Here is a 139,690-nt window from a genome sequence, read left to right on the forward strand (position 1 = left end):
ATGCATTTAAGCTAAAAAAACAACAGAAGAAAGTGATTATTGAAGATCAAGCAGCTGACTCAGTGCAAATGTTCCCACCAACAGGAACCACCAAGAAACCTAGGCCACTAATGTGCTCATGTAAATGATGTTTTGCTCTCTTTCCCACCGTCTTCCTGCACTGGCCTATGAAATTTAACTCTTTCTAATATCTCAACGTTTTAAAGCAGCAGGCTTACACATTCTGTAGCTGTGTGATCTGGGGTTCCCCTTGTGAGCTTCTCCCTCTACATCTCTGTATGGAGGAGCAAGAACATTGTCCCATTTTCCTGCTGACTTTGGGTAAGGTGCTTTTTAGGTTTGCACCATTTCTGTACAATGGAGACCCATTCTGGGTAAATAATTTGTATGATCCTGGCACTACCTCCTCAATCTTCCTGGCTGATATTTATGAGTTGAAATATGGCTAATGATATAACAATCCTGCCAGATGGTCAATAGGAACTATATGAATTCAGATATTTGATAATCAGACAAATGCTCGATTCCTTCGATTGAGACTCAAACATAAAGCCACTTTTGGAAAATAATTTAATTCTGAGGATTCATAAACATGATAAGAAGTAAACAGAAGTGACCAGTGCAGGTAAATGAGACAAGAATGAGCTCAGCATGGACCACACATTCTTCTCACCAGGGTTGGTAACTGGTGTACTATCAGGGCTGGTCCACATCTTAGGACTTTACGTGTGTGTTCTGTCTGGGAACCTGTTACCACGTAGGCTGCAGAGAGTTCAACACGCATTTCCTCTGTGATGGGCCTTATATTCACTTATTTTGTTTAGAGGACTTTGCTGCATCACTGTAAACTTAAATAGGTTTTCCTATTGCTTGAAATACTTTTTGGGAGGTCATTTTCATCGCCTCCGTGATCTCCACTGCCTCCCTCTAGTAAAGTATCTTTGGTGGTAGTCTGAGCATTCTACCGTGCACTGCTCAGAGGAGTCTTCACTTTACTCCTGCTCTCTGCTGAGTCTCCACTCTGCCTGTCTGCCCATTTTGTAGTCCTCCAAGCCTCCCTCACTTGATTCCTGATAGTGCCCCTTGAACTGCCACCACCTACACTGAACAGCCCTGTTCTGCACTCCAAGAAATTTTTTCTTGCTCTCTGTAAAATGGATACTTCTTCCTACTTGCCCGGAAAGCTGCCTGGTTTCTACTAGGAAGGGCTGGCCTTTTTGAAGAACATCATTCTAGCACTCAAAACTAAATTTGATCTTCGCATTTTTGGTTGCTTGCTTGCTTTGTTTCCTAACTTTTAAAGCATCACTTGGCTGTGGCAAATGGAGGCATATTTCAAGTGCTATCAGCAAAGCAGAGACACTGCTCCTGTGCATTACTGTGCCGAATGCTCTTAGAATTAGGTGAGGGGATGGAATACAGAGTTTCATGGAAGAAAGCATTTGCAAAGAATATAGAACAAAGTCCCAGTGGAAGAGGGTTAAGGAAGACAAAAAGCAACCAGTTCTCTGCAAAAATTAAAGGGAAACCAAATACAGACATTGGAGGGGTTCAAAAGACATTTAAAGACTGGTCTCTTTTTCTTTAAATATGATTTTCCTTTGCACAGATTTCCCAAGCAGTTCACCTGGCTGACCTCACTACTCTCTCAGCCATATGGAGATCCCTGGCAAAGACCAAGAAGTTATAAACAAAAAAATAAGAATAAGAACCCTGGACATAGAGATTCAACTTCCAAGCTATGAACCCACCCAGTAAATTATGTGACATTGCTGAAGAGTCACTGCAGTCCTCCTGGCCCAGGTCTTATCAGGTCTGTTAATTCCTATAAACGTGCCTGTGTAAACCAGCACCTCAGAAAACAGCCTCTTTCAGGGAAAAGATTTTTGGCTCCCCTGTCCCTCACTCCTTTGTTCCTACACCTGGCCTGAGATGTCGCTTTCGGGTCTGGGGAACTACCGGGTCACTCGGCCTCACCCATCACCGGTCAGCGTGAGTGTATTTCTCACGTTGTGTCACACACAGTGATTCTGTCAATGGCCAATCTTCTTTTCCCCCTGACCGCCCGGTCCCCGTGCCCCCACACCGCCATGCCCCTAGCTGTCTGGATTCTGGGCCTGCCTGGGGAACAGCCCTGCCTCTCTGGGGAGAGACTGATTTGCAATGCTCTTCACCCCAAACAAGGAGACCTTTCATTTGAAAAGGAAAGATGTTTTATTTTCCCCTGAATTAGAATAATGAAATATTCCTTGTAAACCTGGAAATTAAAATGCAGACAATACATGTCCTTCAATTTCCTTTTATTGGTCTCCAGAGGTGAACACAGCAACAGTTGTAAATATGTATCAGGGTAGCTTCTGGCCTGGGGTATTGAAACTCCGCTGATAACAATGCCGACGGCGCTGTCTGGCCTCTGCGGCAGCCCCTCCCGCTGCTCCCCACCCTCCGGCTCACTTCCCTCTCCCTACCCTGTTTGCAGTGACTCTCAGACTGGGAAGAAGCATTCTGAGGAGACACTCCCACGCCGTGTGGGCCAGAATGCATTATAATGCTACGGCTCAATTACAATACTCTTTCGGGGGATGCGGAAGGCACGCACAGGCAGAACCCAGCCTTAGAGTGCACTGCCACCTCCTGGAAAACCCTCTATATGGGAGGCCTGCGGTCACTGCTCTTCTGGTGCCACCAGTAGGACACGAGGCCGTGGTCACAGCCTCTGTCTTCAGCACCAAGGACCTGGGTGCACGGAGCCATCTTCTCTTGCCCCTTCTCACTGGAACGCACCCATTCCTGAAGGAAATGAAAAGGTGTTGTAGTGTCATCTTAATTAAAAACTGGCAACCAGGCTGGGGAGGCCACTGGTGCTGCGACTATGATTATTACTCCTGCCTTCTGCCCAAGGCTGGTAACAGACACCGTTTCCTGTAAATGAGTGCCTGGCACTGGGACAATCCTGTCCCTAGGATCTTTGGAAGAAGCGGCCACCTTACCCATACCATTAAGGATGGTACCGAGGACTTGGGGCAGAAGTCACTGCTTAGGCAGAGCGTCGAAGAGAAGACAGCACCAGCTCTGCAGCCGTTTGCTCTGTGGCTCTTGTTTATCAAGATTCCACCTTACAGGCATACTGGGATAACTAATGTGAGGGGGGTTGCAAAAGCCCCATTAAAATCGTGGTAACATATTTTCAGAAAGCACAGAAAACACAGTTTTTTCACTTAAACTCATAGCATATGAGGGTCAGTGCACACCACTGTGCCTTAGAGGTGCAGTGCCTTTTTTAAAACCACTTTACTGATTACAGCTGGTCAGTTATTAGGTTTGGGGTAGATGATCACAGTACATTTTGGGAAGATACAGGCTTTTCATCATGTGCAAGAACAGGATAAGCAATTTCTTTACCAACAGCTTTTCTTTGAAATAAGCAATTATCTGCACAAAGACAAGAAAATATTCTCATTAACTGAATTAATTGATTTCAGTTAATTAACTAAATTGCTTATATTCAACTAGCATCCATCTGAAACAGTAGTTCTTATCTTTTGGAAGACCTTTTGAAAAATATGAAAATTTATATGCTTTTTTCCCCAGAAAAACGTATATATATGCTGCATACGACTTAATAAAGTCCATGGAGCCTCATCACCACCTTCATCACAGCCAAAGTGATCTTAAAGTACTCAATTAAAATGCCTCTTGCAGCTAGACTTCTTTCCAAAGCTTGGGTTTAAGTTTGGGACCTCCTGGTTATTTTAGGGCACAAAGGAAGGCCACAGGGATATTTGCAAATGAGCTGACCTGTGAGGAATGGCCAGGGGTGTTTCCCCTTGCATTCCCCGGCCTCATGCTGAAAGTAGGCTCACATGTTCATCCTTTGAAAATCCTGGTCTTGCAGAGGCACACATCAGAAAACCTCTGATAACACCTTGCTTCAGCCTGGCTCCAGGAAAACAAAGCGGATTCAAGGGTTCTGCCTCAGCACCTGTTTGGACTCATCCATTATCTTAACCCCTGGAGAGAATCCCTAATGAAAGAGGTTTGGGAACAAGCCTTCCACGTGGCAGGAGCATCAGACACCACCTCTTCTGACAAGGTCATGGTGGTAGTTCCACCACCCTCTCAAGGGACTGTAATGTATGAAAATGGGACAACTCTCATGGCCCAAAATGTGAGGGGGGTTGCAAAAGCCCCATTAAAATCGTGGTAACATACTGACATATGGGATTTATTCCAGGGATTCAGCCTTCTAAGCAAAGGCTTGTGTCTTTGGCTCCTTGTTTTCATCATTATCATCCACCCCTGGGAGGAAGCTTTTTGTGTCACTTCCTCAGCTGTTGGCAGAGGCTGTGCGGTCGGTCACATGGGTGGTTTCTGATTTGCGCTTCCAAAGAAGTTCTCACCCTCCAACTTTTCTTCTGCCTGGACCACTCCGGCAGGTCCCTGGGAACTCACTCTTGTTCTCTCTGTCTGGAACTGAAGGAACTGACGGAGCCTTATATTTATACAGTGCTCTTAATGTTTTTGGAGTTTCATCTATTAAACCTCATTTCTTTCCACTTAGATGAGAAAACTGAAGCACCTGTAGATGAAGATAATGAACCCAAATGTAGTAATGACAGATAAGTACTGGCTGCTTCTTAATGGAGTATCAGTTTGTTTAGCACTTCCAATGCAATGTCACATTTCCTCTCTCCAACAACCCTATAGAGAGGTACAATTGAGATCCCTTCTTTTCAAGTCAGGAGACTGAGAGGAGATTCAGTCAGTTCTTGCTGCAGTAACGCTGTGTAACAAATAACTACAAATTCTCAGTGGCATACAGCAGCAGGTACCCATTTAAGTCATGCTTTTCCCATTTTGTGGGTGGTTGGCCACACTAGCCTGGGTTCAGCTGGGTGGCTCTCTTCTGTGTGCCTTTCATCCCCATCCTCCTTTCATCCAGATGGCTGACAGGGCGGGTTTTTCTCACGGTGCTGGTAGAGAGGAAAGTAGCAAAATGGAAAGATATGAGACCACTTAAGCCTTAGGCTCAGAACTTGCATTTGTATATAATTAGCCAAAGTAAGTCACATAGGTGACCCCAAAGTCAAGGAATGGAGAAGTACACTCTGCCCAAGATGAAACCATGGCAAAAGTGGATGTAGGGAAGGGTGAAGAATTGGAGCCCAAACTCACTAAGGGTTCAGGTTGAAATTTGAACCAAGACTGCCTGGCTTAATATCCAAATTCTTAGCTACTAGGTTATATCATGGGGACTTAACAAAGAGTCACTATTGTTATCTTAAAAACTCAACATGTCACTCAATAGATGGGGTGGGTTAATGTAGACAAACAAATGGGAGTAGGAGAGGAAAGCTATCAATAGGAAGAAATGATGGAAGAATAAGAATTGTGGCAGAGACAGAGGTTGTAACCTTAGCAATAAATCATAATTACCCACTGCTCACTATTTACAGAAGACTTGCTCATATCGAACATCACCATTCCAGAGCAAATGAATAGAATATCCCATTTTGTCTCCTGAGTGTCTGCATTGGCATGTGTCACATGTTTGGAGACTCAGAGACACTTTTCAGTAGTAATTTGGGAGATGTATCACATTGCAGTAGCATACCTAACTTTAGACAAGTCAGCGATACTGTGCTTTCTTGGAAAGGGTGCCGGGGTCAGAAACATCAGCATCTGATCTTAAGAGGTGCAGCAAGAGAGCAAAACCAACATCTGTGAACCAGATGAAGACAAATAGAAAGGAATGGGATGGTACCTCAAAATGTCCACTGAGGATTAACGGTATCGAAATAAAATAAAGGCAATGGATAAAGAGTAGATGACTGAACACATAAGAAATCTTTGCCTACCAGGGAGCAGATGACCTATTTTCTGCATCTTCTGAACCTCAACTCAGAGTTAAATTGCTGGCATCCACTACAGATAATTCATGAGAGATCAACCCTTGTCAAGACCAGACGCCCAAATGCCAGCCACTAGCAAGAAGCCAGTGAAGGCTGAAGAAGAGGTCACCGCAAAAGGAGGGGACTGGCTCCTCCGCCAGCCAGTACGTTCCCTCTGGATTTATGACTTTATCCTTTCCTCTTTTTTGGAAGTTTTGGATAACTTCAGACAACGATCTTACTCTCCATCTCTTTATCCTGTTACCTTGAAATAACCCGTAAGGAACTGCTGACAGCCTGCTCTCTGCCCCTTGGGCGTGGGTATGCCTCGTCACTGCGATAGACGCCTGCCCTGCAGAAGGAAAGGGGAAGGAAACCCACAGACCAGAAATGACTCTGGGGTCAATCAGGAAAAAGGCAATGAGAGGGAGAGCCTTTCTTACGAGAGAAAGGAGACAAGCCCCCTCTCCCTGGGGACATCTGTGAGGCCCGGGTTTCAGAGGAAGTGCAGAGGCCCAGCAGGCAGCCAAGATTTGAGGGACCCATTTTGGAGAAGGTCACTCACCTGTACTCTGCCTCCCTCCTCCCCCAGCCTTCCATGTGGTGTGTCTTTCTTGAGGGGCAAATTCCTCCACAGCGATGCCACCTTGAGACATTGTACCCATCCCAGAGTGACCGAATGCTGAGAAGCCAGGAGCTAAAAGAGAATACTGGGAATATTTAGTCACTGACAATGACATCAGACACAGCCTAGGTGAGGCATGCCAGCAAGGGAGGACAGACAGCAGCTCGGTACACCCGAGGGAGCTTTACTTCTTATTGTTCCTCTGTGGGAGGGGTTCCCTTCCTGTATTTTGAAATTGGCCATGAGGGCTGGACTGGGACTGTAAGAATCACAGTCTTAACTCATTACATTTATTGAGCAGGTACTTTGGCTGGGAGGGGTGGTCTAGGGTTGACAGTGACTTTTTCCTGGAAAATCAACATCCTTTAAAGTATCTGAGAAAGTATCTTATTTGTTATTTAATCTTCCCAACAACTGTTATAAGGTAGATCCTCTTATTATTCCCATTTTATCAAGAAGGCAGTTGTAACGCACACAAATTCAGTAACTTGTCCCCAGATAATATAGCGGTGAACTGACCGAGTTAAGCTTTTAAGCTGGGCAATAGGACTTCAGGATTTCTACCATTAACACTGTCCTATGGTGTTTCCCACATACATGAAACCTAGGAATGGCTGTATATAAAGTTACTTGAAGAGTTTGTGTGAGACCCCAGAGGCGTTGCTGCTACCATTCTGTAGACACTGTGAATACAACAGATATTGGCGTTGCTTTGGGGGACCTTGAACTGAATTGTGGAGGTTTGCCCAGCACACAGTTCAATAAATAAGTAGTTTGACTTGCTCCTTGAGAATATGATTTTCTTATTATCCTCATATGATCTTGAGAATATGGGATGAATTCTGAGATGTGTGCAAGGCCCTGCACGCTGGTATAGTCTGCTGTTGCTTTTTGATTGATCAGTGTCCACTCACTCTTCTGCCACAAGCACCTGGCTTTATTTCCAGTCTCATCCATGCGGTCTGGGGGAGCTGGTCTATGAGTGGGCATGTGACCCAGGCCTAGACATCGGCATATTACAACTTCTTGACCCAAGGAGGCCCATTGAGTCCCTATTTGGGAATTTTATTGAAGCTGTTGGAAAAGAGAAGCACTTTTTCTCCAGGGGTGCAGAAAGGCTAGGAGACAGGCCTAGAGCCCCTGGGGATGACCTGCTCCTACATTAGAAGAGCCACCTTTAGTAAAACCAACAACAAAAAAAGCTGATGCAAAATTAAAACATGGAAAATCACTAACTCTGATAACATCTTTGGAGTTCCCAAGCAGATCCTTCTGTTCCTATACTCCCTCTAGACGTTTCCATTACACAAACCAATAAATTTCCTTCTTTTGGCTTAAATCCAGAGTGTTTAGGGTTCCAGTCCCTTGTATCCAGAAAAATTCTGCCTAAGACACCAGTGGATCTTTGGAAGAAGGCACACCCCTCAGTCCTAGGGCTTAAGAACACCATTCCTTCAAAAGCAGAGTCTGGGGGTTGTCTCTACTATGGGGACAGCAGCCAACATCAGATGCCTAAACTTTTAAAAGGCAAAGATCCAGAAACAACCAGGCATTTCCCGACTGAGATTTAATTCTATCCTCTTCTTCCCCATTCTGAGAGAGGCTTTTTCAGACTTGTCCCTGCCTCCAGTGCCCCCTGCAAGCCCCTGATTCCCAAATGTACCCCCCACCCTATTCCATCCTACCCCATTCTACCTCATAAAAGACTTTGAGGGTATTTTTAATTACAAAAGCATTAATTGAGTGAAAAATCCATAGCTGTTATCAGGATCTCAAATTAAAGAACATGTCTTGCATGGGCCACAGATCATTTAAGCAAGCAGACCATTTGCAAGTTCGGCTCAAGCTTTAAGACAACTAGGTGAAACCTTGCCTGGCCCCCACCAACCCCCACACAGAGGCTGAGTTACTGGCTCTTCTATTCTCAGCTCCTGGCACGTGGCCTCCATTTTAATACAGATCCTTATGTGAATGTTTGCTTACATTCCTGTATTTTGAACTAGACTCTAAGGCCCTTGAAGGAAGAGAGTTTTATCTTTTCATATTTTACTACCTTTTACTTAAAAAAAAAAAAAGAATCAAGGTACACCTTGGCAGCTTTATCCTATTTATGAGCCAAGGGCCCTAAGTGTGTTCCCTGCAGCTGCGGTATTAACATCACCCGTGAACTTGTTAGACATGCAAATTCTGGGGTCCCACATGCTGAATTAGAAACAGAGACGGGGCCCGGGAATCCACGTTCAACAAGTCTTCCAGATGATTCTGATGTTCACAAACGTGGGAGAACAGCTGCTCTATACTCTTGCTGCTCAGTGTGTAGCGGTCCGAGTGCTAATAGTGCCCACATCATCAGAGAGCTTGCTTAACATTCAACATTTCATGCTCTACCATAGATCTATCACTGTGGCCCAAGAATCTGCATTTTAACACTCTTTCCAGGTGATTTGTGCACTCTAAAGCAGTAGTTCCTAAATTTTTTAAAGCATCCACTTACCTAGGGATCTTGTTAAACCCAAGCTCTGATGCCTGAGATTTTGAATTTCTAACCAGCTCCAAGGTGAGACATGTGCCACTGGTTCAGAGACTGAGTAGCAAAGGGCCAGAGAGAAACAGAAAGCACTCAAGCCTTCAGGGAAACAGGGAGAGGGCCGAGGAGCATCTCTAGACCCACTCCCCATCCCTCCCTCCACAGCAGGCAAAGTAATTCTGTTTTGTCTGATTTATATACTATGTTTAAGGTACATTTTTATTTGAAATAAGAATTCTGCTGCAAAACATATTTTTTAAGCAACTGCATTAGAGAAAAACAGTCAACCTTTAAAGTGATAGACTTGCAAACCTTATTATAAAATAAATGTCATAGGGTAAATTAGCATATGTGCAGGAAGAAGCTGGTGGATATCATGTTTTTTTAACTTTTTTAAAGCTTTTAGTAAGTCTCCATATTGAATGAAATTTTGAAAAATGAGATTAAAATGAAGGTTGTTTGTGACTCAAGAACTGATTTAAAGTTGGAGAACAAACCGTAAGTTTGACTCGACAACTTGGCAGTTTTACATTTCCTACTTCCGGTCTGCAACAAAATGGCTCCTCGTTTTTCCATACTGCCCCCTCTGGCTTCCATGAATCTGTTAAGCTTATTTTTAGCATTGGTCTAGTATATCTTTCTAGGTAGGGATGAAACAAAGAAGACTTAAGACAAGTTCTCATGCTGTTACACCACCACAATTTTTCTAACCAGCCACTCACAGTAATTTCACCCCCTTTTTCCATATTCTCCATGTTCAAATAAACCCCACATTGAGTCTTTCTGACCACCTCTTATTTCTGTCCCTTTGTTTCCATTTTTCTGGCCACCAACTCAATCTTATTAAATTTATATGTGCATGATGTATTTTTTTGAAGTGTTCGCCTCAGACTTCTCCCCTCCAGCTGTCTCACTGTAATTCATCCTTCCAGACTAATCTTTATATAGCACATGTTTATTTACCCTCTCTGTGCAAACACATAGGTACTCCCGCAGCCTATAGGGATAATACGTAAACTCCTGTTTGGCTTTCAGGATCTCCAACCGCCTCATTCCAGCTTGACTTTTGACCTCTTCTTCTCAGGATCATCCACCTAGTCAACTGGGTTTTTGTGTTCAAACCCATGAAAACACATTACTCTTTGCCTCCTCTGTGTTTCTGTGGTTGCTTTTGCACCATCCATGCAAAGAGAAAAGACACTGTTTGCCTTTGATTTGCACTATTATTTTGAAAATGACTTGCAAAAATGTACTTTTAGAAAAGAACAAATTCTCAGGAAAAAAAACATTAAAAGCCGCATGGGGAAAGGAACCCACAGGTCGGAAAGGAGTTAGTATGCTCACCATTTCATCTCTTTAAGGTTTATTTTTTATTATGATTATTATTTTAAATGAACGACTCCTTAGAAAGAAATAAAAGTCCTTTTTCAAGATAGCTAAAAAAAGAGTATGCAGGTCTGATTACAGCAGAGTGGAAAACTGTTATAAGTGGATATTATTTTCTCATAAAGTCTTATTGTAACACCCAATACTTCAAAATTTACAAGTCCATAAAAGCTAATATTTTTTACTGTGCCTTCAATAGAGACCAAACTGGAATGCATGTGTTTTTCTGAAGTGAAAGTCTTATGTGGACCAAGATTCCTTGCTTTCTAGAATGATAACATCTTCACCATAATATTTCTGTCTATTCAACATGCATAATCCCCAGTCATACTCTGAATGTTCAATCATAGTACTACTTTTATTAAGGGAGATTTTAGGAAATTAAGAATGTGTTATGTTTGGTAACAGTTCCCAAGGTGGTTGTATTAGGTTGGGCCGCCCAGAGGCAGACCCAGAGGAAGGGCTCATGTACATATGGGTTTATCAGGAGGAGCCCCCAGAGGGTAAGGGAGGAAGGCAAGGGGGGAAGCTGTGCACTGGAGCAGCCGCAGAGCACGCTCCCTGGGGTGTAACTTCAACCTTGGCCACAGGCTCTCGGGAACATGAGGTACACTTTGGGTTTTCCCCAATACACTGAAGGGGACTGTGTTTTCATACTCCTGGGCACATCCTTAGCTGTCCAGGTGGGCTGGGAGTTCCTGGTGGTTCGTATAACTCCCATACACTTCTAGCTCTTTGAGGTTGCAGGCAGAGTATCTGCAGCAGCCAAAGGCACTGGAAAGGAGTCACACCTGTGTGAGCCATGGGAGGCAAAAACCACACCTAGGACAGAGAGAGATGCAGAAGAACGGGCCTGAGGGGGTCTGGGTGAGGGGGCAGTGGTCACTTGACAATGCTTCTGCATCCTGCAACCAGAAAATTCCTATTTCAATAAATTATTTCATCAGTTGACAATTTTTAAGAACTGTGTGGCCATGGGTATGCTACTTACCTTCTCTGTGTCTCAGTTCCTTCATCAAATAAATAAAAATACCCAACTCACGATTCTGATGAATGTTCCACAAGTTAATACACACAAAGTATTTCAATCACTGCATATGGTAACAGAAATTAATAATTATTCACTTAACATTTTAAACTCCTTTGTATTTAGTATTATATTTTATGTATATGGGCAGTGGGCTCCTTTTAGCGACATAGTACATTTATGCCAGATTCAAGATATATGGATAAGAATAATATGGAGTGATATGAGGAATATATTTTCAGTAACATATCAGGAGATTACTAAACTACATAAGACAAGGAAGGGAAACAGGAGCTTAGTCATGCATAATGGAAATAAAAATATAACTCATTTTGACACTGATGTAGAAAAAAAATTAGGGCTAGAGGCTTGGATACCATCTGAATTTATCATTTTGCACATTTTAAACTCTAAATTTCCCTTTAAGTCGAGAAGATCTAGATCCTTTGTAGTAATAGTTATGGAAAAAAGCACCTACTGTTTTTGGTGGAAGGAAGGAAATAGTAGCAGAAAATGCAGTATATTCAAATTTCCTAAGAATTTTAAGAAAAGGCATCATGGAGACACCTTTATTGGCACTGAGATAATATTATATTGAACCATATAAAGTCGCCAGTACGTGCACTTTTTTGACCTATGAAAACAGCAATTTCATATGATTCAGCCTAATACATACAGCCTGTAAGGAGACAGTCTTGTATGGGCTTCTCTTCCTTCTACATATCTTGTTGTCTATGCCAGGAATGCAAGGCTCTGAGCACAGTTCCCCTGCTTACTTCTTGAATGTGGCATTGATGGTCGCACCAAGTTTTCTTCAGTCCTAGGTTGACCATTGATGAAACCCAAACACTTTGTCCCGACAATGCCGCAATTGTGACATTGGCATTTTTAACACTGTATACAATGTATACATTGTGTATGACGCATAGATAACAGCATTGTAAATAGCTGTTCTCTGATTCATTAAGGCCTATTGCCCCTGATGTTTTCCTTTTTGACCCTTATCAGCCACACACTGGCAAAACAGGAAGAAATAAAGAGGAAAAAGAAAGGCAATAAAGGGGTTATAATCAAGAAGTACATTGTGACTGTGACCAACAGGGAAATTTGGAAATAAAGACTGAACACCCAAGGATGCCCTGTCAGCCAGTCAGAGCTACACTTGTTCAAAGCCTGACAAGTGCTTAGCACCATGTCAAGGTGCCACATAGAGATTCATAGGAAATGACAGTCATAGACACTACCTTAAGAGTACTTATAGTGTAATAGACAAGACAGCACAATTAAATGCCCATGTATCCATAAACCTACTGTCTGGCCCTTCACTTACGTCTCTATTGGCTTGCTATTTCTCTTGTAACACCTGTCACAAGCTGCAATATTTAGTTTATTTATTTGTGTTCTTGATTATTAGAGCTCCCCAGAGTTGAGATTTGCCTGACATGCAACAGTGTGTCCATTCCAATTATTTATGGCCACCATCCCCAGTCTCACCCACTGGAATAGAAATTCGAAGAGTGCGAGGGCTGGGCCTATGTGATCCACCACTGTAACCCCAGAATCTAGCAAAATATACCTAGTAGATTCTCAAAAAAAAATTTTTTTTAAAATAAATATTAAATACATAAATAAAACCAGCAACAGCTATATAGAGAGGTTATATAGCTTCTAAATGCTGCTACTAACTCAATAGCACAAAATTAAGTGCCACCCGGCCTCAAAGGCACAGGCAAAATTCTCAAAGAATTTAGATGAGAAAAATACCTCTAGGCCCCAGGGCAGCTGCCCTGGAACTGAGCACTGATGCGTAGTGGGCCCAGCCAGATCAGCAGAACTTCTGAACTCATCTATAGATTCACTGAAGTTTAGAGTGGTTTGGTTGGTACCATTATTGTAGCAATAACCAACGAACATTATACTCTTAAAGTAATAAAAATAGTCACCTGCAAAACAGACATTAAAATGAGAACATGATTCACCTTTATTGAAACAGAAAGCATTTTTAGTTGAATTATCGGGTTCCACCAGAGCTGCAGACAAACATCTCCCTGCACTCCGCACCCACCTCACCGAGGCTGAGCAGGCTAGGTCACATGCACTCAGAGAGAAGACACCAAAGCTATTAGCAGGCTCAGCACCACGGAGGTAGATGTCACCTTCCCAGCACTGTTTGAATGCCAGTATTTTTCATATACATCGTCCAGGATGGAGAGTACAGCTGCCATGGTCTCCTCGCAGGTGTCCTGAATCTGAGCTTCTGGCAATACAAATCCATAAGTACCATTGTCCCTCAGTTCAAAGGTATATGAGAAGGGAATCCCAATGTCCTGAGCCCAGTCTCTCGAAGACCCTGACGAGGCATCTACAAGTGAGAACATGAGGCGGAGTTAGAAATAGTACTATGGAAGGACAGATTTCTATAGCTGTTTCAGGGAATAAAGGTTCAATCCAACAAAATAAACTTCGTCACACTGGGGCCTCATGGATAGCTGTCTTCTCCCCACCCTTGATAGTAAGGCCCTGTAGGGCAGGAATTACACCGTATTCCACCTCTCTGTCTCCCCTCGCCATCCCCCATGGTACCTAGCATTATGCCTGGCACCTAGCAGAGGTTTGGTTAAAGTTTCTCAGCTGAATCAAACACTAGACCACCTGATACTGCAGGCAAGAGTGAAGTGACATATAAAGGAACAGAAACAAAATGAGGCACAGGGAAAATATGATGTAAATATTATCTTGGTGGTCCTTCAGTGGGTGGAGGAGGGAGTGGTGGAGGACGGGGGAAGCAGTATACTCTCCTTTCAACTAAATTCTTCTTCTTCTTCTTTTTTTAAGATTCTTTCTCCAGGTCCCACCTGCTCTGCTTTCTTAGCCTGATGGGGCTTCTGGGAACTGAATTCAACTGACCAAGGGTCACCGGAAAACATCCTTCCTCTTAACTCCTGTGCCTTCTCACTTGCCAGCTCTTTTAAACTGAAACCAGAGGGAGTTCTGGTCTGAGCCAGTGTATTAATTTTTTCTTTTTGTTCACACCTTATCCCTAGAGAGCATAATTCTGGATTTGTACAGACTCCCTTTTATCCTTGGTCATTTTGATTTCTACAGCTTCCTGTTGATCCCAGGAACTCTCCGTCCCTTCCCTGCCCACTCCACTGTCCAAGGTGCACTGATTTCTTTTGTGCCCTAGATACCATCGAAGAGGAAGAAAAAAAAGATACTTACATAAAATATCTGCACTCGATCCAACTCTATAATTGGTTCCATGCTTTTCTTTCAATGCATTTGCTGCCTTCTGTCCAACTTGGATCTGTAGGTGGGAAATGCAGAGACAGATATCTGATGTTAAAAATAAATCCGACAATTCAGAGGGTTTGGTATTTTGTCCAAATCCATCTCCAGGTTCCAGACCATCTTTCTAACTTCCCACTGGACAGCTACATCTAGGTAGCCTGCTGCTACTTCAGACTCCACATACTCAAACCCAGTTTCATCGTCTACCCCACTAATAAGGCTGTTTGCGTTTTCACACTTCTGGCCTCTCATGCTCCCCTAAGCACACGTACACTCCTGCAGTCATCTTTGACTCTCCTTCTCCCAAACACTTACCAAGTTGCATTTCCACTGCCATCACCCTATTTCAGTCTCATTAGCTCTGAAATGGACTACTGTCATCTTCTAGTAAGTTTCACTTCCTTTCATCAATGTTTATCCCAATTGATCTCCCCTGGCTCTCAGGTGAGCTTGTGTGGAGCAGAACCATGACCACGGTCCTGCTGAAAAGTCTTCAATAACTCAGCTGCCAGCTGCATGAAGCACAGATTTCTCACTTTAGTATTTGAGATCTTCCATCATATGGCCCTGACTAACCTTTGCAGCACCACATTCTCTATATCCCACCCTAGATTATGGCCAAACTCAAGTTCTCCCACATGCCCCAGTTCCTTAGACTGTCTACCTTTTCTCAAGATATTGCCTCTACCTGGGATGCCTTACCTCTCATCTCTGTCCGTCGAAGTTCTACCCAACTTCAAAGAACTTTCTCACACGCCAACTTCTCTTTGAGGCTTTTCCTGATCATCCCACTGGGTTCTCTCTCTCCTCGTGTTTTCCCCCATGGTCATTGGTTCATACTTTCCTTACTGCTCCCTGTTTGCTTTTCCTTATACGTATTTGATGCTCATCTCTCACAAGCTCATAGAATTTCAGAGCTGGAAGCCACACACTTCCTCACACCTACCTCCCTGTAACCTTACTACACTGGAATCCCTCAGAACTAGGTGACTTCTAAGGTCTCAGCCTGGCTCTCTGCACACCCTTTCTGAGATCAGAGTCACTAACTGAAATACAGGTGTATTGCCTGTATTTACTGACCTTCTGGTATGTCTCCTTACACGCTCTTTTGACAATCTAAGTATTCCCCATCCCAGGCTCTCTAATGCTATATTCTGCCTGCTTGATGGCATATTCCCCTCCTTCCCCTTGGATTTTGCCCAGACACCACCCAACCCCTTGCCCACTCCCCGCCTAGCCTGCAAGCCTCTGCTGCTTCACCGCACAGGGCAGCCTGGCTGCACACGCTGGTGCGTTAGCGTCCCTGACTTCTGGCTTTATGCCCGGCCTCTCCCTCCGCACCCTGCGTTGCCCAGTTGAATCCTGAGGTACGGCAGAGTGGTGGTTGGGCAGAGCAGGGAGAGTCGCAGTGAAATTCCAAAGGAGGAGCAGAAAAGACAATAGCGGTAGTGGGGTCATGGGCAGCGTGACCTGGGCCTCCCTGCGTGTGGCTAAGGTAAGAGAAAAACAGTAAATGGAACGTACTTTCAAGATTTTTGCCTCCTCTCCTCTCACTACTGAGAATTCTGTCTTGGGCCATTCACCTTCTCTCTCTTTCTGAAAAGAGATTCTAAGTCTGCCTTAGCCCCTGGGCTTGTGCCGGCCAGAACTGAGATAATGAGTAGGAAGAAGTAACAAAGTGCAACGTATAATGCTGGTTTTATCCATTTACGCTGGGAAGAGGTACAAGAGCTGTTTGTAGAAAGAAGAGGAATTAAAGGGAGAAGAGACTTAGAAAGGGGACTTCCGGGAAGAGAAATTCTGCTAAGGAAATAAAAATGAAGTCTGAAGAGGAAGGATTTAGGGTAGCTACTATGTCTGAGTGAAATCAAGAGCCCGAGGCCTGGGGAAAGAGTGGCTGTGATTTGCTAACCACACTCCCTTTTGCAGTTCTTTTAGAGGCTCTGGTAAACATGCGAATTGCTTGTAATTCTTTTTAATACCCGTGTGATTCTGTATTTCCTTGAATGAAGCTCCAGGCCAGCCGCTCCACGTGGAGCCTGACTTTGGTTTGCGTTACACGGACGGGCTCCAGGCTGCGTCTTCCATCCAAAGGGTTTCTTGTTTTTTTTTGGTTTTCCTGCATTTTTTTTTCTTTGTCTTTCCTGCGGCTCACTGAAGATGACTCTTTCTTCTGATTGCCAGCTTTTACTTATTTTATCCTATATAGTTCTCCTCTCCCAAATCCTGGCTGAGGGAAGGAAACCGTCTTCCCAGTTTCCCCTTCCTTGCAGACAAGAAATTTCGAATACTTTAAAGGATTCTCCTGCAATTACTGTGGGGAAGTTGATAGGTGTAAGAAATACAGCATATATGAGATGTATACAGCTGTGATACTTAGCTTACAGATCGGATCCTTTCTGAGAAGATAAAATGGGAATCTGAAGACTCTGACTTCTCTTTCTAAGGTTAGAATTCCCAATTATTCTCTCTTCTTCTGACACTACACCACAAGGTCATAGACAGCCAATTTCTCTGTGGCCCTTCTCAGCCTAAAGGCACTTTCTAGTCAAAATAATAAAAATCCCTTTGCTAGTAGTACATAATTTACATTGTTAAAGACCTGCTTAATAATTTACATTGTAAAAGACCTGCTTAATAAAGCCTTCACTGGGCAGAGAATTTCCTGTATTCACAGGGAGGCACACTAAAAGGTTGATTAAGGCCCTGGCATGCATATGTGCAAGGACAAAGGTTGGGGTGGGATACAGGGGTTGACACGGGAAGAGTTCAAATGGGAAGAATGTTAGCATCTAAATATTAGAATTCTTATAGCTATTCTAATTTCCAGAGCAGTTTAGAACTGGGCTATATGTGGTTATGTTTCCCCTACACAGTAATTGCTAAATTGTGTATCACATAGTATCATATTTATCTTAATTTCTACAAATTTTTGGTTTTGTAAATATATAGACATTAATTACTAGTCTCTGCTAATTGTAAACAGTACCAGAAATTGAAATCTCCTTAAACAGTTGGTTTGGCTCTGTGTCTTTGTGCACAGAAGGGGCTGGGAACTGAAAGTGTTCTTAGGGGCTATCAAAGCTTGCCCCTAAGAACCTCCAGCCACCACCAGCTGGCTTCAGTATGGATGACACAAGGTGGCAAAATTTTCACACTGTTATTATAAAAGTCTCAGATGAATGTTTATGATAACTCTTCAGCACCTGAGATCGTAAGAGCTACAGAATCGGAGTAGTCTTCCTTAATTTGATTTGCCGGTTTCCACAGAGAGTTTAAAGGGTTGTCCATAATTGCCATCTTAGAGTTACCTTGCAGTAGTAGCCAGGTCAGTGCCCCAGGTCCCTCCTGCCTTCTGGCCTCTCCTAGCCTGTGGCCAGAGGGCTATGACCAGGGAGTCGTTCAGCAGCACAAGACCCTCTAACCTTCGAACACAAACCTTGCAAAATGGCCATGCAGTATGTTTTCCTGAACCAAGAGAATGAAATTCCCTAGAAAAATACTAGGGTTTATGAGTCTTTTTTTTCTGCTGGTGGAAAGCCTATCCCATCAACAGTCTCTATGTAATGGCCTGTCTTTGGGGCCACACTTCCCTTTGAGCAGAAAATAGACATCTGCAGGAAATACCACAGAAACTGGGAACTAAAAGTGTTCGGGGCTTCTCCACTAAAATCTTTGTTTCTGCATATTTCTTTATTAAAGAAATTGACTTTCAGAAAGGAGGGGGAACTACAACACAGTGAACTGGGCATCTAAATTGGTAACAGCTCTTAGAAGTTGCAAACGCTTTCTGAGTAGAAAGAGACAGTGTGAGGTGGTCAAATGAATGCAGCCTTTGGTATCTGAAGAGATGAGTTCCAGCCTGGGTACCACTATTCACTGTCTATAGGGGATCTAGAAATATAGTTAACTCTAGGTCTCAATTTTCAAATCTCCAAAGTGAGCTTATTATATTGTCATGAGGGTCAGATGAGTTAATGCTATAAAATCCCTTTGTAAATTGTAAAGTCCTAGGCAAATGTTAGTTATTTCCATATCTTACAAAACAAACGTGTAGTACAAATGTCCAAAAATGTTGCTGAAAAGATACTGGGGTACTGTTAAGATATTTTTGACTACTGGAGGAAAGGATCCTTTCAGCAAAGATCTTATAGTGGTTTTTCTTTTTTTGCCCAGACATATGTGTTATGGGTCATGCTCCAGTAGGAATGGGACAGGATGTAGAAGAGAACCAGTTAGTCCCCAGGCCTCTGTGATCTTGAGAACAGAGTAAACTGAGTCCCTATCCATCCCAGCATTTGTTGATAATGAGGAACTTAACTTAAAATATTAAAAAGATAAGTTTTTTTCTAATACTTATTAGAAAATAACAAGTATTGGTGGGAACATGGGGAAATTGGAACCCTTGTGCACTATTGGTAGGAGTGGAAAATGGTAGGAAGGTGTACCTATTGTGGAAACAGATTAATGGCTCCTCAAAAAGTTAAAAATAGAATTACCATATGATTCACCAATTCTATCTCTGGTTATATACTCCCAAAATTGAAAATGGTGTCTCAAAGAGGTATTGTACACTTATGTTCATAGCAGCATTATCTGCAATAGCTAAAGGTAGAAACAATTCAAATATACATCTGTGGATAAATGAATGAAGAAAATATAGTATATACCTATGATGGACTATTACTCAAACTTAAAAAGGAAGGAAATTCTGATGCATGCTACAACATGGTTGAACCTTGTGGACATTATGCTAAGTAAAACAAGCCAGCCATAAAAAGATACCGTCTGATTCCACTTACATGAGGTATCTAGAGCAGTCAAATTCAGAGAAAAAGAAAGTAGAATGATGGTTGCCAGGAGCAAGGTGGGGCCAGAAGTTGTTTAATGGGTATGGAGTTTCAATTCTGAAAGATGAATGAGTTTTGGAGATTGGTTGCACAATAATGTGAATCTACTTCACATTACTTGATTGTCACTTGAAAACAGTTAAGACGGTGAATTTTATATTAAACATACTTTACCACAATTAAAAATTGAAAAAATAATTGTAAAAAAAGATAAATATTGCAATGATTTTAATTTATACTCCCTTTGGTTTGTGTCTATTGTCCGGAGGCTGAGGAAAGGGCAAAGAGACCTTTCAGCATTTCTGCCCAGTGCTTGAGCCAACACAACTTCAGAGATCTGGTAAGACAGAGCACACTTTCCCTGCCCAGCTGGACTCATTGGCACCTCCCCTTACAAATAGTCCTCGGCAAATACTAGAGGCAGAGTTTAGGAGAAAATAAAGCATTGTGTTAGCAGAGAAGAGAGCAGATATTATTTAGCTGTGTTATTTTAGATATGCCATATTCCACGAACAGCTGGCGAGTTCTTTAAAGCATGGTTCAAAAGCTATAATTGCTGAACGGAGCTTCAGGAGAATTTACAGAAATGAAAGTGCATTCCTGCAGATTATTAACATAATCATCTCATTTATATTATAGACGAATACCTAAGATGTCTCCCAACTTGACACTTCACGAAACAGGTAGTTAATTACCATAGGTAAAGCAGCATTTAACCTGAAGCCTTCCCAGCAGGCATCTGGCAAGATGTAAAAAGCAGGAGAAGGAAAATAAGGAAGAGCAGAATGAACAAAGTGGGGCTTGGAGCCAAAAGCTTGGAAATAGAAATCAGGGAAAGGAAGCCAGGGGTCCCACTGAGGCTCTTCTAAAGGCTTTGGTGCTACGATCTTACCAGTTCTTCATGATTACTTGTTTTATTTTCAGTGTAGCCGTAAGGCAGGAGAATGAGCTGCCCATATGAATGCATGGTCAGGAAGCACACAATGTTCTCCTTCTTGCTCTCAATAAAGCTGGAAACAGCTTTGGTCTCTGGTTCAGAGACCGGTCCTGCCCCACAGAATGTTAAATCCGAGCAGTTTTTAGATGCGCCAATACCTGGAATACGCAGGAAACCACAAGGAAGGCATCATGATCCAGTTTAGAACTGACAGAGGGCAAGGGGTCATCCTCGCTTAGGGCAATCTGTGTGTGGAATCAGGGCTTACCCTTGCTCATCTAAGTTAGTTCTGGTTAAATTAGTCAGCTTGGTAGTCATTCAAGGAGGAACTCAGAAAGTCAGGAGGGCTGACATTTAGATTTAGAAACAAACTCCACACTTACATGGCCCGAGAAGGAGGATGCAAAATGAAATGGCATTTTCAGTACATTTTCACTTAACATGGGGTATGTCTGGGAACCAGTTCTTGGGTTTCTAAGTCAGGCTTTGATGGAGTCTGATTGGCCTATGTCTCTTACTCAGTCATATTAGAGCTATTTTGCAAGGATTAATTAGTCTGTCCTCCTCTCCAATAATAATAAGGACCATGGGTGGAGTGCTTTGCACATGCTGGACACTGTGGTAGCCCCTCCTAGTGGCTCTGCACTTAATCCCCATGACAACCTACTAATTTGGTATGACTAAGGGCCACATTTTAAAGAGAAAACTAGAGCAGAGAGATGAATCAGTTTTTCCAAAACCACACAGCCACCAAGCCTGAATTTTAACCCTTGCCATCTGGTGTTACCCACACTGCTCTTAACCATTCCCAACTCTTTATTTGCTTCCAACTCACTAGGCATGCTGACTTTCAGAAACACAAAAATGCCCTCCAGACAAGGAAATGTTTGTCTTCTGTCCCTCTGTCCCTCTGCTACAAAATAATCTGCAAAGATAATTCTCTGATTTTTCTTTTCTTTATGATAATTGATATACTTAAAAACAGAGACAAACTTGAGATGCATTCACACCTGCCTAGGTCTTCTTTACCCTTGTTCAGCCAGGCTCACTTGAAGAGCATCCTGAACTGCAGTGGTGCTGTCTCTTACTGTATAGGTAGTATCATCTTTGGAGGGAGAACTCTGATCAGGAAGTCCAGAAAGTTGTACAAAATTACATGTTCATTTTCAAATGTTATAGCCCTAGTAATTTGCTTCTTCTCTAGCTTCTCGGCTCCATTTTTTTTTTCCATCAATTTATCGACCAAACATGTACTTACTACACCAGGATGCATTGAAATTTCGATTGAGATCTGTCCCAAAACATGTGCCATTGTTATGGGATGAGTGGGATTTCCTCCAAAGTCGATCCTGTAACAGAGGAACACCAGGAGGTTGCCATTCAAAAGTGTCACAAATCACAGTGCTAGTGATGATGGCTGGTCCTCAACCATGAAAAACCATTCCTGGGATTGTCTGGAAGAACTTTCCTTTAACATTATGAAGCTTGTGCATGTCATAGTTAGTCTTGCAGATGGACTAGCAACCATCTGCACAACCAAAAGCGTACATAGATGTAAGCCATCAAATTGGAGGGAGTGGTTTGGTCTGTTCTTCATGAGCAGATTAGCAGCGCCTGGTGGATGTGATCTGCTTAATCAGGGAAAGCTTGAGAGTCATTTTTTAGGTCCCAGTGATACAGGATGAAAGAGAAATAGTTTGCCAGATGGAAAAGGCAGTTCCAAGTGTACCAGAGATGGTTGGCTGCACATTTCTGGGAGCAAGAGACTGATAAGTAGAGATGGCGAGAAAGAATTTCTCCTAACAAGCTCATAGGGAAGGACTTGACTCACACACTGGGCCAAAGGGCTGCTGCAGAGAAAGGGGTCCCAATAAGGGCCTTTGGGGGAGCAATGAGGGAGTGGGGAATGGAAACTCTGTAGAAACAGGTTTCATTTATGGAGTGATGTGCTTTAGACACATTTCAAAGAGGGTGTTGTCTACTAAATAAAAATCTTTATGAGATGTTTGCCCCATGTGAATGATCACAGTGAAAAATAAAAGCTGGGTTAGAATTTATACATCATTGGTGTCCCTTATGCTTCAAACCTAAGGTGTTATATGAATTTTATACCAATAGGATCCTGAATGGTGGCAGGCAATCCACAAACTTTAAGGAGATGGAGTTGAAGAAAAGTTAAGTCTGGCTCGAAAAATGGGAATATGTCAAAAACAAACAGGCCAAAAAAAAATGTACTGGATTTCAACCCTAAAAGGGCCTCAGTTTTCTCAATCCTAAATTGACTTAGATTGTTAGGTTAAAAATATTAAATTGATTTTTATCCTAAACAGGATTTCTTTCTTTACATGGCCACAGAACATTTCTGTAATAACTGAGGGCAGGATAATGAATCTGAGTCAAGATTTAGTAGATGAACTCATCCAAGGACCAACTAACTGTACTTACAGTTGTCCAACTATAAATATAACCATCTATGTTAAGAACTGGAAGCACATAGAAATCCAGGTTTCTAAGGAACCTTCTTATCCTGGGATTGTCTCTGTAGTTTTGTAGAATCTGGAAATTTAAGAAAGAAACATTTGGAATGATCCTGGCAGAGGTCTTTCCTCTCTTAATTTTCAACTTAATTACAAAGGCAATTAACTGCCTGTAACACCAGACCTCTACCCTCCAGCCCTCTAACCCCGCCTCTGCTGTCATATTTGTTATGGTAATGGTTCTCAAAGTCAGTGTGCCTCAGAATCACCTGCACTTGTTAAAACACAGTCTGCCTGGCTCCAACTCTCCCAGATTCACCCCCACCCATGATTCACTAGGTCTAAGGTGGGGAGATGGAGTCCAAGAATTTGTATTTCTAACAAATTCCCAGTTACGCTGATGCAGTTGGTCTAGGAACCACACTTTGCCAACTACTTTTTGTGGGCTTCTTTATATTTAGGTTTCTGAAAAGACAGACACAAAAAGTATGATATTCCTTTTAAAGGTTCCTTATTCCCTCAACGGAAGGGGGGAAGTAATATGCAAAACTTGATCGTGCTGGTTTTTTTCCCCCATGTTGATTTTTTTTCCCCATGCTGAATCTCTGAATCCACACAGCAGACCCCAGCAGTAATTATTTCATACTCCTTTTGCAGGTGAAAAACAAGGGGCCCTGGTTTTAGAAAATTTGCCCTAGACTATTTGAAAAAGGCAGTGTCAGGATTCACTCATCTCTGACTTTCAAGATATATTTTTCTCCTACATTTTGACATGTTTACCTTCCAAGAAAAATGGTTTTGTATCCGCTAAGAAGAGATCAGAATACCTAACTCTTTTCTCCGTGAAGCTACTTATTAATTCCATTCCCCTTGGGGTGAGGAGTAGCTCAGTAGAGAGTTATATTGCCAACAAGTGAGAGAGAAGCACGCTTTCTAAATAGCTACAACTGACAGATAATTTGTGGGATGGTTAACTATTATAAGGAAGCTGAAGACACTTACTTCTTTCACAAACCATTGGCAAAAAGCTGGGGCAATCCATTCCCTGGCATGAATTCCACAGTCCATCCAAATGATCTTCTTGGTATCACTGGATGGTTGGCTGATCTGGAGGGGACATCCATGCAAAGTTATCAGGTTTCTTAGTCTCCTTTATTCCTCCACACTGTGGTTCCAGGCATGAGGCAAGGATGCTGGCAGAGATACCCACCAACAGGGCCCTTTCCTAGGCTACTTGAACTCTCCTGTCAATTACTTTGGCTGGTGTTCCAAGGACTGAGTGCAGACTCCCCATATCCCTCACCCAAAGCCTGGTCTTCCCTATACCCTAAATTATTTCCTATCTATACGTAAAGGCAGAAATCCCCAAGCCAGAAAACAGAGGCTAACTATCTATGAACTTTCTAAAGCCTCACCATAAAGGGTTTACTTAGAATGGTAAAGTGCACAAAAGGTACCCTTCAAGCAGTTCAAAATGAATCTTAGTCTTCACTTAAATTTCTTGAAACTGTGAATGGATCCAAGTACATAATCTCCTGCAATACTTATTAAATTCATTAAATTCCCCTCCCCTTAGAAACTCTTCCACTCCCAGTCAACCCAGTCTACTTTCCTCCTTCCCCATCGGTGGTTCTGATACATCGATTCGGTCTAACTCCAGGAAGACCTCCTCCTCTTTCAGAGGCGTCGGGTGGGTAGGAAGGAACCCAGCAATTATGGATCCTCTGTGATGGAGAAGAGGCTGTGACTGCGCACATGTGTGTAACAGTCACGTCTGTTTGGGAGGTAAATGGCCTGGACTCCCACTGTTCATTCAAAGCCACTGGGAGCTGAGCTCATCATGAAGGTTCTCCCCCTTTATCTATGAGAAATTTACAAACTGAGATTAATACAGGGCTGGATCCATCATATTTAGGGAACTTTTTCTTTTAGCCTCACTTCTTTTCAAAGTTACTAGCATGATTCCCAATCCACCTTTTACCTTAATTACCACTTTTATGAGTATATGCATATGGGTTATACATTTATGTTCATTGTTTCCTTATTATATATCAATTCTATTCCTTAAAATACACTCTGAGCAGAGGATGTTTAGATGTCTTTTTGGCTGACTCGGGTCAGAGTTTGATGTACCAGTCAAAAACCAGGTTATTAGTTGCCCATGCTTACCGTATCAACCAATCATTCACTCAGCTCCTTGGAAAATAGCATTACTTAGTTCATGGCCCTCTTACCACTTACTGCATAGAAGTTCATTTACAGTCACATCCCCAAATTTGAGTTACCTACAACTACAAAAAAATCTATTGGCTATGGAATAGCATTGAGCCAAGAGTTGAGTGAATGATGCCATGCACAATTATTATTAGGAATGATGCTGGCAGCTTTGAAAATGGTTGAGGCTAAAAGAAAAAAGTAATAATACATAAGTAAAGAGAACCTTCCATGATCCTACGTTCTTAGTGGGCATGTACTTAGGCCCGGTATGAAGAAAAATAGGAATGAGCTCTTCCACATCTAGGCCTTACTATTTTTAAATCCTAGCCCATAGTTCCCCCATTCAGATTCTCTTTATCCCAGAACTTGATTCCACCCAGATGATTAATGTGTAATCATCTGTTTTGAATTGTAAAAACCCATTTTGCAGGGAAAAGGCAAAGTTGGCCTGCACTGCCTCTTTGAACCTTGTCCATATTTCTGATTAGAGCCCCTGAATGGTAAACAAATACCCTTGGATTGGGTGGGAGAGATGACTCCTCACCCCACCCAAGGTAATTCTCAGCCTTCTCACTCACCTTTAAATAATACATGGGCTGGTTCTCATAGGTCATTCCTAGGAAATGTTGTGTCACCACGTCCCTGTACTTCTCATTTATCTGTCTCATCCACTGATAGATCTGAAACAGCCAGGGAGGACTGTGGTTATCAATAAGAAGACCATTTGCTTGCCTCTAATTTAGATAACTGTTTCTTCATTAAGATACTGAACTCTGTATTCTGTTCTACATTAAAACAGCTCTGTGCTAAACAAACTAGAAGACTAAACCAAGGCATTATTACTGCCCTCTTCCCATTCTCTGTAAAGATCTACTCTTCTTCACCATCTTAGGACACTCTACTGAATTTTACAAATAAGTTATTGAGAATTAACAATTTCAAGAATCCACTGACACACTTCAAGAACATCATACCATCACACATCCTTCAAATGGCCACCAGACCTCCAGACTTCCAAGAGGCACTCAAACATGCCAGAAATTTCAGTTGGGATTATTTTGTGGGATCTTCTTCAGTCTTTTGGAATCTCAACAATATCCTTTGCTAATGTCAGTGGATCCAAAATAAGAGAATAGCTGAATTCACCCTTCACAGAACATGCCAGCAGACATTTCTAAATCAAAGCCAAGTTAATCATTTTGATTTAATGGAGTACTACACTTGAATAGATGTTGATTTACTTACAAATCTTACTCCATGCTTAGAAAGGAAGGATTTTATACCTTCTCCTATAAGTCAATAATTTGGGGTTCTATAAGGCTAAATGGCATAGGAATTCATAAACATAAGATGTGTTAAGACAATCAACTGCATGTGATAAGATACTTCCCACATTCAGTTTCTATGTAGTTGAAATATCTGAATGATAAGAGTTATGGTAAATAATAATAATTAATCTGAGATAAAAAATATTGTATGCGAAAGTTTTTGTATCTCAGCCAACATTCATTTTAGCATGGACTATCTGAAGATAAAATGCGTTATTTTAGCAGTAATAATACTTAAGTGGGTGTATTTTCAGTTCAGTCCTGTTAACCAAAAAGAATAGCAATTCATTACACAGGCTTTGTGTGTGTGCTCCTGTGGTGGGACTGGGTCAGATGCTGGTGCCTTAAGCCTTGGCAGAGTTACAAATAGCAGGGCATAGCAACTGCAGCAATAATTGTTTATTTATTGTTTAATCAGTGGCAATGTAGTTTATTTCACTTGCTCCCACAATAAAGCTGCAAGATAAGTAAAGATAAGTACTGCTACTTCTGTTTCACAGATGAGGAAACAAGGATCAAAGAGGTTAAATTTCTTGGTCAAGGTCACAGGGCAAGGTCAAGCCAAGTGTGGCCTATTTCTGATAACAGAGCATAAGCTTTCTGTGGGCTTTACTGCATCTTGTTCAAAATATTAGAATCTTTAGTACTTTTGGGTGATTGTCACAGAAGAAAATATAAATTCTTTCCTGTACTTTTAAAAAAATGCTGAGTGAATAAATGATAAAGCCTCTTTAGAGGACAACTTGTGCATTTATAGAAGTATATATTCTTTAACCCAACAATTCTATTTTTATAAATTAACTTTAGAAAGTCATACTTTAAGAAAAGTTTTGCATGATGTCACACACACACACACAACTCCCCCAACACATGTGCATATTTAATAGCTGATTTTTTACTGTATCCAGTTCCAGAAACCACTAATCTTATCTCAATAGCAATACAAATTTCTTTGAAAAAGAAGTTTTCCCCTCTTAATAACCTCTGCCCGTGTCTTTTCATCTTACAAGATATGCCACATTTCCAGCTAAATATGATTCAGCCAGAAGGCTTCTCCATTCCATGTCCCACGCCCACATGCACATTGGTTCTGCCCTGCTTAAACTGGCTAAGGACTTGATGAACATGAATAAGGGTTAGTTCTGGTTCATGTTCACATGCGCAAAACTGGTTGGGATGTTCTTTCCCTCCTTTTCCTTTTTGTTGTTGATTTTTCTTTTATTTTATATCACCAGGATTTTTATATCACCATAGCTTCAATGGTAGGGATCAAGTGGTGATGTCTGGGAATCCCCTGAAGTCAGTGCACAGGCAAATCTCAGCCTTACATTTTGAGCCTCTCTAGCCCATGGATTTTAACAGGGAGTTATCCCTTACCCATCCTAATGTAGGCTATGACCACTACCAGCCCCCACCCCTCATCCCATGTGTCCTTGCTCACCTCGTCCATGGGGTGATACCTGGTATAGGAATAGGTCTCCAGGCTCCTCCCCCGACTCACTGTCTCATCCACAACCTCTCGTCTGGGTTGTGCTTGGGATCTGCAAAGGGACGAAAGTAGACAAAAAACAATGAAAGAAACAAAATATCAAGAGGGTTGGAAACTTGATGAAAAAGGTAGTAGAAAGCAATGTGTACAGAATTTGAAGGACAAAAGCCAGTTGTTGGAGCCTTGGCCCTGCAACTTTGTGATTGTAAGACCTTGGCAACCACTGAGTCCCTCTGAACTGCAGTTTCTTCATCTGTAGAATGAGGACAGCCATTCCAGTCTTGCAGGGAGGCTAGGATAGTTCAATATGATGTTGTAGCTGAAACTTTGAAATTTGTAAAAAAATATAATAGCTAAGATTTATTGAACTAAAATATGAGACTCCCTGGTCTAAGCAATTTAAATCTCATTCACTTCTCTTAAAAACTATGACCTAGGTACTCTTTATACTTCCATTTCAGAAAAGAAGACATTAAGTCACAGGAAGTGTTACTGGGATTTAAATCCTGACAGTCTGACTGAGGAGCCTGCAATATTAACCACTGTACTGCATACAGTGGTAAGAATTAATCTTTATGCAATGGTTTATCTTTTTAAATAATAAACTTTTTTTAAGAGCAGTTTTTGGCTCACAACAAAATTGGACAAAAAATAGAGTTCCCATATACATCATGTCCCCCCCACCACACAACCTCCTCCACTATCAATATCTCACAGCACAGTAGTACGTTTGTTACCGATCAATGAACTTATATTGACACATTGTTTTCCCCCTAAAGTCCATAGTTTACATTAGGGTTCACTCTTGGTCTTGTACATTCTATGGATTTGGAATATCCACCATTGCAGTACCACAGAGAATAATTTCACTGCCTTAAACAACCTCTGCGATCTGCCTATTCAACTCTTCCCACCCCCTTAACCCCTCGCAAACACCGATCTTTTTACTGTCTCCATAATTTTGTCCTTTCCAGAATGTCATATAGTTGGAATCATACAGTATGTAGACTTTTCATATTGACTTCTTTCACTTAGTAATATGCATTTAACTTTCCTCCATATCTTTTCATGGCTTGGTAGTTCATTAATTTTTAGTGCTGTATAACATTTCATTGTCTGAAAGTGCCACAGTTTATGTATCCATTTTACATACTGAAAGACTTCTTGGTTGTTTCCATATTTTGGCAAATATGAATAAAGCTGCTATAAATATCTGTGAGTACAGTTTTGTATGGGCATAAATTTTCAGTTAATTTAGGTAAATACCGATAAGCACAATTACTGGATCATTTGATAAGAGTATATTTAGTTTTGTAAGAAACTACCAAACTGCCTTCAAAAGCAGATACACTATTCTGCATTCCCCCAGCAATGCATGAGAGCTCTCACTGTTCCACAGCCTCACCAGTATTTGGTGTTGTCAGTGTTCTGGATTCTGGCTATTGTATTAGGTATGCAGTGGTATCTGATTGTTTTAATTTGCAAATCCCTAATGAGACATGATGGCGAACATCTTTTCACAGGCTTACTTGCCATCAATTTATCTTCTTTGGTGAAGTGTCTGTTCAGATCTTTTGCCCACTTTTAAATCAGTTTACTTTGTCAGTGTTGAGTTTTAAGACTCCATGTGTATTTTGTATATAACAGTCCTGTATTAGTCTATTGCAAATACTTTCTCCCAGTCTGCCTGGCTGGTCTTCTCATTCTCTTGACATTGTCTTTTGCAGAGCAGAAGTTTTAATTTTAATAGAATCCCTTTCGTTAATTATTTCTTTCATCAATTGTGCTTTTGGTGTTGTATTTTAAATCATCACTGTACCCAAGTTCATCTATGTTCTCCCCTGTATTATCTTCTAGGAGTTTTATATTTTTGCAATTTACACTTAGATCTATAAGCCATTTTGAGTTAAGTTTTGTGAGGGGTGTATGGTCTGTGTCTAGATTCACTTTTCTTTTTTGCATGTTGATGTCCAGTTGTTCCAGCAATATATGTTGAAAAACTACTTTGTTACATTGCATTATCTTTGCTCCTTTGTCAAAGATCATTTGATTATATTTATGTGAGTCCATTTCTTGGCTCTATTCTGTTCCACTGGTCTATTTGTCTATTCTTTTATCAAACCGCTCCATCTTTATTGGTAATCAAGTAGTGTTATAGTAAGCCTTCAAGTTGATTAGTGTTAGTTTTCCAACTTTGTTCTCCTTCAATACTGTGTTGGCTATTCTGCATCTTTTATCTCTCCATATAAACTTTACAGTCAGTTTGTCACCATCCACAAAATAACTTCCTGAAATTTTAATTGAGATTGCATTGAATCTATAGATCAAGTTGTAAAGAACTGACATCTTGACAATATTGAGCATGTTGTCATTTTACTATCCATGAGCATGAAACATCCCGCCATTTATTTAATTCTTCTTTGATATCTTTCATTAGAATTTTTTAGAATTCTTCATAAATTTTATATATTTTGTTACATTAATACCTAAGTATTTCATTTTGGGGGGTGATAATGTAAATGATAATGTGTTCTTAATTTCAAATTCAACTTGCTCATTGCTAGTATATAGAAAAGGGATTGACTTTTGTACCTTGGCCTATCCTGCAACCATGCTTAATAATTGCTTATTAATTCAAGGAGGGTTTTTTTGTTAGTTATTTCAGATTTTCTACATAAATGATCATGTCACCTGCAAAGACAGTTTTATTTCTTCCTTCCCAACTTATATACCTTTCATTTCCCTTACTTGTTTTACGATATTTGCTAGGACTTCCACTGCAATGTTCAAAAGCAGTGGTGAGAGTAGTTGCCTGGTCTTAGAAGGAAAGCTTCTAGTTTTTCACCATTATGTATGATGTTTATAGTAGATTTTTTGGAGATTATGTGATTTTTTTCATTTTTTGCCAATTGATGTGATGGATTACATTAACTGGTTATTGAATGTTAAAACAGCCTTGCATACTTTGGAAAAATCTCAGTAGGTGGTTGTGGTGTATAATTCTTTTTATACATTATTGGATTCAATTTGCTAATAGTTTGTTGTGGATTTCTACATCTATGTTCATGAGAGATATTGGTCTGTAGTTTTCTTTTTCTCAAATGTTTTCATCTGGTTTTGTTATTTGGGTAATGCTGGCCTCACAGAATGAGTCAGGAAATATTCCCTCTGCTTCCATCTTCTAAGAAGAGATCGTAGACGGTTGTTATAATTGTTATAGTTTCTTCCTTAAATGTTTTGTGGATTCATCAGTGAACCCAACTTTCTATTATGGAAAGTTATTAATTATTGATTCCATTTGTTTAATAGATATAGGCCTATTCAGATAGACCATTTATGATTTATCTTTTAACAGAGAGTTTAATAAAACTATTCAGTGCTTCTCCTCTATGCCAGATATTATGCCAGCACCTAAGAGAACACATTCATGCACCTCATTCTTATTACAACCCTACCAAGTATTATCATCCATGTCTTAGAAATAAGGAAACTGACATCAAAAAGAACTAAATAACTTGCAAATGGTCGCAGAGGCAATAAGTCATACAGGTAGTACGCTATCTCAAAGCCACACAAATGTTTGACAAATGTTTTAGTTCCCTAACTAAAAGACTATTTAAGCAAGAAATGGGTTATATTTTCATTATGAGTGCATACTAACTAATAATTCACTTACCCAACAAATGTGTTTGGAGTGATTGTTATGTTAATAGCACTAGGATGTGAGCTTTTGGAGAAGCTGGTGTGTGAACTTTTGGATAGTGACCCTGCATTGCAAGGAAATATGTTAGAGATCTAATTAGCTAGTGTTACAATGATATTTTTCTATTTTCCCACTTGTTTCCCCCTGAACATTCATGGTATTATATTTGTTCTTTTCTTAAGCCTTCATTTTACTTATCTGTAAGAAGAGAATGATACCTTCTCAAAGGATTCTTATGAGAATTAAGTCAATCTATGTTTAATAATGAGCACAATTTCTGACACTTAGTTAATGCTTAATAAAGGTTAAAACAGTAGTAGTTGTTCAAAACAAAGCAAAGTAAAAACCCTATTTATCTATAATTATATTAAAAATAAAAATTACCTGGAGAATAATTTAGCCATCTAACTGGCATTATCTTCAAATAATACCAAAATACAAAATATTTTGATAGAATTAATTAAAACAAGTTCAGTTCATGTCTATGTACCCACAATAACTGGACTGACTAAATTTTAATTGTTTAATCTTGTTCATTTAGCACCGTGTACTGCAATTACCCACTTTAACAGAAATCAATTTCTCTACACAATACCATGATTTTAAACTTAGAGACATATTTATTATTTTTATTACAAATATTAATAATAATAATTTGAACTTAATAGAAGCTCTTTATTCTCAAAATTCTAAATGTTTTATTATATTTTTTAGTATGTTTTACTTTATTTACCTTGTCCAAATGAAAATGAGGTAGGATTATCTAAAGAGAACAATGAGAGGATTAAAGATGGTGGCATGAGAGGTGAGACAGAAACCTCCTCCCAAAACCACTTATACTATGAAAATATAGTTAATACAAGTAATCCAAAAAAAGCAACAGAAAAGAAGGTTGCACCAGAGTGCACACACCTGGAGAAAAGAGCAGACCTTAAGAAACAGGAAAACATACCAAAGTGGTGATCCTGTGGAACCCGAGCCTTTCCCCCACCCCAGCTCACCAGCAGGAGGAAAATAAATGGAGTGGGGAGGGGATGGAAGCCTAGGACTGATGAACACCCAGCCCTGGAGATCTGCTCTGGGAGCATGAACCTACATTGCATGGTGCTCTGGAGATGAGTGGGTTGGAAAGCTAAGATAGGCAGATAAATATATTATAGATAAATACTTGGAGAGATTGAGATTCCAGCTGCTTGTGGAAAACAGGGATCCACATCTGGCTGCTCTGGGACAAAAGAAAGGCAGGCAGTCTGAGAGACTTCCGAACAGCAAGAGGGCTGCTAAAGGGGCAGGGATTGCACACAGCTTGCTGCTCAGGAGAAAGGACAGGTGGGCAAAATTGTTCAGGAGCACTCTGCCCAGCAGGTTGGGAACTCTCAGGAACTTCAGGCACTCCATCCCCCTGGCTGGCTACACAGTTCCAAGGACCCGACCATGATACCCAGCCTGCTGTGCCTTCCTGCTGGATGGACAGCACCAGCTTGCAAACAAGCAGCCCCTGCCCTGGTGTCAGGCCAGCCAGAGGGAGGCCCCACCTATGGCAGCTAGGAACACAAAGCACAGAGGCTTACACCTGTGGGCTTGGACCACTTTTTCTGGCAGTGGAGACAGGCACAGCAGCCAGGAAGCAGTAAACATCTTTCCTCCCCCCAACATCAGTGCTGGACCCCTGCAACCCTCAACATTGCTCCAGAGGCTGAGCAGCTCCAGAGAGTAGAGCTTCTGGGCACTAAGGTTGCCACATACAAACATGAAACGTCAAAGGAAACTGGTTCAAAGCAAAATTATAAATACACCAGAGAAAGATTCAAATGAAATCAACCTCATGAATCTTCCTGAAAAAGATTTCAAAATAAAAATTATAATAAACATGCTCATGGAGGTACAGAAAAATATTCAAGAACTCAGGGAAGAATTCAGTATGGAGATTCAATCATGAAAGAATACAGTATCTGAAATAAAACATACAATGGAGGTATTTAAAAGCAGACTAAAGGTAATAGAGGAGATGATAAATGGAAGGTAAATTAAAGAGGAATACAAAGAACCTGAGGCACAGAGAGAAAAAAGGATCTCTAGGAATGAAAGAATACTGAGAGAATTATGTGACCAATCCAAATGGAACAATATTCACAGTATAGGGGTACCAGAAGAAGAAGAGGGAGGAAAAGGGATAGAAAGTGTCTTTGAGGAGGTAATTGCTGAGAACTTCCCCAATCTGGGAAAGGAGATAGTCTCTCAGGCCATGGAGGTGCACAGATCTCCCAACACAAGAGACCCAAGGAAGACAACACCAAGACATATAATAATTAAATTGGCAAAGATCAAAGATAAGGACACAATATTGAAAGCAGCCAGAGAGAGAAAAGATTACATACAAAGGAAAACACATCAGGCTGTCATCAAACTTCTCAACAGAAATCTTACAGGCCAGAAGGGAGGGCATGATATATTTAATGCAATGAAGCTGAAGGCCTCAAACCAATACTCTATCTGGAAAGATTATCATTTAACTTTGAAGGAGGGATTAAACAATTTCCAGATAAGCAAAAGCTAAGAGAATTTACCTCCCACAAACCATATCTACAGTGTATTTTGGAGGGACTGCTATAGATGGAAATGTTCCTAAGGCTAAATAGCTGTCACCAGAGGAAATAAAATCACAGTAAAGAAAGTAGAACAATTAACTACTAAGCACCTGCAAAATCAAATCAACTACCCCCAAAGTCAGTCAAGGGATAAATAAAGAGTACAGAATATGATACCTAATATATAAAGAATGGAGGAGGAAGAAAAAGGAGGAAAAAAAAAAGAACCTTTAGATTGTGCTTGTAATAGCATACTAAATGAGTTAAATTAGACTGTTAGATAGTAGGGGAATTACTCTTGAATCTTTGGTAACCATGAATCTAAAGCCTGCAATGGCAATAAGTATACCTATTGATAACCCCCATAAATGTAAATGTTCTAAACACACCAATTAAAAGACAGAGTCACTCAATGGGTAAAAAAACAAGACCTGTCTATATGCTGCCTGCAAGAGACTCATTTCAAACCCAAAGAAATACACAGACTAAAAATGAAGGGATGGAGAAAGATATTTCATGCAACTAATAGGGAGAAAAAAAGCAAGCATTGCAGTACTTGTATCAGACAAAATAGGCTTCAAAGCAAAGAAAGTAACAAGAAAAACAAAGAAGGATATTACATAATGATAAAGGGGTCTGTCCAAAAGAGGATATAACCATTATAAATATCTATGCACCCAATACAGGAGCACCTACATTTGTGAAACAAATACTAACAGAATTAATGGGGTAAATAATGCAATGCATTCATTTTAGATGACTTCTACACACTACTCACTCCAAAGGACATATCAACCAGGCAGAAAATAAGGAGACAAAGGCCCTGAACAACACATTAGAACAGCTGGACCTAACAGACATCTACAGAACACTCCAACCAAAATCAGCAGGATACACATTCTTCTAAAGTGCACAATGAGCATTTTCCAAAACAGATCATATACTAGGGCACAAAAAGAACCTCAGTAAATTGAAAAAGTTTAAAATTGCATCAGCCAGCTTTTCAGATCACAAAGGTATGAAATGAGAAATAAATAATGCAAAGAAAACAAAAAAGCCCACAAACACATGAAGGCTAAACAACATGTTCCTAAATAATCAATGACCAAAAAAAAAAAAACAGAGATCAAGCAATATATGGAGACAAATGACAAGAATAATTCAACACTACAAAATCTGTGGGACACAGGGAAGGCCATGTTAAGAGGGAAGTATATTGCAATACGGGCCTACCTCAGGAAAGAAGAACAATCCCATATGAACAGTCTAAACTCACAACTAAAACTAGAAAAAGAAGAACAAATGAGGCCCAAAGTCAGTAGAAGGAGGGACATAATAAAGATTAGAGCATAAATAAATAAAATTGAGGAGAATAAAACCTTAGAAAGAATCAATGAAAGCAGGATCTGGTTCTTCGAGAAAATAAACAAAACAGATAAACCCCTAGCCAGACTTATCAAGAAAAAAAGAAAGTCTACACATATGAACAGAATCAGAAATGAGAAAGGAAAAATCACTATGGACACCACAGAAATACAAAGAATTATTAGCATATTAAAAATTATATGCTAACAAGCTGGATAACTTTCAAGAAAAATACACTGTCCAAGAAGAAATGTACAACTTTCTAGAAAAATACAACCTTCCAAGGCTGACCCAGGAGGAAACAGAAAATCTGAGCAGACCAATTACCAGCAACAAAATCAAACTGGTAATCAAAAAATAACCTAAGAACAAAACACCTGATCCAGATGGCTACACCACTGAATTTTATCAAACATTTAGTGAAGACATAATACCCATCCTGGTTAAAGTTTTCCAAAATGTAGAAGAAGAGGGAATACTTCCAAACATACTCTATGAGGCCACAATCACTCTAATACTAAAACCCGGCAAAGATACCACAAAGAAAGAAAATTACAGATCAATATCCCTGGTGAATATAGATGCAAAAATACTCAACAAAATATTAGCAAACCAAATTCAAAAATACATCAAGAAGATCATCCATCATGATCAAGTAGGATTTATTGCAGGGATGCAAGGATGGTACAATATTAGAAAATCCATCAACATCATCTACCACATCAACAAAAAGAAGGACAAAAACCACATAATCATCTCCAAAGAGGCTGAAAAAGCATTCAACAAAATTCAACATCCATTCATGATAAAAACTGTCAACAAAATGGGTATAGAGGGCAAGTACCTCAACATAATAAAGGTCATATATGACAAACCCACAGTCAACATCATACTTGACAGCGAGAAGCTGAAAGCTTTTCCTTTAATATCAGGAAAAAGACAAGGATGCCCACTCTCCCCACTTTCATTCAGCATAGTTATGGAAGTCCTAGCCATGGCAATCAGACAACACAAAGAAATAAAAGGCATCCAGATAGGTAAGGAAGAAGCCAAACTGTCACTATTTGCAGAAGACATGATATTGTACATAAAAAAATGCTAAGGAATCCACCCCAAAACTACTAGATCTAATATCTGAATTCAGCGAAGTCACAGGATACAAAATTAATACACAGAAATCTGTTGCATTTCTATACACTAATGATGAACTAGCAGAAAAAGAAATCAGGAAAACAATTCCATTCACAGTTGTATCAAAAAGAATAAAATACCTAGGAATAAACCAAACCAAGGAAGTGAAAGACCTATACTCTGAAAACTATAAGACACTCATGAGAGAATTTAAAGAAGATACCAATAAATGGAAATATATCCCATGCTCAGGGATAGAAAGAATTAATATTGTCAAAATGGCCATCCTGCCTACAGGAATCTACACATTCAATGCAATTCCTATCAAAATACCAACAACATTCTTCAACAAACTAGAACAAATAGTTCTAGTATTCATATGGTACCACAAAAGACCCTGAATAGCTGAAGCAATCCTGAGAAAGAAGAATAAAGCAAAGGAGATTATGCTCCCTGACTTCAAGCTCTACTACAAAGCCATAGTAATCAAAACAGTTTGGTACTGGCACAAGCACAGACTCATAGACCAATGGAACAGACTAGAGAGCCCAGATATAACCCCAAGCATATATAGTCAATTAATATATGATAAAGGAGCCATGGACACACAATGGGGAAATGACAGCCTCTTCAACTGGTATTGGCAAAACTGGACAGCTACATGCAAGAGAATGAAAGTGGATTATTGTCTAACCCTATACACAAAAGTAAACTCAAAATGGTCAAAGGTATGAATGTAAGTCATGAAACCATAAAACTCTTACAAGAAAACATAGGCAAAAATCTCTTGATTATAAACAAGCAACTGTTTCCTGAACGCATCTCCTGTGGCAAGAGAAACAAAATAAAAAGTTAACAAATGGGACTACATCAAGCTAAAAAGCTTCTGTACAGCAAAGGACACCATCAGCAGAACAAAATGACATCCTACAGTATGGGAGAATATATTTGTAAACAATATATCTGACAAGGGGTTAACATCCAAAATATATAAAGAACTCACATGCCTCAACACCCAAAAAGCAAATGACCCTGTTAAAAAATGGGTAGAGGATATGAACAGACACTTGTCCAAAGAAGAAATTCAGATGGCCAACAGGCACATGAAAATATGCTCCACATTGCTAATTATTAGGGAAACGCATATTAAAACCACAATGAGATATCACCTCCCACCAGTTAGGACAGCCAACATCGAGTAGACTAGGAATAACAAATGCTGGCAAGGATGCGGAGAAAGGGGAACCCTCCTACACTGCTGGTGGGAATGTAAGCTAGTTCAACCATTGTGGAAAGTAATACGGAGGTTCCTCAAAAAAACTAAAAATAAAAATACCATTTGACTAGGGAATTCCACTCCTGGGAATTTTCCCAAAGAAAGCAAAATCTCTGATTCAAAAAGACATATGCACCCCTATGTTTATTGCAGCACTATTTACAATAGCCAAGATATGGAAGCAACCTAAGTGTCCATCAGTAGATGAATGGATAAAGAAGATGTGGTACATATACACAGGGGAACATTATTCAGCCATAAGAAACAAACACATCCTACCATTTACAACAACATGGATGGAGCCAGAGGGTATCATGCTCAGTGAAATAAGGCAGGCAGAGAAAGACAAATACCAAATGATTTCCCTCGTTTGTGGAGTATAACAACAAAGCAAAACTGAAGGAACAAAATAGCAACAGACTCAGAGTCTCCAAGAAGGGACTAGTGGTTACCAAAGGGGAGGGGTGTGGGAGGGCGGGTGGTGAGGGAGGGAGAAGGAGACTGAGGGGTATTATAATTAGTACACATGGTGTTGGGGGGATCATGGGGAATACAGTGTAGCACAGAGAAGGCAAATAGTGACTCTGTAGCATCTTACTACACTGATGGGCAGTTACTGCAATGGCTTATGGGGTGGACACGGTAATATGGGTGAATGTAATAACCATATTTTTTCATGTGAAACCTTTATAAGAGTGTATATCAATAATGCCTTAATAAAAAAAAAGAAAATATGTACATCCCTGGTGTATTTAAAATTCATAAAAATTCAATCTACATACATTTTCAGGTACCTTTCATGTTTATCAAATAATCAACAAATATGTGTATTTTATAATAACACTAGTTAGCCCTTATTGAGCAGTCCATTCTAGGCACTGGTAAAAGCATTTTATATTATCATCTTATTTAATCAATTCAATAGTCCAGTGGGATGGTACTCTTGGTACTGTACAAAAAACAGTACTATATAATAGTAGTAGAAAATTAGGTTTCTTTCTTACAGAGCTTAAAATCTACTCAAGGAAATAAGACATAAGTACATGAAAAGAAAAATAACTTAGCCATTAAATAATAAGGCATGAGGTATGACAAGGTAGTGCCTAATTAACTACCAATTAAATGATGCACTAAGTGTATTAAGGACAGCAGAGGGAGAATTCTAAATTCAAGTGTAGCTAATAACATTTTACTAGTAAGTATGCATGCCAGCACTGTCCTAATCATTTATAGATAGATGATAGATAGAGATAGATAGATAGATATAAATGATAGATAGATAGATAGATAGATAGATAGATAGATAGATAGATGATAGACAGATAGATGATAGATAGGTAGATAATAGATAGATCGATATAGATAGGTAGATGATAGATGATAGATATAGATAGATGATAGGTAGATGATAGATAGATAGATAGATAGATAGATAGATAGATAGATAGATAGATGATAGATAGATAGATAGATGATAGATAAATGGGTAAATGGATATAGAGACAGGGATAGATAGAGATAGAGATAGAAGTATTTAATCCCAACAACAAACCTTAAAGTAAATACTAGCATTCCAGATTGTTGGGTTTTTCCCCTGAAGATTCTGTTATATAGGCTAAATTATACTTTTATTATACCCTAGAAAATAAACATAAAACATTTATTAGCCCATTACAAAATTGTTTATCTCTGACTTGGACTATAAAAAGAGCAAAATAAGTATCAGCATTACAAAGTCACTAGAAAATAATTTCAGCGCTTTTTAGGGAAGGAGAGAGGAGAGGGAATGAAGTAAATGAGGAGGAGAGCTTTGCAGCCCACCCTTCTTCCCCACTCCTCCCACTGACTGTCCTGCCTGTTGTGTCCTGCCAGGAAATAAGATCACCGGAGATGTTTTCACTAGTGTTGGGACCAGGGGTGGTGGCTGTTCAGTGTGACCCTCTTCCTTCCTTCATATAACCCAGCAAATATTTGTGTCTTTATCATAGTCATCTACTCAGGCGGGTAGGAAAGTGAGTGCATTAAAAAGCAGGAAGCGCACCTGGTAAATTCCCATTTCAACTGGGCTGGTATTCCCTGGCAATTGCACAATATAGAAGGGAATAAATAAAAGGTAATTGGATACCATCAACCACCAACATTTCCAGCTAATGACTGCAAAATGTGTGAATATGTTACCTCCTAAGCCCAGCACTGAATGACTGGCTCCGTGTAATATTCCAAAAAGTGAATTGAATGGGATTTGAGTGGAAACCCCTGATATTAAAAGTGCTTATCAATTTTGCATGAAATTAAACACAATACTTAAGCCTCAGAAATCCAAATACTTAGTTCAAGTAATGTTTAAACCATGTACTCAGAAAAGGCACTTCCCTGTCTCTAGGCAGTTTCTTGGGTGATGCATAATACATGCAGTAAGGGAAGGAAAAAGCTGGCTAATCTCCCAAATTATCACCAGTCTCATCTCACCAATCAAATGAAAAGATTATTGTGCTTTGTGTATTCTTTTTGAATAAGAATTCATAAAATGTTTAACCGGGAAAATGATCCTTTGGGGTGCATTATTAATAAATACTGTAGATAAAAGAATGTCTGATGGAATTTTGACTGGAATGTATAAAGAGGCAAAACTCCAATGAATATTGAGGCAAATTTTGTATTTTAAATACTTAGTAAAAAAATAGTTACATGAATATTTCATGATAGTAATGTATCTTCAAACTTTTTTCCTCCTTATAAAACTAACATATTCTTAAAGTGGAAAATTTAGATAGTATGGAGAAGAGAAAAATAGAAAAACAAGGAATAAATGATCCTCAATAATTCCACCTCCATAAGTCCATTGTTGATATTTTGGAATATTTCCCTTCAGCCTTTTATCTGTATACATTTTTTTTCTTAAACACAATGCAGATTATATCTATATATAACTTTGTATTCATTCCTTTGTATTATATATTCTACCATAGCCATTTCCTCAAACCAATGAAAACTCTTTATAAACACTATTTTTAATGACTGCATAATGTTTGACAGTAAGTATATATTAAACAGCATCACTTATTTAAATATTGTCATCTTTACTGGATATTAAAGCTGTTTCCCGTTTCGATTTTTTGCTATTATAAATAATTCTGGAGTTAATCAACTCTTGCATAAATCTTTGTGTTCATTACTGATTATCTCCTTGAACTACATTCCAGGAAGAATTAGTGGGTCAAAAAGAATAAACATTTTCAAGGTATTTGGTTCACAATGCTAAATCCCAAGTGATTCTAGAGATTTCCAGTTTTAGTAGGAGTATGTGGTATACATGAGAGCCTACCTCCCCAAATGCTCAAGAGGAAGGTTACAAGCTTGGAACCTTTGTTACCTGTAGATTTTCTAGACCATCATTACCTCCCACATACTGAATAAAGAGTATTAAAAATGGCAGCTAACCTATGCTTTCAGTTGGTAAAAGCCATACCAAAGTGAACATTATCTTGCATCAGTAAATGATAATGAAAATGAAAACTGCCAATAAGGACCAGGACTAGCAGATTTGAAATGTTTTCCTCAAGCGCAGTCATGAGAAGCTCTGTACTGGAAGCCTCTTGTCTGAGTCCCACTGCCTGAGCCAGATCACTTCCATAATTTAACCTGGACTTGTGGAAGTCATTTTTTAAAATAAAAGTTTTATGCATCTTCATTGGAGAATATTTCCAAATTAAAGAACAGTTGAGAAAAAGGAAAAGAAATCACCAACCAAAGATCATGACCATTTTGGTACACTTTTTTCTTTGATTTTTTCTAAGTATTTTATTTATTACATCTATTCTGCATGTTTCTTTGAGCATAAAATATGACTTTTCCCATGCTATTAGAATTTTTTCATAATTCTAATTGATGGAAAATATTCCATTGCTATAAATCTATATTTGTATAACCTAATATGGGCAATTTATGTTGTTTCCAAATATAATATTTATATTATAAGTGAAGATGAATCTCAGTGTATAAAACTATTTCCATATTTATCTTATTTTCTCAGTATAAATTTCCAGGAGCAGGGATACAAGGTCAAAAGATGTGTAAGTTTTAAGGCTTTTGATATTTTTAAGCAAGATGACTTTTTTCCCCAAGCAAAGCCATGTGATATATGTAAGTCTTTGTCTCTAATTTATGGATGGAGACTCTCAGAAGGGAAGATAAGTGCAATATCTATAAGAAGCTGAGTAAACTAATGGAAAACATGAAATGGCAATGTCCAATAGGTTTTGTATCACATAGATCCTGGACTCTCTAAATATCTAAAATCAGATTGTCTGTGAAACTAAGGGACAAGCTAAGATCACATAGTTAGTCCGGGGCAAAAATCTGAGTGGATTTCTCTGTTCTGTGAAAGCAAGTTCATTCCAAGATTCTTTTAACCATGAAGCAAAAGAGGAAACACTGTGTAGAACTACACATGCTCGATGAGATATGCCAAGAGAACAGAATAATGAGCTATGTATGAACAAATGAAAACACACTTTATATGGAAACTATAACCCCCCCACACACAGAATTTAATGTGTAATACATATTTAGGAAAGTTATGATATTCTTAATTGAGACTAGGGAAAGAATACAAAAATGGGCAAATGACACGAATGGGCAATTTATAAACTAACAAAATGAGTAATAAGATAAACTAACCTTGTTAGAAATCAACAAATGCAAACTAGTTCAACTGTGGGTATTTTTTACTTGCCAAGTTGGCAAACACTTAAAAAGTGCTTTCACCACTATTGTAGGAAGTAAAAAGATGCAGCTTCTCTAGAGGGCAATTTGGCAATATGTAGCAAGTTTCTCCCATTTTTCTCAGCTTCTCACCCAGTAATTCTACTTCTTATAACTTATACTAGGGAAATAAATTTGCAATAATCATTAATGTAGCTGGATGCTCATCAGGGCATTGTTTGTAAAATGGCAAAGTAGAAATCAACTAAATGCCCCATAGGGTAGGAATAATGGAATATTATTAGTGATTACAATTTGTTTTTAATATATTATGAATGTCATAGGCAAATTTCTATGATACAATTTAATGGAAAAATTCTGGCAATATTACTACATACATAATGAGCTATCTAGCTATGTATCTCTCAAAAAACATTAACATGATTGGTAAAATTATTTGATAGTTTTAAATGTTTTAAACATTTTTCTTGATAATTAGAATAATAAAATTTAATAACTGAATAACTGTGGAAATGAGGGATATAGAATTTTCATTATAATTTCCTTTTTCCTATCACAAAACTGACATATCTTGGTATTTATCATACATTATCCTAGGAAATGTTTATTAGATCTGTATTCATTTTTTCAAAGATGACTAGAGTAATGTTCAATGATAAAACTTCATCTCATGGTGATGTGTATCACTTGGAGGGGGGAGAATCCAGCTTCACTGATCTTTAAAAAAAAAGCTTTCCATTTAGAGAATCTAAATCATAATAGTCAGCTCCTCTTCCTACTTCACACTCACCTATCATATCCCAGCCCACCAGAAATCAGCATCTCCAAGAGGTAAAGGGTCCCAAGCAGAGGCTTCATTTTTCTGCAGCAAGCTAGAAAATCCTGGGCTTCTCCTGCAGGTCAGTGGATCAAGTGTCTCTGAGTATGCATAAAGGCATTTGGCTCCCACACTCAAGATAAGATAAATCAGTTTTGGATATGTCAGCAGAAATGAATGTGAGCAGTTGCTTCATTAACTCCATCATGTCCTCAAACAGCTTTTTCTACTAGTGGAAAACATTACCCTTTGACTTCTCACTTCTCCTGTAAAATCAAATTTATACAAGCTCTTGGCTCCACCAGATCCAGAAAGGTTCTTTCCCACATAAAGTCCTCATTTCTAGGACTCCTATCACTTTTACTCAGGAGCTGACCATTCCTGCTGTTCCCTCTGCAAAGGTTGCTGGGCATAATAGGTTTTGTGTCTTCTGCTCTGGTCAGGGCATGGTTATTACTCAGGATATCCACTCCCCTTTGCAACCTAAGGCTTTATTTTGGGTCACATGCCTTCTCTTGTTCTAATGGACCACATCACCAGCTTCTTAAACAAATCCAGGTCTCTCCAAACCTGAGCAGTGAAAATATTTTAAATCCTTCCCCAAGTAGAGTTTCCCATACAACCCTCTCACATAAAGGACTCTTATCAGAAAGCCCACATTTTCAGACAAACTCAGAATATGCCTGAATATCAAACAATAAACAAGAAAAGTAAAAGATCAGGCTAAGATCACTGCTAAGAATCTAACTGAGCAAGGCAAACTTTAGTGCAGAGTAGAGGATTTAAACATGGTCCTTGGCATATGGAGGCCTAGTCTAAATCCTTTGCCCTGTATTTATTCATTCATCCATTCATTCATTCTGCAAAAATACAATGAGTACCCACTATATACCAGGCATTAATACAAAGATGAATGACACAGACAGAGTCTTGGCCTTTATGCAACTCACAGTAGAGCTGACAGAACAACAACAAACAAGTATATATACAGAGAAATAATACAACTGTAAGTAAAGGGAACCAAATTTAGAGAACAGGGGATAATCATAGGCCAAAAGTATGTTGAGATAGGCCTGTCCTGACTGATTTAAGATTATTTTTGAGTTAAGTTCCTAATGATGTGGTTCATGGAAAGGACTACAGGAAAACTGTTCTAGGAAAGGGGAACAATATGTATAGAGGTCCTAGGGAAGAAATGAGCTTGGGGTGGTAGAGGAACTGGAAGAAAGTCAGGGTTTGAGTGAAGTGAGAGCAAGAGAGAGTGATGGAAGATGAGGTCAGGAAGATAAATGAGGGCCAGATCTTGAAGAGATCATGGACCATGGAGGCACTTTGTATTTTTTCCTAAGAAATCATTGAAATGGTCTTGGTTTTATATTTTCAAAGATTCCTCTGGTTGCTGCATAGTGAGTAGGCAAGAGCAGGACAAGAATGGGAACATAAAGACCAGCAGGAGGACACCCAGCATTCCAGGAGAGGTGCTGGGGCCTCGGGCTAGTCATGGGTACATGGCGAAACATGGTCACACTGGGAATTTATTTGGGCAGCTGACCTAACAAACTTGTTTATGGAATGAATATCAAGTATGGGAGATATAGGGAACTCAACAACAACTCCTACTTCTGGGGCCAAGAAATGGAGTGAGAACTGGTGACCTTACAAGACGGGAAAAATTGAAGGAGGGGTAGGTTTGAGGAGATGAAAAGTCAATCATTCTTTTTTGGCTCTGATAAGTTTGAGATGCTTACTAAACATCCACAGGATTGTCAAAAGTGCAGCTGCTATTGCAGGCTGGAGCTCACAGGGAAGTTGGAGTGCAAAACATAAATTTGTGACTCCTCAGCATGTAAGACATGGTGTTTGAAGCCACGTGGTAGAGAACAACCAGGACGTGAGTGCAGATGGAACAGGGAGCAACAAAGACTGAGCCTTGGGTCTTAGGTGGAAAACAGAGATTGTTACGTCTTAGAAGCCAAGTGGGGAAAGCGTTTCAAGAAAGTGGGAGTTACCAACTGGGCCAAATATTCAGAAGTTGAGTCAGATGAGGACTGAAAACTAGCAATCTTCTCCAGCAGGACAGAGTCTCCTGGAGACCTTGAAAAAAGCAATTTCAGGCAATATGTGGTAGAGAAAAAAGCCTGATTAGAGTGGATTTTCAGAAGGAAAGGCAAGTGAGTATAGAAAATGCCATCACCGTAGCTTGCCTAATGGAAACTTCATTATTGTGGTCTTCCATCATCCCCTTGGGATATTGTCAATCTGGAAGTCTTGAATTTGAGTTTTGATGATGTTCAGAATGAGGGGTAAAAGGCAACACTACACTCTTTCCTTGCATCCAGGTGCAGGGACTGGGCAGCCGCCTCAGTAGTCCTGACTCTGAAGCAAGGGTTTTCATGGAGCTGTGAATTCCACAGAGGGAGAATGGAACAGAGGAACTGAGGGTGTTTTCTTTCCACTGCCTGCTAATTGGAATGGGACCAAGCTGGACTCAGGGCAGAATGATGCATGGGTAGTCTAACTAAAAAGCAAAATTAGAATAGGCTCACCCCAAGCAGATATGCAATTCCATGTAGTTATTCTGAAGCAAAAGAACATAAATGAAAACAAGAAATGCATGAAACATACAGCCAAACAGTACATACAAACTGTGAGTAGAAAGCTGCAAATAATTTCTGAAATTATGTTGTGAGGACATTTGGCTTTCCTGCACAGGGCTTGCCTAATAGTCACTGATAATTGGATTTTCCTCAATCCCCACATCCAATTTTACTGTAATATGTGGTCTCCTGCCAACCCACTGGCCAAAGATTATCTTTCTGCAACCTCATGGAATGCAGGCAGTGACCTAGAGCACTTGGGGCCAATGAACTGGAACCACGGGCTTCCCACTAACAAGGGTGAATTATTATCACATCTTCCCTGGCGATTAGATTATTCCTTATCGTTGTGTTTTATAGCTTTCTAGTTAGTCATTTCAACACAATTTATTCACAATAATAGTGTTTTTATTATTGCTGTTTTATAGTTCCTATAGCAGTAAAATTTATTCTCAACTCTATTATTACAATATTCAACTACTAATGGAATTCTTGTTTTTATTTGGCTGTGCTTTAAAGCCAGAGCGATAAAATTTACTCCCAAAATATTACAGCCAGTTTTATGTTCTCTAGACTACTTGATAGAATGCCTGCAAACACATGTGGTTCTTCTGCCAAAACACAAACCCACTGTAGAAAAAAAGCAGGACTTGGTTCTTATTATGGTGAGGCCTGTGTTTTTTGATAGAGGAAGTAATAGGATGAAAGAAATGAAAAGACCTTAGAGACTGCCGATTTAGAGGAAAACTAAATGCTAATTGGCAGAAATATTTGTTTAAAAAACTCAACCTCTTTTTATTACCTAGACATTTCCATCTTTATCCTGCAAGATAATGTGCTCTCAAAATGATGCCCATGATTTCTCATGGCTGGTTGTCATATTATTTGGAGAGAGGCTGCTATGAAATACTATCACCAAAGACTGACTTAAGATTTGGAAGGCACACGAGCCAAGCCAGCTCACCACCTCAGTGGCTCCTTAGTTGTGCTCACTGGCTCTGAATTTGCAGTCATCACAGTGAACCTCATCACTTGTCATGCACCTTTTACACCCAGTGATTTTTATGACTGAGTCAAAGGGCTGGAACATGAATTATAGCCCACACAATGGAGCAAAGTATCAGTAGGACTCAAGAAAGAGGTGTGTCAGACTGGCAGAAATGAGGGTGTTTAAGGGCTCGGTCTCAGGTGGATGGTAGGTTGACTTAAGGTCACAAGCAGGCATGAAGGCAGACTGAGTAGAGATACAGGCTGTTTGTCACTCAGAGATGCAACCTTAGCAGCAGAAGAGGCAAATCTAGATCTCATTCCTTGGACAGCAGCAAGAATAGGTTCATGTTCTGACAGAAGCTTCAGAGATTGTTTCTATCATCTAAGGCAATAAATGAGTGCATGGGTGGATGGACAGATGTGTGGACAGATGGAGGAATGGGTCCATGGATCAATGGATGGATGCGTGAATCTGTGTCCATGTTATTGTCAGACGGCCTAAGTCCATTGGCTAGATCCAGCCTCTTCCCTATACAACGAGGCATTTGGCTTTCTGTGACCATCTGCTCCCCTTTACCCAGCTGTGTCAGCTGTGGTTGTGCCCTACTGAAATCTGATATCAAGGGAGAAACTTCTGGCTATGGGTACTTTAAACTTGAGACAAAGTGCTACCTAGACATGTTCCAACCCATGACTGAACACAGAAGTGGTATGGGGCTCACCAGTAGTACCTAAGCAGGATTCCATAAGCACTCTTCTTGTCGCTGCACCATAGAATGAGGCTCCTACACAATCTTCCTCTCTCCCCCTTCACTTTTCACAGGTATAAGACCTCCATCATGGTCTGAAGGCTCTCCTTGCCTTCTCCTGCTTCCTCTCCCTTTTATCATTCACAAGGATTTCACCTTATAAATCTCTTCCACTTTTAACTCCATCTTGTTTCTCAGATGATCCAGCCAATACACCAACCAGACTCCAGGACAAGTGAAAATAAGTGAATGCTATTGGCCCCAAGCCTTAGAGATCTCTCTGCACTTTGTGGGCAATTAGATACAGAAACAAAACTTCAGCCTGGAAAACCAGGGGCAATGTTACATAGCCAGTCCTTAGCAAGCTTCTAAAACCTAGCCAGCAAACTACAGAAAGTCACATGCTAGCTAAAGAGCACATCGTGCTAGTTGGCTTAAGAAAAAAAAAAGTGATTTCTGTCTCACTGCTTGCATGCCCTTTCCAAGGTGTTTAAAGAACTGTATGGCAGGCTCCTCAATTTTTTGTGGAGGTGATAAACTTTGCCCTTTCTCTTGTGCTAAACTATCTTCTATTTAGATCATCAAGGGAAAGAAGAGAAACAGGAAAGAAATATATGCTCCCAAGTGCGAGGAGTGGAGTAGGGAGGACAAGGAGACCAGGAAGCTGCCTGAGGGGAACTTGGAAACCCCAGTCAACTGCCTGCATATGGGGTGGTCCTAGAATCAAGGTGCAGTTGGGGCAATTACTGTGGGAATTAGCCCTTTGGCTACTTTCCCATCTATTTGCACTTGGATAGTATCTCATTCAGTATCAGCCATCAACTAGTTCTCAAAAAGAACACTTTGGATGCATCACCCTAGATCATCACTGGAGATAAACAGGGTTATCATCATGGACTCTGCTTCCAAGGATCTCTCAGGTATTTAAAGACAGGCAAAAGATATGGAAACAAACTAAGTGTCCACCAATAGATGAATGGATAAAGAAAATATGGTATGTATGTGCAATGGAATATTATTCAGCCATGAGAAAGAAGGAAATCCTGCCATTTGCGAGAGGATGGACATGAATGGACCTTGAAGGCATTATTCTAAGTGAAATAAGTCAGACAGAGAAAGACAAATACTATATGATATCACTTATATGTGAAATCTTAAAAAAAGCTGAACTCATAGAAATAGAGGGTAGAATGATGGTTACCAGGGGCTGGGGGTGGGGAGAAATGGGGAGATGTTGATTAAAGGGTACCAACTTCCCATCAGAAGATGAATCAGTTCTGGGGATCTAATTTATAGCATTGTGATTATAGTTAATAATATTGTATTAAATACTTGAAAGTTGCTAGTTGAAAATGGGTAAACCTTGAATTCTCGCACCACAAAAATGGTATATAGTAATGTGGTATTTATATGACATGGTAATTTTATGACATGATGGAGGTGCTAGCTAATGCTATGGTGCTATTTTTACAATATATTAGTGTATCAAATCAACACTTACACCAAATGTTATATGCCAATTACATCTCAAAAATGCTGGGGGAAAAAATATATATATATACAAGGAGAAGGTAACACAATTAGAATAGGCTTCCTTCTCTTCCCTGGATTTTCCTCCAGGCTCATTGCCCTACACAGTTTCATTTATGCTCACTATATTTAGCAAGATCATTACAGATCATTACCAATTATTGCATTCATTGTCAGAACCTCAATGCAATATTAGATGGTACAAGTGAACAGCACTGGGTTAGTAATCAGAAGCCTTGGGTTCTAATTTTGTTTCTACCATTTATCAGCCATGTGAAATTGGGCAAACCTCACCTGTCTTCCTTCATAAACGATTGTACTTGTCTCTTCTCCCACACAGGATTGTGAGCCATATTAAATGAAATAATGTATGTGAAAGCCCTCTGAAAATTGTAAAAACCATAAAAGATGTATGGTGTAATTATCATTGACACTAATAACAAGGATCTGTAACTAGATTATAGTTCTACACAGTGTTATTCCAGTATGATAACCACACTATATAGAAGAGAAAATCTTCCCAAATGGAAAAACGTGGAGCAATTTTTTCTTTCGCCATGAAATTTCTTAACGTGAAGCTCACTAGAGGATTTTTCTAAAGGTAGGGTAGGTGGTGGAAATGACTTTTCAGCTTTACATATATTAGAAAAAAGATTTTTGAAAAACATTTCTGAGACACAGCACCTGTTAGAATGAGTTATATCTTAGCTACTAAAATCAAATGTATATAATCTATATAATCCTATATTTCTATTTATAAAATAAGAAGTTTATTGTTATACATATAAGATTTATATTGTTATAAATACAAGATTTAAGATAAGATTATTAAGATAACATAGCTTATTGATATTGATATATAATATGTATATAATGTAAATATATTTTATATATTTGTATAAGAAGTACAATTGACTTCTTATATAAAAATTCCATAATTTAATATAATTCCTATTCCTGTGAATTTCCCTATATCTCTAATATAATTTCTTTAAAAGGATAAAAATTGACACTGTACTTTATTTCACATATCAAGCTAATTTTATACACAGAAAAATATTTTTTATTAAAACTCCTATAGGGTTTAATAAACCCAAATACATTCAGAACTTTAGTTCCACACTTGTACACTGAGATCAACAGATTTCACACAACTCCTACTTGTTACTTCCACACATTGAAATAATATTGTCAGTGAAGGGTCAACGTCTCTTACTCTAACTTTTTACATCCTGTTTGCTTCTATTAGTATTTCCTTAACTCCCTAGAAGGATGCCATGTTACTCTGATGAAAACTCTTTTGAAATTTAAAGCAAATTATAGAATTATAAAGAAAGTTTACAGAGTTATACTATGTCTCAGATACTGTGCTTTAATGCACAACCAGTCTTTATGTAGTAGGATCAATTATTGACCCCAATTATAGAGAAGGAAACAATCACAGAGGACTTCATATATCATGTAATCAAAAATCATCAAATGTGGGCTGGGGACCAGCACCAGCATTATCATGACCCAGATGCCATCAGAAACCCCAGAATCTCCACTTTAACAAGACCTCCCAGGTGGGTCACATTTTGTTATCTTTGCATTCATTTGTTTGCTGTGTGCTCTGTTGGTTTCCATTAGCCCTTCCTTAATACCCAGAGGAACGCCAGGTAGCTAACCGCACCTGCTCTCCTCTCAGCCTGCAGCATTCTTCTTTGGGAGCCAGACAGACAGCTTGCTCATCAGAGTGACAACAGGGACTTTGTTTTGACCATCACCTTCATTCCCTGTCTCTGGAATAGAGCCTGACCCATAGTAGGTATTTGGTGAATGACTGAATTCTATTTTCTTTATTATACAATGTAATAGCAACATTAAAAAGTTATCTACCATCCATCCACCTCTCATCAAGTCCTCCCCTCATTCTCCTACTAGCAGCCCCTCTGGGTCAGCCACCTGGTCTCTCTTAGTCTTTGGTTTCCTCATCAATAAAACAAGGATGAAAACTCTTCTCTTACAGGTTAAATTTAATCAAAGAACACATGTAAATTGCATAGCACAGTAGTTCCACTAACTTTTCATTTCAAAATCATCTAAGGAATGTTCTCTGGCACCTCCTTCCCAGACCAACTGCAGCAGAATTTCTGATAATGGGGCCCAGACATAAGCATTTTTACCTTTCCACAGGTGACTCTAATGGGTAGTCAGGTGTGGGAACCTCCAGCACCCATTACCTTCTCCACTTGTGAATGCCATGTAAAATCGAGCCTTGACTATTCTTTCTCCTAACCAGGCCTTGCCAAAGAACAGGCTCTGCTGATTCCCACCTTACCTCAGCTCAGGCTGTGCCCTTCTGAGGTAGGAAAGGGAATGGCAGGGTGGAGCAGGCAGAAAGGCTGAGTAGCTTGACTAGCAGACACAGGAACAATGGGCAGAGGGACCTGAGACTGATAAACAAAATAAGGTAGGAACTAGCTGGAACTAGATCAAACCAAAATGGCATTTTGTGAAAAATAGACCTTTAACTTCATTAAGATCTCACTTACATAGTAAAAACCACTCCATCAGTGCCAGGACAGTTTATAGTTGTCCTTAGAACCCTCCAGAAGATTCTTCTTCTAGGAATCTTCCCAGAGAAATCATGAGTATTCCACCCTCTGCTTTACATACTCATCGTACTTCCAACAAATGAGGAACAGGCCACCAGGGAGGGGCTATTCTGCCTATGGAGTGGTCAGCTCACTTTGCTAAGATATACCTTTAATAAATCTGCCTCATGCTGTACCTGGCTTGTGTTTGATTTCTACCTGTTTGATTTCTATCCTGCATGTACTGTGGTGGAAGCCCAAGGCCTAGGGCCTCCCACTTTCTCCTGCAACACTTCCCTCATATGTGAAGGAAAAGCAAATGCTCATCTCCTCTGGGCTTTCTGAAGTCCTACCTCTGAAATCATATTTTCCCTGATATCTTTTTCGGCTACTCCAACCCTGAACTCCCTCTCCTCCGAAATGCCATGGCAGTTGAAGCCTTCTATGTACTTGCTTCTCCTTCCTTGCCCCATTCATTCATGTGAGTTTGCAACTGATTCATGTGTGTCAAATTGGCAGATGTCCCATGCCTCGAGCCCAGTGCTAGGGACACCCTAAATTAGACACTGAAAAAGGATAATTTAAAAAAAGAATAAAGTCATGCCTTTCATATAAAATGAATTCAGATCAAAGATTTTATTTAATGCATCAGTTAACAAGAGAGCCAGTAAGATGTTAGTCAATCCAAAGAAGTCAATGAAACACAGGTAGGTAGGCAACAGGGAATGTTGAAGTGAATGTACAAAAGGATGCAAAATTAGTCACTGGTACTCCCCTGAACACTATTCATTTGTCTCTAAGGACAAGAATCATTTGGATTCTTATTCATTTCCTATAATATGCAGAGTTATAAAATAAATCAAAGACAATAAAAGACAGAGATAACCACAAACAGTGCTCTATAGTGTCTAGTTTTTCATTGTAGATGTCCCATGTCTCTGTAGTCCATTACATAGCTTTTCACAGTTTCAGTATTTTTATGGTCTGTTGATTGTTGGATCAGTTAGGATTAGATGAAAACTAATAAGAAGCTTCACTTAGATAGGAATTTGAGTAATATGAATACAGCTAATGGTAGCTTCAAATAACTGCAGCCAAGGTGAAATCTAAATCCAAGTTTTATCTGGGGTAACCCAGATTTTTGAGGTGTCTGTACAGATTTTACTGATAAGGAGGTCAAACTTTCAATGTTGTTAGAATAGCATGCTCTTTAGGTACTTGCTAATATAATACCTCACTTTGATTTTCCACCAACCCTGGAAAGTAATTAATTTTGTCCCTGTTTTCTCCATGAAGAAACTGTAGTTCAGATGGGCAATGAGATTTGATCTAGACCTGTCTTTGCCTAAATCCATCCTCTTTCCCATAGTTTAAGGTTGCAGATTAAGTTAGTTCATTTATCTGTTATTTACAGGAACCTCCAAAACTTTCTGAAGCTGTACTTTTACTTTAGCAGGGAAAAACTGATTATTACTCAGTGTGGTCTAGATTTATTCCTGGAGATTCAGCAGCAACTTGGAATTTCATTTTTGGTCACTGTGGGTAAAATCATAACATTTCCAGTGAATTTCGCCTGGCTTTAGTGCATTTGCATCTCTCCTCAGAGGTGGAGAGAAGTTCATCTCCATATCAGTGGGTATTTACCTGGGCAACTCAGGGCATGTCTGAACCCGAGAATTTAAAGGGAGGGGCTGGCTGGCTTGCTTGCTGGCTTGCTTCAGGAGCAGAGGAGAGAGATGGCCCTGGACTGCAGTTTGTAAACAATAAATGGGTTTTAAACTTTATTTCTCCCTTTGACTGATTTCGGTTTTTAGAGGTATTTTGCCCCCAGGATTTCCTCTCCCTGGACTTAACAGTCATCAATTCCACTATTATTTTATAAATTGCTTTCCAAATATCTGAATGTTTCTCAGATCTACCTCTAACTTCTTCTATTAGGAGATGAATTTCTCCTAATTCATCTACCTGCAGCCACCCTTTCTCTCCTCCAATTTGTTCTCTACTTTGACCCCAGAGAAATCTTTCCAAATCCCAAACTTGGTTATATCTTCTCATGACCTGACATCACTTCAAGGGTTAAGTCAATCTTCCTCTCATTCCCTAGGGCTGCATGGTCTGACCTTTTCCTATAGTCCTATCCTGGTTTAATGTCCTCTTCATACCTCAAGCCATTCATTTCTCAGGGGGATCTTCTCTAGCTCCCCCTCAGTCTTAATTGGGTTGTATATTCTTCCTATTACATGCTTTCCTATTAGCACTCATCATGAGTCCTTTGTTGCACTAATTAAGGCAGAAATTTTATATTTATTGATGTGGTGATTTGGTTATTATCCACCTTTGCCACTAGACAATAAGCTCCATTAGGGTAGGGATCTGCCTCTTTCTGTTCAACACTATTTCCAGTGCCTCATAGGGTGCCAGGCCCAGAAAGGGCATGCAATAATTACTAACTTAATAACTGTAGGGAGAGTCACCAGTGACACACAAATGTAACAAAGTCCATTTGGTCCCTACAGTTTTATCTGTTTATTTACTGGTTTGTCTGAACTTTTCTTGTTTTGCTTTGCTTTGTTGCTAGTGTTACAAGATTGCCTCCAAGAAATGGAAGGAGGAAGCATGAACCATGCAGGTGCCAGGACCCTGGCTGAGGATTTTCATATGATCTCATTTGATCCTCCTAATCTGTGAAGTATGTATCATCTTTCTGATTTCACAGAGATGAAACTGAAGCTTAGAGATATTATACAAAGTTAGACCACTAGGAAATGGTAGAGTGCAGTTTGAACCCAGATCTGCCTTTTACTGCTGGATCTGGCGTCAGAGACCTCATCTACTGCATCATCCTCATAAGGCTTGGGGCCTCAGTTTCCTCCTCTAGAAAATGAAGGCTAGAAGCCAATGTTAATGTGCATTTCTTTAATCATTAGTCCTGATACAAAGTTTCCACACGATCTGCTATTGAATAGTAGAAGGATCTATTCTCTGTAGTGAATCTGTCAGCCTCCTTTGCCAATTATTGATGCAAAGTAGATTTCAAACCTGCCCACAAGTCTACCCCTTCCCTGATTCCACACATTTTGGTAGTGCCCTTCCACACAGACTCTGGGGTTGACAGTGTGACTCTTTTACTAGCCAATGGGATGCAAGCAGAGACATGGAAATTGCACTGGGGTTTGCCCTCGGGCTGTGCTTGGAACCCATCTCCCACACATTAACAAATCTGACCAGGCTTTCAGATGACGAGAGCAGGTGCCCCACTGCACCAGCCAACAGCTAGCCAATGCTTAGAGGGAGAACCTCCTACCTAACCCCAGATACGTACGTAAGCTGGCAGAGACCGGCAGAAGGACCACTGAGCTGGTCCAAATTACCAGTGCAGGGACTAATGTGCTAAAAAAAAAAATGGTTATCATTTTATACCACTACATTTTGGGTACTGACTTTATACAGACACTATTTCTTTTTTTAACAGTAAGTTTATATTACATGTCGATCTTGTAATTTTCCCATTCTGAGAGAAATGTGTCTTATTTTGTAGATTTATTCTATTATATGACATAAAATTTATAATTTAACAGACATATATCTCTTCTTCATAGGTAGGTACAGTACACTCTTTTGCTTTCTTCTAATTTTGACACCATTTAACCCACTAGTTCATTTGGAATTTAATGAAATTTGGGGGACGAGGCATGGATTTATTGTCCTCCACGTTATCCATTGTGACATCCTTTATCATTTAATAACTCCTTTCTCAATTGTTATATTGCCTCTTGATTTCCAAGTATTAATTTCATAGAATGTATTAGTTATATTCTCTGAAATTACAATGACATTCTATGAACTAACTTTTCCTTTTGTAATTTAGGACTTTAATTTGATTACAAATTTACCATTCATTAATATAAAATACATTAGTAACATACAACTATAAAAGTTGTTTTATTTATAACAGTGTAATTAATGAAGGCCCTTTATGTACCATAGAGAGCTGTTTCTTTCTCTTTGTTAATTTCCATTGTCTTTATAGCTGCTCTCTGACTTCTCCACATTCTGTTTTCTCAGGTAGATTTGTGTCATTCTGATCATTGTCTACCAACTGTAAACTTCTTGAGAACAGGAATAGCATATATTTTCCTTTCGTTCAGTGTTTTCCACAAAGTAATATTCAGTGCATAGTTGTCAGAGTGATGTGGTATTTAATTATCTCAGCAGATTTTAGTTCTTAATGTAGTCTTCCTGAACCTGTGAGTGTTCCGCGCTCATCAAGTTCCCAAATTCGTACAATCTTCTCTTGTTGCCCTGCCTGGTATTATCTGAACAGAATATCTGCAAGATAGAAAGGGGAACCCTTGGGTAACCCAAAAGAGACCATTAAAACAAGCACAGAAATTTCACTGATTGGGATATCATGGACATAGGTTCTAATTATTAGGAAAATAAATTAATGTAGGACCTGGAGACTATTTTTGGACCAACACCAGTGTACTGGACAATACCCCCATATGCTAGGCCCAGGGAATAAAAAAAGACTTGGGTATGGTCCTGCTTTGAACACCAGGATAACAGTGACCAAAATCTGAGAGTTGCAAAGTTTAACCATGTAATTGTGAAAAAATTCATTTCAACTACTTCAAAGAAAAATTATCGGTAATAATTGTCAATATTGTCATTGAAAAATCAAGTTCTAATATTTGTTTCCTTCTACTCACAAATCTATTTTTCAAGTAGAATCTATTCCTGTTTAAACTTTGTCCCCCTCTATCCTTAATGATGGGTGGTTCCCAGTTGGTTGTGAGTTATGCACTAAAAAGTCAAATTTAAAGGCCAAGAGCACATCGGGACCAGCCAAGGTCACATCCCAGCTCTGCCTCATGCTAATGCTTCCCGTAAGCAATCCACTCCCATGGCCTCACCCCAGAGCTTTGCCTCATCTTGGCACGCATCACCTCCCAGATCCTGCCCAAACCAATCCTCATGGAGCACTGTGTCAACAAGGCTCTTGCCAGCACCCTTAATATCTTTACTCCCTGCCACACCCACCCTGAAAATCTTCTAGTCACTCTGGATCATTTACACCATCTACCACCTTTGCTTCTCTACCCTAGCTTCTTAGAGCTATTGGAGAAACCTCACAATTGCCATGTTATTAATGCTTAGTCAGCCAGTGTTTACTGAGCACCTACCATGCACTAAAAATGGTAGAATAAACTATCCTAGATTCAGGAGAATAAAATAGTAAATCAGAGGTAGGGGTTCCTCCTTCTCAGAGCATAACGACTGACAGGGTGGGGGAGCTCAACAGTCACACCACAGGGTGGTATGTGTTATCATATGGAAATACAGAGTGCCATGGAAGCCCACAGGAGGGCACCTAATCTAGACACTTAAGGGGTCAGGGAAGATCATGCCACTTCAAATTCATGGTCTTCAACACTCAGCAACTATTTTGTAGTTGTCCAGTCAGCTACAATTTCCCAGAATGAATGGTTAAGGCTCCGTGGCTCTCCTCAAGACCTCCAGTCCACTCTTGTCCTGCTCATCTCTCCACAGATGAGACAGCCTCTGCCTGCACTGAGGAAGTCTAGGTCACATTGACAAATCCATTTGCATCTCAACTCCTGCCCTCCTGACTCAGTAGGAAAAGTGCCCTTCTCTGATCTTTTCTCTCCAACATCTCCCTAATTCATCTGGGAAAGGCACCTTGGCAAATTGGTTTATTTCCTCCCTCACTTACATTTTCTTATGTTCAAGCTCTGCCTCCTAATTACTCAACCCACAGCGAATAAACATACCCAGGTCTCTCTTACACAAACAGTAAATTACAAATAAATTAAAAAGTAACACAACCAAATGCTCTCAGCCTTCCCCAGCCTCCAGATGAAACCCAGATCGTACCAGGCAAAAAAACCCAACCAGTTTACAAATGTTTTCCTGCACCTTGCCAAGTACTCTAATCCCAGACTCCTCCCCACTGCCTCAGGCATATGTGTGATTCCCAAAGGGCAGGGTGCTTCCCTGTGTCTGTGAGAAACCTGTTTGTTGCTTCATACTCCCGTCTTGCTCCCAGCCTCTGCTGAGGCTCTATGCCCCACTACTGGAGAGCTATTGGCCCTGCCACCTCCAGCTCAGCGGCCTCTGAAGATTCCAGCTGGACCTACAGTATGCCTGATGGCTGGCCTCATCTCAGCTGAGCTGGGGCTCCATGCTGGGGTGCAGAGTCCTGCTGATGGTCCTGCTGGAGCCTCGCTTCTGGCCACTGCCCCCACTTGCTCTCTATTTCCTAAACTCCATGCTCACTTTCACACCTCTGCCTTTGCCCATGTTATTCCCTCAGTCTGGAATGCTATTCTTTTTTAGTCTCCCTAGGAAGTCCCACTCATCTTTAAAAGGCTTAACTCCCATGACTTCCTCTGCAACTTTGTCTCACCACCATCACTACTGTCAGAATTAATTAATTTCTTCTTTGGATTGTATAGAAATTACTTAACAGCCTGTTTCTTTGAGAGTTTGATCTTTATATCTCCAGCATCTACCAGTACAGTCTATGTGCAGTTCCCAAATTGCATTCAAATTTAATTGATGTCCATTGTGACATCATTTATTTTTATCTACTTCCAGTTTTGTCATGTATCTCCATCTTTTTCTTGGCTTCCTGCTATAGAAAATTATGATTTAACACCAACACTACCCTTATGCCTTCATTTATTCTTTCCCCATTCTCTTGATATGTCACAACTTTTTGTGAAGTCAATATTCGTTGTTTACAATAATGATGTATGTATAATAATGAATGATTATATCACATTCCTTATTTTTTCTTGTATAATTGTGATTACCAAATAAATCTTCTGTATGATTCAGTTGGTCCTTGACTTGGACAAGGCATGTCATGTTCCTCAGAAGTCTCACCACCCAAGTTTCAACAATGCTAGTAAATTCTCTCTCAATAGTCACCCCTTTCTGTGGTTTCACTTTCCGTGGTTTCAGTTAACCGTGGTAAACTTCAGTCCAGAAGCAGAAGATCCTTCTGACATATTGTTAGGCCAATTATAGTTTAATGCTATATCAAAATCCCTGTCATTCACTTCACTTCACTTCATCTCATCACATACGGATTTTATCATCTCATAGCTTCACAGGAAGCAGAAGGCTGAGTATAGTACAGTAAGATATTTTGAGATTGAGAGAAAGACCACATTGACATAACTTTTATTACAAGATATTATTATCATTGTTCTATTTTATTATTATTGTTAATCTCATACTGTGCCTAATTAATATGATAAAGATTAAACTTTATCATAGGTATTTATGTATAGGAAAAAACATAGGATATATAGGGTCTGATACTATCTGCAGTTTTAGGTATCTAACTGGGGGTCTTGGAATGTATCCCCCCACTTGACTTTCTCAAAACCTCCAGTGATCCTTTTGTTGAGGGTTGAAATTCTCAATCACATGTGTGAAAGAAAGCTAAATTTACTGCTTACTAAGCAACGGAGAGCTATTCTTATAAATCTCAGTCTCTCTGTACAAAGCAAAACTTGAAATCATAAAGGGTTTTAGGAACCATGGAGTTCAAGGATTGGCAGATTTTCTGAAGCATGTGGTTCAGAGATTGGCTGACCTTCAGCTTCTGAGTTTAGGGATTAGGCTAGAGTGATATTGCTGATTGGCTGGCTTTCAAAACCGTGGGGCTATCACTAATTGATTAGTATGAGTTTAATATTCATTCTGTGGTTCCTTATTGATTACTTTGGACTAAGACCAAAGAAGAGCCTTTCATTCCTCATTTTCAAATGAGGAGGTAAGATCATGCAACAGAATCACCCGGAGTACCTGTTAAAACACAGACTGCAGAACACCACCCCAGAATTTGTTATTTAATAGGTCTGGAACTGAACCCAAGAATGAACATTCCGAACAAGTTCCCAGAGGCTGCTACTGCTCCTGGGGCAGAGCCCATACTTTGAAAACCACTCAGTTACAGAATGAAAATGTTACAAAAATAAACAGTAAATAGTCAGCCAGGTTTGCAGAACTATTTGTTGGTGGTAACCTACAAGAAGAACTGGGCTCTAGTGAGATAGAGGCATGTACAGGCAACGGACAGCCATGAGGGCAAGGGCTACCCATGGGAGCTTCCTCAGGGGTTCATGGATGGCAGAGCTTAAGAATTATTGATGTGAAATATCTGCCAGCAACGCACAAAAAAGGCAGTTTTTGCTCTTCTTCTACACAACACATGAATACCTTTCATTTCTAAACTGTCACACAAAGGATGTCACTTTATCTTAATTTTTCTGCCCTTTTTGTAAAGATAAAATTGCTAATAAAACAGGATTTTAACCTCCCCTTTCTTCTCAATACATGTACAAAGATTGCTAATTAGAGGCAGTAGATACCTTACACATCTGAGCAGGCAATTTAATGCCTTAAGAAAAAGATTTTTTCCCTAGGGGGAAAAATGTGCATCATCAGTTCCTAACACATGAAAGATGTGTGTTGAAAAATCAAGGTCCCTGCCCAAATGTGCAATGTATTTTTTGTCTTAAATCCATTCCAGCACAAGAAATATGGTTTCAACTAGATTGAAGATTTTTCTTCTCTTAAGAAATGCGATAGTTGCCAACTAGTGATGGAGTTTCCAGAATTCTTCTCCCAATAGTTAACAGATGAATTTATTGGATGGAAAACTAAGAGCAAATCTGAGCTTCTTTGGAAGCATGCCCAAACTCAGCAACAGTGATATCAATAAGTGTCACATGGAGGCATGTATAAAAGACAGGAAAAGAATGAAGCAAACACAAAATCACCAAAAAAGGCAGCCAAATAGAGCATATCTAACCTGGATGGAGTGTTGGAGTTAGGGTGTGAGCCTTACCAATCCATCAGCATTGCTTGGTGGCTCATTAGGGTAACCATAAGGAATGACAGTGTCCTCACTGATGCAAGGACTGCTCAAGAACACAGCTTGTTGCCCTTTCTGCTCTCTAGAAAGTCTATGACAGCTCCCACCCTCTCCAATGCAGGTCTTCTTTACAGAGCGTTACAGACCACCCGCTTTCAGAAGCACCAGCTGCTTCAAGAGAGGTTACCAAAAATCACAGTGTGTAAATCTGTGCATTTTGAAAGAATAGATCTTTTTCATGGTGGGAGAATGCAAGAAATTGGGCACAGAATTCATACTTCTCCCTATTTTTAATTCTAAGCACCCAATAGCTGATGGCTCTTCCCACGTGAGTTTTCTCTGCTCATTTCTGCCTAGGTTATAGAGTGACTCATTTCAGAAATATGCAGATTTTCAACCAGAGAGACATCTACTTTTACAATATTTTACTTTATGTTTTTTTTCCCATAGGGAGTGAGCAAGCACTCTGTAGGTAAGTTGTGTTTTTTTAAGTTTCTCTAATGAGCAGTGTGGACAGCTCTAGGAGGCCCACAATGGTACAGATTTTCTATGCACACATAATTTGTAAACTTTCTTTTCACTGAGGGATAAACTAGACTGGTCTGACCTACTGATTCAACAAACATGTCTGTGTAACTACCCTGTGCCAGGTACCATGCTCGGTACTGCGCTTCCTAAGCAAGGCAAGTCTGTGACTGCCTACAAGCTTGATCTCCTGTTTCCTTACTGGCTTCTTGAACTTCATATCCCACAATTTGAGTTTTATTCCTTTGGTTCCAAATAAACAGGGACTTAGTTCCTTGTTATAAAATACAAACAATATTGAACAGCAACACAGTCACTGAAACTTTTCTGCCATTTAACACCAGAGTGTGAATGGTTTTTTGTCACTATTGTTATATAGCAGCATTGCATTGATAGCTGACTAAAATACTAAGTTTCTCAGGCTCCCCTGATGTGTCAGTAGACCTAATCAGGAAGCAGAAAACACCCTGATTATTTAATAAAAAGAAATTTCATGCAGAGAACTGGTTATACAGATGACAGAAAAGTCTGAGAATTCAACCAGAGGACTTTGAGACAAGCCAGAGATTGATAAAAATAAGAAACTACTCCTACCCCTAGGTTGGGAGAAAAAAGGGGGAGGGGGAGATCACCCAGTGGAAACCTTTTTGGTGGCAACTGGAACCACGAAAGATACATAGCTGCTGCCAGAGACTGCCACCTTAGCCACAGAGGAAGGAGGAATATCCTGGTTTCTTCCTTATGTCCACCCTCCAATCTCCTGCTGTGCCTTTCATTGGCCAAAGCAGTGGGAAGCCAGCTGATGAAGCCTGAGGAAAGCAGTTTGCAGGACAGCACATGTCAGACAGAGCTGAGCACGGGAAGGGCAATGCATGATCCATAGAGACTCTCTGACTCACATTAACTCTCACCTCACTGCTTGACCACAGGAAAGCCAGTCTCGGAGAATCTCCTTCCTCAAGAAATTTCTAGCGTGCCCTGCGGGCCCCTTACATACATTACATAATTATTCCTGATTATTGCCACTGCGGTGGCTGAACAAGTCAGGACTCGGGCCCCAACGGTTTCACCATGGTTCCCCTTTAAATGATAACTCAGCCTCAGTAGCTGTCGCTGCTGTGCGGCCATGTCCGTGGAGCTGGAACTCCGCCTGCCCTGGTGCTGATGCCATAGGCGCTCAGGGGAGCATAATGCCAGCAGAGCTGATAGAACACTACCTCTCTTTAAGATCAAAGATCCACACTATTGACTTAAAAAATGAAAAGGAACATATTACTTTTCTTTTTAACTGAAGAAGGAGGTCCCAGAGCTAGACAGGGTGAATCCTAAAGCATTATAGCAAGTGATAAAGCTTTGTCCATTCCTGCGTGGTTATTTTCTCCCAGAACATACAACCTATGCAAAGAGTACTACGGTCAAATGAACTGACTCTCCTGGCAGCCACTGAGCCACTGATGCAGTCACGCCCCTCTGTCAGTGCTTGGGGCCTTCATTAGACTTCATGGTCTCACTTACAGTGGGCTCCCTTGGAAGATCCTGATGATACGGTTTCAGAGCCCCCAGACTTAACAGATGTGTTTGTACGTGAGTGAACCTCCGAAACTAAAACCTTGGATAGTTTAAGCATTTTCTCAGGAGATCTGCTTAACCCTATTCATAGAAGCAATAGTTCGTGGACTAAGGATGACCACATTCAACTGGCCAAAGTACCTGGGCCTAGTTCCCACCCAAGTGAGTGAACCTGCTCTGCTCACAGTTTGAGCCAAAGGGAATCTACAGGTTTCACTGAATGGCTTTACTTTAGCTTTGAGAAAACTGAAGTTGAGAAACATAAAATGATCTGCCCAAACTACAATGTCAGCTAGTGCTATGTGAAAAGGCATTTAATGATAAGCCAGATAAGATACAAACAGAGGGAGAGTCAGTGGCAGGCAAAAGCAGGTAGTAAATGGAATGCTGGAAAAGAAAATACCAGGGAGAAAGTAGCTTAATTTAAAGAAATATAGTAAAGAGAGCTAAGAGATTATGTATGTATGTATTTATGTATGTGTGTATCCACGTATCTATCTATCCATCTACCTACCTAGCTGTATTAGGATACAACAAAAGACCTCTATTCTCTTCAAAAGCCATATCATGTCTCTTCTTAATTTCTCTCTTCTTGAGTTGTAGAATTGCTAATTTACCTCTTTCCAAAAGTCAGTTTAAAAAACTTTCAGTGTGTGCTGAGATAATAATATTGAGTGAGAGCCCACTGTGTTTAATAGAGCAGAACACAAAGCGAGAGAGACAGATGAGCCACCTCTGTAGCAACAAGGTAGGGTTATCACGTGGCTGCTGTACCTCTGTAGAAGTGGCCTCACATCAGCACGTCACCTTGCCTCCCTGTGTGTTTCCCCACCTGTAGGAATAGAATGTGGTTGATGCCATGAGACCCTGTTCCTCTCATAGAGCTGCTGCTGGAATCATACTGGGCTTAAGATGGTTTTAACTCTTCACTTCCTTAGGATTGATATGAGAATACCTAAGGAACAAAATGAGTTATAGAAATATAATAATATATACATTCATTTAATTTTAATCAGAAAATAAAAAATAGAAAACCTGGTCTTATTGGAATTCTAGACAACCATCATTCCCCCTCTCTTCTCTGAGCCCAAAACCAATTATATATACAGGGGTTAAATAAAAATCTGATTAGGACTAGTAAGACTGTATTGAAAAACATAGATTGGACTTGAAGCCAATATAAGCTTCCTAATATTCTTCTCTCCCTCCTCACCCAAAGACCTCAGACCTGCAAAGTAGACACTCACCCCACTATCTGTGTAGAGGATCCTGGCTGGCCTCATCCCCTTTGAATGCAGAGGGCCCTATTAACAGAGACAAAGGCAATGAGGCCAGAGCGCACACAACCTTTCACACATTCATGCCACCCAATAGCAGACCTTGGGATGCCCAACACTCACTATCACACCAAACAAAGAAGTACTGCTCCTTCTTTTGTGGAAAGGAGCCAGAAAAAGGAAAAAGAAACTTCTTCCCCTTTCCTCAGACAGGCTGGAAATGTCTTCTTTTATTGGCCAGGAAGAATAAGGAGCAAGGGAGAGAGTGTCTCCCCAATACGATCCCACCTTCCAAGAAAGACCTCCCAGTGACCGTGGTGACAGAAGGTGACATACAGCATACTTTTATGTGTACCTTCTGCAGCCTGGACGAGGCACCGCGTGAACAGTGGAGTGACAGTGGAAGTAGTGTTGGTGCCTGCCTGGGCCTAGGCTAATGCAGCCAAGAGAAGTTGGGACTGTAAAATTAAGAGGAGGAGAAAAACAGGTGACTAATTGGTAGATGTCTAGGGACACTGTTCATTTTGTAAATGGTTCATTGGAATTTGGGTTAGGAAATAAAGTCTTTTTTCCCCTTTAGATAGATAAGAGGGTGTATCTTCACAAAATTCAAGAGGAAGAAGTTGCATGTTTTTGCAACCATTTTGAGGGCAAAAGTGAATATATGAAATATATCTTAAAGTCTGTAAGGGAGAAATTGGAGTAGACAACCAAGAAAAGAATGAAGAGTGGAAGAAAAGTCAATTTAGGAGATCTCCATATGATGTGGTTCCTCAAAGACAGTGCAAAAAACAAAAAACAGGAAGCAAGGAGAGAGGGATAGAAACAAAGGCTTGGTGAGCACCAAGCTGAGGAAAACTTTCCTGAGGGACCTTAAAACGTAATCGGAGAAACAAGGTAAAGACCCAGAAAGGGCAGTATGTAATGGAAAGAATCACAAGGAGATTCCCCTACTACATCAAACTCTCAATGGACCAAGAAATCTGCTGTGCTAATAGCTCTGAACCAGTTGCTTTGCATGAGATCCGGGCTAGTCCAGATGACTTTGTCATACTTTCATTTCCCATTTTAAACACAGACCAAATAACAGTTTCAAGGTGTATATAATATAGCATTACAGTTATCAAGTTAACTCAATGCAGAGAAGCCAACCGTGTTTATATACTCAAGAGTTTTCCCATATAATTTGTAGAAAGGTTGGATGAGTCACTTCCATAACACACCTTTCCCTCTTCACCCTTCTCACCTTCAAAGTGTGCTTTGCTTCTTCAACTCATAGTTCATTCCTGGAAAATGCTGTGTCACCACTCCACTGTTCTTTCCCCGTATCAGGCAGAGCCACCCATAGATCCAACACAGCTACAGAGAATTAATTGTAGATATAAATTTAAAAGTTTCTGTGACTTTAGATAACTCTCTGTTAATAGACTTACACTGCTACTTATCACACTTAGATAAAAGGTGTGCCATTCTTAGATACTCAAGCGGTATATTTTGCTGAAAGTGACCCTAAGAGCCATCACTGGGACCTGAAATTAAAATCAAATAAAGTCCCAGCTGATAAAAGCAACAATCATTAAAAGATATTAACACTGAATTATGACTATGTGAGGGATTATTTAATCAAGCCATAAATACCTGAATTTCTAAATGATACCATCTGAGGCAGAGGCTCTCTGCTAATCAGCCAGGTGAAGGGATGGAGAGGAGGGTTGGTCAAAATATTTTGGACTGTCTTCTGGAAGCAATGGAAACTAAAACTTAATGAGAGCTTTCTAAATTTCATAAACTTTGCCAATGATTTTTATACTTCACCTCATCGTGGCACTGGCATCACTACTTTCATTGTATAAAGGTTCATGAACTTAAAATCAAAGCCTTTATGTCATTCTTTCAAGTTGACACTCTTAGTGGCAAATGCAGAATTCACGCTCCAGGTCAACTCTAAAATTCACTTCCATTTCATTTTTCAGGAGTTAGTTCTTAAGAACTGTCCTGATGAATCCCACCCCCCCCCCCACCCTGCCCCACTTTGGGCCACAGCTCCAGGTCTCATCTCACTGGACCACCCAGACAGAAAACACCACCCATTAAGAGAAAAGACTCCTCTGTGAACCTGAAAGAACTCAATTAAGTCCAGTGGACAACATGGCTAAGACACTATAATAGGTGCAGGGGCGGGGAGCAGATAATTAGGAACAGAAAAACAAATATAAGTATGACATGGCTCCAGCACTTTGTAACAATTTTTCTCCTATGAAGTCTTTTCTGTGCCTCCCTTTCTAGAATGGACTTCCCCAACTTGAGAGCCTCACTGACCCAGAAACATTTATTACCTGCAAAATTTCATCATACTTTGAATTTATTTAACAAAGGAAAATTCAGCAGTTGATCCTCCTTAGAAGGCTGGAGGAGAGGAAAAAATTGCAATTGAAGTAAACCTTTACTTTTCCCCTTCTGTTGACCGCCAGCTCCTTGAAGGCAGGAAATGCATCTGTACTGTTTAGCACAGGGCCTAGAGCACGGTAAGGGTTCAGAATGAATCACTGAATGAATCAAGTTAACTAAGTAATCCAATCAAGCAGTGGAGAGAAATAATATAAACAACTGAGTAAGAAACAGCACAGGTTAACAACTAAGATTTTTCCAAATGGAGATTTGCTGCTGAAAAAAAATAATGCTAAAACAACGCCCAGAAGTTGAAACATCAAAGAGAAGAGTCCATAACACGCAGTATAACATTATCTTTTCACCTGCTTCAGGCTGTCTTCTAAAAGCATGCTGTGGACACCATAATTTATTCTGCCGAATGTTCTACAGTTGCAAGCTACAGGCAAGGTATGCAGTGTTCACTGTAACAATATTTAGACTCTAATCTGCTCCCTACTCTAATCTGCTCATCTACTACCCTGCTTCACATCCTATGATACTACACATGGGAAAGGCCTCATGAAAGGGATTAAGCACCTTCTTTTACTCACAGTAATGTTAATAGCTTCTATTTATTTAGTACCTACTATGGGCCAAGCACCCACTAGATGCCTGCCAGGCTGATCTTATTTCATCTTTGCAACAATCCTAATGAAGTGGGTGCTAGCTTTCCACATTTACAGGTGAGATTTCTGGGACACTTAAGTAATTTTCCCCCAAACTCCATGGTAATGGGAGGCCAAGTGAAGATGTGAATTTGGGTTTGTCTGACTTCAGGGCCAGGACCCTTAAATACCTAGCTAAACTCAGAATTATTAGAATTATCTGACAGGAGATAAGGGACATCAAATGCAACTCAAATTTGTCGTTCCCAGAGAAATAGATCCCTCCCCATAGGGCATCCTGCTTTAAGCTGCCTTTACGGGGTGAAGCTGCAATTCTGGCCCAGCTCAGCTGCCCCCAGGAATGACTACTGCCCACCGGTGCAGCAGGGAAGAAAGATGGGGACAAAATGAAGTCACACTTTATTTTGAGGGATCATTTTCTGTGTCAGAGAAAATGGGTCTTAACATATTTTGAACAAGCAGTGTAATAGGCGACAATGAATCCACAGTAATCTCAGGAGGAAGCCGTTTCACCCTCTCACAGTTAAATGCTTTACCCAAATGCGGGCATGTAAATAACCAAAATAACTAGAGTCGAACTTGGAGCCTCCAGGGAGGGAATTCATAAGCACTGTGCAAAGTGGTTTATAAATGTCATGTTATTATTTCTCAAAATGGGCTAGGCAGGTGTTTATTCACGCTTTTTTATAGACCGAAATGATTTCCCATTTTCAAATCTTTCTCCTGTGGGCTGGAAATGGTTACAGGCTATCTCTAAAGGAGAAAATGAATGCACAAGTGCATGCTGTGTTGGAGCTGGAAGGGGCCTCCAGTTCACCTGCCCAGCCATCATCAGGCTGAGGCCAGGAGAGCTGGTGCCTTGCCTCGAGACACACCCTGGACACATCAGTACATGAGCTCAGCCTCAAATCCAGGTCTGTCTGCTCTCAGGCCAGGGTGTTTTCTGACACCCCAGGGGAAGCAATGTTAATTCAGGGATGCAACAGTCAGGGTGTCACGTAAGGACCTGGAGTGCTAATACCAGTCAGTATGCCACAACTGTTTCCAAAAATAAATATAAAGATTGGTACATAAACAATACAAATAGATTTTTTAAATAAAAATATGTAGATAGGAAAAAATAATGATGGAAGGAAAAATATGAAACAGTCTTCTTACCCTCCAGAGATAGTCACTGACTGAACCTTGTTATCTTTGCTTCTGGACGTTTCTATGCTTCCTGGTGCTTACAGATTGATTCTCCGATGACCATGGGGCCACCCTGTAAATGCCATTTGATAACCAGCTTAGGAGCATATTTCAAACACCTTCCCAAGGGAATGTATCTTCATCTATGTTACTTTTTATGGCTGACTAGCATCCCACGGTATGGCTGCTCTGTAATTCATTAAGCCAGCTCTCTACTATGAGACCCTCAACATTTTTTTCACTGCTAGAAGCAACAGAAACATGGAGTGATAACTAAATGGCATCAGCCCCCTTCCAGTGGTGCTTCCTTAGAGCTGTGTCAGCTGGGATGAGCTCCTGACCCCTCCGTACCTTTTCTGCACCAGCAATCATGCCCCCCTCACAGGGATTGTTGGCTGTTTTAGGAGAGAGAACACATATAGGATTTGCTTAACACGTGTTCCTTACTTTAGTTATTATTTAGTTTTATACTAGATTTTTATTAACAAGTCTTCCACGAAAATCTTTTTAGCCAATTTTTTGTGCACGCACTTAATTATTTCCTGAGAACAGTCTTAGAAATTGTATCATTAAACCCAAAAGTGTTTATGAATTTTTCACATTTATTGTCAAGTTGCCCTCCTAAAAGATGGTGCCAAGTTACTTTCCCATGAAAAGGAAAAAGAGTGCTCAGGACCTCACACCTTGTCCACAGCTGGCACAATGATTCCTTTTCAATTCCAGTGTGTGTTGGGGAGTTAGTTTCCATCTATGTTTTGGCCATTAATATCTCTTCTCCTCCTTTTCCTCTTCCTCTGCCTTCTTCTCTGTGGACTTGTCTCCAGCATAGTTTAATCTCTCTGAAATTGGTTGTGAAGTCCATTTAGCAGCTGCTTTTTACTTTTGGGTAAAAACAAATCCACTAGATTGTACAACCACCGGGAGGACAGGGCCTGGACTGTTCCCCTCACTGCTGTCACTCTCCATAGATTTATTGTGAAACATTCCCAGGAAACACTGGTGGAATGACTAACTGGCCCGATGGCTGGAAGGCTGGTGGGTGGAGCACCGTAAGAAAGGTTCCCCAGAGCAGCCTGGCAGCAACTGCCATGGCAGAGGTCCCCTGGGCTGCCAAGCCTTCCCTTCAATCCATTTAAAGAAAGATATCTAGCCAGGAGCTGCCCCTCGAGTGAAACTCTCACTACCAGAAACTCCTTCCCATTTCGGGATACTTCTTGTTGTGAGGCCAGGCGCACCACCAAACATGCAGCACCTCAGGCTCATTTATCTGAAGGGGAGAACCAGAGTCAACAGCAAGTATTCTTCGGATCAGGAAATCTGTATTGTGGACCTGCTGAGTAAAGTAGCTAGGCTCTGGGTGAAACAAATACATGAGAAACATTGAGGGGGGAATAGGAGGTGATGATGTCCCTATCCTCAAGGACAGGTGTCCCTTCAGCCCCTTCAGACATAACAGGAGCCAGGCGGGCAGGCAATTGTTGCCCTACTGAGAACACAGCTGTAGAGTTGCCATAATCTGGAATGTTGTATGAAATCCTCCAGTTTAGTTGGTTTATTTTTTCAGACCTTATGTAGGTCCAACAAAGGGTTAGATCTGGCCCATGTGAGTAATTTGCAACTTTGCCCAGGAAGCTGACAACTCACAGAAAATAAAGCAGCCATGCGGCAAGCAAGGACACAGGTGGTAAAGTGCAAGGCATGTCGGCGGTAGGAGTGCTAGCAGGTGCAGACAGTAAGGCCTGAGCCTCATTCTCTAGGGCAATGCTCAGATGGGCTGAAAGGAACAGTGAATGAACACTGAATGAATTCCCCAGTCCTTCAAAACCCACAAGCTACAAAGCACTGGTGTGCAGGGCATGGAGGCAGAGTCAGGCAAAGCGCGTTAAGCGGAGTGGATATAAATCCAGTTGAGTGTAGGACCTAATGGATTCAGCAAGACAGGAGAGAGAGAGTTTGGGGGAGATGGCAAGCTCAAGCCTCCACAGGACAGAGTCCTGTACAGCCTCCACAGCCTTATGGGTGCAGCACTTACCCGGCAGTTCTCCCCTGGGAGTTACCCAGGACACTGCCAATTTTGGACACCCACAAGCAGGAGCGGCAGCTCCAACTTGCCTCACAAAATTCAGAAGACTCGTGAGCCTGACACTGCAGAATTTATACTGGCAGCCTCCCATCTTTTGAGCTGCTGCCCACCCTCTTTCTCTTTAAACAGCAAACTCATGTATGATGTTCTAGTTTTCCCTTTGAAATGCTCCAGCTGAACACTTGTGTGGTCACCATGGCAACTATCAGGCAGCATCGTCTTGTGCCTGAAGCCGAGGCTGCCAGCAAGAAAGCCAATACAGTAGTATATTGTTGCTTCCTGGACTAATCTTTTAAACTGCAGCCTATAGTGTTCCCATAATATATTCGATCAGAAGCTTGAGTGGTTTATTGAATTTAATGTGCCATGGCGCTCTTTGACTAAGCAGTCCATTCAGTAGTGGGCCTTTATTTTGAATTTTCTCCTTGGCAATGAAAAGCGCAGGGCCTACCATGGTGCACGTTTTGTGATTTCTAAGGTTCTAAGAAAGAAAATGGATTTGCACACATAAATAGACTCTGTGTTTTTAATCTCAGACAAGTTGAAGAATTATTCATCTTATTTTGACTGGACCCAGGTGGGCTGTCTGCCAAACATCTGATTTCTAGATACTGATTGTATCACCAGGGGAGAGCTAATACATTTCTGTGACTGGTGAACACTACAGGGAGGTGAGACGTCAGAGGCAGCTGGTTCAGCCGAACAGCAGCTATCAGTTCCAAGTCCACCAAGGTGCCCCCTCCACCTTTGTCCTAATAAAGGGCCCCTGCCTCCCCTGCATCCCTGGGTGAGAGGGAGGTAAGGTAAGCAACAGATGAGGGCACATTTATGGCAGAAGGGGGCAACACAGTGGGACACTACAAATAAGTGTTCTTTGGGATCAGTAAAATGAGGGGCTCAATTATTTCAGAAAGTTTCAGAGTTGACTAGGGACTAGAAGAGATGGGATATTAATAAGAGGAGTTGTGCACTTGGACCTTTACATGTTTGAGAGAAGTGTGGGTAAACGTCGGAAGCCCTGTGCAGGAGATGCTTCTTCACACTCAGGACAGGATTAGGCTGCGTAGGTCATAGCTTAATACCCACTAGTTTGCTCATTGACAATTTAGCTTTTTCTAATGATTTAATTAATAGTCATATCAAATTACTGACTAGTTATAAAATGCAGTTGACCCTTGAACAACGTGGGTTTGAACTGCATGTTCCACTTACATGTGGGTTTTTTTTTCAACCAATATATTGGAAATTTTTTTGGAGATTTGTGACAGTTTGAGAGAACATTTTCTTTTCTCTAGCTTACTTAATTGTAAGAATACAGTAAAAAATACATATAATAAACAAAGTACGTGTTGATTGGCTGTTTATGTCATCAGAAAGGCTTTGCATCAACAAGCGGCTAGTAGTTAAACCTGAGACAGTCAAAGGTTATACTCAGATTTTCAACTGTAAAGGGGGTCGACACCTCTAACCCCTGCATTGTTCAAGGTCAGCTGTACTTAATATTAGGCTTTGCATTCAATGGATGCTAGCTGGACACTTCCTCTGTTTTGATTTCTTTTTAAATCAGACATTAGGCACACAGACTCTCATCATTGATCCAGGCATGAACCTCTTTGGTTTACTTATCCTTACACTTATTTATTTATTAATAATTTATGAACACCCATGAACCTGCCATCCTCTATTCACAGTTCTAGATGTTGTGGGAGGTACAAAGATGAAGGAAATAGGTCATTCCTTTGAAGAAGCCTCAATTTTGTTGTGATAGGCTAATCACAGTTCCCAAAGACATGTCCAAACCCTACCCCTTAAAACCTTTGAGTGCCACCTTACGTAGAAAAGGGTCATCGTAGATGTGCTTAAGTTAAGGACCTAGAGATGATTAGATTATTCCCAGACTCCCTAAATGCTGTCACAAGTTTCCTGATAAGGGAGAGACAAAGGTTTCACCCACCCAGACAGAAAAGAAAGTAACTTGAAAACAGAGGGAGAAACTCAAGTGATGTGGCCACAAGCCAGCAAACACCAGGAAATTCTGGCAGACATCAGAAGCTAGAAGGGGCATGGGACAGACCCTCGCCTGGAGCCTCCAGAGGAGGGCAGCCCTGCTGCACTTCTGTCCAGACTGAAAGAATACAGTTCTGTTTTTGTGAGCCACAGAGGTGGTGGTAATTTGCTACAGCAGCCACAGGAATCTAATACCTTTGTGGTGATAGTGAGGCATACCTGCACTTACTGTACTCCTCTCTGCTGAGCATTTTAATGCTTTTAATTAAATTTCTTTTAAGTCTCCAAACAATACTATCAAGCAGGTACTATAATCCCTGCCATTTTGTGTATGTGCCAATTGAGTCTCAATGTACTAGAAAACTCTCAAATTGGGTCCTAAGCCTAATTAGTGTCATCCAAGAGATTCAAATTCAGGTTTCCCTACTATCCAGCAGAGAGCATTCCTGTGAAGCCTTTTGAAAGCCCAAATGCCATAAGGTGAAGGGTGTTCCTACATGTACTGTACTACGTTAGTACAGTGACGGCTTTTTTTGTGAAAGGGGAAGTCCTCTTTGGATATTTTTTAGTTAGCAAAAACAGGTACTAATGTAGGTCTTTCATAAAAGCAAAATGGTAAAACAAAACAAACTTTCAGGAAGCAGGGCATTACTGTAACTAGGTACTGAAAAGCACACCCCAAAATCCATAATTAAAATATACGCATACCCTGAACTCTAAAGCACAGATCACCCATATATGCTGAAATTAAAATGGCTTCTTTCTAGATTTTCTAATGGAAAAATTCTAAATAGTTTAATTGAAGCTTCACTTTTCTCTATCTCTTGAGCCTTGATTTTACTGATAGTCTAAGCCATTCTTCATACTTCATCTGCTAATAAGAAAATTCTATGTCTGCCTAATACAAAAATGCATAAAATGACTTCAGGAAACATGGGGCACACCAGTTTTGCTACAGCAAAGCTGTTCATATGAGAGTCACAAGGGAGGGAAACAGAACTTCGCTCCAAGATTGTAGAGAACAAAGAAGGCCCAACCTAAGGAATTGGGACTTGATCTTATCAGCAGAGGTAAAGATCATTAGACCAATAACAGGAGGTCATTGTGACTTTGTACTTACAGTATTGGGGGTGAGGATACAGCAGATTGCAGGAAAAACTGGGCAGAGTACAAATGGAAGCAGATGGAAGCAGATGGAGTAAGCTCCTGCCTGGTGGTGCCTGGCAGTGGAAGAAAGGAGACAAACAGAATGACAGTGAAGGGGGCAGGTAGGTGGTGGGTGGGCTGCAGCAGGTCAAGTTTCTGCCCTCCTGGCATCTGTGGGGCTGAAGGAGACTGGATAGGAAGACAGTGGTTTCTTACAGTGAAAGCAAAGGCTCTCCCTAGATTCCAAAGGACATGGATTAAGCTCAGTTCAGTAATTCTCCGAGTACTGCAGGGAGGCACCGCAGTGGGTGGGGGGTTCTCTGGACAGTGTTACAGAGACATTCATGCTTTGATAACGTCTGTTCTTTAGTTTTTGCGTGAGTCAATACTTTCATTCAAAACATGTTTCACTAATATTTAAAGTACCTTTGTTTCCTTCTCACCCTGGCCCTCTGGCACTGTGATACCTGGCACAGAGGCTGTGTTTAAAAAAATGTGAGCTAGGCATGAATGGTGTCTAATAGCAAGACTGCTGTATGTGTTCCATGACCTTGGGCAACTTACCTGGGCTTGTTTTCTGATCTCTGAAATGCAGATAATAACATCCCAGTAACAGTATAGTTATGAGCATTAACAGAGATAATGAATGTAAAGCATATAGCATAGTAGCTGACAGGTAATACATAAAGTATTATCAAGTGGCCAAGGCCATGTTTTGAGAAGCCATGGAGCAGAGTGGTCAGGACAGAAACTGTGAGTTAAACACACTTAATTTCAATCCAGTTCAACTATTTACTGTGTACATGACCATGGGCGATTTACTTAACCTCCCAAAAGCTAGCTTTTCATTCATAAAATGTAGATAATAATATTTACTTAATTAGGGATGTTGTGAGGAGTGAATGAGATATTATATATAAGCTAGCCTCTCCCTTGACATTATGTTAATATATACATGTACATTAATTTACACATTACATTGATATATACATTTAAAAATAATATTTCACTTTCAAATGGAAAAAGAAAATTGATTATCTCCAATAAAAACTGTTTGGACCTAGTTTAAGAAATAAATAGTTTTGCATTGATCAATTTAATGTCATCCCCTCTCCAGATTAAAGAGTATCCCCAACCCCTCTCTCTCCTGAATGGAGTAGAACTTTACAAATTTATGAGTAGACATAATAATATAAAACTCTGTTAATGTTCCTTATTCTAGTCTCTCACTGGTTAGTTTCAATACTTCAAGGTATACACAGCTGAAAAGGTTCACACTTTCTATACCCCAGATGATGTGAGACAAATGGAAAGAATAGCAAGCAAGATTTGAGAAGATTTTTAGAATGTAGATTCTCACAGTTCACACAGCTTCTGAGTGCCAGTCCATAATATCACTACTGGATGATTATTGAAGACATGAACATGAAAATATAACAATTAGATAGGATACTTCAGGGAATAAACCCCCATGAGATTCTGCTTGATTAAAAATGGCCCATGGGGAAACTTTCAAAACATGAAATTAGTTTGGACACATTAGAAAGTCTTTTCACACATACTAATCAACAAAATAACTTGACACCAGACCATGGAGTCAAAGGAAGCATGTTGGTTTAACTCCTTTAAGTAATAAATTGGACGCAGCCATGTATTCTAACCTACTCCATGCATGTATAGAGTGGATAATGACTGAGTGCTCAAAAGATTTGGAGATGATTAAAATAAGGTCCCTGACATATAGCGACTCAAGGTCCAGGGTGGGGAGACAGATACATAAGTGCTCAATATATGTGCTATACGGGACAGACAATGGGTTATAGAAGGACACAGTTTGTGGAGAATGAAGCTGCTAAGCTGCATTGACAGATTTAGCAAAACATTTAATTTTTTGGCTCTTAATCACTAACTACAGATAAAGACAGTTGATGGAGCTCAGTTTTTAGCTATATGTTAAGCTCTAATTCCACATTCTTCCTTTTTAAGATATCCATCTCTTCTGCCTTCAATCAGAAACTGTGGTCTTGAAGCTCTCAATGTATTAAAAAATAGACTTGAAAAAGAAGAAACTCAGATAATCTATTGCTTATTTGTTCTACAATGTATCAAAATATTAATTTGAGTGCTGAATTGTTGTTATATTTGTTTCTCATTAACTTGGTTGGTAGGACACTAGTCACAAAATAAACGAATTCAAAGACAGCAAAAGGCTGCAAGAAAATTAATCTATCAAGAATTCACAGAAGTCTAATGTTGCTGGAACAGAGGGAAAATCAGTTAAATGAAAATTTTGAAGATCTTAGTGTCTTTATTTTTTCTAATTTCAAGGTTTAGATATATTTTGAACTGGACAAGTCACCACCCTTGGTTTCAGTTTCCTAAGCCTATAACATGAGGGGTTTGTATTCATCAGAACTCTTTAGAATGCAAATGAAAGAAATCCAACTCAAACTGGCTTAATTAAGAAAAAGCGGGACCTTATTGATTTAGATAACTGAAAAGGGTAAATGAGCTTCACACATAGCTGTATCTAGGAGCTTTAAATGATGTCACCAGGACACTATAGCTCTCTCTCTATTGGCTCTGATTTTTATACTGTTGGCTTCATCCTCAGGCATGTTCTCCCTCGGTGATAACAAGATTGCTTCTCACATCTGAAGGTTTACTTCCTAAAACTTTAAAGCCCAGGAGAAAAGAATTTGTTATTTGTCATAATTGCAGAGGAAGTTCCAGAACTGAATGTCATTGAATTTGATTGACATCATCATATCCCTAAACCACTCACTGTGTGCATGGGGCATACAAAGTTTCAATTGGTCAGACGTAGGTAAACCGCCCTCCTCTGGAGTTAAGAGATGGAGTTGGTACAAGATCTGAGAGTGAGCAGAGATAACATTCCCATGGAAAGCCAGCTTCACCTACAGAACACAGGGGAAGTGATGTTTGGGAGCCCTCACACATAGATGTCCGCCATAGGACGGAACACATCGCCTCTAAGCTCTCTTCCACCCCCTAAAATTACCTCTTGAGACTCTTCCTGTATTAGATAAGAAAATTGTACCAAGAAAGGGGGAGTGATTTTCCCAAGCCCCATAGCTACTTAGTGACAGTAACCAAGCTCTTGTCTCTAAATTCACAATCCCATGTTTCAGATCTTTTCAAGGGTTCTAACTCCAGGGATCACAAAGGACTCAACCAAAATGATTCACAAAGTGTGCACCCTACCACTTTAAGAGAGTACCATAATAAAGATCATTTTCTATATTTCTTCCGAAGATGCCATTAACTCAGATAACTTATGGCAGGTACAGCAGAGAGCCTCTGCATTGCCTATTTGACTGGCTGACCCTACTTCGAACGTGCTACACATGGCACCTGTTTCTAGTCCAGCTGACAATGCTTTGAGTTCTCATGTTTAACGTCTAAGAAGAGTATACTGGTGGTTACCATAGCAACTGTCTGGAGGTGACTCCTTCTGTATGGAGAGGAGGATGCCAGGAACAATACTGCTGCTTTTTCTTAATCTAGACTAGCCCTGCTGGTGGACCTAGGCATGGGAGATTTTCCTTTTTTAGCTTTTCAGATGATAATGTATAGCCAGTGCTAGGACCCTGATGGAGCCCTTTAAATTCTCATTAAGACTGGGAGTTTAAATCGTTCATTCAATCTCATAGCTCCTATTTCACTTCAGAATTTCCCAGAGTGCATACCTGGTGACTTATTTAAAATTGCATTTCTTTTTTCTCTTCTCAAAGGAAAAGATCTTGTCCACTCTGGCACATTAGGTGATTTCTGGCTTTCCAAGGTGCAAACTCATGAATATTCTTAATTAGAACTGTGGTTTCCCGATCTCTTTCATATAGGGCTATGTTGGAACTTAATTGCAGCAAGGGGCTAGGAACATCTGGCAGGTCTAAAAGCCATGATCTGTGGTTCTGAATATACTATATGAATTACCAGCACACGGGTGCATCGCTGCAGGTGCTGACATGCTGTGGAGATGGCGGGGAAGAAGGAAGCAAAGCAAATAATGACCACTCAACAAATTTTTCCAAAAGGCTCAGCTGACTAACTGGCTACAGGTAAAGTTTACGCCTCAATTAAAAACATAAGCAACAACATAAGACTGGCACACCTGCCATCCAATAAGTTAAGGATGGTGAAAAGTAACATCTCATTTTTTTTATATTAGCAGGCTGTCCAGTGTTTGGCAGCTCTTTTCCAAATTATTTTTATTTACCTTCCTTCATTAGAATGAAGCTTGAAATAAGATCTATTCAATTTCATATTGTTGACTTGACTGATGTCAAAATATTGTACTAGTTATGACCTAGGCAGTGATAGACACCTTCAAGGGAATATGGCTTGAGGTTTAAAATATGGTCCTTGAAAACCAAGTGAGAAATAGTTGGTTGAGAAATTCGACCTTAGTTTTGAGACTTAAATGGGATAAATTTAAATTTAAAAGTTTGTGATTGAAAACCATATGGAGCATTTTGGTAAACAATAATGGAGATTAATTCACTAAATATTTATGGAGCATATACTATTTTCAAACTCTTTAGATACTGTAAGGGATATAAAGATCAGTGTTCTTGGGATGAACTACAGGAGATGAGAGAGCCTTTAATCACTAGAATCCTTGGCCATATGTGATACAGTATGATAGTATTTTGAAGTAGGTAGACTTTAAACTTGGCAGGGGAGAGCAAGTCAGGTAAAAGGACTGGTAGAAGTAAAAACTCAGAAAAGACAAAAGAGAAAAAGGGAGTGGGAAATGAGACTGATTGAGTGTCCACAGTTTGAGAAGCACAGATTATAGATTGTTTTTACGTGTTATCATGTTTAATTCTTAAAACAACCCTATGAAATATTCCCAGATAATTTCCAGGTATATAGAATGAAATTCTAAAATGCTAAATAATGTCTCCAAGATTACTTGGGCAGTAACTGGTAGTACTGGAATTTAGTATTCACATTAACAAAAAATTACCAGAGCAGTTTAGCTACGTTGAAAGAAGATTTGGGAAAGAGGTTGGAATATAGTCAATCAAAGCAGTCAACAAAGCTGGAATGTAAGGTGGGTAAATTCAAAGTCAACTCCACAGGTAGTATGAGTCATTCACAGTTTGACCTAAAACTCAGCCAGCTTACTCATGTCCTGAGGGCTTCAGCAGGAGTTTAATGCCAACCTGTGACTGTTAAAAGCCCTCCCCACATTTTCCAAGCTTTCTTACATGTATTTCCTCCCACTTCGAACCCCTCCATGCTCCTGTGCTGTGCACACCTGCATAGATATGTTGTAGGGCTCCATTCTAGGTTGCAAAAACATCCACTACCTTCAAATATTTGATGAGCCTGGTAACTTTCTAAAGATGGGTGGGAATCAAGGGGAAAGGTTGCAATGAGGAGAGACATACCTTCTGCCATCATGTGGGCATATCCCTGCTTTTTGTTGTTTTCCTACTCCCCTTTCTTCTGATGCAAGCAAGAAGCCACTCTAACTTGTCTTTCTCAGGGCAATTTCAGATATCTCTTCTCAACAAATACAGGGTTCTCCCTGGAAGGAGCTCTAGTCAGATAGATGGGTGGGACCCAAGGGAGCCTAGAAGAGGGAGGCACGCTGCAGGCCAGTGCCCTAGTGCAGCAGGAGCTGAGGCTGAGTCCCAGGTACTCGTAGTCGGGATGGAAGAGCAAAGGGTAAATAAACATGTGACCTTAGGAAGTACAAACTATTTTTCAAATGACAAGAAGGATATTTTTCTATTTTGCAGATTCATTTGCACCATGTAAACCACCTAAGTTCTTAAATGAGGGTTGTGGTATTTTTTCTTCTTCTTCTTCATCCAAAAAGCTTTAGCTCTATCTAACTTTTGGACATAAGGCAGTATTCTCTCCAGTTATAAAATAGAATATCAGCAGGTGGTCTTAGAAAAGAATTTTCCTAACAGGCTGTACACTCCGTCAGGAAAATTTTTTCATGCCACACTAGATTTTTTCTGAAATCATGATTTACTTTCCAGATATTTAAACTTTTATTTCCATTTAGTTTACTTTGAAAAGCAGCAGATTAGCTAGAGCACAGGATTGTCTATGATCAGCTGAGCGGCAGAGAACACTGACACAGCCAGACAGCCAAGATGCAAGTCATTTGTCTTTTCAGAAGGCACGCGCACAAATGATCCTTTCCTGCCGTATGTTCCGGAGAATTTTTTTTATTTCCCTTCAGGTATTTGACCCCCTGTTGAACAAAGGCATTGATCACAGTTGAAGCTATAGAGTGACTGATAGAATAGCTTTGATTTTCAGTAAATCAAATGTAAAAAAGAACAAAAAGTAAACTTCTTGATGTTTAATTCCTATTTCTGAGTCTCTAACTTATGTGAACATGAAGATGTTGCTTAACAATCTCTTTTTTCTTTTTCTTTTTTAAAAAAAATATACACAGCCAAGATTCTACAATGAGAAAGAAATTTTTTTGACTTGTACTGACCTTAGAGATGGAACTCCTTCAGTAAAATGTGGTAATTTGAAATAAAGCTCCTTGTGTCTGTTTCCAAAGAATTATGACTTAGAAAGTTCATGTGAGGTGAAGGAGAACAAGAAGAAATAGACATCAAGTTGAGATGCTGTGCCAAACATCTGGAGGAGAGAATGAGGGCATTATGGGAAAACAGATGGAAGGAATTTAGCCAGATAAAATTAAAGGCAATGCCCCTCAGCATCTGATTAGCCAAGAGAATTTTATTTAAAAGGAAAATACTTATAAAACCTGTATTTTAACAAGACTTTGGACAAGAACTTTTAAAAATCAGAGTTCTTATCAGGACTTGAGGTTTATTTTGAAGTCTCTAATTTACTAATTACTGTGTGGATCATTTTGTTTTGTTTTTTTAATTAGAGGCAAGACCCTCATAGATAACCCAAATGCTTATAGATAAAGACCTCCACTAAAAAGTCTTTCTATGTTATTTTAATTAACCCACTGAAATTCCATTAAAAAAGTCAGGGTCTAAATCAAGCATTTGTGGTGTGAGTTAAATATTTGTGTTTGCTGAGGAAAGCTGATAATGCTTCTTTGGGAATTGGCTTTACCTCTGCAAGAAAGAGCTTAACTTTCGTGTATGAACATTTTATCCATTAACTGTACTGAGCACAGGGCTGAAGGTTCACCAGCTTGGCCAAGGTCTGTGAAATTTTTTAAGATCTGATCCTAAAAAATTTGTTGGATCCAAAATAAAACACTAAACTCTAAAAAGCAAATTAATAATAATATCAAGAATATATAAGAATACCAAAGCAAAATTACAGAGATGGCTTCAAATCCTTACACAAAATACTGTACTGTATTTAATGTGACAGATGTGACATGAGCCCTCTCAAATCAAGATTCCCAGGTCTTCCAGAGGTCCTAAAGCAGTGCTGCTCGTGAGGAGAAGCAGCCTTCTGTGAGAGCACATACATTCTTCTGTTACACATTCCTTTCGTAACCCAGAAGGAAAAAATCACCCTTTCCTTTAATATTCAGATAAAGTGGCTTGAATCTACAATGCGGAAACTGGGAGATGTATGGCACACACCTCAAAATTCTGTGGTATTCCCTGGAAGTCTATTGCTATCCTAGTTAAATCTTGCCCAGGCTTCCTGCTTCTTCTGACTTCTTGATATTTGCCTACTTTCTCTTCTCCTGTGATTTCTCTCCTCTTTCCAAACTGTATCTAGCCACCTTTCTCCTCACTGCTTATAAATGTGCCACCAACAAAGGTTCTCTGTGCATGACAGCCTTTGTTTAATGTTTGGGAATAATGAAGAGGGGCTAGCACCTTACAGAATAATAAACAACTAAACATGGAATACAATAGTATATTATATCTGTAGCTCCTCATCCATTCCCCCAGGGGAAATTTCTTACCAGCGCTTTCTTGCCTTGGGCTCTGGCCTTCAACCATATGCCTGGGGCACGCAGTTCCTGGCAAGATTGCCATTTTGCCAAATCTCCTCTCTCAGCTCTCAGCAGACCCTGCCTACCCCAGGAAAAGTGAGCATTCCTGTTACAGACCACCTAGCTCACCTGGTACTTTCTTTTGCATACCTAATGATGCCCATTATTGGACTTTCCTAGCAAAGACATCTTTAGCCTGTAGTTAAATTCTGTCACATCCTTGAAATGTGAAAGCTGCTAAGTAATTTTCCCTTTTTTGGTTAGTAACGTTTACCTTTCTATAAGATCTCTAAAGAAGACCCACATGCTCAAAATAACAAGTGGCATATGTTTCAGCAAGCCTTCTTTCCCCTGAAGAATTTTCTTTCTTTCTTTTTTTTTTTTGCTAAGTCTTTGGGAAAAAAGTCCTTGGAGATTCAAGTCCTTTGTTGTTTAACAGAGGAGACAGAGCCACAAGACCCAGATTTTGCTTCCAGTATTTCAACGTATTTCAACTCAAAATACTGATTGACTCCAGGGTAGCAAATTCAGAAATGGACTATGAGGTAGAGATAATCACCCTTAGAGAAATAAATAAAAAAAGACACGCATGAGAATAAGAAGCCAGCACAGCCCCCAGGGGGGAGGTAGTATATGAGCTGGGCCTTGAAAGAGAAGCAGGAGCATTTCCCAGGAATGCTAGGGAAGCATTTTCTTCAATTGCATTTGACTCTGGACATCTTGACTGAAGACCACCCGAAAAATCCATTTTGTCTCCATGCAGTTTAGAAGACAAAGTCACAATGCTAATTTTCTCCACAAAGAATGAAAAAAACATTCACTTATTTTCACTGAATTTGCTAAGCTACCAATGGACTCTTTAATTCTGACTTGGACTCCGTGCATTATTCTTCCCCATTTAACCAATGAAGATCCTTCACAACCTTCAGTGGACAAGCACTGTGCTGGCATGACGGAACAATAAGATACACCCTCTCTGGTAGCCAAGAGAAGGAAGATACAGATGCAGAGAGAGATTTACAAAATGATGTAGTAAATGGAATAATAGATTTGGGCAAGGAGAGCCATGGACCCAGAGGGTGGCCAACTCTCTCCAGGGAGTTGTGGGGGACTCTGCGAGGAGGTAACATCTGAGCTCCTTCCCAAAGGTTGAGAGATCACTGGGTAACGAGGAGGAGGAGAGCGTTCCAAGGAGAGGACCCAGACTGTGCCAAGGTGGAGAAAACAGTGGCCTGGAGTTGGAGCTGTGCTGACAGAGAGCAGGCGAGGAGGCTGGGGAATCAGGCCATGTGCTGAGGATGCTCTTGGGGGTGCCCCTGAGGAATGGGAACTGGTCAAGGTCATGGGGGCAGAAGATGTGGTGAGACAGGCTGTCTGAGCAGGGGCTCTGCCGGTACCTAAGCCAGATCCACAGAACAGGGTTGCCTTGATGTTCTGTAGATGGAGATTCCATATTATAGTTCATTTGGGGAAAAAAAGGAGACTGAAGCTTTAAAAGAAAAAGTGGTGACAATGAAAGGCAGGAGGACATGACAACTGCAGATTTGTGATTTAAAAAGACAACTCCAGCATCAGTTACAAAGTAGAACAGAAGACGTGGAGACCAAAAGGGATTCACTGCAGTGGTTCGGGCAAGAGATGATAAAACCTTGAAAAAAAGTCATGATGTAAGTGTAGAAACAAAATGTTGCCACTGTGAGATTTTCCAGTGTACTGCAGGGTGTTTTGTAAAGTAGGAACATGTTCCAGAGATCTAAGACTGTGATGGGTGAAAAGGGAGAAATGAATAGTACACTAAAGCGCTTATTCATTCCATAGCCCTGTGTCCCTTACCACGATAGGGCCTTACTGTCACCGGTTAGGACTGTCCTCATGACCCCTCTTCCTTCTTAGTGGGATCCTGCTGACAGCTGGTAATGGGCATGGGACAGCAAAAAGGTGTCAAACACAGATGGGGAATCCCTAAAAGGTTCAGCCACTTCTCTGCCTCAGATGAGAAGAAGGCTCTCCATGCGGAGCCAGAGGATAATGAGCTTTGATGAGAGGCCTCCCCAGTCTGTGTAAGGAGTCCCTGAGTTCACAGAAGCATGGCCTCCCTCTTCCCTGTTGTGCTAAGTGCCTACCCCTGGCCTCTGTCACACTGGGGGCCCCTCTCCTGTTCCGTGGCCCTGCGAATGCCTGCTTCCCTCCCTTGCCTCCCCTCCCCCAAGGTGCAGTACCATCTCCCTCCCTTCCCACAGACTGCGAAAGAACAGAGGATGGTGAGGGAAGAGGAGGGTGAGACCATCATGGTGGCTGAGCTGAAGGTTGGGTATGTAAAACGTAATTAGACATCAAGTGAACTACAAAGGTGAAGTTCCTGCTAACCAGTCTCTTGAAGCTCGTAATGCCAAAAGAGTGCTTCCCAAACTTTTGTTGCATTCCAGTATAGATATAGATATCGATGTGGACATTGATACAGATAGATACAGATAAAGACATACTTACACATATAGTCTCTCTATTTTCTTAACTTTGAGAGGATCTTAGTTCTCCCAAGGAGAGCAGAGGCCGGCGGGCATCAGCTGCTGCGTCCTCACTGGTGGGACGGTGAGTTTGGCTGGCAGGAAAGAAAGTAAACCCAGAGGCAGTAGCTGGTAAAGGCAGACGTGCTGCTAACTCAGGAGATCTTTCTCCTTCAAAGCCCTGAGTCTCCATTTCCTTTTCAATAAATTCTACTCTATCTTTCCAACCCTCTCAGTTCTCTGTAAATCTTCCCCTTTGACATTAATCCTTACTGACTGACTGCTCTCTGAACTACCATTGCGGTGAAGTGGTTAGAACTGAGGACCTTGGGAGCAGTCAGGTTTGAGTTTGAATTCTTGTTCAGGTGTACATTTATTGCCTGAGCACTGGCAAGTTATTTAACCTCCGTGAGCCTCAAGGTCATAAAGCCTAATATCATAGACCACTGCCTCCATATCAGGCGTTGTTTTAAGCACTACACCTACATTACGTCACTTAATATACACTCTGTAAGGTAAGTTTAACGATTATCCTTATATATAGAAGCAAAGAGAGGGACAACAGTGCTCAAAAGGTCACATGGCCAGCAGCAGAGGCTAGACACACCAAATAAACATCTGGGAAGGCGTATTCTGTCTGTGCAGGAAATGCCAGGTCCCAGTTGGGACCAGAACCTTGTTATCTGAGTCCAGAGCCTGACACTACCCACTACACCCTTCTGCCTCCCCACGTCTGTGCTCTGAGCTTGTGGCTGTAGGTAGAACTCAAGAGACTAGCATGTAAAGTCCTCGGTATGGTGCCTGGCATATAGCAAACACTCCACAAATGGAAACAATTATTACTAAGACTGTCTATTTAAATTTTATTACTATTCACTTATCAGTTAGATGTCGCCTTGTATCATTAACTCTGTGTCTGTCCCATCTCCCTACCATCCTGTACCCCTGAATGAAGGAGCCAGGCCACCCATCTACCTCTCCACAGCACAGGCCTGGGAACCCATGAGCCAGTATACACGGATTGGAGATCCTTCTAGATTGAGCAGTAGCTGCTGCTGCAGGTTTCCCCCGTTTAATCCAAAAGAATGAGCATTATGGCAGAGTATGTGTTTATACACATTCTTGTCTTGTGTCTTCATAATATGCACTGGCTGGAGAACACATGAGTCACTGACCCGGCCATAAACCAGGCTCACAGGAGAAAGAGAAAAAGGAAGTGTGGGAGTGAAGGGGAGGAGGGAGGAGAGAGGGAAAGGAGAGAGAGATGCTCCTTTTCAAGAATCTTTAAGCATCCTTCAGACAGGCTGTGACATTCCTCTATTTGATGATATTCCTCTGTTTTTCCCGAACCTCACCTTCCAAGGGTTTGTATTAACTACCATGTAGGGAAAGCTTTCATCCCTTTTAAACATCAGGCAAAATCAAGAATGTGGCAGTCATGAAACTCCCATTCTGCTCTAATAGAATCGGTATTGCCATCTTAGCAATCGGGGATGTAAGTCCTCTGCAAAGGTGTCAAGGATGTTCTATTTTTGGCCCCAGCCTGTTTCAGCAGTGATGAGAAAAAAGCAGGCCAGAAGAACACAGAAAATAGTTGAGGGCATCTATAATATCCATGAAAGTGACATGGAAGGCACTTGCATGTGTCAGATGGAGGAGAAAATTTGAAACAAAAGGAAAATCTGGAGGCGGACTATTTAACATTCATTTATGCATTCATTCAACAAATATTTGCTGAGTGCCTACTTGGTCCAAAGCACTGCATGAGGTGATCTTATGGAGGATATAAATATTAAACATGCTCAGCTCCTGCCCTTCTCTTACAGTCAAGTGGGGGAGATAAGGCATGCACATATTTATAATTTAGTGGTGTCATGTAAATGCTTGAGGTGGGAATCCGTGGGCTAAATGGCTATATTAGTCATTCTACTGAGAGTGAAGATGCAAATCAACCTGACCCACAAGATCATCAGGCAGTACACGGATCAGCCTTCTGGCCTTTCTATAAACCAACAGGTCCTCTGCCTTAGACCCAGACTCTCAGGGAATGCCATTATCCAAGTCCTCTCTCCTTCAGAGGTAGTAACGGCTTTGTGAATTATACTCCGAATCTTGTATTCAATGGCAGAGGATTTCAACACTCTTATGATGAGTGGATTCAGAATTTCAGGGGGCCAGTGTCCCATAGTGGCTTAGCACAGAGGCTCCAGAAGGACAGTCATGGACTTGCTTTTCAACACTGCCTATTGGTTCCTTGATGGGGAACCTCTCTGAACCTCTGTTTCCTCCTCCATAAAATGTCAGTAGAGGGGATTCTCTGAAAGAATGTGCTCTGAAATAAGAGTACTCAAAAAAACAGACATTGAAGTTGTCATGGTCATCTTGTGTTCAGAGTTGGGTACTACTTACCGTATTAGGTTCTAGCCTTGCAGCCTATTCTTGGCTCTTCCTTCTGTCCTGTGTGATACTAGGTTAACTAATTCACTGTTCTCTTCCTCATTTTTTTAATTGTCATGGTAAAATATATGTAATGTAAAAAGTACCAGTTTAACCATTTTTAAGTACACAGTTCAGTGGCATTAAATACATTCACATTGTTAGACAATCATCACCACCATCCATCTCCAGAAGTTTTTCATCTTCACGAACTGAAACCCCATACCCATTAAATGGTAATTCCCCTGCCCCCTTCCCCCACCTGCTGGCAACCACCGTTCTACTTTCTGTCTCGATGAATGTAACTTCTCTAAGTACCTCCTATAAGTGGATGTATGCAATATTACTACTGTTGTGTATGGCTTATTTCACTTAGATAATGTCTTCAAGGTTCAGCCTTATTGTACCATGCATTGGAATTTCATGCCTTTTTAAGGCTGAATAATATTCCATCAAATGTGTATGTCATGCTTTGTTTATCCATTCATCAACTGGGGTGGGTTATTTCCATCTTTTGGCTATTATGAATAATGCTGCTATGAAAATTGGTATATATATATATATATATATATATATATATATATATATATATCTGTTCAACCCTTCCTCATTATTTTCAAACAGTACCTTAAAATATTAATGCTATATTTTTTTTAAGTATCCTTTTATCCATCTCAGTAATAATACAAGGATTGATGAAATAGTCTCTCTTTATATTGTTCTGTGATCATAGTGGGACTATCAGGAAAGTTCTTTTATTTTGGTCCTATTAAGTGTTTGTCAATAAATCTCTGTAAAGGAGCACCCTTTTAACTAGCATAGGTTTTGTCAATACAGATTGGTTATATTTTAAAAATTATTAAATGTAAAAAAATTGGAAAATATACTGTTGTCAAACTTACATCGTTCCTATAAATAAAAAAGGCATAAAAAAATAGGGATTGGCTAACAGTGGCTCATGGGCCAAATTCCAGCCCACTACCTGATTTTTTATGGTCTGCAAACTAAGATGGGTTTCACACTTTTTTTAATGGTTGAGAAATCATAAGAAGAAAAATACTTCATGAGATATTCAAACAAAATTCAGATTTCAATGCCTATAAAGTTTTATTGGAACACAGTCACACCTATTCATTTATATATTGTCTATTCCTCTTTTTGAGCTACAATGGCAGAGTTGAGTAGTTGTGATAAAGACTATATAGTTCTAAAATCCTAAATATTTATGATCTAGCCATTTATAGAGAAAAAATTGCCAACCACTGGTATAAATCATTGATCTAATCCCACTTCCTCATTTACAGTTGGGAAAAAAGAAAACAAGACCCAGGTAAGTATCAGGTCAGACCAGAGATTTTGAAGCTTAGAGTGGTTAAAAGGAATTCAGCCGCCCCAGCTCCCTATCCTGAGTTCCTAAACCACATCCCAATGTATTTCTGGGGTACAATGGTAGCTTACCTTATAGCTGTAGATTATGGACAAAAACCTTCATTGCTTCACATTAATAATGCAAAAAAGTCTGTCTCTGTTCTTAATTTCCTCTGCTGAATGCCTGGAAAAAAGAGATGTATTGTTTAGTTGTTAACTCCTTTGTGACAGTCACATCAGATCATATCTTTATATATTGATCTCTGTCTTGAATTTCTTAAGCACTAGTCATATGATTTAATGCTTTGCAGTTGCTTTTGGGATGAAGACTAAATGACTTAATATGTCATAAGGCTCTTCTTGACCTGGCTTCAACTTGCCTCCCCAGTCTTATTTGCCATCCTTGCCTTCCTCCCTTCTGTTTGCCCTCCATGCTCACAGGAATTCTGCAAACTCTCAAACCCACTGTCGATGCATCTCCCTTCTGAGTTTTTGTTCATGTTATCCTTTTACAAAGATAACATTACCTCCTCACTCACCCAGCAAGGTCCTCTTCATCTCCAAGATCCAACCCAACTCTTCTGCCTATGAGTGGCCTCCCTAATTCCCACTTCAGGCAGAAATAATTTCTCTCTTTCACTGTGGATTGTGGTCAAAATCATTTGAGGATTGCTGTGCTAGAACATCTGAATTTATTACAAGAATGGACAAAAAGTTATTGCTATAGATTAGCAGACAATATGACATCAAAGGAGAAGGTGTGTAGACATTTCCCAAGCTTTTAATTCACAGAGGCATGAATCAATACCATTTGCTCATCAAAATTCACAGAAACTTGTACTATCTCCATGTGTTCTTTTAGCAATTTTTGCCATAATGTATAGATAATGTAACTACAATTTCTGAATCATGGTGCTTTACCCCATTGTTTACAAAGTCTTATATTTTGAAAATGAAATATTTTCTAGTGTTTATCCTAAAAGGGCATTCTGAAAACTGGAATAGTAAACTCAGAGCCTCATTTTGACTGGTTCCCACCCAATAATAATGTTTTGACTGAGTCGACTTCTACATTGGAGTTTTCTTCTATCTTGTTGGACTGATAAGACTTCAGTATCAACACATCAATTCAGTGAATAAAAACTTCCTGAAAATGAGATGTATACAAGTGAGACTATAGGGAAGTTATTTTTTGGTTTGAATTACAGATTTAGGTCTTGATGTTTTATAATAAATTAGGTAACTATAGCCACTTGAAGCAAAGTAAAAACAGTGTGTTCATAAGGCCATTGGGTCATTTCTGCTATCATTTCTTTGCCACCCTTTTGATATTCTTACCCTTCCTAAATGTGCATTGAAGGGAAAGACAATAGAATTTCCACTTGGGTGAACTTTGGAACAGCCATCCATATTTCGGCACTCCTGAAATTTTCTGTACAGATAACTGTTAAAGTAAAAAAACTGACTTCCTGTCTGAGAACCAGGGCTCAAGCCTTTATTCCTATAATTAACTGTTATTTTGATCAAGTCAGTCTCTCTTTGGGCAATTTCTTTATCAATAAAATGGCAATAGCAATTCCTACCTCCAAGTTTGTTTTTTGAGAATTAAAGTACGTGATTTCTTTCAAAACTGGCCACACCAGTCAGGAGCATGACACTTACTCAGAGGGTAATGCAGCCCAAACACATCCAGCCAAAGGTTCACCGGTTGCCAGCAATATACCCTACAGCATTGTGTCTATTAAAGAGTAAAGGACATCTCTGCTCCTGAGGAGCTCGTACCCAGCTTTCAGAGAGGCAGTAAAGGAATAAACATGTGTCCACAAATTGTGCTGGGAGCTAGGGTGGAATGGACAAGCTGCCCGGAGAGAGAAAACACCTCTGAGAAGGTAACATGGAAGGTTTAGTTCCTGCAGTCTGGAAAGGTGTCAGCCATGGAAAAGGGATGGGCTCCAAGCAAATGATCAAAAAATAATCAGACTCTAGTGGACCAGAAAGACAGTGCCCCCTGTGACAGGAGAGGTGATTAATCCCCTCATCTATGCCACACATAGAGGAAGGGCTTGCACTACACGCTTGCCCTTTCTAGAGGGGACCCAAGGGGAGGAGTCAGAAACCCAGAAATTTCGTGGAGCATGCCACCTATGCACAGCATTGTTCACGAATCATGTATGAAGAAGGATCTTATGCATTTTCTGTCATATAGATTTTGAGAGTCCTGAGTCTGGCTTCCCGAGGCAACCAAAGTCATCCTGCTGTGCGAGACAGCAGCATGACACAGTGCGTGTTCACTCAATACCCATTTATTGTGAGCCATACAATCTGCATGCCTGGCACTGTGCTAGGCACTGGTGAAAGGTGAAGACACAGTCCCTGCCTCCTGGGAGCTCAGGGCCAAGTCCAGAATAGACATGGAAATGAGAGTCCAGTGGAATACATCACAATGTGAAGGAAGATGTGAGCTCAAGGTGTGATAGAGGGGCAGAGGAGGGAACCCAGTCAAACTAGAGGGGATACAGTCAGAAGAAGTTTCCCCTCTGACTCTATCCATGTGAAGTAATAGCAGAAGGCATGAGAGAGCACACCCATCTGGGATATCACAGGCGCTTGGAGAGAATTTTAGGAGACAAAGGAGAAGAAAAACAGGCTGGTAGATATGGGCCTTATGTGCCTGTCTAAGGATTTGTGATTATTTCCTAAAGGTTATGGATTGCTAATAAATGGTTCAAAGGAAAGAAGTGATGCATCTCTTGCATCCATGAGAAAACATTGTATATTTTGGGTTTAATTTTTAGAATTTCTATATACATAAATAAAAATACATAAGTCATAAATTAAGCTCAGTGAATTAGAAATTATATTTTAGGAGGGAATTTGGTTATTTTATATTAATTTGCAGTTATTTTGGCTGCTATCTCATATTTTGGTACTATAGGTGTTCAAAATTTCATATATATAAATGAAGACATTATTTATTCTGGCCTATGTTATGACACAGGGTGCTAAATTACTCTAAGTTGTACCTCAGAGGGATATAAAGGAATTTGGTAAATAACACATCCCTGAGTACAGTGTGGCTATCGGGTTTCATTCTGGCAAAGGACTCAGGTTATGAGAGCAGGTGGGAAGATGACATGTGAGATGGGGGTGAGTAAGAAAGGTATTTTCAAGGCACACATAGAAGTGACACCATCAAGGCAGAGAACACAGAGAGAGAGCTGTGCAGCCAGGCCTTGCTCAGCCACCTGAAGGGGTCACCACAGTGGGCCCAGCACTCCTCCAAGGCCCAGGCCCTTTCTACTGCCGCCCCTTCTACTTCCCTGCTGCAGAAGTTAATTGGCTCCACCAGTTGGGGGTCAACATCTTTCTGCCTTGACTTCTGCATCTTCTGCCACAGTCCAAGCAACTCTTGTGCTCTGGGTAATTTTCCCCTGTCTTTTATGCTCTCCATTTCCTAACCCAGCCTTGTAAGCCCACTCCCATGGTGCTTCTGTGAGTATAAGCTCCTAGTCCTGCTGTCATCTGCTGCTGCTGGTACAAAAGACAGAGTCCACTTGGAGTGATCTGCCCACTCCACTGGCCTTGATGGACAAAGCCCTTTGGTGGGCCACTTCAGCAACTCCTGGAGAGCCTATATTCTGGTTACCCTGGTGTGGAGGAAATGGAAGTTCCTACGGCCAGGATCCTCACCTGACCCTACAGTACTTGATGATGTAATTGGCCTACTGCTAGGCTACTGCTTCCAGGCCCATAGGCAATAAACTATTATTGACTGAGTCAGTATATAAACAGCTCTGCCCAGTGCTCTGGGCAGAGGAAGAGATGGAAGTGGATTATGAGTCTGCAGACTGCTGAATGCAGACATGACTCTAGTGCTCAACCTACTGCTGGAAGAATAAAGCTGGGTATAAACTTACACCAAGAATGTTCCCTTGTCATTTCTCAGTCTCACCAAATCCATAGTGAATGAACTCCCCAGGGACTGAAACCTTCAGGCAAGACACCTGGTGTGTCTCCTGGTCCAGTCAATGCAGCCAGGGCAGTAGGACAGGTAAGGTAGAATATGAAATTCCTCAACATGAGGAATTACTTGGGCTGTTCCCTAAGTAGGGACTGTGAGCTTGAGATTTCTCTCCAGATTAGGGATTGAGGCAGCCACTATATTGGTCTGATTGCTACAGTAGCAATAACCCTCTTTAAAGTAGTTCTATGGCAGCATTAGAGTCCAAACACTGCAGTAGGAGGACAGTGTAGAGCCTATGATTGCTTCAGAGGAAAGGGCAGAATAAATCCTATTACTGCATTTTTGCCACCTTACAAGGCTCTCTGATGTTGGTTTAAAACAATGGGAATCAGACCAAGTTTCTCCCCTGCTTAAAGCCTCTCAATGCTTTCCCACTGCACACAGAATAAAATCTAACCTCCCCATGGCCAGTCAGGCACTGCCTTATCCAACCCTTGCCTTCTCTTCAAGATCAACCCAGAATTCTTTTCTGCTCACTCACCAAGCTTCATCCACGTACCAGCCTCCCTTCTGTTACTCCAACACTGTATCTCTTTCCTCAGCACAGAGTATTTGCACCTGCTGATCTCCCCACCCAGAACCCTTCAGCTCCCATGGGATTGGGCTCCTTCTCATTCTTTAGATCCCAACTGCATGTCACCTGAAAGAGATCTTCTCCAGCCTACTGAATCGGAAACTCTGGGCTTGGACCCAGAGTGCACTGAACTTTGAGAACCACTGGCTAAGAGGGTACATGGGAAGAATTACAGTGGGAGCCAGGGAGATTCTGGGTTCTGAAGGACTTATGCACCACTACAAATGTGTCCAGGTAAATAAGTACCCTACGTATATACTTGTGCATTGCTTGTATGATAAGTGCTATAAAGAAATAAGATAAACAGGAACCAACTATGATAGTGTGCCATGTACTCCTACATTCACAACACTTCATTCATTTATTAATTAAACAGGGCAGTAGCTGAGTATTAAACAGGACAGTAGCTGAATATAATTGATAGGATGATCAGAAAAGGTGTCTTGTGTTCTTGAATCTGCTTTGGGTTGAATTGTGAGTCAAGAGATGTCTGAGGATCTGGAGGAAGGGTGGTCCAGGAAAGGGCCTTGGAGGGGAAAAGGGCTTGGCATGTCTGAGAAACTGGAAGGAGACAGCACGGCACAGAGTCAGGAGTGGGGAGAGAAAGGTGTGTGTGTGTGCAGAATGAGGCTGTATATGGCCGTGGTGAACAGTTTGGATTTGATTCGCATGCAATGGGCAGTCCCCAGGGTATTTTGAGCAGTCAGGGGACATGAAGGGGTTCTCAGTTTAAAAGCTCTCACTGGTTGCTATGTGGAGAAGGGATCATGAGGGTAGAGATATAACTAATAATATTAACGATACTCTCCTGTGGCTTGCAGTGTGCTCAGCACTGCTCTAAACACTTTACAAGCATTTACACACCCAATTCTGTAACACCCCAATCAGGGAGATATTATCACTCACTGCCCTCTATGAAGAAGACAACTGAGGCACGGAAAGGTCAATAACTTTTCTGAGATTGGACAGCTGAAAAGTGGGAGAACCAGGACTCAAACTCAGGCAGCATGAATTCAGTCTGGGCTCATACCCATCAGGCTAAAATAAACGTACTATTCCTGCCTTCCTTCCTGACAAAGGATGGCTTTGAGCTTAAAATAGCATGCTCTAGTAAAGTGCTTTGAATATTAAGAAGGGTACTATGTGAATTTAACAATGCCATTATATTGTATAAATATAACTCATTAAACAAAGTATAATGAATTGTCTCCTAATCTTCTGCATATTGTAGTTAAAAGCAGCACTAATATGTGCAGCAAGAAAAACAATTAGCACATTCATTAAGTAGAGTCCTGCTTACACTTCACTCATTAACTTTAATCAGCTATGAAATGCTTGAACTAAACTAACCTGTCAGCCCCAGAGTCATTAGTGCCTAAAAACATGATGCTGTAATTTTTATGGTATGTTTTAATTTTACAGACTAACAAAGAATTCAGTTCAGTCACTATTTTCCCTTAATGGTACTTGTGATTAAGATATTGAATTTTATTTAAGCTAAGAAATCATTATCCTTCACAATAGCACCATAAACTGAATCCTAATTAATTGTTTCATTTATTTCCTTTCACTTTCCCAAATATTATAACTCCTATTTGGCCTTTAAACAGTAATACCCAATCTTAAATGGAACATACCCATATATCTATGGGGTATAATTCTTAAGTCTAAGTCAGCACAAAGAACTTAATGAGACACTGAATGACCAGGAAAATCTACGAAAGTAGTTCTTAATCTTTTGTGGTATGATAGACACCTTTGAGAATCTGAGTATACTACGGACTCCTCCCAAGAAAAATGTACATATATACAATTTCAAGTGGATCCTCAGGTCATGAGGAATCTCAGGAAAAGAATTTGTGCATATTTAGAAGCAACTAAAGTTTATTCCTAACTGATGATAAAAACTCTTCTTTAAAGAATAATGCTAACTAATAGGTATAGAAAAAAATCACCCCTGGGAATATCTGAATATTTATGGCATTGATATTAGATAGTTTTAGGATATTATGGTTTCTTAGGTGATATAACAGCATGTGTCATGCAGGAGAATGCTCTTATTTAGAGATGTAAAAGTATTTAAGGGTGAAGGGTCATAATGATTGAAATTTACATTGAAAAGGCACAACTAAATAGATACAGAGAGATACAGATTTATGGATTTAATTGTGTCCCCCAACCTCAAATTCATATGTTGAAACCCTAATCCCCAACTGACTTTGGAGATGGATTTTAAGGAATTAAGTTTAAGTGATGTCTTTAGAGTGGGACCTTCATCAAATAGGACCGGTGTCCTTTTAAGAAGAGGAAGAGAAAGAAGTGTGTATGCAGCACAGAGGAAAGGCCATGTGCCAGCAGGCTGTCAGTCATCTGCAAGCCAAGGAGAGAACCTCAGGAGAAGCCAAACCTGACAGCTCTGACCTGGGATTTCCATGCTCTAGAATTGTGAGAAAATAAATTGTTACTATTCAATCCACCCAGTCTATTGTGTTTTGTTATGGCAGACCTAGCCATAGATAGGTAGACGACTATAATACAGATTGACTGATTGATAGACAGATAGATACATGGTGGTAAGTATATGGCTTCTATTTTACTGTTTCAAATTTTCTGTTTGGAATTTTCATAATAAAAATTTGGAGGGAAAACATCCTTGCTTTTCAGCATTTGGGGTATTGGAAAAGAAGCATTAGTATAATTTTGAAGTCTGAAAGGAAAAATTAGGGTTTGTATGGATATTCTAAAATAGAAGCTGATATCAGAAAAGTTCAATGGAAATGAAGTTCAGAGTTGTTCTAGAAATAAGACAATGGAAGAGGTTAACAAAAAAGTAATAACTTAGGTGAGGACATAAATTGTCTCAACCCACCTTAATTTCACATGAACTGAAACTTCTTTGCAGACTTGTTTCTTTTAATTTTTTCTCTATGCAGCTATAACTCAGCCTTGGTCACTGGAATATTAATCTCTTGAGAAATCTGTTAAAAATATTTATCTGACTTAAGGTTTACCAGAGTTTGAGGGTATTACAAGTAACTATAATGGGCAGCACTGATGTGGAACAAGACCCTCCCACCACAAACAAAATCACTGGATAAAAGGAATTTTAATGCATTACTAGGTGTCTTATCAATGGTTTTCAGCCCCGGACAAGTTCACTATGGATTCAGTAAGACCAAAAAATGACAATGGAATGTTCTTGGGGTGAAAGAGTTTATACCCAACTTTATTACCACGGTAGCAGGTCAATCACTAGAATCCCATCCGAGCAAGTCTGCACGCAGCAAGCTGGTCTCTGCCTCTGCGCCTCTCTGCCCCCTCAGCCATCTCAGTCTCTGTCCTCATTGCTGCCACCACTCCAGTCTCTGCTCTCCTGCCACCTTGCAGCTGTGCAGCTGTGCAGCAGCCCAGAGCACTGGGCAGAGCTCTTTATATAGAGTCAGTAACAATGTATTGCCCACACATGCATAGAGAGCAAGCCCGCCAAGGCCAGGTGAGAATCCTGGCTATAGGAACCTTCACTTTCTCCACTCTAGGATATATTCTCTCCAAATCTATATATAGCTTCAGTGTGATTCTAATAAATATCTAAAGCAGATTTTTCATGTATCTTAAAAAGCTAATCTAAAATTTGTATTGAAGACCAAGGTTGCCAATAATAGAAAACAATAATAGAAAAAGAAAATAACTGCACGAAAAGAAGGAAAAAATGTTTGGGTGAGTTGTCCTAGCAGATACTATGCTCTGGTTGTGAAAATAACATGATTGCATGCTACTGACGTGGGATAAGCAAATAAACAACAACAAAATAGAGAATCCAGAAACTGACCCAGACATATGTGGAAAATTGATATATCGTAGAAGGACTTTGCATATTTGTAAGGAAAGGATGGATTTTTGAATAACTGGTGCCTGGACAATTGACTCTTGTGGGGAAAATTAAAGTTCCTATGGCCAGGATCCTCACATGACCCTAAACAACTTGATGATATAACTGGCCTTCTGCTATGCTACTGCTTCCACACCCGTGGGCAATAAACTATTATTGACTGAGTCACTATGTAAAGACCTCTGCCCAGTGCTCTGGGTGGAGGCAGAGACTAAGTAGACTTACAGACCTGACTGTTGGATGCAGACATAATTCTAGTGCTCAACTAATTGGCGGGAGAACAAGCTGGTTAATAAACCCTTTTACCCCAAGAATGTTCCATTGTCATTCGTCAGTCTCACTCAATCTGTAGTGAACTTGCCCAGGGCTAAAACCCATTGACAAGAAAACTATATATATTGAAAATGTGGAAGTAGATCCTTCACAACACACAAAAAAATACATGAATTAATTCAGGTTAAATATATACATAATTAACATATATTATATAAAATATATGGAATGAATCTTTTAATTCAGGTTAAGTGTCAAATAAAACTTTTCTTTATAGATTCAGGTTAGGAAATATGACCAAGTAAACAAATCACAAAGGAAAATACTGATTTTTTTTTTACTATGCCAAACTTTAAAACTTCTGGACATTAAAGGACATTATTTAACAGGTGAAAATAATCCACTCATTGGTAGAAAATATTTAAAATCCGTATATAAACAGAGGACTAGTACGTAGCATATTTAGGACTCCTAAAAGTAAAAAAAGACAAGCTAACAGGCAAAGATATGAACAAGCATTTCACTGAAGAGGAAACACAGAAAATACACTACACAAGAGCCAATAAATTGCATATGAAATGTTACACCCTTATAGAAATCGAGGAAATGCAGATTGAAAACACAAAAAGATGCCATTTACACTCACCAGACTGACATGAATTGTAAAATCCTATAGTCCCACATGTTAGCAAGGATGGGAGCTTCAGCAACACTTACTTACACACGGCTGATGGGAATGGATGCTGGTTCACCTACATTTTCTAATAAAGTAAAAAATGCATATACCCTGCAGTCCAGCAGTTTACTATCAAGTGTATAACATAAAGAAAAGCTTTCATGTGAGCACCAAAGAACACATGCAAGAAAGTACATGATAATGATGTTCATAATACTAGAAAACTGGAAACAACCTAAACTGATCACCGTGACACTGAATAAATTTCCATATTGTATAGAAAAATAGGTAGATATATATATAGATAGATGATAGACTCCTTAATATTTTAGATTGTATTTCCTATGAAGGATATTCTCTTATGTAACTAATGCATAGCATAGCTATCCATATAAAGAAATTTAACAAGGATATGATATTTTTATCTAATCTCTAATGCATATGACGTTTACCTAATCTTCCATCCATAGTCCAACTTTTCCTATTGTTTCAGTAATAAATCTTTTTTCCTCCAGTACAGGATGCAAGCCAGGACTGTGCATTATGTTGAGTTATCTTGTTGCTTTAGTCTCCTTTAATCTGTGACAGTCTCCTAAATTAATCTGTAAAAACTTCTGAAATTTTTCTTGCTTTGTCTTTCATGACATTAACATTTTAAAGAATACTGGCAGATTATTTAATAGAATATTTTCAGTTTAACAGTTTTTTCTTTTATCATATCTGGTTTTGAGTCATAGTTGTAGACTTTTTCTACAGCTGAGTTATGGAAGATTCATCCATGTCTCCTAGGCATTTGTAGTTTTTCTTTTTTAATATTTAGATCTTCAATCAATTTGGAGATTATTCTTGTGTAGTGTGAGTGGTGAATAACTGTATCTTTTTCCAAATGGCTATACAGTTGTCTCAATACCATTTGATAAAAAAAACATATCTTTGCCCCAATAATTTAAAATACCACTTTTATCATATGCTAGGTTTCTACATGAAGGTGGTTTATTTGTGGACCTGCGGTTCTGTTCCATTGTTGTGTCAATTCATGCACCAATACCCACACTATTTTATTCTTAGGAGCTTTGGAGTGTGCTTTGATATATGGCAGAGTTAGTCTTCTCTCATACTTCTTCCTTTTCAGTGTTTTTCTAACTATTCTTATGCACTTATTTTCCCCTAGGACGTTTAGAACCAACTTGTCCAGCTGCAAAATGGAGCTTGTTGGTCTTAGTGGTTTTATTAGAATTACATTAAATGTATAAATTAATGTAGGGAGAAGTAATATTTTGATCATGCTGAGATGTCCTAAGCAAAACAAGAGAGTTTTTTCCATTTGCTCAAGTCTGCTTTGGTTTTTGAACATTTTTGATCTACAAAAAAATGGCACCGTAATTTGGTTAAACCTAATAATTGGAGATTTATCATGCTTTTGGAGAAGAGACTCAATATAATGAAGATGTCAATTCTTCCCAACATAAAGCACAAACTTAACAAAATTCTAATTGTAGTCTTAGCAGCAATTTCATTACTCTTAATGATAACTCCAAATTTCATTTGGGAAGGTAAAAAGTCAAGGAACCTAAAAAAGAGAAGGATGATGCAGATTTGCCCTATTAGAAACCAAGAGCTATCATAAAGTCAAATAATTATAGTACTGATGCTTGACAGACAAATGGACCAATGAAAGAAAATAAAGAGCCCATATCAGAGCCCTGGTATATTAATCAGAATAAACTACAGTAACAAATAAGCCCTAAAACCTCAGAGGTTTAGCACTTACACTCTACTTCTTGCTCATACACAGCTTACAGTTAGTACAGAGGACTGTGAGGAGATTTAACAATCCAGGCAATTCTATCTTGTGGCTCTGCCATCTCAATACACATTCTTCAGGGAACCTGAAAGATTGACCAAGGATTTTTCAGAGTCTCATACCAGAAGTGATACATCAGGCTTCTGCTCACAAGTCACTGGCCACTATTAGTTACATGAACAGGCCAAGTTGGAGAAGAGCTGGGAGATAGAGTTTTTGGTATAGGATAGGATAACCAGATATTGGTGAGTACTAATAATGTCTGTCTATCTTATATGGGAACTTAACATATGGAAGAGGTGACATTATAGATTGGCGAGAAAAATTGGAATACGTGAAAACTGGTAATGGGTGAATCGGTTTTCTTAGAAAAAAAATTAAATTAGATGCCTATCTCACACTATGCCCAAACATAGTTTAAAGGATTTAAATGTGATTGAAGGTTTAAATGTGAAAAACAAAACTAGCATTTTCAGTAGAAATTAGAAGTTACTATTTTTAATAAATCTAGTAAGAAATAATTTCTTTAACAAGACAAAAACTACCAATTATAAAGGAAAGGATTGACAAATTTGACTCGGAACGAAAGAGAGCACATTGTTTAAAAATAAACCATAGACTTGAAAAAGACATCTGCATCATATAACAGCAGATTGTATTAAGAAACTTAAATAACTCCCTCAGATGAATAATAAAAATAAAATTTAAAAACACAAAAAAGATTAATTGTATGAATAGACAATTCTACTTATACATACAAAGATATTTATTGGTGCATTTCTGGTATTAGAGAAAAATCAGAAACAACCAAAATGTTCAAGGATAGAGAACTGGACGGATGAGCTATGTTAAGTCTCACATAATGATATTCTAAACCTGTGTGAAAATGAAGATCTAGGTCCACTTGTATCTGTATAGATAGGATATAGAAACCATAATGTTGAATAGAAAAACAAGTTGTAGAATACATCTAGTAATGATGCTATTTATTCTGTATATTCTGAATAGATGTGTATTCTGTATATTGTTTATGCATACATATTCACCTAATTGCATATAAAATCACAGAAAAGAGGACACACATCAGCTTCAAGATAGAAGATTTTCCTTGAGGAGGGAGGGGAATGGGCTTTGAAAAGTCCTTTGCTACTTTATCTAGAGCATTTTGTTCCACCACTTCCCCATAAAAGATCTGAAGCAAACATGGCAAAATATCAGCATTTATTAAATCTTGGTGGTTGGTAACTATGTTTGTTATACTGTTCTCTATGCTTTTCTGTATGTTAGATATATTTCTTACTAATAAGGGAAAATAAAAGAAAGCAGAAAGTACTTAGAAGACCTGATTTGTTAAAATACGTTGTTTGATCAAATCAGAATTCCCTAATTAGCCAGGACAAATGAACAGACACTATATGCATAGGTATTCACAGACCCTATATTTATCTAGCAGAGACCAAACTAAGTTGAGAGTTAAGAAATCTGAGTACATCTCTTCTCGACCAGGTCTTAGTTTTCCCACTGGTTTCTTTTTAAGGATACAGCAAACATTGCAATATTTGTAAGGACAGATTCTGCCAGGCACTGGAAACCTTCAGAGATGCACTTAATGTTTGCAGGTCACAGGGATACAATTTAGTCCATGGAAGCAATAATTTAAATAAAGGGACCTCAACGACCTACACAGAGTAAGCAATCTCACAAATAGCCCTATTTTATGATTACTAATATGCATGTCATGTTACCGTTGGTAAGATGCTTTGAGTTCCTGTGAAAAAAAAATGATTATAACATAATATTTAACATACCTTTTGTTCTATTTTGGGGCATGAATGGCATTTTAATAGTTGCCATAATTTTATCTACACTATAAAGTCACCCATATATCATTTATAAGGCTCACAGGACATCTGTTTCTTGCATTAGGTAATTAGTTTAGACCAAGTTATGGTGAATGACATTTATTCAGTTTACCATCTGCCTCCTTAATACAGCTCATTTACAGGACACTGCTCTTGATCCATGTCATACCTTTGGTATTCACTGCATAGGTACATGGACCAAAGTTCCACTTCTACTCTCTGATCATTTGTATCTTAAATCTTTCCAATAAGATTTACAGAACAGACCCATAACTAATACATGGGAGATTTAGAGAGATTAGTAGATGCAGTCAAATCCCTTTAAAGATAGACTGGTCAAATGGTTATAAAGGGATGTTTTTACATGTGGTGTGGTTTTCCTAAGTCAACAAATCTTATTATTGTTATACATCACCATAACAATGACAATTAAGAGAGCTGCTCTAAAGTGACTCTGAAGGGTCACAGCCAATGTCTGGCATTTCTTCTGGGAAGAGCAATAGTTCTCAGAACAATGCTGTGACACGAGCTTTGAAGTCATCTTGAATTTCCTGTTCAAAATTGCTTCACATGTGCTAGTATAGCAGGCTTTCTGGCTCCTTATTCTAAAGGCTTGTAAAGGGGATTTGCACATTATGCACAAGGGGTTAGTTTGTCGAAAAGATCAAAAAGGAAAGGGGTGGTTGGGATGTGAGGGAGAGAAATAAGGATTCTTACTATTTTCCAGAAGATTTGAGCTATAGAATACTGTGTGTGTGTGTGTGTCTGTGTGTGTCTGTGTGTGTGCATGTGTTTGCACATGCACGTGCATGCTTTAATCTGAGACTTGGGTTTTCCCTCACAGCATTCAAAACTCACTTCATAATGGCATTATTCCTGTTTTCAATTGCCATATTGTTGTCCCTACCTTACCAATAACTATGGGTGAATAATTTATCCTAATTTTCACTCATCTGTGTTTTCCATATTTTTTACAATGAGCACATATTAATTCTATAAATAGAAGAAAAAGGCACTTGAATTAAAAAATGTTTTAGGGTTTGCCAAGATATTGTGATTTCATCATATAATTTTATTTTTTCCTTATCTGGTTCCACTACTCACAGATGTGAAATGTGATAGTACCTGAGAATTACATTATATCCATTGCTTTTGGCATATTTGAGGCAACCATATTATACTACCTACAAATTTATTATTTTGCCCTTGTTGTTACTAGATTACAACAAGCAACTGGCAAGTGTTAACAAGTAACAAGGTAAATGTAAATACCATTTGCTCTGCTGATGCTTTAATGGGCTTCCTTTGCTGCAAGGTCTCTTGACACCATAACATGATATATATGTAAATATCACTTAAATAGTTAAATAACAATCTAATGTAAGTGGATCGATAATTAGATCTCCACACATTTAACATACTATGAAACCCAGCTAAAATAAAGAATGGAACACTAAAATATGATTTTATCTGTTAGATTAGACCAGGCTGAATAAACATACATGTTTTAAAGGCCAGTAACTGTAGAATCACACACATTCTTAAGTGTGTCATTTATTTTCTTCCAGGCGTTATTCAAATTTTACCTCTCCCCTGAGGCTTTTTCTTTTATTTCTAGAATGTTCTCTCCTTTCATGTTTTTTTCCATAATTTGTGTCTTTATTATGGCACTCATATTGCACTGTTCCCTTACTGAGGCACATAATTATGCACATTTTAACATTTCTGAAATTGAGATACATCCTACAATTTATATGTGTATTTAATGTGGCACTCGTTTCCCATCTTCTTTCCCTCCTGCACCCCCAGTCAGCTCTCAATAAACCAGTGGAAGGAGTTACAGGTGATGGAGCCTGGGAATAGCCTTGCCGTTCACCTCCCTGGAGGACAGGTAGCACACCTAGTGATCCTTGCATCCTCTTAGAGGCTATAATACTTACAGGATAAACGCCTGGGGGAGCTGAAATTAATAACCTCAGGTTTCTTTAGACAAAAAAAAGAAGAATTTTAAAGAGACGAACACCATTAGAAGAAATTTGGGGATTCATACAATTAAAGTGCCATCCAAAGTTTCTCCTTTATCTCTCCAAATTTACATTAGCGTTCTGTCTCAGTGTCAGATGATTTCATGATTTTTTGTCTACATAGCAGCAAACAAATCAGACTTTACATATTTTAGGTAAGTGATTTAAAGTTCAAAGCCCCAACTTGTTTTTCTTTCTCTAGTGAACACTGTGCTCAGCCATCAAGAGGCCTCCACCCTCTCAGGACTGAGGCACTCATTTCTCCAGCTGCTGGGAGTGTTGGTAGCTGACAGTTCATAATTAAGTCCTGCTGTAGAGATTGTTCTTTGTTAAAGAGAACTGCATAAACTAAGTCCATGTCATCTTCCTGGCCAGTTATTGGTCAGATATAAAAGCCAGGCCCCTGCCCCAATTTGGAATGACAATGCAAAGCCACCCCAGCTACAGAGCAAACCATAGAATGGTTTGGGATATTGGTCATGAGTGCATCACAATCCAGTTCCTTCCTCTGCCCATTCATGATTCCTTCTCTTTCCCACAAGAGTCTATCCAGAGATTTCTACCTCTCAGGGAACCTGATCTGCAACAGTTGGTGTGTAGCAGTGGTCCAATAAATGATTCAAAATTAAGATTTTAGAGTTGGACCATCTATGAGCCAGTTAACAATAATAACGCATATCACTTATGGGGTGTGGAGCATGGCTGGGCCCTAGCATGGAGCAAAACTTGCACAATGGTGAACCAGGACAGTATACTAGTAAAGTGGAATGTTTAGCAGGTCTGATGTATGAGGCAATTGAGAAATGTGGAGGAAATAGTAATAATAAAGGTAATTCATCATCAATTAAAGACTAAGTGTGAAAGCCACAGTCTGCTCTGCAGCATACAAGTAACTATATTCTCCTGCCATTGAAGGGCATAGTTGAGAATCAAGCCCAAGACTTATAAGAACTAGAGTGTCATAACTCCCAATAGCTCAATGTCCCTGGCAGGTCTGATATGTCAAGGTTAAGACCCAATTAGAAAGGAATGGAATCTTGAGACATGAAATGAATGGATGCACCCCAGATTCTACTGAACACTCTGAAAGTGACCCACTCTTCCATTAGCCTCCCTGCTAAAGGCCAATGTCTCCCTTGATGGAAGATAAGGCGGTGGGACTCTGGCCTTGCAAGAGAACATGGACTCTACTCAGGTCTGTCCTGACCTAGACAACATATACTAGCAAGGATCAGGAGAGTATGTATGGGACTGATTTTAAGGATTAAGGGGGTGGGTGGAACATTCAGGCAAATAAGGGGGAATTTATAAGTACAAGAGTAATACAGAATTTAACACTTAGCAAGGACCCAGTGAGACAGTGATGATATGTTACTAGGAGGGTTCTTTGTTTAGAGAAAGCAATGGCCCACACTATGTAGCAGTACTGTGCCATAAGGCTGAAGGATCAAAAACCTCAGAAAAGTAGGCAATAATGAGTAGACCAGATAGAGTTGGACAACCTACCAGATGTCTCTGATTCACAAGAAGGCCCAGGAGGCATACTACTTAACAGAACAGGAAGGAATGCACTGGTCACGGGGCACAGCATTGTCGGGAAGCTTAGTGGTGGCCAACTTCTGTAGCTCACATGTGACAATGGGAGACATCCTTACAGAACTGAGCTCCCCATTAACAATGGGGATCACAGGATTCCAAAATAATGGAGGTCAGGGAGGGAGTGGCACTTAGTCATCTGAAGCAAAATGGGTGCAATTTTTGCAATGAGCGGCAGAGGTAAAGTGGCAGCCAAAGGAAATTGACCTTAGAAAGCTATAGAGATGTGAAAAGATTAAGGCATCCCTAGAGATGACAGACAGACGTAGAGGCTATAACTTTATTAATTTTCCCCTTATAAGTGCCTCCTGGGAAAAGAGGGCCACCAGAATCTCAAATGTGATACTCCCAGGACACACATGAAACAAGCAGATCTGCATGCCTTAAGAGATGAAATGTCCTAAGTAGATGTTGTGCTGTGTCACTCAGACAGTCCTTTTCAGTACTGAAGCACACGTCCCCCCAGCAGCTGAGAGTGTTGGCAACTGACAGCTCATAACTGAATCCCTCCCTAGAGAGTGTCCTCTACTGAGAGAGCCATCTCACCCAACCTCAGCCCCTATACCTCTTGCCCCAGGAGCAATATTCAATGGCTGGTCGATGAAAAAATATAAAGCCCATTTTCCTTGCCCTAATTTGGACAAATGTGTAGAGCTATTCTAGATCCAAAGCTCTCCTTGGAAACAGTGGAGGCCTTACTTGTGACTATTTCATAGCCCAACTTTTCCCTCTGCTGTATCCTTCCTCCTCCACTTACCACAGGCACCGATCCCAAGAGCCCCCCACCCGACAGTGAATTTTCTGCATGCGAGTCTCTGTCCCAAACCTGGGGGGAACCTGATACGCAACACTCCCCCTCTCACCACATCTGACATCAGCAGTTTCTAAATGTATGTCTTTAGACTTGCTAGAGCAGAAACACTTGGAGATGAGATATATATATATATATATATACATACATATATATATATAATCTCAAATGATATATATATATCATTTTCTACCCCATTGCCTACAAAACCACAATCTTTGTGGATGAGCCTAAGAATGTGTATATTTTAGAGGTCTCTCTGGATGATTCTGATGTGCAACTGAAGAACTGCTGCTGCATCAAGAATCAGACTCAAATCAGCCTATGATGTGTTATCTTGTTCCATCTTCCTGTTGCAGCTTATGAGAGAATGCAAAAGCAAAAATGCTCAGAGGTTTGGTACCAGCTACATAAGTGGTGTGTATAAAGTGTATACTAGTGTATGAATGTCTTGGGAGCAACTGGTACGTTTTTGACTGTTGGATACACTGACTACTACAATGCATCCACTTTCCTCCTTTACTCAAGAAGCTCAGAACAGGGTTTGTGGCCAACCTCTGGCTTTCAGGGGAATTTTATCATTTGTGTTTCCAAATGTTAACCTCATCCCTGGCTGTCTGTCATCTTTGCAGTCCAATTTCTTTTCACTCCAATTTCCTCATCTATTTCTTGCTATATTTTGTATTTCACATATTACTGTAGGCAATCAAAAACCCACTTTTTGTTATTGTTGGGAACAAGTGGAGAATCAATTAAATGAAGGAGAAAAAGCATCATATTAGTGCTAAAAGTAATGGCCCTCATAGATGTACAATACTTGAAAATTCAGAATATAAACTATCAAGAGCTGTTTTTTCTCACACCACTATTTTAGAATGAGAATTTACCACTGAGCATTTCTCTTAACATTGGGCAGTTAAATTTGCAATATGTATACAAAGGTAAGAGGGTGAGAATGAATGGGAGGATGAATTTGGTCAAGGCTGGCCTGGGCCCCATTGCCCTAGCTGAAGGCTTAAGTTTCAGTGTTTGTTCTCAGGCAGTACCAGGTCCCCTGCCTGGCACTTGTCCTCACACCCAGAGCACTCAACATTTGTATACAAGGCAACATGTTGGTGGAGAAGGTGTTGGGGGGCAGGGCTAAGAGAGATGTTTAGAAATCATCCTTACCTTGTCCAGAAAGTGACATTCATTATAATTGTAAATCCTTCAGTTCCCAGCTAATTCTGTTCTTTTCTACCCAGCAGCCCTTGTGTGTTTTATATTAAGATTCCATGTCATGGGAGGAAAGTTAAATGCTTTCTCTGCAACAAATCCGGGATGGAAACCTAATAATGTTTTTTTTTTTCAGGCTGGATAAATGTCCTAAATGAAAGTGCCAAGAATTCTGACATTATGTCCCTGATTATAAGCTTTTTCTCTCCTCCTGTAGTTGGTAATTACTTGGAAGAATAAAGCTGCAGTTTCCAAATGTATCAAAATTTTAGAAATACAGCTTGCACATGTTGAACTTTATTTTTTCCTCTCTGGAAGGTAAATGATCATGATTAATAGCAATTCCATTTGTGGGACTCCTTGGCCACTTGGCCCCCTAAGGACAAAAGAGAAAATAAAATCAAGCTAAAATGCATTTGTCTTCATTTCAAGAGTATGTGTTATTCGCCTCTATTTATTTAATCCTCCTGCCTCCTAGAGGACTCCAAGTAGCCCTGCTGCAATCTGGAGCTTGCCCCTGAACTAAGCTTATCCTCTCCCTGATATCCCATCTTCAGGTGCCCTCTAGTCTTTAGAGACACCTGCTTTACAGGGAGAAGCAAGAATGGGCCCCTTAGGCCATAGCCAAGTGTGGGGTGAACTTCAAGCACTCTTACTCAAGCCCACAAACATGCTTGACCTAGTCTGCAGTTAGAACTCTGTAAATGTTCATTAGAGCTGAGAAATCTGAAAACAGAGGGATACTAGCACATGCAGTAAGCTCCTCCCTTAAGCACAAGTGACTTTTGAGAAAATTGGCCAATATTTACCTGGCTTATCTGGAGAAAGAAATGTAGCCTCACATTTGTATGCCATTCTATTGTTTACCATGAACTTTCACAGTATTATTTATGAGGTCTAATGATAAACTGTGAAGGAGACAGAACTACTGTTATAATTTTTATACAACCAGCTTCCCTACTTCATTCTCAGACATGTATGTCAATTGGTTGATGATATTTATGGGTTTATATTTAAGATACACAAAAGAATTTATTAGTTCCATTGGTCAGCCTGGTTGCAAAAATACCATCACATTTTTTGGACAAGATGACCACTTCTAGGCCTCAGCTTCTCATCTTAAAAATAAGAGATTGATATTGTAGGATGGCTTATCATCCATCTAGCCCTAATAACCTACTGGCACATAAAAAGCTCTAGCCAGACCAGGTGTTTCTCAATGGACTTCTGCAAGACGGCCCTGTAGGAAGATACTGAACTACTGCCTCCCATAGACACACCAAGATACGGATCTTTTCCCTCTGAAAAAGATCTGAAAATTAGACAAACTGCTTCTCCACAACAAAGGATAAAAAGACCACATCAAGAAGGGTAGGAGAGGCAGAGACAAAGTCTTGCCAAAAACCTCACCCTCAGCATAGCAACACTGATGAGGAAGGATCTCACCAGTCTGGTGTTTCTCCTGGTGGAGCAATGGGTGGGTGTCCCACAAAAGGCACCTCATCCTCTGGGATCTGCACTGGAGGGATAAGCCCTCAAGACATCTGGCTTAGAAAACCAATGGGGCTGGTGTCCAACAGACCCAAAATGCTTTAGGAAATGGAGATACGCCTTTTAAAGGGCTTGCATGCACTGTCATTTACCCTGAGACCCAGTGAGAAAACAGCAGTTGGAAAAGTGAAGGAGGTGCATTGGCTAATATAAAAGTATCTGCCGGAGGGGCAGGGGACAGCTGAAACTCTCCAAAGACAAAGGCACTGGCATATGGCATTTTTGCACTCTCCACCTACCCTGCTAGCTCAAGTGGGCAAGATCACACCCAGCACCCTCCAGCCTCCTTGCTAAAACAGGTGGGGGCAAGTGGTCAAGACCCTGGGTCAGCCAGCTGGGCCACTGTAGCGTTCTCCCACTCCCAGACTAAAGCAGTGTGCTGCACACAGACACAGCACTCTCCTTCCTGCTGCATTCCTGAAGCCAGCAGGCACAAGAGTCAAGACGTTTTCCTGCTGTTTTTCTGAAGCTGGCAAATATGCCCCTCCCCCTACTCTTTCCAGCTGCCCAGCTAAAGCCAGCAGATGCAGGCAATCCATACAAGGGATGCCCTTTGATCACCTGGCCCTGGTGGCCAAGGGGCTGTTGTTCCTGAGCTCCACGGGAATGTAACAATTAGAAAGATAGTTCTTGGCAGGCCACCACCCCAGGGCACTGACACACAATACAAGTCAGCCTGTGAAAAAGGCCTATTTATCTAGCCTGGAGCTTCAGTCTGAGGGACAAGCTTCATATTTCACATCTAGAGGCTAAGGAGGAACCCCCAAGGAACATAGGCAGGGAGGCATCATACTTGCACACCCCCTTGGCCTTTCTATGGCTTGATGAGACCTCCCAGAAAGGAGGTTATACACTTGTCTGGAGCCCCAGTTTTTGCAACTGTCACCCAAGGGGCACCTCCAGATCTCCCGGTCTGGAGGTGAGCAAGGATTACAGGATTACAGCCCCACAGGATTGCATATACTTGCATACTTTAAAAGCTGCTTCCTGATGGTCTGGTTCCCAGTCAGCCTGAAACTAAGTGCTGAGTGAGATTCCTCCCCTTGGAACACCAATAGGACACTCTCAACAATGGGGACATATTAAGAATAAATCAAGTGGCTTAGGCAATCACAAAGGTTTGAGAGATAATCAAGACGTAGGGCAAGATTGAACAAGAAGTTTCAGCACCTATATGAAGCTACTCCTTCAAGACTTAGGGAGGTAGCTGTTTGACCTACTATAGGGAAACAAACACAGAGGGTCAAGCAAAATAAGGAAACATAGAAATATATTTCAAATGAAGGAACAAGACAAAAACCTCAGAAAGAGACAATAATACAAAGTAATCTATCTGGTAAAAAATTCAAAATACTGTCATAAAGATGCTTACCAAACTTGGGAGAAGAATGAGTAAGTACTTCAACAAAGAGAAAATATAATAAAGTACCAAACAGAAGTCACAGAGCTAAGAATACAATAATGGAACTAAAAAATTCACTAGAGGGGTTCAACAGCAGGATGGATGAAGCAGAAGAACAGGTCAGTGGGCTGGAAGACAAAGCAATGGAAGTTACCTAGATTGAATGGCAAAAGGAAAACAAAATGTTTAATGATGTTAAATTTAATGGACCTAATGGGACAACACCAAGTGGAATAACCTTCACATTATAGGGGTCCCAAAAGGAGAATAGAGAAAGGGGCAGAAAACTTGTTCGAAGAAATAATGGCTGAAAACTTCCTTAACCTAGGGAAGGAAATAGATGAATATCCAAGTACAGGAAGCCTAGAGAGTTCCAAGTAAGATGAACTCACAGAGATCCACACCAAGACACATTGTGGTTAAAATGTCAAAAGTTCAAAAGAAAATCTTAAAAGCAGCAAAAGAAAACAAATCATTACATAAAAGGGAAACACCATAAGGTTATCAGCAGTTATCTCGGCAGGAACTCTGCAAGTAGAAGGGGAGTGTCATGACATATTTAAAGTGCTGAAAGGAAAAAGATTCCAACCAAGAATACCCTACCTGGTAAAGTTATTACTCAGAACTAAAGTAAAAAGAAAGAATTTTCCACACAAGCAAAATCTAAAGGAGTTCATCACTACTAAACCAGCCTTACAAGAAATGGACCTTGAGGATATTGTGCTAAGTGAAATAAGTCAGAGAGATAAAGACAAATGCCACATGATTTAACTTTTATGTGGAATCTAAAAAACATTAACAATCAAACAAAACAAAACTCTGACTCATTCAGAAAATGGCTTGGTGGCTGCTAGAAAGGACAGGGGTTGAGGGGAGGATTATATGGGTGAAGGGGATCAAAAAGTACAAACTCTCAGTTATAAAGTAAATAAGCCATGGAAATGTAATGTAAAACAGGGGGAATATAGTAAATAATACTATATTAATATTGTATGGTGACAGACGGTAGCTAGATTTATGGTGATGATTGTTTCACAATGCATACAAATATCAAATCACTATGTTGTACACATATCCATAGGTTATCTGGTCTAGACTCATGACTTTAAATAATATCTATATGTTGAAGACTCCCATATTGATATCTTTAGATGTGACTGCTCTACTGTGCTCCAGTTTCATAGCCAATGGCTGATTAAGCATCTCACACTTACCATGACCAAAGTAGATTCACAATCTCTTCTCTACCTCCCCAAACCCCATCAACCCAAATCTTATTCTTCCCCCAGTCTTCCAATCTCAAAAAATGGTCCCACCTTCCAAATTTGAAAATCTACTCATCATCCATGATTCTTTTCCCCTACACTTTGACTTCACTCTGCAAACCTTGTCAGTCTCTGCCTATCAACATCCTGAATCCACCCACTTTTCTCCATCTCTGCTGCTATCATAACCCAAATAACATCACCACCATCTGTAACAGTTGTTACAATACGCTGGCTTCCAGACATACTATACAACTTATAGTTGTAGATAAATGAACATAACTAGATTGATCACATTCACTTTCCCTGGAATTTGAACTTTTATCAGGAGGACACATACAAGTCACCCTCTATCATATCCCTATTTTAGGAAGCTAGCTGGAGGTGAGTAACAACAATATTATCACTATGATGAACCAATCCAAGGGCTCATGACCATGGGATTATAGAGTTTTTTTTGATCTTGTCCCTCTTGAAGTGTCATTATTTAGCTTTCTTTTGATCTGATGAGCCACCCAGTATCTTTCCCTAGGGAAGGGCACAGCGAAAGTTTCTCTTGGGGGCCCTGAAGAATCCACAAACAAGTTCTAGTTGGATGCTTACCATGACAGATACAAAAACTTGATTAGAACAGGACCAGTCCTAATGTTAGGGAGCAGGGACTTTTCTATTTTATTCACTACTATATCCCTAATGCATAGTATGGTGCCTCACTAATACATAAACAAAATATTTAAGGGAATGAATGAATGTTATCCAAAGGAGAGAAGAAAGTTCCAGACAGAAAACGTACCATGTTGAGGTGAGAGAGAACATAGTATGTTAAAAAAACTAAAAAGAAATCAGTATGCATGTGGCCTAGAGAGCCAGAGGGGAATGGTTAAAGATGAAGTGGGAGTGGTCAGATCATGAAGGATTATAGGCCTGGTAAAAGTGTGAACTTCCTGGAAGCAGGAAAGGGCATATCTTTTTTTAAATTTTAGCAGGTAGAAAATGATCGAATTTGTATTCTGGCTGTAATATGGAGGTTTTGTTTGGAGAAGCAATGAACTAGAAATAGACTGTTTCGGAATCTGTTGAAGTAATCTAGACAAGAGGTCTTGGTGGCTAGCCTAGGGTAGCAGTATTTTGAGAGGGACTTTAAAGAGGTAAAATAATGATGAGAGAGCTAGCAGGTAGGGATGATGTCCTGATTTCTGGCTTGTCTACCAAACAGGCAGAGATGCCATTGACTAAACTAGGGAACATGGGGGAAGGTAATGGAGATGAATTGAGCAGTGGGCATGATGAGCTTGGGTTTCTGTAGGACATGCAGATGTAGAGGTCAAGGAAGCATCTGGATATATGGGTTTGGAGCTAAAGAAATAGATAAGCTGAAGATGTAGGCTGTGCAGCCATCAGCATGAAGATGCAACTGGAGAAAGGCAGTGAGTAGATTGCGCAGGAAGGTAATGTGGCATGAGAACAATAGAAGGCCCAGACCAAAACCCCCAAGAGAAGTACATAAAGGTGGGCAAAAGAAGAGGAGCATGCAAAGAATATTGGAAAGGAACAGCTAGAAAAATAGGAGATACAGAACTTTCAATAAGGAAGGAGCAGTCAAAAGCTGCTCTGAAGTTAAGTGAGATAAAGACCTCGAGTATGCATTGTATTTAGCAACAAGAACATCATGATTACTCATTGGGAAAGAATTCAATGAAGGAAACAAAAAGGACTCTGGGGGAGGAGGAAAAGGAGTGGGGAAGCTAGAAAAGTGAGGGCAGCAGCTCTTCACAGGAGTTCCTTCCTGAAGGGGAGGAGTAAGAAAGCAGTTGTTGGAGAGGGATGGGGTTGTGGGGGGGTCTTGTTTGTTTAAGATGCAAACATGTGAGGGTCTCTAAAAAGCAAAGGAAGGAGACAATAGGGGAAAATAGGGTAGTAAAAAGCTGGGACTGGAAGTGAGATTGATCCTAAATGCTGCTGGCAACACCCTATATTTCCCCCACCAATTATCTCTGGTGTTTTCCAAGCCACCATTTCAAAGTTTTCTAATCTCCAAAACTCTTGGCCTCCCTGCCCCCACACTTTTCTCGTACCTCACAGAGAAGACAGAATCATAAGACAGGAGCTCCCAGTTTTGTACACGTGCCCATGTTTTCCTCCTGTCATCCTGATATGCTAAAAGAGGTTTTCCAATCACTGCTGAGAGCTATTGCCCCACTCACCTTCTCCCTCATCCACTCACTCAACACTTCAAATAGCCCCTATTTGTGCCATGTATGCACTAGGCTCTGAAGACAAAAAATTAGAGAACATATAGTTCATCCCTCAAGGAGTTCAGTCTATTGGTGAGAAAGACAGGTAACCCAACTATACAATGGATAATATTGTTAGTGCTATGGTGAAAGTGTGTAAAGAGTCCTGAATGTCCCAAATGATTCTTTTGGAGCTCTCAGAGAGGAAATCCTGGTGTCTGCTAAACTTCCAAAGACTAGGCCCTTTCAGTTCACCAGCCTCGGCCCATCAGAGAACATCATGGTAACCCTACAAAAAAAGAAAACACCATTTTAACATCATGGAAGAAAACAAAAAACCCCACTCTCTGAGGTACATTTGACTTAATAGAAACAAAGCTTTTTAGTTTGAACTACAAATGTACTCAATATTTTCTTTAATTGTTAAATAAACAAAGCATCCCATTCAATTTCAAGTGTTGTCATTTATTTCTTGGTAGCAAATGTTAACTGCCATGTCCTAGGGACAGGGTTGTGGAACAATACAAGAAAATCCTCAGCATATAATCGGGTTTCTCTTGGACCTAGTTTGAGGGAGACAGACAAAGTAATTACCACTATGTTGAGTTTGCTACAGTAAGATTGAAGTGTATTCATGTGTGAATAACTGAAATGTATGAAACACTCAAATTGTGCAGTTTAGACATGACATTTGAAATATACAGTTTCTCTCTCAGTGATGAACAATCATAACCTGTGTATTATCAGTAGGATGCAGGAACCCTTCCTCAAACACCCCATGAAATGAAATATCCCAGAGAAAGAGAACCATCACTAAAATGGATCTATAGGACTGCATAGCAGAGATTATCACATGCCCACCAATATCACTATTTTCCTCATCTTCCTTTTAGTACTAGAAAATTCTGAGTTTTAGCTGGGCACTCAGCCACTCAAACAGAGTCTTTATTTTCCTAAATCCCTTGAAGGTAGCTGTGGTCATGTGATGATATTCTGGCCAATGGAATGAGCAACTTCTGGATTATATCTTTTAAAAGGAAGCTGGTTGCCCTCATTCCTTCTTCTCCTCTTTCCTTGGGTTGGCAAGAGGACATGATACTTATGATCTCACTTTGACCATGTGACTAAAGACAACAGTTCAAGGCAAGGCAAAGCAACAAATTAGAAAACACCTGAGACCCTAGGTAGCTGGTGCAGCAGAACCAATATCTACACTGGGCTTCGTCTCATCCCTGCCTTTGAACTGTTATGTGAAAGAGAAGTAAATTTCTAGTTTATCTGAGCCATTATATGTTTAGATCTCTTTGTTACAGCAGCTTGTCTGACCCTGATTAATACAGACTGGTTCTAGATAACTATCTCCAAAAAGAGGAATCCCTGCTGATGCCTACTCACAGCCTGGAAGATACCACATATCCCGTTGGACCCAGTGACCACTAAGACTGCTAAGAGGTCCACCAACACTCAACCTGAGTCTAGCAAAAGCTCCTGAGACAAGGACAGCAACTGAGTGTGACATACTCATCTATAGCATACAGATCTTGTAAGTTTCCATTACATTCAATGCCAGAAAAACAGTTAATTATTTTCATTAAGGTCTTTAAGAGAGAAAAATGACCAGGTAGTCAAGGTAAAGGTTTATTTCGCCTCTTGCCACAACATTCCATCTGTCTTCTAATACAGACAGCAGTCTAGCAGGGAAACATTCTGTAAGCAAGAATTACACCACAGTTAGAAAACACAGCCCTTTGTGGACACTGAATAGTCAGTACTTTGTGGACATTGAATGGTCAGCAATATGCTATTATTCTAAGAGCTATTAGCACTGTACTCCCACACATGGTCACACTTTCTTATTTTTCTCAGTGTCATCCTTCACATTTTTTTCTATTATCCACTCAATGTTACACTAAATACTTACCAAAATAAATTTATTTTCTGAAACAGAAGCTTCTATTGCTGAACTAGCACACCAAAACTTTTTCATTTTTCATCTGAGTTAGTGTTCACTGTTGATTATAAACCCAATAAACAAACATCCCTTTATTGCCTCACTGACAATTACACAATGTCTCTTCCTTCTTACCTACTGAGTTTTATGGAAACTGTTCCAACAGAGCAGACATTTATCATCACAGGAGAAACTCCCACTTAGACATTAACTACCTTAGCTTTATTAGAAACTCATTTTCCACAGATGTCCAGGCATGATTTGCTTCTTTTTATCAGGAAATAAATAATATCAGGTAATAGCTTCCTGTGGCAGAGGTTACATCTTTATTATACCCAAGGAAATAGATATCAACCAGTCAGAGAACAGCCAGATGGCTTACTCTTCTTATCAATAAAATGTAATATTCACTAAGCCAATTGCAACCAAACTCATTTTAATGGTTTTTAGGATACTTATAAGAAATAGCAAATATGCTGTCCCTGAGAATTTAAAATTTGCACTAACACAGATCCCAAGCCAGAAATCTGGGCATCTTCCTTGGCACTAAGCCAATCATTCATCAAGACCTATTAGTTCTACACCATGTTATTTCCAGAACCTATCACTCTTTGTAATCCCAATACCACACGCTTAGTGTAGTATTATCATCTCATACTTGGTTCACTGAAACAACCAACTCATGTCCAGCCCGCCCTCCCTCTTCCTTGCCACCACAATGGTCTTTCAAAAACAGAAGCTCATTCCTTTCAGAATAGAGCAAAATGCCTAAATGTGGTTTTTAAATGTCTGATCTGATCTCCTGCCTAGATTGTTGCCTCATTTGCTACCTCCCTCCACGCCCTATCCTTTACCTCTGATACTATGTTCCATTTTCAGTTCCCTCAAATGGACCAAGTTCACTTCTACCTCTGGGTCCTTGTAAGCACCACTGCTTTTGCCAGGAATGCCTTTCCCACTGCCCTCCCCCACTCCCTTTCACCTCAACCTTAGCAGCCAACTGCTGCTTTCCTTTAGTTTTCAGCATACACATCGTCTCCCTAATGAAAACATCCCTGCTCTTTCAAGATTAGACTAGGTACCCTTCCTGTATGCTTCTCCAGCATCTAAGTGAATGTTTAATAAACTTTACTGTCAATATTAACTAGTCAGTCTCGTGGATCTTGCACAGATGATTAGGTGTGGGGGAGGGTGCTCAGACATGATCATTACTCTGATTTCTGGTTCTGACACACACACACACACACACACTCCAGCCCACTGAACTGGACAGTGTCACTAATATTGCTAGGTGCATCAGTTAGGAACTATAATAGGCTGCTCGTATCAGGAAACAGAAATAACAGGCGCTTCAACAAAATAGAAGGTAATTGCTCTCTCACACAGACAGGAAGTCTAAAGATGGACAGTCCAGGGCTGATACTGCAGCCCACAAAGTCATCAGGCATTGCAGCTCCTGGTCTGGCTACTCCAACATCTTTGGTGCATGACTTCCATTATTAGAGCTACAAAATGTCTATGGGTCTCTAGACATCCAACCTTCATTCCAAACAGGAAAAAGGTAAGAAGAAAGGATAAAGGGGAACTCCTCAACTTACATCACATTGCCACCCCTTATGCAAAAAGCATTGTGAAATGAATGTGCTTTCAGTTGAGCACATTTGTGCCTCAAATAACATCTTATTTAGAAAGAAGGGGAAAGTGAATACTGGGTAGGCAACTAGTGGTTTATTCCACAAAGTAGTTTCGTAATTCATTCTTTAATGAAGTAATTGCCCTGCTTTATAAACTCATATTTCATGTAATCCAAGAAAAAATTAATTGGTTGGAAAGAATAGGCACAGAAGGGACTTTGAAAACAGCACACTTCAAATATGAAGGAAGTATAATGACATTCAAATCACATATAATCTTTCAGGAACACATCTCTTCTGTACAGGGGGAGATACTCTTATGCAGAGATATTACTTGTTCACTCATATATTATCCACAATGAATTATTAATGAGTGACATTGAATGTATTACCTTATTTGCTCCTCACTTTATGAAGCAGGATTATTAGTCCCACTAATAATTATTAGTCCCACTTTGTAGAAAAGAACACTGAAGCATAGAGTAGTTAAGTGACTCATGGAAACTCACATTGCTGGTGACAGCTCCAGCATTTGAACCCAAGTCTGTCTGATGCTTTCTCTACTCCATGAAACAACTTCTCCACAAACCTCCCCTTCCTCATGCAGTCCAGACTAATGATTCTGTTCACCCAAGAATAAAATGTCCACCATGTTGAGTTTGCTACATTAAGATTGAAGTATATTCACAAAGGAATCACTGAAATGCATGGAATAGTTAAACTATCAGTTTCAACATGACACCCAATAACTGGGACCATGCTAGGTTATCCTTACTGAAAAATAATGGACACTTTATTGTATTTAAGCATATGATGAGTAATTTAATTAGGTTATTCAATAATTTAATTAGATCTTAAAGCTAGAAAGGTCTGTATCAATCATCTATACATACTCATTTTTGAAATGAGAAAACCAAATTGGGTAACTGATTAAGTGAGAGTCACACAACTAATTACTTGTACTGCCAAAGAGAGAACTGGGGCTTCTAGGCCCTCATTATTTCTATGTTCTCTTCTGCCATGTCCCCAAGATTTCACTCTTCCAAATCTTACAGCCACTGGTCTAAGCCCTCTTTTACACTCTGACACCCTTTATTTCATGGAACTATTTTATTGGGAAGATATAAATCAGAGTTTTTCAAAGTCTGGCTTAAATTCCATGGCATCCTTAAGGCACTCTATGATGCTCCTAATGAAAATTATTCCTTACCCTCCACTTAAATTACTATTTGAACCTCTGTTTTAACACTTGATGCCATCTGATACATGTTAATTCTGTATGCTTCTCTCCCATTCTAGATTTTAAATCCTTTAAGGACTTATTTTTTATAGTCTCCAAGCATCTATTTTACTATTTTTTCTATACTGGGTGTTCAGTGTGTATTTATTGAATGAATGAATAATCTAATAGTATTTTAGTAGTTCTTTAATTCAAGAGTTTCCCTTGAAAGGAGTATCACTCTAGACTTGAAAGTAAACAAAACTGTACACATCCCTCTTTATTAGTACTTTCCACATTGTACTCTTTGTTGTCTATTCACCCATTTAGGGTGTCCTTCAGTAGAAAGCAAGGTCTGCAAATAGACTTATTTACATTTGTCCCTTCCATTCCCCAATGCCCAGCACCATGTCTGATACACAGCCAGAGCCCAATAAATGGGAAATAAATGAATGAATCTCCTCTTCCATTTCACAGACACTTTTTACAGTTCCAATCCAAGTCTTTCACACAAAAGCAAATACCTCAAAACAACTACATTGTTCTTCCAAAGAAATTATTGTTGAACATCCAGTGGCAGATATGCAACATGTCTCAGGAAAAATGGAAGTGTGATTGTCAAGGAGAAAAGATATGGGGGCAAAAGTCTTTGAAGTCATATCACAGTCCCACAGTAGTGCTGACTAGCAACCAACCACATTTCAACAGCATACAACAATACGCAATTCTTGCTCATGCCTCTGGGATGGCTGATTAGGCAGCTCTGCGGATTTTATATGAGCTTGGCTGGGTGGTTATTCTGGTCTCCGTTGGACAATCTCCCAGGATAGGGAGATAAGTCAATGAATGGGAATCAGCTGACTTTCAGCTGATACTGAATGTTCTTGGTTGGAATGACTAGGCTAACAGGCTAACTCATCTCTGTTCCAAGTGTCTGTAATCATCCAACAGACATTCTTATGGTGAAGAAGAGGGTAAGAATGAGAACAAGCCTGATTGCACAAGTGCTTTCAAGCCTCTGCTATGTCAAGCCTGCAAACAATTCATTGGTCAAAGCAAGTTTCATGGCTGAGTCAAAATGGAAAAGCACTGTAAAGCAGGCAGCAAAGGAGGGGTGGAGAATTGGAGGCATTTTTGCAAGTCTACCACAAGGTAAAGATGACTGAACATTGCTTACTTAAACCTTTGCTCCTAGCATATAATAGTAGGTTCAATAAATATTTATTTGTACTGCACCAATCAATGGATGGAGAAATGAATGGATGAATTCATAAAGCTAGTTTATGGAGCTCTTAACAGAGACTAGTCATCAATAATTCAACTATTATCTCTATTATGCCAGCAAGAAAACATTTTTCCAAAGATTTCTACAAGGTCCAATATATTATCTTACATAAACAGGAACAAGCACACACTTACACACACAAGCAGCCCTGGGGATGGGTTCTCAGAATCCTTCTCTGACAAACATGAAGTACTTTCCAAAGTTCTTTAGTCACCAAAGGTTTTTCCTGTGCAACTAAGCTGCGTTTTTATCAAAATTGTATTATGGACATTCTATGATCTTCAATTATTATTTTCTTACTAAACAAAGTTAAGGCTTTGTTTACAATACAAACTCTTGTATTGTAAGAGCAGCAACAGTAAAGCCTACTGAACCGTAGCTAACCTCTGACAAGGCCACACAAAATTTTCTGGAGTTTTTAAGCAGATCTCTAGTCAAGAACCTTTAGTGGAGAAGAAAGTTCTCGATTTGTGATTAGAATGCAACAGAAAATTCTATACTGAAATTGAGAACTGCTGTAGCTTCCCCTATACCCACTTTATCTAAACATAGTAAGTAGATAGTAAGTAGCATTCTACTGAAATGGATTTAATAAAAAATTAATCCACTCAGGTGGACAGGTTAGGATGGTGAGACTTCTATACTATACTTAAAGGAAACAGGAGAACACCACACTTGTTCCAAGAAATACACTCAAGATCTTTTGGCAAGTGCTTTAGGATAAGCAAGTGATAAATATTAATTATTGGTAGTATTTGATGTTCCACATTGCCCTGGGAAACACAAAAAGTTGGATATGTATGATTAGTTCAACAACAAACATTTACTAATTTTTAGTATATGCTGGGCTCTGTGTTAAGCATTCTTTATTCATTATCTCATTTAAGTCTTAACAACATCCTATAAAATGGGTATTTTTCAAACTTCTACATTTTTCCTATGTATTTTACAGAGGAAAGAGCTTATACTGCTATGCATCCTAGTTTGGCCTGACTGGCACTTGCCCTGGCATAATGACTGAGAACATACCCTTTCACTCTTAAAAGCGTCCTGGTTTGAATGATTGTTATGGTCATTCTGATTAAGAACACGTTCCCAGACTGCTAGTAAATGGCAGACTAGAAGGTGGGTTGGGCAGTAATTTTGCTACACTAAAATCCTTATTGTCTTACGAGTTCCACCATGACAACTGACACAGGTCCATTCTTCTAGTATCTGCCAACTTAAATCCAGAAACTAAGCATGTGGAGATCCTCAAGTGTGATAAGACTAGAAAGTGGAACTTCAATAAATTCTAATCATATTTCAAAAAGACTGAAAAAGACTGAATTTCACCAAGCACTGGGAAAGCAGAAGGGAATAGATGCTTTCCAAAATAAGTCCTTGAAATTAATTCTTCAGATAAAAATTTAAACATTATTTTATGTACTTAAGTATCACTTATTTATTGAAATATTGCATTTATCTAATATGCACATTGAAGAGACCAAGAGTCCATCCCTCTCTCAAGTAAAAGAGATTTTAACTTTGCAATTGGAATATCATTTCTCTTTCCCACTTTTCTTGCTACCAGTAAATACCAGTATTTATCTCCTTTGACACAGGGAAGGGTAGTCTGTATTTCCAAAGGTCAGTTTAGGGAAAATGAAAACCAACAAAATCATAAATTCATTCTTTTAAAGTCCCTGTCCACCTCCCTTAGTTATGAGAATTATAGCTCACCCCAAAATAATTTTAACTATGTGGGTCCAATTATACATGCATTTTTTCAATAAATATATTGGAAAAATTTTGGAGATTAGTGACAATTTGAAAAGACATTTTCTTTTCTCTAGCTTACTTTATTGTAAGAATGCAGTGTATAATACATGTAACATACAAAATATGGGTTAATGCACTTTTTAGGTTATCAGTAAGACTTCTGGTCAACAGTAGGCTATTAGCAGTTGAGTTTTAGTGGAGTCAAAAGTTATGCACAGCTTTTCAATGGCTCAGGGTTCAGCACCCCTAACCCCTGCATTATTCAAGGTCAATTGCATATACATTAGCAGGACAGAAATGTGAAGTAACTAAGGAGGAAATATGTAGGGGCAAAGCAAATAATGGTGTTTTTGTATTTACTTCTCACCAGGTTTCTTGATCAGAGAGACAATCGGCCAAGTTCTTCAGATCATATTGACTGTTCTTTGCTAACACATACAATTAGGAATTCATGCACATTCTCTTTATGCAAATCCAATTGGGAAAAAATTAATTTAGAGGAGTGATTGTTCACTCTTGGAGAAGAATCACTTAAATTCTTTGGAGAAAATATATTGACTAAATCAAAGAAGAAAGAAATGACTAGTCCAGAAAAATAAGGATAGCAGAAGTCAGTCCACGGTATAAGAACAGATACCAAAAAAAGAGTCAGTGAGTTAAAAAAAAAGAATTAGAATAAACACATATAGATGGAAAGGAAAAGAGAAGTAGCAATAATGCCTTTTTATAGAATAATTAGAACAAGTAGTGATGACATTAAGAGATTGCTCCCCACAACTACAATATACTGAGTGAAGCCAGAGCACCTCTAACTCATCAGGAATAAATCCATTTTAGACAGTGAAAACAGATGTTTGCAGTTGCTTGATTGCTCTGGAGGGAACTGTGGGAACAATAATGCAGACTCCACCTAGGAGCCAGAGAGAGGAAAAGAGCAAGAGAAAGGAAATTCATCCACTCATGAGGGAAGAAAGGAATCGGGTGGCCTCTCAGCCATCTGCCTGACATTACCTAGAGACCTTCCTAAACCATCCCAAGCAGATGAGACCTCTAGAGGTACAGCTCCCATGATCACCTTTGGTCTGGGGTGTTCCAGGCTGCAACACCGGTCAGAATGTTTTCCTTCTTATTAATCAGCACCTCTGTGCATGAAATTGTTCTCTCTCTTTCTGTGTGCAGTGCAGAGAGAGACAGCAGTGGGTCCTTCACTGCCTTGTTTTCTTATAGAGCTGACAGGCACCAGCATTACTTCACAGTGTGGAATGCCATCTCCTAGAAGAATATCACCAAGAACTCCCATTGCCATCTCTAGGTACATTCATCTGGGTCCTTGAAGCCTTTTCTCTTTCCTCCCGAGAGGCAATTCTGAGGCTTCAGGAACTAGTGCACTTTGAAAAGACAATTTTAAAAAACCAATGCTAATGAAATACAGATTCTCATGATTAAAAACACAAAAAAGCAAGACACTTGGGAAATGAGACACTGTCCCAGTGGCAGCTCTTCAGATTTGGGTTCCAACTGTAAGGACCCACCCAAATCCATTAGAGTGTGATTGTCAGAAAACAGAGAGGCAACAAAGAATTCCAGGCAGGCTAACATTCAATTCAGGCAGAGATGAACTTTGGTGTCAACTCTATTTGGGTCCTCTTTTAGTGGGAAAAGTACCATTACTAACACCACAAATAATAATAATGACATAAAATTATGTATTTCCCATTTATTTATGCTTACTGTGTATGGTAGAGCAATGACATCCCCAAAGATGTCTTCATCCTCAGAAACCATGAAAATATTATGTTATATGGCAAAGGAGAATTAGGTTGCTAATCAACTGGCCTTAAAATAGGGAGATTATCCTAGATTGTCTGGGAGAGCACAATGTAATCACACAGACCCTTAACAGCAGAAGAGAGAGGCAGGTCAGTGTCAGAGTGATGGGATGTGAGGAAAACCAAACGAGTCATTGCAGGCTTTGAAGATGGAGAAAGGGGCCAAAGGCCAATGAATGAACACAGGCAGCCTCTTGATGCTGAAAAAGGGAAAAAAACACACATATGCACACACACACACACACCAAATTCTCTTCTAGAGATCCCAGAAAGGAAGTCAGCCTTGCTGACACCTTGATTTTATCCTAGTGAGACCCATTTTGGACTTCTGACCTCCAGCATTGTACCATCATAAATATGTATTGTTTTAAGCTGCTAAATTTGTGGTCATTTGTTACAGCAGCAATAGGCAACTAATACACTATACCAAACTTTGGGGGAAGTGTTTCATGCCCAATTATCTCAAATTCTTACAAATGCTGCAAGAAAGTCTTGATCATTCCATTCATGCACATGAATAAACTAAGGCTCCAGAATGTAAGTGACTTGCCTCAGGCCTCGGCTATTTAAAATACAGAGCTGGAATGCAATCCAGGTCAGTCTGACTCCAAAACCCCCATCTCTTCTCTAAGGAAGATGGATCCATGTTAAACCAAACCCTAAACGACCTTAGCTCCATGTCCAGATACGTACTGCTCTGCCTCAGCTGTTCAACGGGCTCCATAGAAGCTGAACAAAGCGCACACATACACAAAGTCAATTATCATTTTAAAATAGCTCCCTATTCAAATGGCCAAATGAAAGTATTATTTTGGTCTAATTGGTCCTCATTTATTCACTATACGAGAGCCTTCTAAGCAAAAGGATAGAGAGGGCACCGGGTGACTTGTGAATGTAGCCTAAAAGCTTGGCTGAAAGCACTTTGAATCAATAAGTAAGCCAATGCTTTAGTCTGGGAAATTTACTACATTTGGGTTTGAAATGCTTTTTTGTTTTCACTTTTATAATTAATTACTGTGGATAATGCTTTTTGTTATTATTTTTATAATTAATTACCAAGCATTGCTAATAGCCAGCGACTTTTCACAGATTGCTTAAACATACAGAGGTAAGAAATCAGAACCATAACTAGAGCGTACATTCATGGATTACTAAAATCCTCACGTAAAAATCACACACTAATTCAACTACAATAAAAAAAATTACACTTGAAGAGCTTATTATATACTATTCCCTCCCCTTCTGAGAAACATTTGAGCAGAAGCCTAGCATGGTTACCATGGCAACTATAATGCAAAATTGTCAGTAACTTTATGAATTGCAAATTCCTCTAAGGGTGTTGGGATTTTTTTTTTTCTGCTTCCATTTTTAACCATCTCATATGCATTATTTCAGCAATATGTTAAACAAGGTGTTTGGGAACTCATGCATTATTTTGAAATAAGCTATGCTTTAAATCCTCAAATTCCATTATCCTAACAAGAGAAGACTAAATAGGGAATACCCAATTGCTGCATTTTTAATTGCCCATTGTTTTTAACTGAGTCCTTACTACATTTATCACCCTCACCTTTTCTAAAAAGGATCCAGTCAGTCAAATGAATGGAATCACCATATTCTTTATCATAGTCTGACTCTCTCTGAGAATGGAGGAGGGGGAGAGTCCCAGTTTAAAAAAATAAAACACAACAAAAACTCACAATCCCACAATCTCCTTTTCCCTCCAGGTAATTTCAGTTGCATTCCATATCAAGCCTTAAATCAAGCAAATGGTGAATTTTCATTGTTTCCCTTTCTCAGTCTCATCTTCTCTCATAGACGTTTCTTTCATGCTCTCATTAGTCCATGAATATGACCCAGAGAAGTCCCTCGTCTAACCAGTTTCCCAGAATGGACTGTTTGCCTTGGCAGGTTAGAGAATTGTAAAGGTGGCCAAAAATACTGTGCTATGATGTGAGTGCCTTTTCATTTATAAATATTTGTAATGAGAGGTGGAGGTTACCCATATAATCATAACTGGTTCAGGTACTAGCACAGCCATTTCTTAGTTATATGACTTTGGACAGGTCACTTATGCTGTATGAGTTTCAGCTTCCTCATCTGTAAGGGATTTTAATTTTTGTCCTCTCCATTTCACAAGACTATTGCAAGGATCACACGAAATAATGTATTTCAAAGCTACCGGGTCCTATTAAAATATTGCTGCCAAGTCTTCTGAATTTTTATTTCAAATAGCCAGTACTAAGAATCTCCAAAATATGAATATTCCTAATTTTCAGAATCTGAAATCAAGAAAATAGGTGCTGACTCATGGTTTGGGTGTCTCAGGTTTTAGGAAATGAATTGAAATAAAGGTAGGAACAAAAAGATCAGAATTGAATCCTATTTTATGCAGGAAGATCTAAATTATTGCCTCTAATCAATTTCCAATTTGAAAGACCTAGTTTTGCAAGACTTACACAGAAAATAACTGCATTCAAAGCACATCTCTAAAGGAAGTGTCTATCTGTATGCTTAATGAGCTCGAGGAACAAGAGCATTTTGTGAAGATAAGTGAGTCTATTGGTTTGTTCCTTTCCTTGCTGCTTCATAGCACCTTCCCAAGGCCTGAGGAATGTTAGCTATTTCCCTTCCCTGAACAACAGTCTTCAAAAAAGCATGTAAGTGTGGCCTAAACCCCTGATAGACATACACTATCATTTACAAGATAATCAGAGACATATGATGGAGAAGTTTCAAAAGACTGAAACTGCTTGGTTTCCAAGGACTTTCTGTTCATTTCTACAGTCCTTCATTTGTTCACTCAGCAAACATTAACTGAGAGTCAATTATACTCTACTCTGGAAAATAAGAGGAAGAATCAGACACATTTTCATTCATGAAGAGCCCTCTAATTCATTGAGGGGAGATAACATAGTCCTCTTTCCTAGCCATGATGCATCTAAGGGCCATGGGAACAAAGAAATGGCGAAGACTAACCACAAACGGAGCACAGACATGTCAGAAGATATTCCAGGGAATGTACTGGGGGAGCTGCACTGATGTAGAAGTTTTCCAGGTGGAGGAAAGGTGGCAGGGACTCTATAAAGTGGAAAGAAAGCATGTGGGAAGGCTCAGAAAGATGAGGCCTCCGAATGGCTAGAGCACAGGATGCCGAGGACGAGGAATGATGACAAAGGACTCTCAGAAAGTGGTGCAGCCCCACCTTGGCAGCATGCAGTATGTACAGAAGCAATGAGCAGTGCTGAGAATTTTGGATAAGGGGGAGGAATGGTATTGTCAAGTCTGGGTTTGGGGCAGGCCCCTTCAGGAGTACCCGAGTCAACCAAAGTACAAGTGGCAAAGTCACTCACGTCCAACAAGAGAGCCAGCTTTCAGCAGCGCCGATCAGAAACCCCATGGCCTCAAGGGCATGAGAAGCCTGGGAGAGCTGCCGGAGGAAAGTCAGGACCCACTTGCCTCCACAACCTCCTGGAGAGTGAGTTAAGTCTGGTTAATTGTCAGCATTACCTCAGAAGGTAAGTGCACAGATTACACAGTATTTCTGCCTTTCCAGTTTGGGCAATAATACAAAAATGTGGTTGATTCCCTTCACTCCAAGTAACTCACACCATATGCTGACGCCCATAGACTCTTTCATAGCTCCAGCTCCCCAATCACTTCTTTCCAGAGGACAGGCATCTGGAGCTCATTAAATCCCATACTCCAGCATTTTAACTACGTAAAACTTTTTATGTGCAGTGCAACTTAACGTATTTTATTTATGAAGCACTGCATATTCTTAGTCCTGGATGACGGACTGCTCATCTACCAGCTTAAATTGTGGTGTGGGGCAATAGGGTGAACCTTTGACCAGAAACTGGAGTTGGAAATCTAGGCTTATGCTAATCATTTGTAATGAAGGGAAAGCTTCATGTTGGAAAGGTCTATCTGACCTCCTTGTCATACAAAAGCGGGAACTAATACTCAGGGAACTTAAATGATGGCAGAAGAAGCCGGAACCCAGGTCTCTTGTCCCTCAGTCTAATGGCCTTTCTTCTCTTGCCCCTGCCTCCCTGCAGTTTAAAATACAAAATACAAAAAACAAAAGCAAAAAAGAAAAACCTGTGTTGGGGGAGAGGGGTCTTTTTTATCCACAATGAAATTCATTCCAAAGTGAAAAGAAATTACCACATATATTGGCACCTTCATATCATAGTAGAAAAATGAGAGAATTGATGATGTTTAAAAATGACTTGCCTTCCGTTTTATTGGTATAAAGTTATGTAATATGTGATATATGGCTCTGGAATCAAATCCAGAAGATTAAATAACTCCCTGAAAATCATGTGGCTGGGAAGTCTAAGTCTGGGTTTCTTTACCTGTAAAAGGGCCTAACAATATATACCTCAAAGCGGGATTGTTTTTATTTTATTAACCTTTGAGAAAAATTTCTAAAGGACAGTGACAATTGTTATTTTTTACTTATCATTTATGTGGGTTTAGAGTTAAAATAGTTTCCCTGAGAGATTCCATATACTCATTCCCGTGATGCTGTCATTGTTCAAAACATCTGGTGCATTTTTCATTTGGAACTGCCTTCAGAGCTGGCTTTTTATCTTAGGAGGAAATATTCCTTTATGTCTGTATTTTGACCAAAAAGAGTTTATTGTTTTATCAACCTCATTCCCCAATGTTAGCTGAGAGGCACTTGAACCATTCATGAAAACTTCAACCAAATACAAAAGATGAAGATTTGCCACAACTAAGGATGCTCAAAAGACTGCTTCCCCAAGCAGAGGGGTTACATTCCCTATTTGCTGAATCAGGCCCAGAAACCTTGGAAAAATCATACAACAGGGAACCAAGTCCTATTCCAGAAATGAGAGGGTAGGAAACAGGGGTGCTGATGACTCGAGTTTAGCCCTTGGGAAGCTAGAATTTTCTGGAATGTTTGAGATAGAAATACTGCCTCTTAGAAACAATTACATGTGGATTTTAACTTGCAGAAAAGATCACTGTCTGGTAATGAATTATTCTCACTCTGTGAGAGGGATAGATGGAAGGAGAAGGCTGAGACTCCTAAGTATTCCGACCTTGAATACAAAGCAGACTATGGGAAACAAAAGAGGAGGCCCAGGCCACTCCTACCCTGTCCCTATTCAGAGTAAACTTATCCTCTCCCTTTCCCCCTTCCCGAGACACATACATGCACACAGTTGCAGAACAGACTCCCTGCCTCTGAAACTTTCAGGTTCTAAGGCTAGGCATCTGGCCTGCAATTTGCACCTCATTTTCATTCTTCATGTTGTTATCGTTATAACCCTATCATTACACTGTTAAACACAAATAAAACAATAAACAAAGAAAAAAATTCTTTCCCTGGCAAGCATAATTGCAGATGAACATACCTTGTTTGGGCCCTGCACCATGTAATGTTGTATGCTATAATAAGCAATATTAAAGGATGTTTTATTGTAAGAGATAATATTTTCTAATTGTAATGTTTACTTCCCAAACTCATCCTGAAGCCCCAACAAAGTCACCTAAAAGGACTGCAATTTATGGAGAAAGCATACTTTCTCCTCGGTAATAACCCTTAAGCAAAAATGAAAAACCAAGCAGAAGAGGGCATGGATACTTCTTCAGGCAGAAATTAAAAGGAAAAAAACACATACAATATGGATTCAAGAGCGAGCCTAGATGCGGAGGGCAAAGAGCAAGGAAAGGAAATCCAATGGCTCTTTTGAAAACACATGATGCGCTTGAAGGCTTTTAGCGGGTGGGCCAGCCCACTGCAAGGGCCGGGTCAGCAGCCACGCTGGCAATGGCCCGACGGTCTTCTAGGCCCTGCCTGTCATGCTGCTCTGCCAGCTCTCCTTCCCCACCCAACAAGGATACCTCAGGCCTCTACCAGAGCATTTTTGGCCACATTTGGATATTAGAATAGCCTCATTTTTGGGTACTAAAAAGTCCATCTACTGATCTATTTTCCAAACATTAATCTCCCACCCCGCTTAAGGTTCTCTTCTCCTGGCTCAGTAACGAGCAGCAACCTTTCTCTGGCAGGTTGTGCACCTTGTTCCTCTCTTACTCCTCCTGCCCCACTCGCTCACTGTGTTGCCTCTGGCTCTTGGCAGGGTCAGGAGGAGAGGAGAGACAAAGGGTAAAGGAGCAAGGTCTGTTAATTTGTATTCTGTGAAGATCCCTTTTGTGTGTTAGAAGCACAAACACTGGCTCCACCTCCCATGAGGGATTTGGGGTTTTTTTTTAAGAGACACCTGACCACCACTACCCTCTTTCCACTGTCTGCAGCTCTCTGATGCCACAGTGTCCCTGCCCTGGCCCTCACGGGGACTCTGGATACTCCATACAGCTTCTTTTTGCTGGGTTTGCTGTGCCCTGGAGGGAAGTTTTGTAGGGCGGTGACTTTCAGGATGACTGAAGCCTGCCACCTACTTTGGCATCTGTTTAATCCATGGGAAATATGCATCTATGCCATCCTCCTCCCCAGCAACACCTGGGAGCCTAAAGCCCTCTCATGCTGCCTTCTGCTTTTATTCTGCCATCAGAAGAAGTTCCAGGCAGCCTCCTGCCTTTGGGTTTCTCCAGGTGAGAGTCCTATCTCCAGGCCCTGCAAGGTTCAAAGGACCCAGATCAAGCTCTCCAAAGTATTCTAAGTCAAGGTTTCTGAGTGTCACTCCACAAATAGTAGCTCTACATCACAATGAGTGAACAATGAATAGAAGCCACCAGACTCCCTCCAGCACAAGGAACACCCCCCACCCTTCCTCTCTGTACCCTGGGCTTCCTGCATGGCAGGTGGCTCTAGCTAGGATTACAGATCATGTTTCTCTTGAGACTGTATCAGCCTTTGACTTAACTAAACATCTTAAGCATAACAACCCTCTCTGTAATCATTTTAGACAATTTAAAGAGATAAGCTTATGATTCTCTATAGCACCTAAAATATGGAATTTTTAGAATACAATTCTCACATATAAAAATTTATACCATAAATAGTGTTTCGACCATTCTCAAGTCAAAGATGGCCCCATTATACATATAGTAAAATGTATCTCTGGTGAATTAAAGTTAATTCTGAAAACCTTGTCAACTATATATAATATATGCTACCTAATACATTCATAAATTCTTACGAAGTGGATTATGGATGGATGGATAGATGGATGAAATATTTTTAAAGCATCAAATCTATGAAGGCAGCATGGAATTCGAGATGGCTTTGGTTTCTTATTCTTCAACAGGATAGTTGAGACCTTGGGAAATGTTATTTAACCTCTTAGTGTCTCAATTTCCTCATCTGTAAATACGTATCAAAATCACCAAGACCTGCTGTGAGTATCAGGTGAGATTATCTTGGGCGCTCTAAAGCTACATGTAACAGAAAGGTCTTAGAGAGATGGGGCGGAGGTTCCCTGACTCTGCTGTTGACTTGAACAATTTCCAGTATTTCTGTGACTCACTTTTACTACCTGCAAAATGGACACTGAAAGGCTTTTCTCCAGCTTTCCTGAGAAGGCAGTGCTCATAGGGTATATAGGAGGCCCTTTACTTTCAGGGTAGAGCAGATCCAACTAGCTGCACAACCATGGGCCAGTCATCAAAACCTCTTCTACAGTTCCCCCAACTGTGTAAGAGGGCAGTGATGACTACCTCCCAGGATGGCTGCGAGAATCAATGGCTTAAAGTAGCATAGTGCTTAGTACATCAATAATAGTACTCAGTTTACACCATTACTAGAATCAACAGTGTTCTGTGAGTTTCAAGCAAAAAAATACCATGGAGTTACCTCTCCCTTTACTGCCTAGATTCAGTCATTTCTGAATAAGTTTAGTTGCTATGGTTACCTCCCAAAGACACCACCTTTGAAAACGTATTGGGAGATGGGGATTGATAGCAAAAAACTTTAGATGGAGGACACAAAGAACTTCAGCAACTGAGACATTTTAATACATGTGAACTCTTTCCCTTAGAAACCCAAGTCACATTTTGCCAAAATGGAAATGAACTCAGGAAGTAGTTTCAGAAGTTCTGAATTTGGCCAGCCTCCTTCCCCCATCACTGGGACCTCAAGGACAGGTATATCTGGCCCTGAACCAACTCCTGAGCATCTCAGTTTCCTCCCCTAGGATCTGGCAGTCTGAAGGATGTTGATTGCCAGACAGAATTCATCAGATTCACTTCGCAGATGCTATCGCTTCTGATGCCGAAAGAAAAATAGGTTGCCCAGAAATTCAGGTTGGAAAGGAAGAGTGAAGCTGAGAAATGCACCATGACACAAAACAATAAAGCGCAACTCGTTAAAATTCATTAGCATACGTATTTGAATATTCCAGCAGTCCTCACACCCCTCAGATACATGCAGGGACTAGCACTAACATCCCAGGTTAAACTATCCCTGACAGCAGTGCTATAAATGTTTTACACTCTGTCAAAATCAGTCACGGCCCCACCAATGAATGAATAAAAGTTGGCCTGACCCTGCTTCCTATTTCCAACTACAGCAAACCCAAGATGTGATGGGGCCTCAGGGGCAAGAGTATTGCACACTCCGTCCTACTAAAAAGAATCTTTCTTCCCGGTCATTTTTTCCCCAGACATCCCCGGGAGCTGTCCGGCTTTTACTTGAAATTGAAACCAGAAGGAAGTCACCTCTAAAAATACAGTTTCCCAGTTGCATTCTCACGATGATGTAGCACCACCTAGGGGATATTTTTATTCATTTCTTACTATTTCCACAATAAAATTCCTTTTAAAATATTGCAGCACCCTCCCACATCCCCCATTAACCTCCCTATATCTACTTAAGAAAGGTATAGAAATTTCTCTGCACGTATTTTTCAAGATTCAGTTCTAGTTACTTCAGACGGAAACCTTGGTCAACTAGCTCATTACGTAACGGTAACTGCCAGGGGTTGTGGTTCACATTTACAATCACTATGGAAAATTTGCTTAATTTTTCTAAGAACTACCAATGATTAAGCATCTACTACATGACATGGTATACATATTTACTTTTCTTACATACAATAGTTTTTCTTTTCTTTTTTAATTTTTTAATTGAGGTATTATTGATATACACTCTTATGAAGGTTTCACATGAAAAAACAATGTGGTTACTACATTTACCCATATTATCAAGTCCCCACCCATACCCCAATGCAGTCACTGTCCATCAGTGCAGCAAGATGCCACAGATCCACTATGCGCCTTCTCTGTGATAGTTCTTCCCATGATCCCCCACACCATGTGTACTAAACATAATACCCCTCAATCCCCTTCTCCCTCCCTCCTGACCCATCCTCCCACACCCTTCCCCTTTGGGAACCACTAGTTCATTCTTGGAGTCTCTGAGTCTGCTGCTATTTTGTTCCTTCAGTTTTGCTTGGTTGTTATACTCCACAAATGAGGGAAATCATTTGGCACTTGTCTTTCTCTGCTTGCCTTATTTCACTGAGCATAATGTCCTCCAGCTCCACCCATGTTGTTGCAAAGGGTAGGATTTCTTTCTTTCTTATGGCTGAATAGTATTCCATTGTGTGTATGTACCACCTCTTCTTTATCTATTCATCTACTGATAGACACTTAGGTTGCTTCCATTTCTTGGCTATTGTAAAAAGTGCTGCAATAAACATAGGGGTGCATATGTCTTTTTGAATCTGAGTTGTATTCTTTGGGTTAATTCCAAGGAGTGGGATTCCCGGGTCAAATGGTATTTCTATTTTTAGTTTTTTGAGGAACCTCCATATCACTTTCCACAATGGTTGAACTAGCTTACAGTCCCACCAGCAGTGTAGGAGGGTTCCCCTTTCTCTGCATCCTTGCCAGCATTTGTTGTTCTTAGTCTTTTCCATGCTGGCCATCCTTACTGGTGTGAGGTGATAATCTCATTGTGGTTTTAATTTGCATTTCCTTGATGATTAGTGATGAGGAGCATCTTTTCATGTGTGTTGGTCATCTGAATTTATTCTTTGGAGAACTGTCTCTTCATATCCTCTACCCATTGGTTAATCGGGTTATTTGCTTTTTGGGTGTGGAGGCGTGTGAGTTCTTTTTATATTTTGGATGTTAACCCCTTGTTGGATATGTCATTTACAAATATATTCTCCCATACTGTAGGATGCCTTTTTGTTCTGTTGATGGTGCCCTTTGCCATACAGAAACTTTTTAGTTTGATGTAGTCCCATGAGTTCATTTTTGTTTTGTTTCCCTGGATTGAGGAGATGCGTTCAGGAAGAAGTTGCTCATGCTTATATTCAGGAGATGTTTGCCTATGTTGTCTTCTAAGAGTTTTATGGTTTCATGACTTACCTTCAAGTCTTTGATCCATTTCGAGTTCACTTTTGTGTATGGGGTTAAACAATAATCCAGTTTCATTCTCTTGCATTACATACAATAGTTTTTCAAAGTCAGTTTTAGTATCCAGATTTTCAGATGAAGAAACCAAGGCTCTGAGAAGAGCCTTGCCCAGGATACCAGCCCAGAGCTGTCTACTCTTTCCACTGTAAAAATGCTCTTTATCCTACCATGAGTTGTGTTTATATAGCAGTGAGGCTGCTCATTTTAATGATAATATAAGTTGGACATTCAAGTATTATCTGTCAAAGAAGTCACTGTGAAGCCTGTATCATCATTCCAAAGACTAATGCTCATAACATTTCTGAATGTCTGCTGACTCCCTGCAGAGCTGTGAGCTGTACAATACAATGTCTTTACCTTACACGTGTGTTACACGTTTAACAAAAATACAGTGGAAATACCATAATAAGCAGTGTCATTTTATCAGGCCCCTGCACTGCAGATTTTGATTCAGTGTATTTTTGAATTTGTATTTCTGTCAAGTTCACAAGCAACTGTAACCATCAGGTAAGTTTTAGAAATGCTGGTGTAATGATATAGCATGAGGTCTGGGGTCAGGACTTGGGTTGCAGATCTAGCTATCTTCTCTAACTGTGCACCCTTAGGAAAGTCATTTAAAGTCCTTGAGTACCAGTTTCCTCATATATAACATGAATATTAATATTTCTTAGTAGCCACCAAATAGGGCTGTGGTAAGGACTGAATATTATGTGTATGAAATGCTAGTATAGTGCCTGGCATACAGCAGGCACTTAATAAGTGACCATTACTATTGTTACTTAATCACCTACCCAGGTGATCAAATTTGCCCTGTGTGGCTTTTTGCTAGCTTCAAAAATTAAATCCACAGTGAAAGGATATGAGGATTCATAAAAATATACTATAGTTACATGTACTTAAGTAAAAAATAAACAAAAGAGATTCTTAGAATGGAGATGATAGATGATAAACAGGGACAGAGATATAATTTTTAGGATAAGAAAAGGCTTTAGAAAAGAAATCAACTTTTAAAGTTGTTTGACACTCAAGAGAATAACAATTTGGGGGAAAAAAGAACACAATACATTGGTACAAAAGGTGGAAGCAACCCAAATGTCCATGGATGGCTGACTAGATATACAAACTGTGGGATGTACATACACTAGGATATTATTCAGCCTTAAGCAGGAAGGAAATTCTGACACAGTACAACATGGATGAACTTGGAGGGCATTATGCTAAGTAAAATAAGCCATCACACAAAAGGTCAGATACTGTATGATTCTACTCATAGGAGGTACCTAGAGAATAATACAGAGACAGAAAATAAATGGTGGTTGCCTGGGGCTGGAGGGAGAGGAAATGGGGAGTTAATGTTTAATGGGTACAGTTTCAGTTTTACAGACGAACAGAGGTCTGTGGATGGACGGTGGTGATGGCCGTGCCAGTGTGAATGTACTCAATGTCATTGAACTATACCCTTAAAAATGGTTAAGAAAGATGTGCATTTTATGGGTATTATATCACAATTTTAAAGAAATTTTTAAATAAAAAACATTGCTATCAAAACCACAATTAAATGTGAATTTGAGAACTGTTTCATTTGGTGTTTCTAGGACAGAAAGTGCCATGTGAGGTACTGTGGCTTAGAAATGTACATCCTTTTTTAAAATGAGCACATAAATTCACAAAGGCTTTTAAATCCACATTTTCAAAAATGTGACCAGCACTGCCTTGGCTGCCTGTTTTTCTTTAAAGCTACATTTCACCCCAAATCCCCCAAGAAATATTATATGGCACAATTGGAGACTGAGCCTGGAAAACCTGTTCTAACTCTGCCGTCCTTGGGGGAGTGCTTTGAGAAAAATGGCGGAGCGCCCTTAGGAAAACATTGCGGGAGAGGGACCATGCTCTCTTTAAAGTGTGGCCTGGGCAGAGTTCCGCACTGGGGCAGTTGGGCAGACGGTAGGCACATCAAAGGCACAGCCTGTGGGTTAGACTGTGTGGGACCCAGTTTCAATTACGTGCTGCAGCGGTAGCAAGAGCCACACCAATGGACACAACTTTATTTGAACCTCAAGCTGGTGAAGAGGGCATTGTCCCTCTGTCTCAATTATCCTTAATTCATTTTCTTTGGGACTGGAATTTAATTTAGATGGAATATTTTCTGATGAGTATAATCAACAGTGAAGTACTTCAAAGGATCCAAACTATGATAGAATGGCTTTTTTGTCTAATTTAACTGAAAAATTACGAAATTCTATCTTGCAAATCCCATGTCTTTCACCATCATTGCATTTTTTAGCAAACACAGGAATGGATTTCCTGAGACAATTAGGCAAAAAGTTTGATGCTATTCTCCTTTCCCACTTCAGGACAGTGTGGGCCCTAGTGTGAACAGATTGCCGGGGATGGGGCTGGCAATGCGGCAGAGTTGAAAAATGGGAAAGTATGGGGAAAACCGGGAGCAAGGAGAAGTAGAAATCAAGGCAGGTGGGCTGGTTTCACCCTCCACCTGCTAGGGCAGCTTTATTGCTGCCTGGAGAAAACTCCTGTGGGTTAGATACATGAAAAACCAGCTGGCAGTATACGTGGGTATTCCTAGTGGGTCTTAGTAACATGATGTATGTCTCTAACCATGAGTGAAAATCAGAGCTAAATTCAGAAAGTTTTAAAGAGTGGCATCCTGTTTTATACACATATATACACACACATACATATATACACACACACATATATTATTGAGTTACTGATAACAGAAACCACTCTATTTAGTTTAAACACAATGTGCTTGGATGTTAGCCTGTTAACTTGTGCCCATTCACAGAAGCCTCCTACTTACAAGGTTATTGGAAGGACAAGAAACAGACTTTAGCCTGTCTTCCAGGAATGACTCTCAGACCACAACCACAGAACTGGCTGTGGAGAAGCACTGCTCTCTGCTTACAGCCTGGAAACTGGGAAATCACAAAGATGCTGCCATATTTCCTTAGCCACAAACCCCACAAACAAGACAGGTGCCCAGTATCCCGCCACACCACACCTGGGACCTCTGCTGTGGCTATTCCAGAAAAATCAAATGATCCCTTTTAGTAGTAATAGCAAAGATATGGTTTCCCTCTCATCTGGCCGTCTTACTCTCAATCACATATATCTGCTTGGAGGAAGTTAGATCACATCTGGAATTCAAGCTGTAAACTTCAGTTTTCTGGACCCACCAGGGAGCCACAGCACTTGTGTACCACAAATGGATTTGTAAGTGTGTCAGGAGATACTTATCTCCTCAGCCTTTTGATGGCCACAAAGTGCTGGGCAGTCAAAGCCCTCTTAGCCAGTAACCACCTTACCGCACACTCCCTAGAAGACAGCTGGAACAGAGTGGGATCTGATGGTCACTGCTCAGTTCCTATGGATAAAGAACATGGGAGGCATCTGGTGCTCACTGTGATGTGCCGTGTGCAGCAAAGAATAAATCCAGTTACCTGGATGGCCACATAAGAAGCCTGCTGCTGAGTGAGCCACTGACCGTCATGGACAAGGGACACCCCAACTGCTGGATAATCTTGTGGTTAAAGGGTTATGGTGCAAGTAGTTGTGGTCTGGGGAAGACCAGCTCCTCATAAGTGCAGGTCCAAGCCGATGCCCCAAATCTTATGTTTACTTAACCTCTTTTGTGTAGACATACAAACTAGTTACAGGATGACCCCCCAATATACCACACACACTCTGTAAATTAGAACTTCGCCAGTATTTGGAAATACTCAATATGAAAAAATTCAATTGCACTTGAGCTCCATTTATATTATCACAAAAAATATCCATGTCACATTTGTCAATGACAGGACAAGAAAAACTGTTAGGCTCTAAATATAATTTTCAATTTTTGAACTGTTTTAAAAGTAGTTTAAAATGATTTCACCAGCTACATAGGTAAATAAAGTTTCTTGTCAATAGAGACTAGCAAGAATTTGCAGAACCAGTCATTAGAATATCTTGATCAAGAACTGCATATAGCCATTTCAGGCACACGATTTGATATTTTATTAGTTGTTTTGTCAAAAGCAAGATCAGGCCTCTCATTAAGGAGTTTGGAAAAAAATATATTTGGGAACAACACAAAATCAGTATTTAAAATATCTCCTAATACTTTGGGTTTTACTGATTTTAGTTCTTTATGTAAAGAAAATACAGTATTTTGTTTTAATAAGCTCCAAATAAACACTTAAAATATTCTCCAGCCTAGCGCTATGAAAACACTACCATTTTCTATGTGCACCATGACATCAAAAGGTTAAGGCCTGAGATGGAGCATGAGCCAATCTGCAATAGTAAGCCACAGCACTGCATACACAAGATTTTACAGTAAATCCAAGCAAATCATTCACTTGCTGCACTAACATTCTAAGCAGAAGACAGTGCTCTTGGCATCTTTCCCTTCTAAAATTTAGAATTTATCACATGCACCACCACTACTGTTTTGTCTCATAAAAAACCAGAAGAAAGAATTTTCAGATCATATATGGTCTCCCTTCGTATGTTGTCAAATCCTGTTCATCCTCTTCTGTAAAGCTAACTCTGAGAACCCAACCCTGTGACTTCCCCCCCCTCTAACCTCCTCTTACCTTCTGCACTGGACCTTTTCGTGTATCAGGTTACTTTTTGACATAGAATAATGACATCATATTGTAAGTAACTTGAAAGGATTTGTCTTAACTTCTTTATATCCCCCAGTCTGGGTATATATTAAGCTCTTAGTGGTTATCACTAATTGCTAAAATGCTATTTGGGGATTCAAGCATTAGAAATAGATTTGGATCAACTAATGGTTTGTTTTCTTATTTTAAGTGTATACATATTTATTCTTAAAAATATGAAACAAAATACAAAGAAAATTAAAAATCACTCACATTCTGTTCAGAAATACCACTTTCTATATTTTTATCCCTTTCCTTCCTGTCTTTTTATGTACCTGAATGCATTATTTAAACTGCACTTTTTAAAAACAAAATCTCAACCCTAGTATATGGAGCTGATGTTTGCTTTTCCATTTAATATAATTGTAAAGTATACCCCACGTCACTACATAAACTATGGCACATCCAGATACTATTTTACAAATATTAAAATGGTGTTAGAACAGTGCTTCTCAAATTTTAATGAACATACAAATCACCTGGGATATTATTAAAATACAGATTCTGGTTCAGTAGGTCTGAGGTGGGCCTCAAGATTCTACCTTTCTAACAACTTCCCAGATGATGCTGATCCTGCTGCTCTGTGGCCCACACTGTGACTAAGGGCTCAGAGGACATACATATTCCATCAACGATGACCAAAGACTTAAACAGCTTCCAATAACTGGCTCATATCCAGTAAAATATCATGTCAATGGAGTGATAAGAATCCTTACACATAATATAGAATAATGTAAATATTTATCAAGTGTACAATTTGTATGCAGACAGGCGTGAAGATTATTAAAAATCTAATTATTGGTGAATGTCAATAGCCATCAATATTTTCAAGACTCTGGCTGCATACAGAGAAAGGGCCTTCCACCCTGACAGAGAACACACCAGTGGCTTCCAGGGAACAAAGGGAAAGGCGGAGCAGGAGGGAATTTCTAGGGCTGGTGCAGATTTCATTATCTTGATTGTGGTACTTTCACGGATACACATAGACACACACACACATATACATATACAATCTGTAAAAATTTATCAGATTGTATACTTTAAATATATGCAATTCATTGTTTGTCCATTATACTTCAATGGAGCTATTTTTAAAATAATGAAGCAGGGGGGCAGAGGGGGACAAAGTACATTCCAGGAACGTAGTAATTTAGATTCCACCAGCAGCATATGCAAGTGCCCGCCTCATTACACCTTTGTCAGCACTGTAATTCTTAAAGAAAAAAACACCCTGCTAATTTGAAAGGCAAAAATATTTCATGTGAACATGCATGCCTTTGATTACTAATCGAATGAAATTTTTTCATGCTCATCAACTCTTTGCTCATTTTCTTCTTGTAATGTTGTGCTTATCATGAACTTACAGGAATTTTTTATTTAGATATTTGTTATAAATATATCACCTACTTTTTTCCCCTTGACTTGATGTTTACCCTTGTGTATACTGATGGCACTATAAGGCAAACAGACATTTTAAAGTTCAGGAATCAAAAAAAAACCTATTTAACACTGACACTGTTCCAAACACATACAAACAAAAAAACAAAAGTCAAAGCAAAAATTTAGACAAAAAAATCCAAGTCTTTTATAACCACCTAATTTCTTTCACAAGATAGCTGACCTACTAGCATAGACTACATTAGAAGAAAGCCATATATACAAATATATC

General features: G+C 39.9%; 1 protein-coding gene and 1 long non-coding RNA gene across 3 annotated transcripts; one reads left to right on the plus strand and one right to left on the minus strand.

The window, feature by feature from the left end:
- Positions 1-13,413: 13,413 nt before the first annotated feature.
- Positions 13,414-75,934, minus strand: CPO (carboxypeptidase O). 2 transcript variants are annotated; one of them, XM_073218229.1, is made up of 9 exons: positions 73,832-75,934; positions 27,998-28,097; positions 25,807-25,908; positions 24,014-24,118; positions 22,980-23,090; positions 21,793-21,883; positions 20,490-20,692; positions 14,679-14,763; positions 13,414-13,818 (listed from the first exon to the last, which is right to left on the minus strand). In XM_073218229.1, the coding sequence occupies exons 1-9, from the start codon at positions 74,026-74,028 to the stop codon at positions 13,556-13,558; spliced, it is 1,257 nt and encodes a 418-aa protein (XP_073074330.1). In that variant the 5' UTR covers positions 74,029-75,934; the 3' UTR covers positions 13,414-13,555. The 2 variants fall into 2 exon arrangements, with proteins under 2 accessions (XP_073074330.1, XP_036850905.2); XM_036995010.2 differs by lacking the exon at positions 73,832-75,934 and adding an exon at positions 43,624-50,190.
- LOC140844975 (uncharacterized) lies at positions 16,108-84,277 on the plus strand. The gene is made up of 5 exons (XR_012123579.1): positions 16,108-16,242; positions 54,671-54,781; positions 67,140-69,913; positions 77,818-77,939; positions 80,306-84,277. It is a non-coding gene; the product is annotated as an uncharacterized lncRNA (long non-coding RNA).
- The last annotated feature ends 55,413 nt before the right edge of the window (positions 84,278-139,690 follow it).

This window comes from Manis javanica, chromosome 12 (assembly GCF_040802235.1).
Source record: "Manis javanica isolate MJ-LG chromosome 12, MJ_LKY, whole genome shotgun sequence".
Lineage (NCBI taxonomy): Eukaryota > Metazoa > Chordata > Mammalia > Pholidota > Manidae > Manis > Manis javanica.

What these genes read in the sequence shown, in the direction of transcription:
- CPO (XM_073218229.1), bottom strand. Translation starts at nt 74,028, where the DNA reads ATGCCAGGAGGGCAGAAACTTGACCTGCTGCAGCCCACCCACCACCTA. An exon ending in ATATTTATAGTTGGACAACT is followed by an intron (nt 21,884 to 22,979) that starts GTAAGTACAGTT and finishes CCTCTGTTACAG; the next exon opens with GATCGACTTTGGAGGAAATC. An exon ending in ATCGAGTGCAGATATTTTAT is followed by an intron (nt 13,819 to 14,678) that starts GTAAGTATCTTT and finishes TCTCACTTGTAG; the next exon opens with ATGCCTCGTCAGGGTCTTCG.